This window comes from Ammodytes marinus (assembly GCF_949987685.1).
Source record: "Ammodytes marinus genome assembly, chromosome: 16".
NCBI lineage: Eukaryota > Metazoa > Chordata > Actinopteri > Uranoscopiformes > Ammodytidae > Ammodytes > Ammodytes marinus.
In genome coordinates this window covers 29,400,478-29,525,098 of record NC_137220.1, presented here as the reverse complement: position 1 = coordinate 29,525,098, position 124,621 = coordinate 29,400,478, and the positions used below count along the sequence as shown (strand labels likewise).

General features: G+C 41.4%; 2 protein-coding genes across 3 annotated transcripts; both read right to left on the bottom strand.

Annotated features, from left to right (window-relative positions):
* Positions 1–4,123: 4,123 nt before the first annotated feature.
* aldh3b1 (aldehyde dehydrogenase 3 family, member B1) lies at positions 4,124–67,740 on the bottom strand. 2 transcript variants are annotated; one of them, XM_080044275.1, is made up of 10 exons: positions 67,624–67,740; positions 62,820–62,989; positions 62,332–62,442; positions 39,249–39,369; positions 38,068–38,153; positions 19,608–19,689; positions 11,814–12,206; positions 7,218–7,384; positions 7,033–7,132; positions 4,124–4,957 (listed from the first exon to the last, which is right to left on the bottom strand). In XM_080044275.1, the coding sequence occupies exons 2-10, from the start codon at positions 62,979–62,981 to the stop codon at positions 4,770–4,772; spliced, it is 1,410 nt and encodes a 469-aa protein (XP_079900401.1). In that variant the 5' UTR covers positions 62,982–62,989; positions 67,624–67,740; the 3' UTR covers positions 4,124–4,769. The 2 variants fall into 2 exon arrangements, with proteins under 2 accessions (XP_079900401.1, XP_079900402.1); XM_080044276.1 differs by lacking the exon at positions 67,624–67,740 and adding an exon at positions 67,439–67,575.
* Positions 67,741–70,483: 2,743 nt separating this feature from the next.
* LOC307263075 (serine/threonine-protein phosphatase 4 catalytic subunit B) lies at positions 70,484–114,326 on the bottom strand. The gene is made up of 9 exons (XM_080044113.1): positions 114,206–114,326; positions 113,277–113,527; positions 78,898–78,949; positions 78,756–78,806; positions 75,977–76,078; positions 75,626–75,799; positions 75,413–75,539; positions 73,973–74,162; positions 70,484–71,352 (listed from the first exon to the last, which is right to left on the bottom strand). The coding sequence occupies exons 2-9, from the start codon at positions 113,384–113,386 to the stop codon at positions 71,223–71,225; spliced, it is 936 nt and encodes a 311-aa protein (XP_079900239.1). The 5' UTR covers positions 113,387–113,527; positions 114,206–114,326; the 3' UTR covers positions 70,484–71,222.
* Between the last annotated feature and the right edge of the window lie 10,295 nt (positions 114,327–124,621).

The following is a 124,621-nucleotide window of genomic DNA, read 5'->3' as shown; positions in this document are numbered from 1 at the left end:
TTGCACCATAAGTGTGACGGGTCTGATCTCGGCGTCAGGAATATATGGCCCAATATGATCAAGCGGCGAGCCTCTTGCGTTCACGCGGTCAACCGCCGCCTTCGGCCAGGCGGCCGGCGGCGGCGACTGCGATGAATATGGCCCAATATGACCAAGCGGCGAGCCTCCTGCGTTCACGCGGCCAACCGACGCAGGGGGCCAGTGCGGTGTGTTCCCAGCTTCACGGAGTCGAAAAGAGTCCGTGCCCTCACACTTTCAACATAATATTTTGACACTCGCACCGCACAGCCTGCACGCGTTAGAAAACAGCTTTACGACAGCTGGCGTCGTAAAAATACTACCGCATTTGTCCAAAGGGGCCACCAACCGACAAAGTTACTCGTAGCCACTTTATATCAAAACATACTTTATTTTCTGAATTTTTCCCTCATCTGCCTTCTGTCTTGCTCATACCTCTCACACTGCATTAGAACATGTTCTACGGTCTCTTCTTGACCATGGACATATAAAGAAATGGACACCGGATTGAAACATGGCACCCATTCATTCCTATGAAAGCTGCTCATTGGCGCAGAGAAGCAACAAGGAAGCATAATCCGGAAATTCCATGCGGCCCAAAGCATGACGTAGCATGGACGTAGCTGCATTATGGACCTATCAAGAAAGAGGGCGGCAAGCGTAGCGGACCGGAGTCGGGTGTCTCGTTCTGTAGCATCTAGCCTGGCGAAAACAAACTGAAAGCCGTTAAAAGCCGTTGGGCTAATAAAACGCTTGAGGTGGCGTTTTTAAATGAGAAAACTTCAGTTTTATTAGTACATGGTCTAAAGATAAGTATGAGCCTATGATTGATATCCAGAAATGTTTTGCAGAGACACAATCTTGTTCGCTGCTTGTACTGTGTGGACAGGGAAATCTGCCTACGGGCCGCATGAAAATAAGCTCCACCCCTCACCATGCAATACCAATGGCTCGGCCACATGTCCATGCTGGCTGCTCGGAGAAGGCACAGTCCTGGGGGCCTGTTCTTGACCCAGGGCTGTACAGTGCGACAGTTTTGATCGCATTTGCTACTGAAATTGATCACGTGCGATGATGGGTGCTCATTGGCACGAGTGCTAATGAGCAGATGCTGTCTGTTTGAGACACAAAGGAGTGCTGCACAACACTGCTTAGAGGGCTCTACATTAAAACTCTCCAAATTCGGGTAAATGTAGTCTTAGGCAAGTAAGTTATTGAGTCCACCCTCCACTTTGGCTGGTGAAAGATGTGTGCTCGGGACCTGTGCTTGTGCGGCGATTCTAGCGTCTAATACACTTCACCAACGGTAATAACCGGAAGGAGACGGCACGCAGTAAAGTTAGCGCGTGTGCAAACAGAACATTTCCTGTGCGCCTTCACATTAAAAGCATGTTACTAGCCAAACGTGAGTTGACTTTTTTGAAGCCGGTAAGAACAGGAAGTTCGCGCTTCACAGCCCTGCAGTGCGCTAGCTTGAAAATCAACTGCTTCAGCTGCAGAGAGCAGTCAACAACAGTAGTCTATTTAAACAAAGTTTGAAATAACTGATAAGCCACTGAAGAACTAATACATTTTATTTATATAGCGCTCTTCTAACTACTCCCAACACATTCACAACAACCTATTTAACTTATCCTAAATTTTACCAATATGTATACTTATTTATTTAATAGGCTGTATGTTTTAAAGTTAGGTTTTAATTAACAGAAGGACATTTACCAATTTTTTTTTATTATTATGAATATAATAATGATATGTAGGGGAGAGTGGCCTAAGTTGTGCAACTTTTCACTCAAAGTGACATTAAAGTAAGGCCTTGACAGTAAAGTCTCCAACTCAAATATGTACATATATTTCAGGGTGTTGTGCATCCCTGGCAATAAAAACTTTGGATCTGGAATAAACTGTTGAAGAAATATAGCTTTCGGAAAAAAAGTTGTCTTGATGCACAACTTGCCCCCGGTGTGGTGTAAGTTGTGCGGTTGGAGAGAATACCATGGGGTGAATTGTGCCATTGATATATATCTCATAAACTGTAATGCAAGACAAATCCATTAGACAATCACTTATTTAAGGTGTATTTAAAGTAAATAAAGTAAATAGTTGACAAACAATGCCGTTGCCTCACAACTTGCTCGAAAATATCACATTTTCCCATGCAGCAAGCTTTCTTTTGTTTTAATGCCTGCACTAAGTGAGCCAACAAAATATGTTTTGCTTTGATTCAACCTCGTTTACAAGGGTTTCCATTTATGTGTTGGAGAAGTTTCTTTTCGTTGCCCTCTTTGCCATATAGCGGAGAGGGATAAAACCATGGGATAAAACACATTCACATGGTTGATAAAGGGATGTGTTGTGACCATATATGGTTAATTGGAGGCGTTTCTGAATGCAAATGGTCTGAGCGTGAACGAGTATGTGGGATTTATCAAGATTGATGACTTACTGGCAGAGCCGGCCCGAGGCATAAGCGAACTTTTTTTTTAATTTTTTTTTAGTTTGTGTGTTTGATATTAACATCATATTGTGCAAATGTGAGTTATCATACAAAAAAAGGAATAAAATGTTTTGGTCTAGATAATTAATAGCCTAAAAATGTAATCAGTTCATCTGGGAGGAAATCCGAAATTATCTGATCATGTCACGTTCACATCCATGCACAGTGTGTATTGAGTTTATTTAAAAACAATTGGAAATGGGGCTGCCCTCAGTTGCCCATGCACTGTGTATAGTCTATAGCCTATTTCAGTCTTGTCTGTGGAAAAAAAGATACAGTAGCTGGACAACAGAGTTCTTCTGCTTAGTTCCTCACACTGCATTTAAATGCATTCACTATATTACAGAGAAATATGTCCCGTAAAAGAAAAAGAGCTCCAAGCCCAACCCAGAGGACCCTCCATAATATTTTTTTTTATATTAATATATATATATATTTTTTTAAATATATTTTTTGGGCATTTTTATGCTTTATTGATAGTGCAGAGAGACAGAGGTGAAATGGGGCAGAGAGGGGAGTGACATGCAGAGAACGACCGCGGGTGGGAATCGAACCCGGGTCTGCTGCTGGGCCCGGCCCGGGAGGGGGACGCCTTACTATATTAATATTTTTATGGAAAATCCATGTGTCCTTCTTCAATAGCTTCTAATTCATCTGACCCAGTGTCTCCAAATTATTTGTTCACACAATTTCTCACAATTTCGCACAGCCGCACAGTGGAGGCACTAGCGGAAAACACTGGATGTGTGAATGATATTTAACAAAGATCTATAGTTTCAGCAGCACTAACATTGGAGAGGGGCCCCCTAATCATATTTCGCTTAGGGCCCCCTGAAGGCTTGGGCCGGCTCTGCTTACAGGTGTGCGTACGATAGGCCAGCGCACGTTTGATAAATACCAATTTTTTTGTACTTCAGCACACACTAAATTTCATTCGTAAGAGTGAATTTAGAACCTTCTCTACGCACTGTTGATAAATGAGGCCCCCGGAGCACAGACAAACTCTGTTCCCTCCTCCCCTCCACTTTCCTCAACAGTCTCTTTGCTCCACTCACCACCAGACCCACAATAGGCCTACCACGTTTGAGTTTTTCCAGATCTTCATCAACAGGTATGCCTGTTATTACTCCCTTTGTCACACTACTCTCACTAATTATCCTTCTTCCACTGACCATTTTCCAGTAGATACTTTTAATTGTTAAAGCCTAATTTTTCTGCTCCTTCGTTTTACATATTATTAAAAAGTTCCCCTCTCAAAATCTTCGCTGTTTCCACCTCCCCTATCCTCTCCTTTAGCTCCCTGGAAAACGTTATCGGGCTTAGACTTAGATGCTCATCTTCCTTTATGAATTTCTAGATCTAGATCTAGACACTGGAGTCCAGTCAGCAAACTCCATTTCATCCTGCTCCTCCTCGTCCATATACTCCTACCTAGGTTGCCATTTAAACCAGTCACAAACCAGTTTATGCCAACCGCCAATCCAAAATCACTGCCAAATTCTACTCCCAAAAAAAAAACTACTTAAAGTGAAATGAAGAATTGCTAGCGTGTCCTCTCAACCAGAAGTCCAGCGTCCCCTTTGAACAAATCAAGACTCAAGAACAGGATTTTTTTTACCATAGCATTTATATAACCAACCAATTGAAGCAATTGCAGTGTGAATGCGGATAATGAGAAGCTGACCATAGATTGAATAGTTGAATTATTATGAATATGAAACAAATAATGCTTTTAGTTGAATAGATTGTTGGTAATAAAAGCAAAATGTCAAATTTATTTACAATATTCATGAAAAAAAGAAAGTAAAATAGACATCTGAATCTCCACAGACACCAATATTAACCTAATACAAAATAATAATAATAACCAAATAATACAAAAAATTTACACTCACAATCAAATTAGGTTAATAAAAACAATACTTTGACATTGTTTTCACCCCCTTAAACATACAAGTGCAGCAGGAAAGTTAAGCATGTGCCCAAGAAGAACTTGCTGAGAAAAAAGAAAAACCTTACAGCTTAATACAAGGGAAGCTACAAATTACAATTACAGTGAATTACAGAGTGTTATTAAACAGTGACGGAGACCTGCATGAGAGATCAACTGCAAGGAGGGACCAAAAAGAGAGCAGTATGTTGATATATAAAAACCACAACCTACACAACAGATAATAAAGCAAACGATTAACCCCATTCGGATTGAACTAACCCAACAATCACATTCATGCTACATTATAAAACACACATTGCATCACATAAGTGAGCAGCTGCTCTTAGACGAGGTGGTCCAGCGCAGCCAGCTCAGTTTATCTTCTGTGTAAGGTGGGTAGCGCAGGCTATTGAGTCTCTCCAAAGCCCAGCCGCGCAGCATGCAGGCCCGCTGGTGACTGAACGTCTCAAAGCTCCAGCGTCCATGGTAACTGCCCATACCACTGGCCCCTGGAAGTAGTGTTAAAAACCACACCACCAGTCAAAAAAAAAGAACGCATACAAGGGCTAAGTGAAAAAAGTGTCTCATCATATTCCTGGCTTAAAGACAATCTTTTCAAAGCTGCTCTGAAGAGTTCTCTGACATGACTTTAGGTTTGAAGATTTTTCCTTACCACCCCAGCAGTAAAACAAGTGTTTCACTCAAAAATAAATAACAACTCAATACCGTTTTGTAGTTTAATACACTGGCATGGTTTTAAATAATTTTACATGAAAGCACCATTTACATCCTAAAATAAAGTTACCCTCTTTTCATCGGTATGCAAATTCCTTGAAATGGTCGGACTCAACGTGCAAGCATGTTTCTTTCTAATGGAATAACCAGAACTGAGACATACGAAACCTGATTTTGTTATAGAACCCTACAACGCTCCTAAATGCCAAAATGTAAACTCATCAGCTGGGAGTGGAAGTAGTCTGTTATGTAGGTCTTCATATGCAAACGACCACCTAGGCCTGTCGCGATAAGCAATAAATCAATTAATTGCACGATAAATTAAAATGAGCGATAATTCTTTGCCGGAGGCAATACATTAAATTTGCAGCTTGTTTGTTTTCCTCGTGTCTCTCTCTATCAAAGAGACTGGATGACAAGAGATTCACTCCGGTGTATCGGCCCTCTTGCTTTGTGTGTGAGAAAGAGAGCGAGACTGGGGGCACCCTTATCTCAGTTGGTAGGGCGTCCCCCCCCATGGGCCTCGGCCGGCAGCGGACCCGGGTTCGATTCCAGCCACTCCCCTCTCTGCCCCATTTCAACTCTGTCTCTACACTGTCAATAAAGCATAAAAATGCCAAAAAAAAAAAAAAAAAAAAAAAAGAGAGCGAGACAGAGGAGAGAGAGAAGGGAGAGTCCGCGAGTGATTAGTCAAATGATCAACTGCGCGGATAACGTCAGCTAGGCTACTTTCATCGCAGTGTCTCGCTGTAGTCACGTCTTTAACATGTTGGCGACTTTGCCGCTATATTTGCCGACGTTTCGCCATAGCGATAAGGCTGTTAAAGACCAGCGACACATCTAGCAACTTTTTCTTAACCGCGCTCACGTGAGCAGAGTAGCAACGGCTGGCGTATCCTCCTCACTGCTGGGCAGCTCAAACGGGCAGCCCCAAGCAACCTGCAGCAGCCAGCAGACAGACAGCACCGTGCCGACAAGAGCTGCCAGTTGACGTTTGTACACGCAAATAGTTTTATTTTCATTCAATAGGCCACTGCATATCTATAATAAAGCTAACCTTATAGTTGTATGGCAACAAAGAACATGTGCAAAGTGAGCTTGTAAATATGTGAATAGGCCTAGTCAATTTTAGTTAATTTAACTACCTGGTCAGCATTTTTTTATTATTTTGCCTCTTTCAGAATAGCATATTATGCAAATGAGTTGATTATGTCATCTAGCTACTACTTGTTACTTTTGGGCCAATAACTATTTTCCTTACAGAGGAGTCAGCAGAGATAGAGGATGAAAAATCTGAGGGCTCCGATGAGAAGGGGTTGTGTGATGTCTGAAGGATTTCACATGGTGATGCAAAATCAAAAACACAAAGAACTGTATGATCTGTAAAATGTGTTGTCAGTGTGGTCCAAAGTATGCTGGCAATACAATATCAGTAGGCCTAATATATTTAAAATTGTGAAAATGTGAATGCGTTCAAGGTCCATTTAATATGTGCCCCTAAATGTTCTGCTTGTGCCCCTTAACATTTTGAGTGCAACTAGTAAAACGAGTTTGTCTGGTGCCCTGGCATTATTATATTATTGCCCTGGTCTCAAAACGGCAATATTATCGCAATAATTTTTGGGGCAATTAATCGCCCAGCAAAATTTGTTATCGTGACAGGCCTACGACCACTACATTTGCACTAGTCACTTTTACACTTGCATACACTGACATTTGTATTTTATTCCATTAAAATTTTAAAAATGGCAAAACGTATTTATCAATTTTCTGCATATGTAAGCATGGAGGGGGCCTCAAACAGGCTTTCACTGGGCTGGGCTGTACTGTATAATGACAGTTCACCTACCTACACCTCCAAAGGGCAGGCTTGGAAGGGTCATGTGGATGATTCCATCATTAGAGCAGAATCCTCCACTGTATGTATTTTCCAGTACAGTGTTTACCACCTTCAGAAAGAGAGGAGAAAAAAAAAGTCAAAAAAAAAAAGACAGAGTCTACGATGCATGTGGTTGCACAGCTCTATGTTCTTACAGAGGATTCCTCAGAGAAAACATAGAGGGCCAGTGGTTTCTCTTTACAGTTGATAAAGTCAATGCCTTTCTGCAGAGAATCAACTGTGAGGATGGGCAGGATGGGGCCGAAAATCTCCTGCTCCATTAGGGCATCGTCTTCAGCCAAATCCACCACCACTGTGGGAGCTAAGGAGAACACAATGACAGATTCACTTAGTAGTACTACAGTTGTTACTACATTATGAAATGATTTACATCAAAACGACTGATACAAAAAAAATCTCTTCAGATAAGTCTAACTGAAACTGCATCATATGAACCCAAAATTTAGGAGAAAAATCATTATTAGCATTTATGGTGCCTTAGGATTGCAATGAATATAAAAATAATATGAAGATATTTTCTAAAACATTTTTTAATAAATTTCTTTTTCAGTCCCTCATATAAAAAAAAATCCTCTTAATTTGAATGATTTTATCCATTTAAAAAGAACACAGACGACATTAACAACGGCCGACGTCACTGAACACACCAAACAGACTCATGTCCCCGCCCCTCAAGACTCTCCGGCGATGTCCGACGCCTGATTTTCGGCCCAGTGTGTCTGCACCTTTAGGATTGCTATGAATATAAAAAAGATATGAAAACAAAATCTGTTTTTCGACTTACGGTTATGGCACGGTAGCCTGGTGCGACCAGACCATCGTACTTCATTTCATTTGTACAGAAGGTTTGGAACTGCTCTATTTGGCAAACGTTCACTCACTTGGAGGCGGGTGTCTGTTGAAGTTTAAAACTATTGGATCTGCCCAGTGCCACTCTGGATCAGCCAACCAATCGCTTAAGGCTGTTACATACTCCGCAAGAAGAAAGAACAAAGTTCTCGGTGACAGAGCTGCGAGAAGTTCTTTCTGGTCTGACATTACATACTTCACGAGAACTCAACTGCCGAACTCCTCACCGCGGCGCATTGTTACCATGGTAGCGCCAGCTGATTTCACTTCGCTTTCCTCATTGACTTCAGACTGACCAATCACACAATAGTTCTCGGACAAGCTGCGAGAAGAAAGTTCGGCCCGGGTGATGTGTCGAGAACAAGCTGCGAGAACAGCTAAACAAGAGCTGAGAGAAGAAAATTACGTAATTTTCTTCTCGCAGCTCTGTCACCGAGAACTTTGTTCTTTCTTCTCGCGGAGTATGTAACAGCCTTTAACGTTTGGTCGTGACGTATGTCATGAGCCGGCTTCTGACGGTGTGTTCCAGTTGTACTGGAAACTCGGGAATTTCCGACTTCACTACATATTCTAGTCTATGGATCTACCGGTACCTGGCAACGGTAACTTGCTAGAGCCTAACGTTTAGTTATTTGGATGAGAAAGGTTGTAGGCGTCCATACTTTCCCGAGCAGATGCATTGGAAAACAGACAGGTCGGAACTACCAAGTCAGACATTTCCGAGTATAAAGGAACGCAGCATTCAACTGAAACTGGAGCGCGACTTCGACTTCATCGTTTTCAGCCACTCGCTCTGTTCGCTGATTGGACATCCAAAGCTCTGGACAAGCAGGATCTCACTAATACACCCCAGCCCCAGACTGACTACTGAAGGGAAAATTAAATTTGGGCGGAAGTAGGTAGGCGGGCGGAGCCAGACTAATGGCACGGTGCTGAGTGCAAATCACCAACTACAAACCAAAACCCCCCACGGATAACATTCTCCTTGCTAACGAACTGAATAAGTTTTACTGCCGATTCGAGCAACAGTCTGCCCCCTCTGCTCCTGCCCCCCCTCCCTCCCCTCCCTTTCCCTTTCCCTTACCCCATCCTTCCCCTCTCCACCCCTGTGCCCTACCCCTTCTGCCCGCCCACACCTCTCTGTCTCAGTGAGGGAGGTGAATCGCCTGTTCAAGAGGCAGAACCCCCGGAAGGCGGCCGGACCAGACGCTGTCTCACCCTCCATCTTGAAGTTTTGTGCTGACCAGCTGTCCCCGGTGTTCTGTGACATCTTCAACTCCTCCCTGGAGCACTGCCAGGTACCAGCCTGCTTCAAGGCCTCCATCATCATTCCTGTCCCCAAAAAGCCGAGGATCACAGGCCTAAATGATTACAGACCCGTTGCCCTGACCTCTGTGGTCATGAAGGTCTTTGAACGCCTCGTCCTTGCCCACCTGAAGTCCATCACAGACCCTCTCCTAGACCCCCTGCAGTTTGCGTATAGGGCCAACAGGTCCGTGGAAGACGCGGTCAACATGGCTCTACACTACGTCCTGGAACATCTGGACACTGCAGGGACCTACGCCAGAATTCTGTTCCTGGACTTCAGCTCGGCGTTTAACACCATCTTGCCACCTATACTGGAGAGTGGGCTCTCTGCGCTGTAGGTGCCTGACTACACCTGCAGGTGGATTACTGATTTCCTGTCCAACAGGACCCAGCGGGTGAAGCTCGGGAAGTACATCTCCGAGCCGAGGTCGATCAGCACCGGTTCCCCGCAGGGCTGCGTCCTGTCTCCCCTTCTGTTTTCCATATACACCAACTGTTGCACCTCCAGCCACCAGTCGGTCAAGCTCCTTAAATTCGCGGACGATACCACACTGGTAGGGCTTATCTCCAGGGGGGATGAAGCTGCCTACAGGAGCCAGATCGACTTGGTGGTTTCTTGGAGCAACCAAAACAACTTAGAGTTAAATGCTCTTAAATCAGTGGAATTAATAGTGGACTTCAGGAGAAACCCGCCCCCTCCCCCTCCAATCATACTGGGAGGCACCCCAGTCGCCACAGTGGAGTCTTGCAGATTCCTCGGGGTGACGCTGTCTCGGGACCTGAAGTGGGGGCCAAACATCGATGCCCTCACAAAAAAGGCCCAAAAACGTTTGTTTTTCCTGAGGCAGCTCAGGAAATTCAAACTGCCAAAATCCATGCTGGTGAATTTCTACACGGCCATCATAGAGTCCATCATCACCTCCGCCATCATCACCTGGTTTCCCGCTGCAGCGGCCAAGGACAAGGCCAAGCTGCAGCGGGTGATACGCTCGGCGGAGAGGGTGATTGGCTGCCCCTTGCCCCCCCTTGGGGCCCTGTTCAACAGCAGGGCTCTGGGGAGGGCCAGGAAGATCATGGCTGACCCTGCACACCCAGGCCACGGTCTCTTCGCCCCGCTCCCTTCAGGCAGGAGGTTGCGGTCACTAAAGGCTCTAAAAGCTAGACACTCAAACAGCTTTTTCCCCACGGCCATCTGACTCCTAAATGCAACTGCCCCCCCCCCCCCCCCCCCGAACTGTCTCCCAACTCAGTGACCTAATGGTCTGTCGTACCCAATCACTGATCTCTTGGCATTTTGGCACTTCTTTATTATTATATTATTTATTATTTACTCATTTTGCACTATTTTGTTGGTTTGCACTGTCTTGTCCTGTCTTGCACCTGTCCTGTTGCAAACTCCACTGTACCGAAACAAATTCCAAACATGTTTACATGTTTGGGCAAATAAAGACTTCTGATTCTGATTCTGTTTCGGAGCCCCTCCGGTGAATTTGCTTACAGTGGTAAACTAAGCAATCTTAACTCGTGCATTAACCTCATTTTACACGACTACTCCAATGAAACCAAAACCACCCAAGCAGACGCAAACACTTTTTTGCATTTGCTAAGCGAGCTAAAATGATTTATCCGTGAATTGTACACATTTCCCATTAATTCAGGATGTTTCCTAGCAATGGACATTATCATAATTTATTCAGGACGAAGGGCAGTGAAAATATGATTGTTTTAACCCTCCTGTTATCCTCAAATATTACTAACACATTTCACCCTTGGGGTCAATCTGACCCCAGGGATATTTGCCTCCAGAAAATGATTTACAGAAAATTGTTGACCAAGTTTTTGTATTTATTTGTTGAATACATAAATAACCCCTTGATAATGAAACCTATCAGTGAATTGACCTGTTCTGTAGCGTCACCATCACCATACAAAATATTGTACTTTAGATGATCATTTTAGAGGGGTGCAAGTGAACTTGGGAAGACTTGGAAATGACCAACTCGCAAGCCTACATTGGCTTCCTCATTTTGGCGGGAATTCACCAAAATATGAAAACCAAATATTCCAAAACTAATGTCGGACTAGTAACAGAATCATGGGGTTTGGTCAAGTAAGCAACACATTTTTCTAAACACTTGAAAGTAACTCTGATCAAATACAACATATAATTCATATTCAATAATAACGTTCAAATGACAGATAGAACCAGTTAGATTAAAACACAGTCTGGGGGTCAGAACACAGGACCCTTAGAGCCAGCGGGTTAGGTGCGTTGGGCGCTTTGAACCATTTTTGACACAAAATGATGAAGCGCTAGATTAGGATCAACATGAACGCGCATAGCTGTCGTTCGGAGGGAGGAGCTGCAGCAGGTAGAGCGTTGGGAAACTCTCAACTGCAGCTTTAACCGAGGAACAAGATATGGCTGCCCCTCTCTCCCTTACTCTTCGTTTTGGCTATTGAGCCACTTGCCATGGCAAGTCGCAAGCATGCTGACATTACTGATTGCATAAGTATTCTCTAAATAAAATCAAAACCTTCCTGATTTAGTCTACTCCTGCTTCTTAACCCACCTATGTACTTGTCCTCTTCATTGCTCTCTCCTCCAAGAACAACCCTGCCACTGGACCTCCGGAGCAGTTCCATCAGGCGTGTCCAGTGTCGGGGTGACACTATGCGGCACAGGTCAGGGGAGCTTTGAGGTTCCTTGCCATAGAAATCCTCCAGGGCCTCACGCAGTGCAGGCAGCAAGGCGTCCCGAGTGGCCAACGAGCACAGCACATAGTCCGGGGCTATGCAGCTCTGGCCCGCGTTAAAGAACTTTGCCCACGCCAAGCGGCGGGCAGCAGCTGCGATGCTCACCTCACCATATATGATGCACGGACTCTTGCCGCCGAGCTCCAGAGTCACCGGGGTCAAGTGGACTGAGGCTGCCAGCAGGATGCTGCGGGCCACGCTCTGTGAACCTAGAAGACAGAGAGGAGAAGTGTCACCCCTAAAACCCACCAAAAGCGTTAAGGAGGCGTTTTTACGCACTGGAAAAGACGTCAATCAATGCATTTTATTCGAGGCTATAGCCCCGGATATTATTTAATTAGCCCCGAATATATATATTTTTTAAACTGTAATAAAAAAAAAAATCCGATAGGCCCCAGGCTTGAAAACGTGACCTGAATCGTTTTTTTTAACGCATTTTTCAATGAAACGCCAGATTGATGGCCAAATAAAAAGGTTCTGAATATATATATATTTATCTACATTCTGCAACATAGTATTCATTATTAAACCTCAAGAGTTTATTTTATAACCCACTGATGGCATGTTTTCTCCTTTATTGCGTTTCATTGCAGCAGTGTTGATGGATAAATTGATAAGGAATACTCACACAAGGAAAACTGCTCTCAGCAGTAGTTTTACACTTTGAAACGCGATGAAAAAACGGGACCGGTAGAGCCAGTGGTGCGTTCATCCGCGCGTACATTTCGACGGACTCCCGAGGCGCTTTTTAGGGGTCAGTGTCCAAAGTGTCATTGTCTGTCATTATATGAAGAAACCACTTTGCTGTTCACTTATCTGGCTGGAACACCAGCACCAACATGCAGCATTTCTTTGCGTAGAAAGATGCATATTACCGTAATTTTCGGACTATAAGCTGCGCCTTTTTCCCCATTTTTCGAGCCTGCGGCTTATATAACGGTGCGGCTAATAATATAATAATTACACAGCACAGTATATGTTCTGTAGCTAGCACTATTGCACTAAATGGTAACACTTGAATACGTTATGCAAATATGCAACTCGTTTGTTGAAATGTTAATAAATGGGAGCTTCCTCAAGCAGCCATCTCTTTCCCGACAATCCCCTCTGTGCACAAACTCTTACATATGGTAATTAAACATTAAAACACCTGCGGCTTATAGTCCAGTGCGGCTTATAGTGCGGAAAATACGGTGCTTTATTTTCAGGTCGCTATTTAGACATTGTGGTGGTAAAATTCTTTCTTCGCGTTTCATTACCATACCCTCTCTTACTTTGAGAATGTTTCCCATTTGTTTTCCTTGTGACACACTGGGCTTCATTCATCAAACGTGCGTAGACCAGAATATTGGGTGTACTGTACGCACATTTCCACGCAAACCTCGGCATTTATCAATTTGGATACGAGCGTAGGGTACGATCAAATCTCACACCAGCTCTCACTTCGTGTACGCAAGTTTGTTAACAGCATGGACTTGCAGAGCCGGCTGTGCCGCGAAGCCTATGACTTTGTCAGACAATTGTTAGTAGATCATACAAATGCATGTTTGTTCGGACCAGGATAAACATATTCATTACTTATAAATGTGAAGCTTATGGTGTTCAACTGAGTAGGAGCGCAGATTCAGTTGTGCGCGCACGGGCCACTTTGGAGCGCTGCATTGGACTGCGTAAGGGCAGTTGGCTCCATCTTGGAGCAGCTGGGGGGGGGACTGCAGTACGGGGCTGAATTCATTCATCGCTTCAAAAATGTTTAGTATTAAATATGTGGGCTATGCAAGTAGTACGCTGCTCTTTATATTAAAAAGACACTGCACAACATTCAGCTTTACATTCCATTTTTTTGACGCACTTTTGAGATTTTAGTTTCTCTTTTAATGTGTCATTGATCGCATAGTTAGCTAATTATTTCCACGATTAACCAGCACGTTTCGGCTTGTTTTCCGATCCGGGACCTCGAAAGTAATGGTCCAGTGTGGCGCTGGTGGAGCAGGACGGTGGGAGCTCTCACAGCTGGTGGTTGTCTGGCCCTGTGGAGCTGAATACATTCTAGGTTGTGCAGCTGACGGCTGACCACTCGTGCCAAGCGCATCATACAGTAAAACGCAAAATTATAAAAAAAAATGTTCAACCCCTTTTGAGTAGTGCTGTCTGAAAGTGCCAATACATTCTAAACATTTAAATCTCTGCAGACGTGTATTTATTTAATGGAAAATAAATACACACAGAAAAGGTTTAATATTTAGCATTATCGGACAGTTGGTGCGTCTGTTTCTCCTCCAACACTTATGCCCACACCTCCAGTTGGTGTTGCATTTCAGAGCGGCAACAAGCTTTTTTTTAGTGGTAATTTTTAAGTCAGACCACTTTTTCTTCACCTATGTAATGAATATGCTACAAAAATTTGTAAATGCTATTTTATATCATTTGAGCGGTAACCCTGATACACCAAAAATACACAAACCTCAGCTGGAGATATTTTGTCAACACGAACGCTGTTGACCGCAGAGGTGATTTCCTTCCACACTGCTGCCTTCTGACGTTCTTTTGATGCTGATTTTAATGCTCCCAAATGATTATTTTTTAATTCTTTCTGCTGTTATGGTGTCAATTTCTACTTCAGAGAAGTTCCTCCACTTTGCCGTAGTGCGCACGTCATTGTCGTTAAAGCTATGGGTGAGGCCTCTAAACTTTGAAAATATACATATCTGGGCGACTGTGGCTCAGGAGGTAGAGCGGGTGGGCCAATGATTGGAGGGTTGGCGATTCGATTCCTGCCCTGCCACTTGTGTGGCAGGGCAGGTTGTTGTGGCCTTGGGCAAGACCCTTGGCCTACCTTGCCTCGTGTGAATGTGTATGACTGCTGCATGTTTGAGGTGGTGGTCGGAGGGGCCTTAGGCTCTGAAAGGCAGCCACGCTTCCGTCAGTCTGCCCCAGGGTAGCTGTGGCTACTGTCGTAGCTTACCACCACCGGTTTGACTGTGTGTGAATGAATGGAACCTGGAACCCTGTAAAGCGTTTTGAGTGCGAAAAGAGTGCTATATGAATCCAATCCATTCTAAAGGGGCGTGATATTCAAATTACGAGATACGACCGTTTGATGAAACCCACGTGAAACCTGGCGTAGGTATTTTCTGCACCAGGATCTGCACCAGTTTCAACACAAGTTTGATAAATGAGGCCCACTGTCTTTTTGAGTAACCGATAAGAGAAAAGAGTCGAATAACATCACTTCTTTCTGTTCAGTTAAATATTTCAATAGAGCAGCGCTGTGTATTTTTTTTGCCACCAGTTCAATGGCGGCTTGCTTCTGCCTGTTTACTCTCCCGCGTGCATGCTGTAGTCACGCACGGCGCATGCGCAGAGCCGCGGACAGACACACACACAGAGCAAATGATAGAGAAACGTTTTGAGACACGTGCACATTTATTTACCGCAAATCGCGGCCTTTCGCGCAGTTATGACCATGCACAAACACACATCGCGCTTGCTACTACATTAATTGTGCAAAAATATATATATATATATTTTTTTTGACGGTTGGTGGCGTTGGTAAGGCAGCCGCCTTAGTCATAAAGTGCTGGGGGAAACACTGCAAGGTGTACCTAATAAAGAGGCAGGTGAGTGTACAGCGGAGGAAATAAGTATTTGATCCCTCACTGATATATACATATATATATATATATACATACACATATATATATATATAGATATATATATATACATATACATATATATATATATACATATATATATATACATATATATATATATACATATATATATATATACATATATATATATATACACATATACATATATATACATATACATATATATATATATACATATATATATATATATATTAGAGGTGGGCATAGATTAATTTTTTTATCTAGATTAATCTCATTGAATTTTGGAATTAATCTAGATGAATCTAGATTAAAATGGCTCATTTGAATTAATTCATAATATGTGTGTGCTCCCTAAATAATGACTCAAAGTAAGTCTTTGAGAACGTGTTTCTGCTTTGCTGAGATAATCCATCCCACCTCACAGGTGTGCCACATCAAGATGCTGATCTGACATCATGATTAGTGCACAGAAGTGCCTTAGACTGTCCACAATAAAAGGCCACCCTGAAATGTGCAGATTGTCTCACAGCAAAATGCCACAGATGCCATAAGCATTGAGGGAGCGTGCAATTGGCATGCTGACAGCAGGAATGTCAACCAGATCTGTTGCTCGTGCATTGAATGTTCATTTCTCCACCATAAGCCGTCTCCAGCAACTTCGCACAGCCATTGAAGAGGAGTGGACCAACATTCCACAGGCCGCAATTGACAATCTGATAAACTCTATGCGAAGAAGATGTGTTGCACTGCATGAGGCAAATGGTGGTCACACCTGATACTGACTGGTTCTGAGTCCCCAGACCCCCAATAAAGCAAAACAATGCAAATTTCAGAGTGGCCTTTTATTGTGGACAGTCTAAGGCACACCTGTGCACTAATCATGATGTCAGATCAGCATCTTGATGTGGCACACCTGTGAGGTGGGATGGATTATCTCAGCAAAGCAGAAGTGCTCACTATCACACATTTAGACAGATTTGTGAACAATGTTTGAGAGAAATGGTACAATTGTGTATCTGGAATTAATTTTAGATCTTTAAGTCCATCTCATGAAAAATGGGAGCAAAAACAAAAGTGTTGCGTTTATATTTTTGTTGAGTGTATATATGTATGATTAGGCTTCACCGCAGATTTCAAGAGAAGACACAGTCTGTCGGTTCTGTAGGGCGCTTACTCTGTTCTTAAACGTTAGAATGCGCAAATTATTTTTGAACAAAACAAATGCTTAGTATATTTGCAGTGTTTGTAGATCATTTATCATGCAGTTTGTTCAATATGAGCCACCGGAGCCACCGTACTGTGTTGCCTCATCGAATCAGAATGTCCTGTGGGCTACTTCACTTTTACCTGTCTGTATTGGAGCGCAGTTTATTGAATGCTTGGATTAAATGCAGTCAGTGGCGTAACTTTGATGTTCATATTGATGGGGACACATTTTGGCGAAACGTCACACAATTTGGCGAAACGCCCTCGCCCCAGAATCCAACCGCTCATTTGTTTATTAACCAAACCAGTGTTATCATGTATCTATGTACAGTTTAGTCAAGAATTGAACGGCTATCAATCGTTTTGCACTAAAAAACTTATTATATTCATACATCTTTGGCTGCTTATGTTTCACAGTAGGGCTGTCCCCGACTCGGAATTTCAGTTTACGAGTGAACCGGTGTTGCACCGAAAGCTGTGACCTGTCAGAATGTGTGACCCTAGAGGGCGCTGTTCTTATTTCTTAACTGATTTCAATAGAGTGTAGGCATATAACAACCCAGTCTCACAGTGAAATGTTTTAATACTTATGTTGGTCCACAGCTGAAAACATAGTTTCACAAAAACAGCCCTGCAATTGAGAGATTATTAAATTGTTTGCTTCCAATTTAAAATTATTGTGCAGTGGAAAAAGTACAGCCTACACATTTCACTGTGATGGGTAACTAACTAGGTTGGTTATTCACCTTTAAAAAAACGCGAGCCGGTGAGAGAGAAACAACACAAGCCGGTGACGGCTGCAGAGAATGGTGATTCGTGCGAGTAAAAAAGACAAGATGCTCGCGGTCTACGGGGGCTTAATTGTTTCCAAGGCGATCTATCTTTACTACAGCACATAGCAGAGCAGAATCAATAGGCATATATGGTGCGCAATTTGCACAGCGCAAACGTACATCTGCTTTGGTTTTTTCTTTTGCCATTTCCTCTTTAGTTTTGACCACTCTTCTTCTATGGCGTTTGACGTGACGTGACACATTACCGCCACCTATTGCCCTGGCATGATAACGTCAGTGTTTTGCTCTTATTTTCTCTTTTATTATAATGTAGCCTGTCGGCATCGGATAACCTGCAGGACAAATAAAAAGCAAAGACTTCGCTTTGCATGGCCGGTGGTCCAGACAGACATGTCCTGTCAGATCTTATTTTCCAACGACGCTTGATTAGACTAGGCCTACATACAGTATGTCATTGTCAGTGTTACAATGAGATGTTTGATTACTAACTTAAATTACCGTTGTTTGGCGAAAATAGTTCCGAATGTCTTCTCCTTTCCTTTTCTTCCCCGACATTCTTCCTTCAGCCGCATTCACAGCGCAGCAGCTGAGCTGATTGATTCCGTCCCGAAATGACAGCAGAAGCTAGCCTGGCATTCCCAGACCTGCCACTAGGCGCTGGCAAATTAAATTAGCTGCGCCTGTTGGTCTGGCCACGCTCCGTTGAAGCTTTATCAAGAAGACCAGAAATCTGGATCTCACGTTTCAATTGCTTCTATCTAATATGGGCGCGCCAGAGCCCTTTATATGGTACTCTGGGGAGGACGTAACCGGATGACGACAGTGACGTGCATGCGACGTCGAAGCCGTGATAGTAAACATCAAAGATGGCTGCGGATATGTTGTGTGAGTTTGAGACTGCTTTGGCCTCGACCCTTAACGATTTGGAAGACGGCACTCAAATCTTTCATTAGCAAGTAAGTGGAATGTTCTGTTTTGCCGACCGACAACAGCAAACGTTTAATTTAACAGTTTAACAGCTGTTCGATAAAGGAACGGGGCTTACGTCACCTTGTGCATCGCTCTGATTGGTTGTAGTGCTATCCAACTGCGTGCAGTGGCATTTGAAATGCACGAGTAGGAGCCGCCCCTTGAGTTGGAAATTACTATTGATCGTGGCCAGACCCTCTATCGTTCAAGATATCAGGGTATGGATTTCCAGCAGAAGCTGTTTTACCGCTCTCAAATTAAGCAACCAATCACCGCTAACCGAAACACAACCCACGACAACCAACAGGAGGCAAAGCCAATCACAAAATACATAAGGCGGGACTATAAAGAGGCAATGCATTAACCCTTTCTCGTCGTTGTTATCTCGTTCTCATATTGGTGTGGACAATTTCAGCACATTTGAATATTGGTATGGACACGCCCATGAATGCAGTCGTTTAAACTCGGTGTGATCCTTGACTCATAGCAACCCATATGAACTTTCTACAGTGTTGTCAGTAACTGTTGTCGCGCACTTTGAGGTTTGTCGGTGTCACAACGTCATTTTACCGGGGCTTCAGCTCCGAATGTTTCGAGTGAAGCTACCATGGATATATTTGCGGCGTAATTTCCACTGGGGACGTAACATTTAAAAAAAAAATAAGCATATGCCTAGGCTACCCGGTGTTGCCGGTGGGCAAGGAATGTAACCGGTGTGAGCCTCAACACCGAGTAACACCGGTAACACTTATTACCGCGGCAACCCTACTGTACCCAATGATTCGATTAAGATGGTGTCCTCTAACAATAATCCCATCTCTGAAATGCTCAATTTAACATATCTACAACCAAATTCATCTTCACGTCTACAGTCAGTTACCTCAGTGAGATAAGTTTGGGCGGAAATCTTTGAATGTCTTGTGACTAGTGTAAATTGCATAATATAAACACAACTGACATACTGCAACACACAGGTCTGGATCTGATCCATCCTGTAAGCTTTTACCTGTAAAGAAGATGTGGTCAAAGCGATTCTGCAGAAGTGCCTTCGTATCCTCTGCTCCACCACGAACAACTGCATAACAGTCCTGCCACAATGAGAGAGCAAATGCCAGCTTTGCTATGCTCTGCCTTATGGTACATCAGTAGCACAATATAGCACATGACATTAGAGTGCAGTATTGCCAAAGATATTGTAGGCCATTTACAAAACAGATTCATCATTCTGTAGTTTTTTCCACCAGCCCCGGCCTTAATTTAAAATAAATTAGTTCCACAAATCCACATAAGAGCTTAAGTAAAATGTCAACAAAACACACATCACAATAAAAAATAAAAAAACTGCTTATTTAGTTTTTGTTTTAACATTTTATTAAAGAAAATGAGGCAGTGTGATGTACATACACAAACAGGTACAGTATAAGGCATTTTCAGTTTTTCTAAATTATTATTAACCCCTTCGACCCCCACCTCCTTCTCACAAGCTTCCTCAACAAAACAAAAACAAAAAGACATAAGAGCAAACAGACAAGGACAGGATAGAACAGAATATACACAAACAATTGATAATTGAGCAAATAAATGACAAGGAAATGAAACAAAATAAATACAAATAAAACATAACCTTATGTTAACATGTATAAATATATATATATAAAAAAGAAACATGGAACAAAAAAATATATATATATAAAATGTTGCAGTATTTCACATCTGGATTAAACAGCTATAAAAAGGCGGAGCAGTCAAACCGTGCTTTAAAACCAGTGTCTACATGTTTGTCACTCCTACAGGAGAGAGCAGGGTGGTGGACAGGCAGCAGCGGACAGATAATAATTTAAGTATGTTTTGGGTTTTACTGTGAAATTTCCCTCGCAGGCAAATGGTCAAGATAGCCAATCAACGGTTGCCAGTGACAATAGAATTTATCGGAGCAGCCTCTCAAAGCAAATTAAATTTTTTCCAATTTTAGAAAGGACAGGATGTCACAAAGCCAAGATTTAAGTGATGGGGGGAAGGCGGGATTTCCATAAGAGCAAAATGCACCTTCGAGCGATCAGAGAGGAGAAAGCAATTACATTGGATTGAGTGTTTGTTGCAACATTACCATCTGGAAGTCTTCCAAAAATGGCTACATGAGGAGATGGTTGAATTATCTTTAAGAGATAACCTTAAAGAATGAATCCAAGAAGGTAAATAACTTTGGGCATGTCCAAAACATATGGGTTAGGTCACACGGCGAGAGCGAGCATCTATTACATTTATCTTCAACCGTATCTGGGTAAATTTTAGAGAACTTGGACTTGCTATAATGAATCCTGTGGAGCACTTTAAATTGAATGAGGCTAAGCTACATACATGAAGAGGAAAGCTTGATATTTTTAAGGGCTTTATTCCAAAACTGATCAGAAAGGGTCACTTGTAGCTCATTCTCCCAGTTCGATAACATTTTTTCAATAGTTACTTCATTTGCCGGCAACAATAGGTCATATAGATAGGAGACATGCCCTTTAGTAGTGTTGTGAGCTAAGAGAACGTGGTCCATACCAGTAGTTGGGATAAGGGGGAATGCAGGTGTATTAGTTCTTGCAAAATCCTGTAGTTGAAAATATCTAAAGAAATCCAAACTGGCTAATCCAAACATGAATCGTAGCTGGTTGAAACTTGCAAATTACCCTTCCACCCTTCTTTCAATAAACGCAGACCCTTTTATTTCTGGCCAGGAATATGAAGCACGGATCAATTCTGGCTGGTGCAAAGATATAATTTTTGCAGATGGGTGTTGATTGAGGAAGGGAAGACCAATTAAAATGTCCCCTTATTTGAGCCAAGACTTTCAGTGAGGCAACAACAATGGGGTTAGATGTGTACTGTGAGTAAGGCAAGGGCAGGGTCAGCCAAGTCCACCTGAAGGTCTGCTCCACTGCATAGAAGCTTTGCAGATTCGAGGATTTTTACCAACAGAGCCGATAAATTTAAAAAAAACGATCTAGGTAAAAGATGGGAAGGCATTGGAAGAGGACATTGCATTTTCTACTTCTGAAGGATCTTACCTCTGACTACTTGAATCTTGTTGAGTACTACTTTAAATTCTCTTTTCTGCTGGTTGTTACCGTTTCTGCTGTATTGGTTAAGATATATTGACTGCATCTGTTGGTTTCCATTTAATTTGACTGTTTTGACTGCTTTGAATACTTTGTTTATCTGTCTGGATTAAGCAAGGACTTTACTGTTGCATTGCTTACACTTATAGTTAACTCTGTCAAATTAGGGTTTTGCATAGAATTACTACAAGGGGTGCTGTTCTACTATTTTTCTAAATTCCGTCAGGTTTTTGGCTAAAGCTTTTGGCCTTTGTTGCTGAGAATTTGGATTGGTTTATATAGCTGGCCAATCAAACAGGGGCGTGGTCTCCACAGCTGTAGCAAACCACAATCAAATTTGATTATTTAAAAACAAGCAGCTGTGTGAAGCTTAAGCTTCAGCGGCAGACAAAGACTAGACAAAGGAGTCTACGCAGGAGTCTTCGTGGGAGGCTTAGCAGGCTAAGTATCATTTATTTGGTTCTTTGGTCTGTAACTATGTGTGTTCTTAACATCCCTATCGGGTGTCCTCTCATAGATATTATAGGCCTCACGCATACTCGCAGCACAACATACATGACCTCATTTATCCCACTCACTCCACACACACCCAACACCTAGTCACAGGAGGCCTGTGGAACTGCCAGTCTGTTACCCGTAATACTGAATTCATTTCGGGCTTTGCTACCCAGCAATCCCTTGACTTCCTTGCTCTCACTGAGACTTGAATTACACCCACTAACACATCCACACCTGACGCTCTCTCCTCTGCCTACTCTTTCACCGACACACCCAGACCCACTGGTAAAGGTGGGGGTACAGGGCTACTTATCACCCACAGGTGGAGTTTTTCCCTCTTCCAGATGCCACACTTTACTCCACTTTCTTTTGAATTCCATGCTGTGACTGTAACTGATCCGGTTAAATTAAACATTGTTGTAATCTACCGCCTACCAGGTCCTTTGGGTGAGTTCTTGGAGGAATTAGATGTCCTCCTTTCAAACATCCCTGAAAACGGCCCTCCACTTGTTCTTCTCTGTGACTTCAACACCCAGAAAAATAAGCTATCCAACTTACCTATTTTACTTTCTTCTTTCGCTCTCTCACTCACCACCTACTCACAAAGCTGGCAACCAGCTTAACCTAATTTGTACCAGAAACTGCTCCTCCTCCAACCTCACCGTTACCCCACTCCATATCTCTGACCACTTCTTTATCTCCTACTCTCTCTCACTCTCTAAATCTAACAACTCTATCTCATCTGGAGATACTGTACGTGTCTCCAGTCCATCACTCCTGACCTTCTCCCCTACATCACCCATCTTATTAACAACTCCTTGTCAACTGGCTGTTGCCCCGACTCTCTTGATGAGGCAAGAGTAACTCCTCTCTTTAAAAAAACCCACCCTCAACCCGTCTGAAGTGAACAACTACAGACCAGTCTCTTTTCTTCCATTTCTCTCAAAAACACTTGAGCGTACTATATATTTAATCAACTCTCTTCCTTTTATTCACAAGCACAACCTTCTTGATCCCCACCAGCCTGGTTCCAAGGCAGGCCACTCAACTGAGACTGCCCTCCTCTCCGTCTATGAGCGACTTCACACCGCTAGAGCAGCCGGCCTCTCCTCTGTGGTCATCCTTCTGGACATTTCTGCTGCTTTCGACACGGTAAACCACAAAATCCTCATTTCCTCACTTCATGGCCTGGGTGTCTCAGGCTCTCCACTTTCCCTGCTCACATCCTACCTCAATGGCCGCACCTACCGGGTAAGGTGGCGAGGATCAGTGTCCGAACCTTGTCCACTCACAACTGGTTTCCCTCAAGGAACTTTCCTGGGACCCCTCCTCTTTTCTCTGTACACCAACTCTCTCGGTTCTGTTATTGACTCACATGGCTTTTCCTACCACAGCTACGCAGATGACACTCAACTCATTCTCTCCTTTCCCAAGACTAAAACACAGGTAGTGGAACGAATCTCTGCCTGTCTGACTGACATCTCTCAGTGATGTCCACACACCACTTGAAACTCAACCTTGACAAGACCGAACTGCTTTTCCTTCCAGGTAAGTCCGCTCCCAACCTTGACCTTAATATCACCATTGACAACTCTGTGGTAGTCCCTACCATGACTGCTAAGAGCCTGGGCGTGACACTCGATAACCAACTCTCCCTCACTGCTAATATTGCTGCAACAACCCGATCGTGCAAATACACACTGTACAACATCAGAAGGATCCGTCCCTTTCTAACCCAGAAGGTGGTGCAGGTTCTAGTCCAGGCACTTGTCATCTCATGCCTAGACTACTGCAACTCCCTGCTGGCTGGTCTGCCTGCATGTGCTATCCGTCCACTGCAGCTCATTCAAAATGCAGCAGCTCGACTGGTCTGATCAGCTGACACGATCGAGGTCATCACAACCGATGTGAAAGGGCCTTCGCATGTATTTTAACATCAACAGACAGTAACGATATTGGATGGAAAGACGCACAATTTAAGGGATCTTTGTCCGTTTTTAATATTAGAGAAATTGAGGCCTGGGTGAGGGTGGGTGGGTGGCAAGCAGCCCTACTGGAGCGAGTGTGTAAACATCCTCAGTAGTAATGGAGCCAATTTTACAATACATTTTTAAAAGAATTCCAGCAGAAAACCATCCGGTCCGGGTGATTTATTATTATTCATCAGTTTTATTGCTTCGGTAATCTCGTTAAATTGCAAATTGCAAAGGGCTGTCCAGCATCTGTCCGTTATCCTCTGAAATTGCGGGTACGTCTAGTGCTGTGAAAAATTCAGACTTATGAGCTTCATTATTGGAAGACTGCGGGTACGTCTAGTGCTGTGAAAAATTCAGACTTATGAGCTTCATTATTGGAAGACTCCGACGTATAACGCTGAGAATGAGTGTGTAGAAGCGAGTGTGTAAACATCCTCAGTAGTAATGGAGCCAATTTTACAATACATTTTAAAAAGAATTCCAGCAGAAAACCATCCGGTCCGGGTGATTTATTATTATTCATCAGTTTTATTGCTTCGGTAATCTCGTTAAATTGCAAAGGGCTGTCCAGCATCTGTCCGTTATCCTCTGAAATTGCGGGTACGTCTAGTGCTGTGAAAAATTCAGACTTATGAGCTTCATTATTGGAAGACTCCGACGTATAACGCTGAGAATAGAATGCTTTAAAAACATTATACATTTTGTACAGGGTCAGATGTAAGTGCACCGGTGTTAGTACTGATCTGGGTAATCTGGTTGGAAGCAGTCTTAGTTTTCAGCTGGTGGGCTAGTAACCGACTCGCCTTATCTCCAAATTCATACTGAGTGTCAGTCTGCCCCAGGGCAGCTGTGGCTACTATCGTAGTTTACCACCACCGGTATGACTGTGTGTGAATGAATGGAACCTGGAACCCTGTAAGCGCTTTGAGTCCTTAGGGAATAAAGCGCTATATAAATCCTATCCATTATTATTATTATTATTATTAGATTAAGCCAGGAGTAGGACTTAATGTGGACTAGTTAAACTGGGACGTTTAAGTCACTTTCATAGATATGGCTTAAGTTTGTCTTAGTTAGTCTGAGACTATGAAGTCCTGGAGTAAGGTAAGTAAGCCTGATTGTTAACACCTGCCCATGAGCACATGCTGCTGGTCCAACGGTGATCATAAAAACCCGGAGTGGAGCAGAAACACCATTGCTTGTGAGAAAAAACAATGGCAGAGGCTAAAAAAATCCCGTCAATAAACTTAAATGAATTTGAAAAAAATCTCTTAAAAAAAATAGTTTGAAACCATCCGGTTATTGAATCTAAAAGCCATACTGCTGGGACTGAGCAAATAAATAGTTGGGCGGCAATTTGCAACAAATTCAATTAATGAAAATGTTACTAAGAGAACAATACACCAACTTCAGGTTATCTTCATTATCGGTATTTCACATCTTTCTCATTTATAATTTTGACATTATATTTAATGATATCTGCACTGATAGACTCTGTAGAAAAACCCGAATCTCGCTTTAAAGAAGAGCTTGCCAAAACCTTTCAACAAAGGACAAAAAAGATGACGTTGCATGAAAGTTAGCCCGAGAATTCCATGAACAGAAAATGCAATATCTGAAGGAAGTATGACATGAAAATGAAAATTCTACAGGTGGAATTGGACATTATTTAACCTTTATTTTACCAGGCAAAATTGCTTTTCCGAGCAAGGCCTGGCCAAAATATAAGACAAACATAAGAAGAAAGCACAGACATGAGAAAACAGAGACAAATACATTCCAGTGGGTGAAGAAGAAGAACAATTTTGAGGCAATGATAAAATACTATTCAGAGAAACATTGACACACTCCAAAATTTGCCATTAAAAAACATGTGAGTCGAGTTTTAAAATCATTCATAGTGATGAGTTCCTGCAATGAGTGTTTTTTAATAGTGTTCCAGGCGTAGGGAGCAGAGTACATGAAAGCCCTCTTCCCAAACTCCATGAAGTTGGAAAAGAGAGCTATGATTCAAACAAGATACAGTACTGAGACAATTGTGATTACTAATCACAGTGAAGATATAAGTAGAAAATAAAAGGTGTTCATGTTGTGTTTTGTCATTTTGTTATTCATGTGTGTCAGTATTTTAAATCACAACAACCACATTTGAAAACAGAATTGTTTTAGACACTAATTTTATTATGCTGAATACATCTTCAATTTAAATGCATCCATCTAATAAACTCAAGCAAAGCTGTTATTTTCAGTGCATTTTCCATATTGAAAGCTGTCTCGAAATGTAGATTCATCAAATAAATGTTTTGGATAAGTACTCTTCTGGCTGGCCTCTGCAGTGGGAGTTGGTCTTCATTTAGATATTCCAAATAGCCCATGCTCTCTCACAAACACCACTAAAATGAAATTAAACCTGCCTCTTTGGAGGATTCATTTAAGATCAAATTTAGACCTAGAGTAGCTCTAATCGTCCGTCTTGCAATTGGCTTTGTTTAATCCAGAATAGTTTTAATCTAGGACTATTTTAAACTGAGTCTGTTCAAGTAGCTTTGAATTGATCCAGCTCAAACAGTCATTTTAGTCTCGGACTAGGCTTAAGCCTCGTCTGTGAAACCGGCCCAATAAGTTTTTAATAAAGTTAGAATCATCCCAATTAGGAGCATAGACAGATACGAGGATAACTGGTGCCGGGAACAATCACATAGCGACCGTTAGGGTCTGTAATAATTCTGTCCGGGGTAAAATGCACGTTTTTCTTAATAAGTATGGCCAGGCCTCTCGTTTTCAGGTTAAATTTAGAATGAAAGATTTGTCCTATCCAAGGTCTACACATTTTCTGGCGATCAATATTAATTAAGTGTGTCTCTTGGAGAAGCATTATGTCAGCTTTAAGGTTTTGAATGTGTGAAAATATCTTGGCACGCTTCACTGTGGCATTGAGCCCACCAACATTAAATGAGTATTATTACCACCTGTCCACCACCCCTCTGTGAATGGGCTACGTCAGCCATAGCACAAAGATCGATATGAAGTGTAACAAATCAGCACTGCAGTCTGTGAATGGTTCCAGAGCAAATGAGAAAAAGAAAAGGTAAATAAATGCAATATTGAAAGACACAATGAGACTGATGGGACAAAAAACTAAAATAACAAAATACACAAAAAAGGAAGTTGGCTTACCCCAGCCCTACCAATCCCCACCTTCCCAAACCCCACAGCTTCCCTAACCCTATACCTCTTTGCCAATTGCATTGGCGCAATCTTTTCAACCTTTACTGACCATCACTCTAATGCTTAGCTTCTATTTCCAAAACGTGTCACAGTAGGCCTATCCCCATTATAATAGTCAAACGAACAATAGAACAAAGAAATATTCCAAATAACTTTTATTGTGGTTATGAGTATGGTCCGTAGTATTATTAGTAGTGCTGCCAGTTTAATGTGTTATTAACGGCGTTAACGCAAACCCATTTTAACAGCGTTCATTTTTTTATCGCACGATTAACGCCCTTCATGGCCGAGCAAACGTTGTGGTTTTTTCACATGCTGTTGCATCAACTAGTAATGTTAGAACAACTGAAACACCACAAACTATACCAATGGCCCGCAATTATGTTACTGTTAGGGCCCACTCACACTAGGGCCGTTTGCCTGTTCCGTGCTGCAGGAAGATTCTGGCTCAGTTGGTAGAGCGGGTTGGCCAATGATCAAAGGGTTGGAGGTTCGATCCCCGCCCTGCCACCTGTGTCATAGTTGTTGTGTCCTTGGGCAAGACACTTAACCCACCTTGCCTTGTGTGAATGTCGATAGTTAGCCTGCTATCGGTGTATGATTTGTATGTTTCTTGTCTAGCTCTGAAGGAAGGCGGTCGCATTTTCTCTTCCCTCCCGACCCTTATCTATCCTGCTCTTCTCTCTGTCTCGTGTTGTCTCTGTCGATCCTGAGCCTCTCTGTACATCTTCCTCCGAAAACCTAAATTATGGATCTGATCTACTGGGGTCTCTCTGCAATTGACCAAATTTTCTCAACGAGAAAAGGTGGCAAAGGAGATGCCGCTTGTCCTGATGGAACCTTTAGTGTTGGATACACCTGGGACACGTGGAGTGGCTGGAACCAGATGTGTCTAGCAATACTCTCCATTGAGGACGCAAAAGATATCTACACTATTAGGCTTCTGGTATCAGGGTTCCTGCTGATTGGAGTTGGCGGATTCCTGATTTACCGCAACGGTAATAAGGCGTTGGCAGCTAATCAGGCCATAGCACAGCTGCCCGTATTTGAGGGTTTGTGCCGGGCCGTTAATGCACAGACTCAAGTGATAAGCGAGGTGAATCGCAAGCTGGAAGTGATTCCTGGACTTATTCGGAAAGTTGATTCGATCAGGGATGCCATTAACGGGTCGCAAGCACTTGGATTTAGGCCACAGGATTTCGGCGGATAATACGGTACCAGTGACTCTCAAGACAGGCTTCATTCCAGCGCCTAGTCTCAACCAAAACAAATCACAATCTCTCAATTCGGCTCCCTGCACCGTCCTTGGCGGAGGTGCTATCTCCTCTCTCTCCGGGATGTTTATGTAAAGAGACGCTCTACCCCCACAGTCCCTCACCTACTCTCCTGTGAACTCTATCTGTGACCGGGCCACGAGGTCGTCTCCAAGGCTGCAGACTGCCACTACGTCTGGACAGAGATAGCTTCATGGAACACACACACACACGTAAACACATAGCACACACTTCCCGACCTATCTAGCCTTCCTGAATCCTCCCCCTCTCCCTCCCGTCAAAGCGCGGACAGCTGCGGGCGGGGCGCCTGCCGGCTGCGTACGCCCCCTAGCGCCTGAGTTGTGACACCTACCGTCCCATGAACCCTACCCATTCCTCTGTGCTTATCGACGTGTCTATTTGTCTGTGGCATTATCTTGTTGTTGCTTACTATGCCAAGGTGGTTTTTGTACTAATCACACACTTGCACCTACCAAGGAGCTAGTGTGAGAGAAGCATTTTTTTAACCTGTCTTTCCCTGATGTTCTCTTTATCCTTCCTACTTTAAAGGGGCGCAGCGCACGCTGCCGACTCTTCAGTGTATCCCCCCCATCTCCCATGTTTGTTTATTGTCACTCAATGTCTCTTGGCGGGGTATAACTGTAAACAGATTATCGTTGTTTTGGTACAATGACAAAATAAACCATCTTGAATCTTGAATGTGTGTGTGAATGGTAACGTGGGAAAGGAAAAACAGGTCTCCCTTGCAAAAGAGTCTCCGGTCTCAATGGGATTTACCTGTATAAATAAAGGTTAAGATTCAGCACGATTCCCCCCCCTCCTCACTCCCCCCGCTGGCCCGTGGTCACACTGCTCGTGGCCTGGGCACGATTGCACCTTACCTACGTCACCGTGCGCGTTTATGATTCGGAGCGTAGTCTACTTGTAGGCTATACGACTGTTTGTGAATATTTTCATCCGGCCAAATTTGCATCAAATATTCCACTTCCAAATTAGAGCAACGAGAATCCTTAATCTATTGTTTTTTTTTAAAATGTAGCCTTGACGTAATAGGTCGCGATGGACAGTCTCATATTTGTGCAGCACGCTCTTTATTATTAATATAACGGCCCGTCATCAGACCATACGTACCGGATGGTTTTATACACATCGATCGCTCCATCAAGTAATCCAAGTCAGAACTTTTTGTATGGGCAGAGATCGTTTTTTTAAGTGTCTTTATAAAGTTTCTTGTTAAACCTTAGTGTAGGCTACTGTTTCCTTATCACCGGGCCGCTGAGTCCCGTTGTGTGTTGTTTTGTGTTCGTCTCCACCGCCATGCGTAAAGACAGTATTATGACAGTTGACGGGAGGAAAAAGAAAAAAATCATCTGACGAACGTGAGTAAACACGAAAACCTTTTTGCTTTGCTTTCTGCGCTCACCTATTTAGCTCTCTCCCTCTTTTATTAGCCCACACCTAGGCCTACACACACGTTAATTCTCACACATTTTATGTAGCTACAGTCCAAGTGGTGGGCAATTCTGGTGCCGACTAGAAAGGCAGCGGACGTTAACGGACAATGCATCCTTAATAAATTCACGTCAGGAACGCCGCCTGTGCGCTTGCTTGTGCGCTTGCTTGTGCGCGTGTCATCTCATTACTGGCATCTGTACTTTGGCCACTGCACACTCTCCCAAGTGTGCCGTGGTCAAGGGGCTGTTCCGTGCTGGAATACGGATGGCGTGGTCACACTAGCCAAACGTTCTAGACTTTAGTATGCAAATGAGCTCGGGGCCGCGGCCCTAGTGTGAGTGGCCCTTTAATTCAAACGGAACAAGTCCTACAGCGTAATTTCACATTAAAATCATTTAACTGGCAAAACGGCTAAACGTCAAGTCAATTTAGACTTTTATTTTTAAGCAGAAACCGGAACCTAGCGCTTCCTAGCCCTGCTGCTCTTCCTTCACCACTAGCGTCTTCCGTGTGTGACTCTGGGACTACGCGGAAAAAGAACAGAAAAGAAAGCTTGTCATTTGCAAAAGTCTTACTTATAACCCTGCGCGCACACTAAAACCTCCATGAATGTTAGTGGCAGCCGGCAGTCATTAATTTTCACTTTAATTTTCGCTACGAAGGGCGACTGAAGCCTCGGCTAAAGCAGCGCCATGGCAACCTCCACTCTACACACAGTCTGAAATAAGCCGTGGATGATAGACTCCCAAAACATTTAGACCTACAACAACCAGTTTAATTTAGCCTAAATACTATTTGTTTTATATAGCCTATGTTGTTTTATGGTTTGGTTTTTAAATAAAAAAGAAGTTCCAATTATGTTTGTGTAAGCTGTTCTGGGGGGCGGAGGGGGCGGGGGATCTACTTTGTGGGCTATAGCACTGAATTGCAAATTATGATATTTTAGAAGAAATGCACTGAATTACAAGGGTGTAGAGAATGGGTGTGATAAGAGCATTACAATGAGAAAAAATAATGGGACAAAAATAAATCAAGGGACATTTAGGCTACAATAGATAAAAATTTGATTAATCGCGAGTATGTAACTATGACATTAATGCGATTAATCTGATTAAACACTGATCATCTAGTGCAGGGGTCTCCAACCTTTTTTCAACTGAAAGCTACTTTGAAAAAATTATAGTGGCCAAGAGCTACTTGCATCAAATCGCTTATATTTATTTACATCGCACACATCAACTGAATTAAGCTCTCTTTTTGTACACGTGTGAAATTGCAATACCCAATGCTTATCAAAAATAATTTCCCATCAAAGGTCCAAGAAAACATCACTACTTTACACTACTTTTGGGCCACATTTACATCACTGAAAATGTACATCAATGTCTATACTACACTTCTAATTGTGACGCAAATCAGTGTTCCCCCCAGGACTCAGTCAAGGTGATCACTGCCCAGGTGTACAGGAGGCACGCCGAAAATTTTGCGGGTATTTTTCCCATTTACCATAAAATAAATGGAGGTACGAGAGGAAATTGAGGTAATGGTAAAGTAGTTTCAAATAAAAAATTAAAAAAGTCCAAAAATCTAAAAAGTTAGATGCACAAACACATACCAGACATAAGGAACACAACTAAATAAAGCGGGAGGGGGGTTATTATAGTGATTTAAGTTATATGAGTAATAATAATAGTAAAGAAAATAAATTAAATAAATGAATAAATAGCGCAAGCAAAAATGGAATAAAATGAAGGATAAACCACAGAATTAGTAAATCAGTTAAGTCCACCTGGGACATATCACGATAGTACAAATCCAGGGAGTGGATTTCAGTGCAGAAGACATCAAACAGCAGTAGTGTCCCACTTAGTAGGCTATATTCAGCCTTGACAGTCCAACATAAATGAAAACATTCCTTCTCGGTAAAGCAAATGAACGAGGCAGGAGAGATAACAAGAGTAACAGCACAGTCATAGCTCCTAACAAGAGTAACAGCACGGTCATAGTTCCTAAGAGCAGAACATTATCAGCGACGTTGATGCAGCCCAACAGTATTGCCGAGGGGACATCAGCTAAATTAGCATAACAGCTGGGATTGGCTCACCTGATTGTTGACAGCCCGTGTGAGTGGTGCAATGGCTATTTTTAAAAAAGTCAATAAAGATCAAAGTTGTTACCAGATGAGTTGTTTGTTCCTTTAGTTTGCACACTCCGGTTCACGGCACTCCCGATCGAGCCGCAGGCTGCTGCTGGTGGGCTGCGACAAAGAGCCGAGCTTCTTCGGGGCAAAGAGAAGCCTCTCCTGACCCCGTCTTTCAGCACAATCGTTAGCCTTGCCGGAAAGAGCAAAGATGGATTCACACCCAAGTTGTACAGCTCAGCCATGACTTCACTGGTTCGCTGCTCCAGGACTTCTGGTGTATAATCCTCGAAAATCAGTTCCCCCTATAGTGTAGTTTACCTCTCTGTTTGCAGGTCTCTCGCACAACCAATTCCCGCACTTGGTAGCGATGGAAGCGAACAATAGCAACCCGGGGGTGGTTTGGCGATGTCATCATCAGGACAATTATTATCAAATTTTGTTTTGGCTGAATTAACGTTGGGTCCTTTACCCATCAGAAACATGACGTGTCATAGGAGGCTGTATTACTATTTAACATGCTTATGTGCACCTGCACCACCCTCTCTTCAGAGACTCGCTGGTGGACTCCGGGATGCCAGTTTTGAAAGAACGTAGAACAAAAACAGGATAGACAATAAGCTCTGTAACCAGGACCGGTTCTAGCCAGCTAGATTAGGATGGGCTGCTAGAAATAATAAGTGGGCAACTTGGACATTAGGTATACTTTTTTATTTATTTTTTTAACACAAATCGCTCCCTGCAACAACCTGAAAACCCATATTTACAGTAGGCAAACTGAGCCGATAGAAGAGAAGGCTGTGGGAGAGTGCTTGCTGAGGGACAGAGGGCGTGTTTAAAGGCTTAGATAAGCGATACGTTACACAGAAAATTTAGTATGTCGGTTTGGATAGAGTATGAAGTGAATGAGCTTTTGCCCACAGCATTTACTTACTGAAAAAAGTCGCGGAGTAAATGCCTTTGCTACTGAGAGACTGCACTCTGTGGACGTGACGATTGACCACAGAAAAGCAGGTGATGGGTGACTTTGGAGGCTAGCTGTCGCCATACCTACCCAATCAGAAGCTAGGAATGGTGCTGACTAGTATAGTATATTATTACTAGGGCTGTCAAACGATTAACATTTTTAATCAGATTAATCACAGGATTCTGTGGATTAATCACGATTAATTCTACCATTAGAAAAAGGCCTAAAAATTACCATTTTCTCTGTTTATTGTTGTATGAATTGAAAGATAAAGGACAGAAGGTGAATATATACATTTAAATGTAGTTTTTTATTCTTTGAAAATCCAAATGATGGTGTAAAAACTGCAAATAAATTATAATCAACTAAAACAAATGCTACCGCACCATACTTCAATCTGGCTGTCTCTATTCCTATGTCTTTGAGCAAATATAGCATAGGCTATAGAATGGCATTTATTTGGTGAAGAGCGGATAAACCATACTCCTCTCCTTGTCTCATGCTTATAGTCTGACGTTTTTGGCCATAAGTGGTGTTCTGGCCGACACCTCTGAAGTGAAGCCAGTGATAGCCTACAAGCAGATCAGCGCGGTACCGGTACATCCACCAGTTTCCTCCGCTACAGTGTGTGTGTGTGTGTGTGTGTGTGTGTGTGTGTGTGTGTGTGTGTGTGTGTGTGTGTGTGTGTGTGTGTGTGTGTGTGTGTGTGTGTGTGTGTGTGTGTGTGTGCGCGCACGCGCGACCACGTTCTATGGGACTGTTAATTTGTAACAGAAAGCCGACGTTATGTTGATGTCACGTATTAATCACACACACCTCTGAAAACTGCAGACGTTTGTTTCCTCCCGTGAACGGAGCAGCATGTTTCTCCTGTTGCTTCCGAGAGCAACTATACCAGCCGCGACAGTGACAGACGTGGCCGTTAGCAGCAGTTATAGGTCCGTGGTTAGCAGTTTTAGTTTAAAACACAGACTAGCGTGCTGCTATGTTTGGCCGCGCGCAGCTACTTATCCTGGGTCAGCCACAACGTTAGAGTACAGAGCGGGTGGGATGCACGGGGCGGATCATTCTGCACATGCGTTAATTGTGTTAAAAAAATGAACGCGTTAATTCCAGAAATTAATCACCCTGCGTTAACGCGTTCATTTTGACAGCCCTAATAATTATTACCACTAAATATAAAAATAAGTGCAGTTAAACGTGTTATTAACGGCGTTCATTTTTTTAAATAGCAAAATTAACATTCTTTTTGGCCAAACAAACTTTGTAATTTTTTCACATGCTGTTGCAACAACTAGTAATGTTAAAAAACTATAACACCACAAACTATACATGTAGCTCGCAGTTAAGTTACTGGTTATACAAACTGAATATTTCCTACAGCGTAACTTCAAATTAAAATCATTTAACTTGCAAAACGTCAAGTCAATTTAGACTTTTATTTTGAAGCAGAAACCGGAACCTAGCGCTTCCTAGCCCTGCTGCGCTTCCTTCACTACTAGCGTCTTCCGTGTGTGACTCTGGGACAGAAAAAAAAGCCTGTCATTTGCAAAAGTCCTACTTGTAACACTGCCACAAACCGAAAGCTTTATGTACGTTAGTGGCAGCCAGCAATTATTTATTTTCACTTTAATTTTCGCTACGAAGGGCTACTGGAGCCTCGGCTGCAGCAGCCATAGCAACCACCGGCACACAGGCCTATAGTCGACACAGTCTGAAATAAGCCGTGGATGAACGACTCCCAAAACATTTAGGCAGCAACCAGTTAAATCTAGCCTTAATACTTAAAAAAATTAAGTTCCAATTATGTTTGTGTATGCTGTTCTAGTGGGGGGTCTACATTGTGGGCTATTTGCACTGAATAGGAAATTATGATATTTAAGAGAAATACACTGAATTACAAGGGTGTAGAGAATGGGTGTGATAAGAGCATTACAATAAGAAAATATAACGGGACAATATAACGGGACAAAAAGTAATTCAGGGACATTTAGAATAGATAAAAATGAAACTATGACATTAATACGATTAAATATTTTAATCGTTTGACAGCACTAAAAAAATGTTTTCTTCACTTTTGATTCAGTGGGCAATACGCACATTTGGGTGGGCTGAGCCCACCCCTGCCCCCTGGCTACCGCCGGCCTAGTCTGTAACAGCCAATGCAGCAAACGGTAACTCTGTTTGTTGTGTAGGGTAGTGTGCAGCAGATGGTCTGCAATGTTTCACCTCACCATAAGTACCTGGGGCCTCATTTATAACGGTGTGCGTAGAAACCATCCTAAAACATTGCGTCCGCAGAAAGCCAAAAATTTGCTGCGCAAAAAAAAAAAATCAGATTTATAAAACTGTGCGGTGCACAGTTGCACGCAATCTTCCCTTTATAAATACCCACCTGCGGTGAATTGTGCGCAGACGATCTCCACCCCGTGTCCTCCCACTTCACCTCCCAGTTTCATCCCACAATCTACTATACATGGCGAATAAATAGCTCCTGAATATGATGACGCACTTAATAAGCACGGAATTTTGACTGACATGAGGAAAAAAGGGAGGCAACGCGGCCGCAAAGAAAGCGACTGTGAAGGAAGAAAGCCTGTGACGTTGTGCATGTGCTGCAGAAACTGGCACACACACACCCGCGCGCTTATCACATATCATGATTGGCACAGTCGTTGTAGTCTTTGTAAAGCAGTTTCGCCCAACTTTGTACTGTATGAAATATCACGTATTAGCGTAGGCCTACCTGTAGTCCTATATGTAGGCCTATATAAAATATGGTGTGACAAGTGAAATAATGCCTATAGTCAATTCGAGAGAATTGTTTATCTCCCGTGAGATCCACACATTTCCAACAACGTCAGATTATAGTTATATCTTCCAGGGTGAATTGTTATGGGAAAGAGATGTGTGTAATGATTTGCTAAATTCATAACATGATTTTATCTAACGAAAACAGTTTTAATTAATATCTGTTGGGCTTAACTTTGTACAAAACTACTTTTTACACACCTCTTAAAATTTGCTCTCCCGCTGGCCACTCACGGAAACACCTCCCGACGTATAGGATATTATTATAAAGTAGCGCTATAAGATTCAACTTATAAAATATAACCAAAGCATGTAGACCTAGGCTACTTGATAAGTAATTCAACCTACATCACAACTGCATGCCATAGACTACAGTAGCCATATATTCACAACTATAGGTAAGCTTATATATTTCATTGACTAAATATATTGGGTGCCAAGCATAATTTGTCTGTGTTTTTCTGATGACTGAGCTTTATTTCGTGGTGTTGCCATTGAGTGTCGCTGATTCCCCGAGTCAGGAAAACCTTGCGGTAGCTCTACTCATGGTCGAAAGTTGGCGTGGGAATACGCACATTTCTCCGCAAAGAATGTTTTTATAAATACCAACGTTTGCCACCGCACATTTTCCCACACATTTCTTTCCGTCTACGCAAGGTTTTTGTGCGCTGCAAGCTTTATAAATGAGGCCCCTGGTCCCTGGAAACTTGAGGAAGTAGGGACAAGTATATATCTTCCCATAGAGAGAAACCCTAAAGAGGCGAGTGGAGTAGAACTGGTACCATGCAGTGGAAAAGCGCCATTGGTTTTAGCCCCAATGACATGACAGACAAATTATTTAAAAGCTTGTGGAATTCAGACAAATCCCTGAACGGTTCTATATCGACTGCATTTGAGGGTTTTTGGCTAGTTTCTGGGTAGGGGAGAACGGGGTAAGTAGGCACACTTTTTACTCTAGTGAGAATTGCTCATCACCAAAACATCTGTCAATAGCCATTCCTACATTAAATTGAAGCTTAAGGTGTTGGCTTGAAATGTGTGTCTCTCTTTTTTTCCAACTTATTGTAATGAAGAAGTAATTTACCATCAAAGACACTCTGACACATTGTGACAACCAACCCCATCAAGGGGTCGGTTGTCACACACTATGGGGTTGTTTGTCACAATGTTATCTTAATGGGAAAAATCTTAAAAAGAAGGCAAGGAGGCAGAACCAAATTTGAATGTTTAATTGCATTGTCAAGTTGACAAATAGGCCTACATAACGTTCTGTAGCCTTGGCAGCTGGTCTAGTTTGGGATGCACTGGGTTGTTTTGATTTTGTTGCCCTTTTTTCTTTTGCTTGCTAGCTGCCTTTTCCTGCTCTATTCTTTCCTTCTCTGGGGTGTCAGTGAGGATACAGCTTGACAATTTCTTTCGTTATTGGGTTCCTTTTCTGGCTGCAGCCTTGAGATAACATGTGACAACCAACCCCCCAAAAAATTTGACGACCAACCCCAACTTGAATTTCTTGCTAGCATCAAGGCCAACAACCATCTGACAACTAATTAGCTTGCTAACCACAATCTAAACTATAGTTTACCCTTCACACTTTCTGAGGGTAACAAGTGTTTTGTTATAAACCCATTGTGTAAAAGCCTAGAAGAAAAATACTGAGAAGCAAAATATTTTGAATTTGACATGAAAAACACAAAACATCCTCTCACCTGAAATGCAGCTGTCTTCCTCCAAGGAAGTCTATGTATGTGACCTCTGATCCCAATTCTGGACCTTTTTTATATCAACATTTCAGAGCTAGCACGCTCTGGTGGCGAGATATAACGAATGTGACATCCAACCCATGTGACAAATTACCCCGTTCTCCCCTATATACCATATATACATTTCAAATTTTTATTTAAAATGTTCTGTTTGCTTACAAATATAATTCTGAACTTTATATTGGAACGGAATTTGTTGATTTCACAGGAAAACAAAAAGAAAAAGTGAGGGAGACCCGTCAAAGCGGCTTACCTGAGACAAATATTTGGGGATGAGCTCCGCTATCAGACTGTCTGTGGCAGCGGTGATCTCTGACGGCTTGATAATCACACAGTTTCCTAGTTAAGACAACAGTGATTTACATTTGCATATGTTAAAAAATCTAAGACCAAATTTAAGCTGACTGCTTGAAAAGGGCCACATTTACTTCAAATGGTCGTAGAAACAGTCTTACTTTGAGAAACTTTTAAGGGGAATTTCATGTTAGCATCTACTGGCATCAAATCGAGTTCTAGAATTTTTTGTTGTTGTAATGCTCCTACAAGAACAGGGCTTGTAACATCTGTCACGTGAGAGTCTGCTGAAGAACAGCAGCCTTTATCATACATTCCATGCCTTTCAAGTATTCTTATCATTTATCGTCTAGCTTTGAGCAGACATCGTGAATGCAATACACATTAACAGAAACTATTACATTTACTTAGTGGAATTGTATAATCCCATTATGTTTTTAATACAGTAAACAAAACTAACAATCAGCAAACCTTGTGTGGCCCTTTAACTCAACCGTCTTGAATAGAACATCAGGTTCATCATGTGATCTAATGAATGTCTGTTCAAGACCCAAACATTGCTTTTCTTAAAATAAATATAGCACCCTCCTCCAATACACCTGTCACATCTTCAGCTTCAGATTATCTTAAATACTTCACATGAAGAGGATCTAAAAACCACCTGTGCACTAGCTGGTCAGCACCAACTGGCAGACAGACGCAATTAGACACTAGATGGTGTACTTATGTTGCGTTCAAAGTTGGAAGTGGAAAATCTTAATCTGCGTTTCAGTCGTATTTTCCCAATAGAAGGTCGGAAAAATACGACTTCCAAGTTGTCTGGAACGCTTTGAGGTCCGAAATTGCTACTGGGAAACCCTCCTCTCTGAGTTGTATGGAACGTAGCATTAGTGAAGGATATAGCAGCTCAGGAGACATATTTTAATTAGAAGTTTGTGAAGACAAAAACAGAGCTAAAAAAGAGCAATCATTGGACTTAGGTCTCATGTGGCTTTTTCTCTTTAAATGTTTCTTTTATTATGCATGATACTCAATAATGAGAAGCCATCTGATCTATTTTAATATTTAAAAAAAGATAATTAGTTGTGCAACTTGAAGTCCTGTACTGTATGTTCTGATAGTAAAAGGTGTGGATGATACCTGCAGCAATTGCTCCAACCATGGGCGCGATAAGGAGTTGCAGGGGGTAGTTCCACGGCCCAATGATTAAAACAACTCCTAGTGGTTCCCTTCGTACAGAACAGTCATCTAACTTTGTGGCCTGGATATTGACAAATGAAAATACAGCATATATGTACACATAATTTCATAAAAGTTAACTGTCTCTTATTTAAAAAATGTAATTAAAAAAATATTTGTAAAAAAAAAAAAAAAAAAAGAGAAAGGGACAGGCCAATGAAGTGCAGGTTAACTTACCCATGAGGATTACAACTCAGCGTGTATGTGAGTGAACTCTATTGGCCATGCAAAATGTACTGAACAAAAACATAAACGCAACACAGTTTTTTTTACATGAGCTGAAATCAAAAGATATTTGTTCTGGACACCTCATAGAAATGAGCTGAAAAAAATTATTTTACAATGAATTCTATTTTTGGCCCCAAAATGCCTTACTTTGCCTGGACTAATAGTAGTATAACACTCATTGCAGTTGAAAAGATGTGGTTTAGTGTCACTTTAAAGCTACTACGAGTAAGTCGGCACGTTGGCGACACCTTTGAACAAAAGCGGTAGTATTATTACGACGCCAGCTGTCGTGAAGCTGTTTTGTAGCTCGTGCAGGCGTGCAAGATTCAAATAATCAGGAAGCAATATGGTGCGTGTCCGTGTGTTGAAAGTGTGAGGGCACCGGACTCTTTTCGGCTCCGTGAGTCTATGGGTGACACAGCATCAACTAATGCCAGTAAGTGCTAAACACACCTGATTGCAATGAGTTGATGCATTGTCACCTCTCACGGAGCTGAACGAGTCCCCGTGTCCTCACACAAAGCGAATGAACGAGAGATAGCAGTTAGTTAGTATGGATCACGATGAGGTAATGTGTTTATGTTGTAAATAATGACTATTTCCGATGAATAATGGTCATCTGATGATGCTGGTGAGGCAAAGTAAACTTTGTTTTAGTAGGCTACCACTCATTCATTTAGGAGTAAACACTGCAGTCTAGTTTCGCTGCGTGAAATTGTGTATAGGCTACGTTGCTTGGCAACGCCCTCCCGCCCGACTATCACTCTCCCTTTTAGCTTTTCTTCATTGCATTTTCTTTTTTTTTCTTTTATGGTTCAGCCCCGTTATCGGTCATTATGACGACAAACAACTGTCTCAAACAAGGCTCCCGCTCCCCTTCCCTCACCTGGAGGGATATGCTTCTCAAATCGCGTTCCTGCGCCTCACTGAAATCTGTGACCAATACGGATATGTGACCATAGAGCATGCACGCGTGAACCGAAAATCGGACTGGGTGTACGACCAGATCAAATGCAGTAATAAAAACTATATAAAAACGTCTTTCTTTGCACTGATGGTCTCGTTTGCTGTTAAAGGTAATTTATGATTATGAGAGGAAACATGAGGCTGTTTAAAATATATTTAAAAGTTACTCGCTGCCGCTTTAAAGCTTTGAGTTACACTGTTTTCTAGTGGCTGTAAAATGTAATTGCAGGTGCTTTCGGACCAGAGTTTCTTTCAAAACCGAACATAATTGACTGTATTAAGTCAGTATATTGGCAGTTCTTACATGCGGTAGGCTTTCTCTTTGTGTGTGTTCTAACATTGTGACCAAGTTATGAAGAGTAGGCCGTCAGACAGAGAGATTCTGTTTCGCTACACTGTTGGCCCAGTGACACTCGGCCAGACATGCATGCTGTGCTCGATTGTACTTGGAAAATCGGGAACTTCAGACACGGCAGCATACAGTATGCAGAATGACATTTTCATAAATTTTGAGATTTGGGACATACAGTCCCCTCCAATAGTATTGGAACAGTGAGGTCAATTCCTTTATTTTTTGCTGTAGACTAGAAACATTTGGGTTTGACAACAAACGATGAATATGAGACAATAGCTCAACATTTCAGCTTTCATTTCCAGGTATTAACATCTGGATCCGATACACAACTTAGAAGATAGCATTTTTTGAAAAGGAACGCCAAATTTTTAGGCGAGCAAAAGTATTGGAACAGATAGACTTTAAATAAATAAAAATTAATAAGACTTAATATTTTGTCGCAAATCCTTCGCTTGCAATAACCGCATCAAGCTTGTGACCCATTGACAACAGCTTCATGGAAATGATATTCTAAAATTCTTCATGTTATATTCTAACGCTATATCAAAAGAAATTAAAACACTATGAGGTCAGATTCACTGGCAAGGAAGCTACAGAAAAATAATGTTAATGACTTCTGGAAATAAATAAAAACTATTAATAATTGCAAAAAATCTCTTACAGTGGTTGACACTAACGGTTGCCCGCTTGCCCGGGGCAACTGAAAATAATGTTTGGGCAAGTTGAGATTGCTTCTTGGTTGCCCGGACGGGCAAGTGGATTTTAGAGGGTTTGTCTGTAGTCTAGGCTATGTATTCATGTGTTTTACAGTCTGCAAAAAAAAAAAATTTCCTGCTAACTCACACAAAATAGATCGGCTATATTCGCAATTGAGCAGCTGCGCGCGGCAGCCAGCAGCATCACGGTCGCTCTTTCGCACTCGATCTCTCTATCTCTCTCTCTCTCACACACACACACACACACACACACAGCCTGTGTGCGCGCAGTTTCGCTGTCTACGTTCCGATAGCCGGCTCTATCCTACGGACCTGGTTCCGCTATATTCAAAACCCAGAAATCAATAACGTAATAATAACTTATCGATACCGCTATGGAGTCCAGTAGGATAGGTCACATTATATAATTTTAAATATCGAGTCGGGTCATCTTCATCTAATTAGGCCTACTTCAGCGTATTATTCCATCACTGGACCGCATCATGGACTGTAAAAGTGTTCTACCTTCGACTGTCTTGAAGAAACTCCTTCCACCCGCTCCGTCTCCAAAAAAAAAAAAAAAACTCTTGTCTGCTGAGCCGCTGCCGCTGCAGACGGGCTCCGCACCGTCTCATCATTCATTCAATGCAGCGGTGATCAACAAACGAGAGACTGTAGCAAGTGACAAGTCCCGCAGTTAAAAAATCGGATAGTTTTTAAATCCATATTAAAATCTGCAGGATAAGACCTAGTTAGCTAAAAAAAATCGCAAACGGTTCAAATGTGATGTGTTCAGGTCGGCTCAGTAAAATGATTATTAGGCAAAGGTCAATAAAATGACATCATGATGTGTTCAAATGTAACATCAAGAAAATAAGAAATTTGAGTTTTTCGCGGGAAGCTTGAATAATAGCCTACAGTTTGGGTAAAAAAAATTGTTTTCCCAGCAATATAAACTAAATAGTAGGCCTAAATATGGAATTATGACCTGCTTAAAGTCCTATCCTGAGCTCTGCTCATCTTGTAAGCAATTAAAGCAATAATACCAGTTCTCTTTAAACAAAATAATAGAAAGGTATCGATAAAGATTTGAATTGTGGAGTCTTTATAATGGTATCAATATGAATAGAAATTAATGATCCCCCTCCTTACTTACAGTATAACTGGGCAATAGCTTTAACATGGTGGACTTTAATAATTTTATGGCACACGATCACTTTTTGGCACAATGTGACCGTTTTAAATAAGTAAAATTTTTGTGTGGAAGCTAACTTTCAGCTTGACTCTGAGCTAGACTGAGTTTTCTGAGCCCCTGGGCAAGGTGCATGGCAAAAAGAGGCCCTTTCACGATGCTGCAGCAGGACCAAGCGCTTGGTGTAGTGTGATGTCATGATATCTAGGCTTATATGAATTGTTGTTCGTTTTATGTGGTCAGGATGAGACTAGTAACTAGTGTTTGCATTTAAGAGATAAGAGATCGCTAAAATGTATAATTCAATTAGCCTATACTGTATATATCATTGTTTAACATTTTTTTTTGTTTTTTTTGGGCAAGTGAACACAACATTCGGGCAAGTAAAACATTACCTGTACTTGCCCTATGGGCAAGTGCATTTGAAACCTTAGTGTCAACCCCTGTCTTACATCTAATATAGATGGTGCGAGTGGTCCTGATGAAATTTCAGTTATGGCGGAAACAATACTATGAACTGTTAAACTGTGTAAAAGGTGGTGTGTTTGTAGTGGATAGTGTAGATTTTAATGATGATGTTGTTGTCACTGCTGCTGAAGTCCATGAGGCAATATTGAAGTTAAGAGATAACAAGGCCTGTGGTCAGGATGATATTACAGCTGAACATGTTAAACTTGCCAGTAAGAAACTATACCCTCTGGTGGCTCTATGTTACACAGGCCTTTTTGTTCATGGATTGTTACCGGATTCTATGTTCTCTGTTGTGCTAGTACAAGTGATCAAAGATAAAGTGGGTGTAGTGTATTTCATAATGACACATTCTAAGATTACTGATAATCAGGAGATTGCTTAATTACATGCAGAATTAACTAAGGAAAGCCAGGAGAAGCTCCCTCTGTGTGTGTTGGTGAGGACCAGTGGACTGCAGTGGTCCAGTTTCGTGACTTTAATTATCTTCTGTTGGCATTACATTGGCATACGGTGTGTTGGCGTTTGCAGAGCCGGCCCAAGCCTTCAGGGGGCCCTAAGCGAAATATGATTAGGGGGCCCCTCTCCAATGTTAGCGCTGCTGAAACTATAGATCTTTGCTAAATATCATTCACACACCCAGTGTTTTCCGCTAGTGCCTCCACTGTGCAGCTGTGCGAAAATGTTAGACAGCCGAGATTCCGACCCTCCTAGGGGTGTCCGGGGGTATGCCCCCCCCCCGGGAGATTTTTTTAACCTTTTTAAAGTGAAATGCATGAATCTGGTAGCCTGGCATTCCCAGACCTGCCACTAGGCGCTGGCAAATTAAATTTGCTGCGCGTGTTGGTCTGGACACGCTCCGTTGAAGCTTTATCAAGAAGACCAGAAATCTGGGCTCACGTTTCAATTGGTTCTATCTAATATGGGCGCACCAGAGCCCTTTATATGGTGCTCTGGGGAGGACGTAACCGGATGACGACAGTGACGTGCATGCGACGTCGAAGCCGTGATAGTAAACATCAAATATGGCTGCGGATATGTTGTGTGAGTTTGAGACTGCTTTGGCCTCGACCCTTAACGATTTGGAAGACGGCACTCAAATCTTTCATTAGCAAGTAAGTGGAATGTTCTATTTTGCTGACCGACAACGGCAAACGTTTAATTTAAGTTTAACAGCTGTTCGCTAAACGAAAGGGGCTTACGTCGCCTTGTGTATTGCTCTGATTGGTTGTAGTGCTATCCAACTGCGTGCAGTGGCATTTGAAATGCACGAGTAGGAGCCGCCCCTTGAGTTGGAAATTACTAATGATAGTGGCCAGACCCTCTATCGTTCAAGATATCAGGGTCTGGATTTCCAGGCTATGAATCTGGTGTACTTTGAGAGAAAAATTAAGAGGCTAAATCTGAGAAATTTTGTGTGAACAAATAATTTGGATACACTGGGTCAGATGAATTAGAAGCTATTGAAGGACACATGGATTTTCCATACAAATATTAATATAAAATTAAATATTATGGAGGGTCCTCTGGGTTGGGCTTGGAGCTCTTTTTCTTTTACGGGACATATTTCTCTGTAATATAATGAATGCATTTAAATTCAGTGAGAGGAACGAAGCAGAAGAACTCGGTTGTCCAGCTACTGTATCTTTTTTTCCACAGACGAGGCTGAAATAGGCTATAGACTATACACAGTGCATGGGCAACTGAGGGCAGCCCCATTTCCAATTGTTTTTAAATAAACTCAATACACACTGTGCATGGATGTGAACGTGACATGATCAGATAATTTCGGATTACCTCCCAGGTGAACTGATTACATTTTTAGGCTATTAATTATCTAGACCAAAACATTTTATTCTTTTTTTTGTATGTTAACTCACATTTGCATAATATGATGTTAATATCAAACACAAAAACTAAAAAAAAATTATTATTATTATTTTTTTTTGAGGGGGCCCTAAGCGACCGCTTAGTTCGCTTATGCCTCGGGCCGGCTCTGGGCGTTTGTGTGTGTGTGGGCGTGGGGGTGGGTGTATGGGTGCGTGGGGGTGTGTGTGGTCTAAAAGAAAGATACAAAAGAAAATACTAATTAGCAATAATGTCACAGTATTAACTTAAGCAAGAACACACCACTACAATAGAAAGCTACAGTGTACAGGTTAAGCTACACAGTCACTGCATTAATAACATTAAATGAACAGGCTGCTATAAAGTGGCTAATATCTCTAATACGGTCAAATGCACTAACTGCCCACATAATATCAGCACTAGCTTAAAGACGAGTGAAACTCAACTGACGCACGGCTAGGGATGGGGATCGAAACCCGGTTCTATCAAGGACCCGGTTCCACTTTTTTCAAAACCCGAAAATCAATAACGTTTGGGCTTATCGATACCACTATCGAGTCTCGTCGTTTTTTTCTCCCGTAGGTCCTGTAACGCAATTGTGTGTCCCTCGAGTCGCGTCACGGCATTTAAATCAAATCAAACCAATCACTGCTGCATGTCCGCCAATGTTTATGAATGATATGCAAACAGGTATTAAAAGTAAAACAAGTGAAGTCTGGCAGTTAACTTCGCTCGCGAGGATGGCTGAACGGGCGAAAAGGTCTATGGTTTGGCTTTATTTTACCAAGCTCGAAGATAAAGCAGAAGCGAAATGCAACTTATGTTGCAAAATCATTTCTTGTAAAGGGGGGAACACAACCTCAATGGCCAAGCACATCAGCATTGTGCATCAAATAAAGGCCAAATGCAGTACCTTCGACTGTCTCTGGATTGAAAAGACTCGGTCTTCTCCTCCTCCTCCTGCTGCTGCCGCCGCACCACAGACGGGCCCGTCTTCATCATCCACAAAGTACCAGCGGTAAACTCACACAGACTGTGTAGCTTGTTGTCCCGTGACTCCCGTCAGTTAAAAATAGTAATCCAATTGTGAAATCCGTGTTGTAATCGGCAGCATACAAGCTAGTTAGCTTAAAAAGTAAACAAAGTTTTCAGACGTGCTGCGTGATGATGTGTTCAGGATGGCTCAGTAAAACGACTATTAGGTTATCATGATGCGTTCAAGTATAACGTAAAGGAATGGGAAATTTAGTTTTTGGCAAAGAAACATGAGTAATACAGTTGTATTAGTGCTCTCATCATTTTAAAATATATATTTAAACTACTGATGCCAATATTTATTAGAAATTTAATTTAATTTAAAATACAATTATTTATTTCCTAAATATTTTCCTAATCTCTAAAACATGATAAAGTGACAGTAGACAATACATTAACCAACAAGTGCGAACATTTATATATTTTTTTCATAGATAGTATACACTTGATTTTTTAAAACCAAAAATAATATTTTCTTCAAAATATAATAATAATAATAATAATAGAAAAGTATCGATAGTGGTATCGATAAAGACCCGGATCGATAAGGCGTATCGATAAAGGTATCGATATCAATAAATATTAACGATCCCCATCCCTACGCACGGCACACTATTACACAATGAATAACTGTCAGCTGTTAACCTGCAAGCACACAGCTTTAACAATAAACATGATCTAAATAAACTAACATCAGTGTCCTCTCTACACTACTTACTTTTTCTCAGTGACGCACACGGGCCGCCACACATAAAACACAGCCGAACTTTGGCGAGACACACATGAACTGACAAACGGCTCGGAACTTCACATAAACGGAGCGCGAGTCCAAACGGTTGCTTAGCAACGGGGGGACGCTGCCTGCAGACAGGCTGCGCTGCACGTGATCAGCAGAGCCTTTTGTACAGTTTGTGTGTGTGAAGTTGAGGCCGGAATGCTGGCTGTTAAGGTTATGGGTCTGCAGGGAAAACAGCCATTAAATCACGAGCCAATGGGGCAACCAGAACGGTTCATGTAGCGGTCAAGGGCTCTGGACGTACAAGGAATGCATCTTTTTACGAGCCTGAACTAGAGATGCATCTGAGTCTACTTAAACAAACTCAGGAAAACGTGTAGAACTAATGCTAATTTATGGGACAACTGTCCACCAGTGTTGCTGCAAAAGCACACAAGCAGACATATTGGCGACATGCCTTGTAGGCCAGAAGATGATGCTGTAAGAAAGTAGGCAGTGTCCAGATAGTTCGAATTCACCAATCAGACTGATTAAGGGCAGATCTTAGCGAGGGAAACGGACCAATCAGGACATCACATTTTGGGGTTAAAAAGAAGCACACACGGACAGAGGGAAGGTTGGGATAATGGAATTGGCTAACCGGGCATGGCCAGCCTGGTCTGACACAGGCGATGGGTTATTTTATCCTAATAAAATACTTTATCCACCTCAACTCATCCTGTCTCAGCAGATTCATTCTATTTCTCAAACTAACACCTTTTATGATGAACCCCTCAGAAATATACTACATGGGGAAGCTAAACAGCTCTGGGCTGGGTCTTAACTACGCCTGGTCGTAACTTGCCGTTCTAAGTCCGACCTAACCGTTACGCCTGTTGCACCAACTGGGCTTAGCGTTCTTTTCACAAAGACTAGGCGTAAATCCTACACTGTAAATAATTACCAGGATTTCACAATATTTCACTGTAATATTTCACAATAAATTACTGTGAAAATCACTTTACAGGCTCTAACTGTAATGTTCACAATATAATACAGTAATTTCAAATTTCACTGTTATTTACTGTGATATTTGCATTACAAGGATTTCACAACATGTTACTGTAGTTTTTCACAGTTAAATCCTGTATTCAGACCATTCCCTGTGAAAACACAGTAATTTACGTTGACGCACTGCATTGTGGGAGGTCCCGCGACTTTTAATTTTTAACCGTAACCGAGCAGTTAGCTCATTCGGCGCCAAGTGAAGACAGAGGAAGAAGAAGCTTCACTGATAAGGTAAGTCTCTCTCAGTTTTAGCATTAATAGGTGGTTAATCTTAAATGATTGTGGTTAAATGTGTTAACAGTTAGTCTGAAAATAGAATGTGTACATTTTTTTCCATGATATTTTAATTTTTTTATGAAAATTGAAATGTTTCTAAAGCCTAAAATATGCTTTTATTCCAAATATTGTTGACTTGATATACTGTTGATTTTGTCGGTAAATTAACCAACATTCATTTGGATCACTGGGTTATTTTAGCTCGACTTTTTGATGTGAGGTACAAGTTATTGGATTGATCGTGTCACATTGGTTAGCTAGCTTGCTAACGTCCTCCCCAGCAGTGTTGTCTGATGAGAATTACATAGGCTAGCTTCATTGTTGTTTTTTCAACATTTGAAATGCCTGAAGCCTAAAATATTGTTACAGCTTGTTGGTCGTGTCAGTAACTAAATGATCCGACATTATTTTGGATCATGGTTGTGGTATTTTAGCTCCACTTTGGCGGCCTCCACTCGTGTATGATTACCGAAGCCCCTCGCTGTCATTGCCGCCGCGGCAGCAGATGCTTTTCAGCTCCGGGCTCTCGGGTGGAGTCCTCCGGTAAGGAGGGGGCAACCGCGCGGCGGTGTGAAAAAGCCTTAACTGTCTCTAACTTGCCCTGTTTATGTTCTGCTGCTGCGCACACAATGCTGTTGTGTTTAGTATGATGCTGATTTGCTGTTTGTGTATTTGCCAGCGGTGTGCAAATTTATCACGCATGCAAACTAGTCAGCTTTCGGCGAAATTCGCCGTTTTGTTAACAAAATTGGCCCCCTATATCGTCAGCACTGTGTGTGTGTGTGTGTGTGTGTGTGTGTGTAGTGACCATAGCGACTGAGTGAGTATGAGTGACAGATGGTAACTCCTATCATATGTGCGTTGACGGTGATTTGGCCAATCAGAACCTATATTTGTCTCTGATGGGCGGTGACATCAGTCAGTCAGAGCGTCTGCAGGGAAGTTGACTTTTTCTCCTCTCTGCAAGTTTTCGGAGCGTGCAAGAAGCCACAGTATTATTATTTTACCGTGGAAATGTGCCTACTTAGTTTACATGAATCACTTTTATAATAAGTACACTGAGTTTTCCAACCGTTGTTTTATATGGCCGATTGTATTGCTTTATGCACGCTGATTAACGGCCGCGACTTGCGGATTGTAACTGCAGAAAACGTCACCTCAAATTAGTTATGTTCTTTTGGCTATTGCTGTTTTCACGGTTTTTGAAATGTGTGTGGTGTTCTGGCCGACACACCTGAAGTGAATGTAGTGCTTACAGCAGATCAGCGCCAAACCACACACTCACTATGTTACCGTTATGTTCCAGCACACTAGAGAGATGAACAAAAAAAAAATCCAATAAGCATGGCTTTGGTGTGAAGGCCCCTTCAGGCTGCACAGTTGACTGTTGAAAAAGATACGTTAATTTTCCACCTTTTAAATTTATCTGAATCTAGTTGAGCTTTCATTCAGGCAGCTTAATGTGATGCCATTAGAATGAACACAGCAGGTGTTGTCTGTTGCACTGACTCCACACATTCATTCTGAGATATTCTTTATTATAGCATTTTAAGTGTGTGTGTGGCATATGTTAATGTGTCTTTCTCTGTTCCCAGGTGTTTTGTTGAGCATCTATTGAAGGCAGCCATCGCCATCGTATTGTATTTCGCCACTCTCTGGCCAGAGAGGCACAGAGGTAAACTTGTTAGCTTAAAACTGTGCAGTATTACAAATATTATTATATCAATACATTGTAATAGGGCTGGGCAATATGGGGTAAAATCAATATCTCTGTATTTTTGGACTATATCTTGATACACAATATACAGTATATCTCAATATTTTTCAAATGTCTTATGCTCTATTTAATTAATTTTTTTACATAACATCACACCAGTAATATGATTTAAATAGTCCCTGCAAAATGTGTCTGCACTAACGATGCAATATGAAACAACATATTGTTTATATTCTTTAGTGCTTTCTGTTTGAGTTGTCCATTAGACAATCAATTACATCAGTAACAATTATCAATAAGTGGGTAACCAGTTGTGAAAATACTCAAGGTTGCTGAAACTTCTTTCCTTGTTCATTTAGCACCCAACTTCTTTACAACAGCTCTGCATGTGTGTTCTCTGTTCTTTTCAGGTGACATGCAGAAGCCAACCACATGGATGCTCAGCATTGAACTGTCAGAAGGTTGTCGTGGGACCACACCATTCCTTCGGCAATGGAGTAGCTGCACTTCTTGCAAGCCATTATTGCTTTAACCTGCAGTACCCGGAGGAGGGCCCCTCCACTTTGGAGTTTATCCAAAGGTATTTTAACACTCAAATGAATATTGTACTGCAGGGTTTCCCACAGTGCTTTCTAGTTAAAGCGGATACGAAGAACTCTTTTAAATATCTCTAAAAAAGTCTTATTTTTCCTCTGATGATCATAAATTACCTTTAACAGCAAACAACACCATCAGTGCAAAGAAAGCAGTTTTTATTTAGTATTATTAATGCCTTTGGTCTGGTCGCACACCCAGTCCGATTTTCGGCTTGCGCATGCAGGCCCTATTGTCACATATTTGTATTGGTTGCAGATTTCAGTGTAGCGCAGCAATGCGATTTGAGTAGCCTATCCCTCCAGGTAAGGGAAGGGGAGCGGGAGCCTTGTTTGAGACAGTTATTTATCGTCATATGGCTGATAACGGGGCTGGACCATCAAAGAAAAAAAAAAAATTCCTCTTAAGTGAATGAACGGTACTAAAACAAGGTTTACTTTGCTTCATTCATCATCATCAGACGACCATTATTCATCTGATATAGTCATAATTTACAACAACATAAACACATTACCTCATCGTGATCCATACTGCTGTCTCTCGTTCATTCGCTTTTTGTGAGGGCACAGAATCTTTCAGCTCCTTGAGAGTAGTTAGCTGACACTGCATCAACTCATTGCAATCAGGTGTGTATGGCACTGACCAGCATTAGTTGATGCAGAGTCACTAACCACTCTCACAGAGACGAAAAAAGTCTGTGCCCTCACACTTTCAACACACGGACATGCACTATATTGCGCCCTAATCATTTGACACTTGCACCCCCGGCACGAGCTAGAAAGCCCAAATTCAAATGCCAAAGTTCCTCGTAGCTACTTTAAGGCTACAGTTGAACCAAAAAAAGTACATTGACTTAAATTGTCTTTCATCTCTGTGATGAACAGCAGCCCCTAATTGTTGATACTATCAGTGTGCCCGTAACTTCTTTCTTTGGTGTAAGGTTTACTCCATCTGTCTTGAAATTATGCAATATATATCAATGTAAAACTGAAAGTTGTTTTCTTGGTTCATTCACAGGTGCTTCTTGAGCATCAACCCAGAGACGGGCTCCAAAGTCAAGAAAGGACGTGGACTGATTAATCCACATGTAGGCAGTGAGCACACTCTTACGGAAAATATTGAACTTTGAATGGTTATCAATGTAAAATGTGTCTTGTGTTTAGAAAAAAGTGTAAATGTGGTGTTTTTCCTCTTCAATTAATTAATCAGCTGGCTACACTGTGTCCCACTAATATGATGTCACTAGTTACGTTGCTGCCGTGGCCAGTGCCTATCTACGGCTCTGATCCATAGACTGTATATATTCTTTCCGTGCAGCATAAACCCGTCTACCATGTAAAGGTGCTAACGAGCCAGATCTAGCTGTTAGACGTGTAGGCTACATTTCTTTGGTCCATGTTGTTGTTATAATGGCCGATCTGTTTATTCTGTTGTCTCTCATGCTTTTGAAATGACAGTGATGTATTTCCTATTCGCCAATCTTTGCAGATAGAATAAGAATTTTAAACTAGAAAATTCTGCAGACATTTTAAAAGTGCAAGCCCCCCGGCGCCGACCGCCAGCCCCGCTTTCGCGGCCAGAGGCGACCTTAGATGAAATCAAAACGCAACTACTAAACATTCTATGCAAAGGAAGGGATGGGTGGGGCAGAGACAGCTCAGCTGCACCTGCGTAAATCTTTTGGTCAATGGCGGCCATGTTTTGCAAGCTATTCTACTAATCTTGAAAAATATGGCTGCCATTGACCAACACGTTTACGCAGGGGCTGGGCTTAACAGCTAATTGGCCATAACTCATTGAACATAGGTCCTATCATGAAACTTGCTGGAAATGGCAGAACATGTGTGGTAGCATGTCTCCCAAGGCTTTTAAAGCCCAATCCATATAGGGGGCGACACAAATGTGAGACCCATAGCTCAGAAACACACGTACAGATCATGGTGCACCACAATAAAGCCTCTTGGACCATAGGGGTCAGCCATGATTCATTTATTTTTTGACCTTAGCACTTTTAAAATGTCCGTGAATTTTCTAGTTTTAAATTATTATTACAATGGCAGGGCACAGCACATCCTGTGGCATATGAAATTAAATGGCATACCACATGTCACAGTGACAGCTGCCATAGGTTGATTTGGGATCTCTGCCACTCAGACCTATGGGTTACCGTGCCCTGCCAAACCGAACTGCTACTCAGTGGGAAGGATGAATAACTATTGTACATTTATAGTTGAAAGCATGCTCATAAAGTTTGATTCAAAATGTTGTGTTTTCAAGGTTTGAAATGTGCTTGAAATTGTGAAACACACAGAAACATTACACCACTTTGCATACAGAATTATATTGTATCAGTTAATGTGAAAACAAAACTACTTGGATCAAATGTTTACGTCACAAAAACACAAGTTCAGATTTTTAGGCTTAAAAATGTAATTATTTTTACAGATTATAAGGTTCTCCGAATCGTACTTCCAACTTGTTTGAAAAAGTTAAAATGTATTAATGTGTAAATAAATATTGAATTGAACAAATTGCCTGTTTTCTTTGTTTTCCTTTTACTTTAGATGCATGTTTTTAAAGTTACACTATATTGCTATATCACAGTAATTCCATGGGAAAGACAACTGTGAATTCACAGTAAATTACTGGCTACCTAATTGCATTACTTTCACAGTAAAAATAAAAAATACAGCTATTAATTGTAATTTAAGTACTGCAAGGTACTGTAATAACACAGCTATATATTGCTATATCACAGTAATTCCATGGGCATGGTAACTGAAGATACTGTATGCAGTTGTATTTTTATTGTAATTTACTGTGATTTTCACTGTAAATTAATGTGAACTATTTACTGTTAATTACTGTGAAAATGTGTACAGGAAATTACTGTGAAATTACTGTGAAAGTAATGCAATTAGGTAGCCAGTAAAATCCTGTAAATTTACAGTATTTTTTTTTACAGTGTACCCCTGGTCACGGGCAGGCGTAAAGTCAAAATTCTAAGCCGTTTCTATACCAAAAACATCAAATCCATTCAGTTGTGTGTCAACAAAAGCCAAGGTATGAGAGAATATGACTAATGCTCGGGAAAGAAATTGTGTGCCGCACGTTACTCTCTCTCTCTCTCTCTCTCGTCCTGCCTGCTCTTCCTTTTTAATTATTGCCATTGCGCATCAAGTTAACTGGTTAATCGGGAGAGGCGATCCCGTCACCTGCAGCTCTGCATGGATCCCTTGTTAAAAGACTCAGCTGTTGGCATAATGCTCCGACACAGAAGTAACTTGATGCGCTGTGGCATTAATTGCATACGGCGATGGCTGTCAGGCAGCATGCAGGCAGGCACCTGTATAGCCTACTTTACCAACTTTAAGTTGTCTCAATGTGATTTTTTGTTACTTTTTAATAAAGGGCCCGTGTCCACCTAGCTTTTTTCGGGCATAAACGGCGGCGGTGCGCTTGGATCAAGCGTGTGTGCGCTGGAAGAAAGAACAGTGTAAAGTGGTGGCCTAGCCTTACCTAATTTCCTTGCCTATTACTGGGCAACGCACATCAAAACCGTAATTTCTTGGCTGGATGATACCGATCTCAATTCTGATTGGCTAAAAATGGAGAGAGAGGACTGCTTTCCTTTCTCAATAGGTGCAATTGTCATGTCCCCAGTATCATTGAATAGGTCAACATATGACAATAACCCTTTAATACATGCTGCCATATGGGTCTGGAAGCAGTTGAAGTCCTTCAACACTTGCAAGCCTAGATAAACTTGACTTGTGTATTAACAGACAGGCGGATTCAGAGAAGTTGATATCCTATATTTACAATGTTCTACAAAACATTAACGCCCCTTCATCTAAGGTCTACAAGCGTGCTTGGGAGGAGGAGCTGGGTCAGCAAATTCCCAATGACCTATGGGACGATAGCTTGCATTATACAGGTCCTTCTCATATAATTAGCATATTGTGATAAAGTTCAATATTTTCTGTAATGTACTGATAAACATTAGACTTTCATATATTTTAGATTCATTACACACAACTGAAGTAGTTCAAGCCTTTTATTGTTTTAATATTGATGATTTTGGCAAAAAAGTAAAGAAAAACCAAAAATCCCTATCTCAAAAAATTAGCATATTTCATCCGACCAATAAAAGAAAAGTGTTTTTAATACAAAAAAGTCAACCTTCAAATAATTATGTTCAGTTATGCACTCAATACTTGGTCGGGAATCCTTTCGCAGAAATGACTGCTTCAATGCGGCGTGGCATGGAGGCAATCAGCATGTGGCACTGCTGAGGTGTTATGGAGGCCCAGGATGCTTCGATAGCGGCCTTAAGCTCATCCACAGTGTTGGGTCTGGTGTCTCTCAACTTCCTCTTCACAACATCCCACAGATTCTCTATGGGGTTCAGGTCAGGAGAGTTGGCAGGCCAATTGAGCACAAATGGTCAGTAAACCATTTACCAGTGGTTTTGGCACTGTGAGCAGGTGCCAGGTCTTGTTGAAAAATTAAATCTTCATCTCCATAAAGCTTTTCAGCAGATGGAAGCATGAAGTGCTCCAAAATCTTCTGATAGCTAGCTGCATTGACCCTGCCTTTGATAAAACACAGTGGACCAACACCAGCAGCTGACATGGCACCCCAGACCATCACTGACTGTGGGTACTTGACACTGGACTTCAGGCATTTTGGTATTTCCTTCTCCCCAGTCTTCCTCCAGACTCTGGCACCTTGATTTCCGAATGACATGCAAAATTTGCTTTCATCCGAAAAAAGTACTTTGGACCACTGAGCAACAGTCCAGTGCTGCTTCTCTGTAGACCAGGTCAGGCGCTTCTGCCGCTGTTTCTGGTTCAAAAGTGGCTTGACCTGGGGAATGCGGCACCTGTAGCCCATTTCCTGCACACGCCTGTGCACGGTGGCTCTGGATGTTTCTACTCCAGACTCAGTCCACTGCTTCCTCAGGTCCCCCAAGGTCTGGAATCGGCCCTTCTCCACAATCCTCCTCAGGGTCCGGTCACCTCTTCTGGTTGTGCAGCGTTTTCTGCCACACTTTTTCCTTCCCACAGACTTCCCACTGAGGTGCCTTGATACAGCACTCTGGGAACAGCCTATTCGCACAGAAATTTCTTTCTGTGTCTTACCCTCTTGCTTGAGGGTGTCAATGATGGCCTGCTGGACAGCAGTCAGGTCGGCAGTCTTACCCATGATTGCGGTTTTGAGTAATGAACCAGGCTGGGAGTTTTTAAAAGCCTCAGGAATCTTTTGCAGGTGTTTAGAGTTAATTAGTTGATTCAGATGATTAGGTTAAGAGCTCCTTTAGAGTACCTTTTCATGATATGCACATTTTTTTAGATAGGAATTTGGGGTTTTCATGAGCTGTATGCCAAAATCATCAGTATTAAAACAACAAAAGACCTGAAATATTTCATTTGGTGTGCAATGAATCATTATTATCATTACATTGTGGAAAATAATCAACTTTATCACAATATGCTAATTATATGAGAAGGACCTGTATTCATACCTGCTCCATAAATGCCAGACACTGTCTAATTCAGTTTAAAGTGCTACACTACTCGAAATCAAAACTGAACAAAATATTCCCCAATGTTTCCCCCCTCTGTGACAAATGTCAGATCCAAGAGGCCACTTTAACCCACAGCTGTACTCTCTGCCCCAAAATCGAAAGCTTTTGGACCGAAATATTCAAGATCTTCTCCAAAACTCTGAAAATGACACTAGAGCTAGACCCTAGAATGATTATTTTGGGGCATTCCGAGGCACTTAGCAAACTATCTGCTTCTCAAAAACGCTTTGTCTCTTATGGACTAATAGCAGCAAAAAAACTCATACTTAAATTTTGGAAGGGTGATGAGGTTCATCCAGCGAAGCTGTGGATTTCAAATTTAACAGACACATTGCACCTAGAACGTATTGGGTTTATCTTGAGTGATAAACTGAAGCATTTTTCAAAAATATGGTCACCTTTTATTTCATTTCTCGATCAACAAACAATCTGAACATACACATAAAAATCACACGTAGCCCCGGATGGGTAGGTTAAGGGGTGGGTAGATGGATTTTTTTTTTTTTTTTGCGGTTCTTATTTTTTTGTCTTTCTTTTTGTTTTTTCTCTCCTTTACCTTTTCTATTATGTTTGAAAAAAAATTGGAATTGAAGCAGTTCCTTATTGCATGTAAATGTCAAGTGATATGCACTTCTGCTTTCAATAAAAAAATATTTGAAACGGAAGAGAGAACAGTGTGCGCAAGGGGAGAATGAAAAAGCTGATCGTAATTCTCGACTGTCGCTGTAGACTATGATCGACACTTCTTTTACTGTTTACTGTTTTCTATTCCCATGCTTTGTCCGTATGACAAAGGGTAGACCTCTATGTTAACAAAACGTAGCCTTGACAAAAATGACGAGCTAGTCACATAGGCTATGTGTGTGCAACGATCCGTTATAAAAACAAAAAACAATAGAAAAAAAATACTAGGCTACTGTAAAATAGCCTATGTAGAAGTGTGCACCCAATCTTCTCCCACAAACGGGCTTTCCTCTAACTTTTGGTAATTTTTTGTCAGAGAGAGAGCTGCTGAGAGTCATAGGCACAAGAAAAAACTCCCTACAAAACAATGTGCTGCGCGCGCATAAACCAGTTAGGCCTATGTCCCTTGGCTTTTGTTAAAACAACGTCACTGGCCACAAACTCTGTTTTCCAATACAATTTTTATTTAATTTAGTAAAGCCTACGTTTTGATTGAATTTCTAATGAGAACCTATTGGTAATGCGCATTAGTGCGCACCTCAGCGCTTTACTGAAGGCTCTCGTCTAAAATTGGGGTCCCTGGTTTTTTAATTAGAATCTTGGTCTATTGGTACTCCCATCAGGCAATGAGGGTGAGAAGGGGGAATGTAACATCTGATCCCTTCCATGTTACCAATGGTGTTCGCCAGGGCGGAATTTTGTCTCCTTTACTTTTTAATATGTATATGAATGACTTGTCTTTGATTTTAAATGCATCTGGTACAGGCTGTAGGATTGGGGACTCACTCATTAACCACCTTATATACGCAGATGATCTGGTCATCTTTAGCCCATATAGAGCTGGTCTACAACAGCTTCTGAGAGTATGCACACAGTATGGTGATGATTTTGACATAAAATACAAAGCAAAAAAGAGTAAGATCATGATTGTCAGAAGCAGAGGAGACAGACAGTCAACCTTCCCTGACTTCTATCTGTCTGGCACTGCACTCAGTGTGTGCAGTGAAATTACATACTTGGGCCATATTATGTCTAATGACCCGTCTGATGACAAGGATATCTATAGGCAGCGTCGGAAGCTGTATGCACAAGCGAACATGCTCTGCCGTAAGTTTAGTATGTGCTCTGTACCTGTCAAAATCTCACTCTTTAGAGCGTATTGTACGCCGCTGTATACTGCCCACCTGTGGTGTCGTTATAAACAAGGCAGCATTAGAAAGCTTACAGTGGCCTATAATGACAGCATGAGGCTGCTGCTGAGAGCTCCAAGAAGCTCCAGCGCAAGCCAAATGTTTGTAAGTGTTGGGGTCCCTACCTGCTGTGTTGTGTGGCCTGATGTATGGATTTATGTGTAGGGCATCTAAGTCCGAAAATAACTTAATTGCAGTTTTGGCTAACCCTCTATGCAGTTCGGTCAGATTTTCTTCCAGACTGTGGAACCATTGGCGATCATGTCTGTATGCTAGACACTGAATATTGTGAAAGGCTGTGTATTTTTTACCCTGTGTTTGTCTATTTGTTTATGTTGTTTGTGTTGATATGGATCCCCCTGGGTCTGAAATAAAGAATTATAGGTAACGCTTTATATTAAGGTTCTTGTTATTAGCCTTAGTTAATAGGTAATAAGGACCTTATTAGATACTTATTAACATTAATTTGTGTTAATAAGACAATATATAAGTGTTAATAATAACATAATAAACATGTTGACAGTGTGATTATAAGACTTTTATAAGCACTTATAAGAAACGTCTTAACTATTTATTGATTGCTTAATAGCATTAATAAAAGTTTTCTGAGTTTCTGATAGCTGTTAATAAAAGCATTACAAACCTATTTATTGAGTCTAGCATTATTTCACTCACCAAAGCACTTGGGCTATTTGAAGAGAAAGGCAGCCCCGTCAATATGGACAGCGACGTTCACTCTTCCAGCATAGACCCAATTCCACAGCATGATCCAGCTGACTATTGCTGCTCATCTTATCCTCTCAGAAAGGTGTTACCTTCTCCACCAAACAGTAAACAAGGAAAGCAGAAGAGTGCCTTCTTATGATAGCTAGCCGTTAGCCAATTCTTCTTTAGCGTATAGTAGGGCCCGACCGATTTATCGTGTTTTTTTTCTTTTTTTAAGCAATCATGTGCTGCCCTGGAGGTAGCCTAATTGAATAGCATTAATGCTATAGCCTATTTACAGCAGCAGCAGGTGTGTTGTAATACATTGGATTAATTTACGCTTGACAGTTCCCCCTGCAACCAATAACAGAGGCATTGGTCATCGCTTGACAGTCAATAATAAAAATAACTGATAGAATTTATATGGTGCTTTTTTGGAGGTACACTTTACATCATAGAGAATCATACATGTAGAAAAAGAAAAAAATACAGACGGCAGTGCATTAATGTGGTGACGTAGGGACGAGCGAGGGGACTACTAACTGCAGTAACTGACAGGAAGTTAGCTAAAAGAACCATTCCGCTTACAGCACCTTTAAGGGTTACATTTATAAAAAAAAAATCAATATTTATTTTGGGGATTTTTTTTTAATCGGCCGATTTAATCGTAATCGTAGTTTTTCTCTGAAAATAATCGGCATCGGCACTCCAAAATCAATATCGGTCGGGCCCTATTATAAGCTACCACTCCACATTATATCCAAAGTTCGCTTTTGCCAGTGGTTTGGCTAGTGGGCACCAAGGCGTTTTACCTCCTTCCAGACTAATGCCTCGTTTCCACCGAGTAGAGCGGGCCGGGTCGGAGCGGCTCAGAGCGGGACAGCTCACTTTTAAGAATCTTGGTGGTGTTTCCACCGCCGACCCTACCTTTACTGGTAGGGCGGGGTTTAGGCTGGACTGCGATAGCCGCCACCAGAATATGGGTCAAACTATCGGGCTGTGGAACAACTGTGGTCAAGCCAGCGGTCTCTCGTTTTTGCTTGGTCAAACCAGCCGATCCTTTATTTATTCCCCCCGTGTTGTTGTGAGCTTAAACGCACGAACGAGACGGCTCGGTGCGACTGATAGAGACAGTAAGCGAACAGCGCTGGCTGCGGCAGCTACGTGACATCGTAGCAGTGGGACACAGTGTAGCCAACTGATTCATTTAATGACGAGGAAAAACACCACGCAATAAACAGTGCTGCGCTCACATTTTCGCCAAAACACAAGACTCTCTTCACTCTTGCCGAGGTGACTACAAACGGCGGAAATGATTATTTCGACCAATAAACGGACGGCATGTGTAGCTCCGCCTTTTCGGCACCCTTTCAGGCGGCTGGAACCCCAACGGAGGAGTACCGAAATTAGGAGCGGCTTGGAGCGGTTAGGTGCGCTTAAACCGTACCCTACCCAACTTTTGGCAAACTAACCGGACCGACCCGCTCTACTTGGTGGAAACGAGGCATAAGCGTCTCAAGTCTGTGCTCCAATAGATGATCTACTTAATTCTTGTTGACTCGTTTTCGTTTGTGTAGCCTACATCTGATGTTGTTAGCAAGGTCTCTTCTTGCTACTGGACTTTTCGCACTAAACTATAGGACAGCGATGACACCACATGACAGCGAATTAACTGTGAATAATGAAAAGACACTGTCGTGGAACAAACCATATATGTCCATCCCGGTGTCGGTGGGGATTGCCCCACCAGAAGTAAAATAATCTCCGTCCACTCTCCGTCCACTTTAATAGAGAAATACACTGAGCATGCGCATTTAAATTTTTCAAGTCCAATACACATTACATTGGGGAGGGGCAAGATCCACTTTAGCCCCTCTCGGCACAAATGGCTCACACGGCTGCCGTAGTCTTACTGCAGAGTTCTCGCCCTAAACTCCGGTATGTTTCATTTCTCCAAATCAGACGAACGCAGTCTGAAGAATTTTTTATGGGGATTTAGCCCTGTCACTGCCAAACTCTTCACATGCAAATGTTCAATCAAAAAAGTTTCTCCCCTGCAATATTTTTCCAAGACACCATTGCTGCTTCCTGGCCTTAGCTCCGCCTAAGACAATTGTGATTGGTTTAAAGTAGGGCTGTCAAGCGATTAAAAAAATTTATCTAATTAATTACAGGCTCTGTGATTAATTAATCTAAATTAATCGCATACTTATATGACACTTTTATACCTGTTTGTAAACAGCTGTATAGCCTACTACAGTTTGTTTCTCTGTCTCTCTGTCTCTCTCTCACGCGCGCTCGCTCTCGTAACTTCTGTCTCCTCCCCTCAGCCAGCTTTATACATGAACTAGCGCCGAATTTTCTCAAAAAAACAAGCAGACAAAATTACGACTTTCCATCTCCCACAACAGACAGCGCTGCACTGCCACCATTTCGTAGCCTACTCATAGGCAAAAATATTGACACACACACACACACACACACACACACACACACACACACACACACACACACACACACACACACACACACACACACACACACACACACACACACACACACACACACACACACACACACACACACACACACACACACACACACACACACACACACACACACACACACACACACACACACACACACACACACACACGGCGGGTGCTAGACAGCTAGCAAACAAAATTGGAGGAAGATTGAGAGATATGGCCTACTACTGTTTTGAACCTAGCCTACATTGTTGCACCCACTAAATAAATAATGCACGGACACTGCGGAGAATTAAGTAAGATGTCTTCCTACCTTCATGCATCCCATAAACCGTCCATAGAGCCCTCGAGTCGGCCCCTTTCCCTTGCTTCTCTCTTTACCTTTCTCCCTTTAACCCACGCGCCCGGCCCGGCGAGCTACAGGTGCAGCTCCGCACCACTTTTGCACCGGGTCAAAAGGCATTATAGAAGTGCGATTAATCTGCGTTAATTTTTTTAATCGCGTTAATTTTTCTGTGATTAATTAATCGAAATTAACGCGTTAATTTGACAGCCCTAGTTTAAAATAATTAAAAGACAGTTTATTTTTCTCTCTCTCTATCAAACATTATAGTGCATGGTGCTAGATCATGCTCATAGCTGTAGTTTGGTTGGCTGTGCAAAATTATTATATTCATGATTGTTAACCCAATTTTCCATTTCTCTCTCTGGCACACACACCCTGACTTGCTGAACAAACCACGTGACAACTTTTCAATCAACATTTCTTCTCTGGTTCATATCGTTTTAAGTATCTTCGGCCTTGAAATAGACCTGACAGCTCCAGCACCGCAACAGAAACATCGCGTGCAGTATGAACACTATAGAGTGCGAGAGGAGGCAGTTGCCGCGCGGTATTTGTCCACTGTGAACATGCCGTAACACAGATTTAGTCCTTTTGTATACATACAAAAAGTCAGATCTTTTATTCCAGCTAATGAAAACTAAATAATAATAACTTAGCCTTTCAAGAAATCCAAGGATGCTTTACAGAGTGGAAGAAAATAAAGTAAGAAAAAAAGTGTTGCGTTCATATTTTTGTTCATTGTACTTCACATATAATTTTGAGCTCTGCACTCACATTTATCATCATTATATTTTAATAAAGAATATGTTCAACATAGACGTACCAGGTTCTTGCCCACATACTCGGGCTTCATCCAGCTTGCCAGGTTAGCAATGGCGTAGTGCAGCTCATTGGTCACTATTTCCACCTCAGAGATCACTGCCTCAAACTTTGGCTAATGTGCAGCAGTGAGAAAGGATGGTTGGTTAACACGTATCAGACCAACACACGATACACTGGGCTTCAAACAACATACACGTGTGCATGCAACTATGCACCTTCTTGTTCCTAAAATGTAGAAATTAAATCATCAAGTCAGAAAAGTAGGGAAACAAACAAACTGAATCCTACAGTATGCAGCATTTTAAAGCAGCCCATCTTTCACCCTGAATTTCTATAATTAATTGAGTAAGCTTAAAAAAGGGGAAGCCCCATAAAGAACTAATGTGCTTGTGTCAGGATGCAGCCTATGGATAAAGCTGCATTGTTATGTTATGTTATGTTATGTTATGTTATGTTATGTTATGTTATGTTGTGTGTGTAGTCTCTTACCTTTGCGAAGTCTTTGTGTAGTGCCTTCAAAATCAGCTCCTCATTATCTTTGATCATGGACATAAGCTTGGTCAACTGAGTTCGACGAAACTGCTCTGGTATTGTGATGCCTGTCCGAAACACTGAGCGCAATCTGTCCACAACCTGGCTCTGGGTTTCCATCCTTTCACCTGGAATGCATGCAAAGAAACAAAAATTGAGAGAAAAGAAGAGATAACAACTGTCTTCTGTCACAGGAAAATGCTTTTTTACTTGGAAAAAAATTGTGACAATTGAGTTTTCATTTCAGCATTTTTCCTTTCAATTACTCCAACTCTGAAGAGATATCGACAAACATCAGAAGCTTCCTAGTAGTTGTTACGATACTAAAAATTCAAACACAATACTTAGAATAAGAATGTACCTCGTCCAATCTGATTCGTCAAGTCTTACCTATAGTCGACTAACATTCGAATCATGTATTTCTTCTGCTAATGATCCATATTCTCATTTGCTTGGTCCGTGCAGAAAAATTATAGTTTAATTACGATCGTTTTGTTTTCATGATTGAGGGAAGCCGTAATAGTAATCAAAATTGAAATTCAAGTTATTGCCCAACCCCTCAAGACGGCTGACTTAAATTGGGCTGAATTTGGAGAGGTTTTAAATGGCTATATTTATTCTCAAATTGTAATCATTTTGGCGCTGTTGATTTTCCTTTGGCGCTCGGTAAATCCTCTTTGGGGGGCGCCGAAAATGTCTCTATGCAGGAAAAACCCTGGTTGTAGTCCATTTTCGCCGTCATGCAATGATGCCGGTCAGGAGAAGAAGGGTTAGGAAGAAGGGTCAAATTAATTTTAAACCATCTTTTCCTCCTTGGCCAGATGACGTTTTCCACAAAGATTAAGTAAAAAGGAGGCTTAAAAGGTAGTGGCGTCACTAGGCTAAAGCCCCAAATCAAAAAAAAATTGTAAAAAAAATATATATATTATTATTATTATTTTTATTAAATTTTGCTACATGTGGAGCCTGTGCGGTATCCGCATGTCGCACATGCTCCCAATGGTTAGGACACTCTTGTAGCTTACTGCTAGGAATTTCTGTTGAAAGTTCCACAGCTCAAGATTTTAAGCCATGAATTGATGAACTTGCATTAAAGAAAATACTTTTCTGATAGGCAAATTTGGCTACCGTACTTTCCGTACTATAAGCCGCACTGGACTATAAGCCGCAGGTATTATAATGTTTAATTACCATATGTAAGAGTTCGTGCACAGAGGGGATTGTCGGGAAAGAGATGGCTGCTCCCATATATTAACATTTCAACAAACAAGTTGCATATTTGCATAACATACGTAAGTGTTACCATTTTGTGCAATAGTAGCTATTAGGGATGGGCACGAGTGTTTTCGCTACTCGTGTGATCGCTTGCATTCCTCGAGGATCAATCGATTCCTCGTTAAACTTTTTTCTATTTTTAGAACGCAACGCATCTGTCTACAGAACAACAGTTGACCGCAATAAAGCGCTCAATGCTTATGTCAAACAGTCACAGTTGCCATATGATATTAAGGATTTATTTTCCACAAGTTTAAAACACATTTTCCTAACTGAAAGTAATTAAATAAGCGGGCCACAATTTAAACCGATCGAGTAGGTCTGCGGTGGAGAGAGAAAAAAGAGAGAGAAAAAAAGCATGGGCTGTAGTTGGCTAACAATCAAAATAGACATTTAAAATAAGAAGGGCAGCAAATACAATACAATTATTGTCCTACAATTTAAACACATAGATGGGCTAAATAACTCACCAAAACAGTAGAAGTAGTAGTATATCCAACCGCGTAATGCTCACTCCTGTCCGTGACTAATTACCGCGACTAATTCCTCGTTAACGGAACGTTACACCGGTAGGCTTTTGAATCTCAATCCTATATTCCATAATAAAGGCTTCTTAAATGTCGTTTGCTCGAATGTGCCCGAAGTCAGCCTGGCTTCTTTACGTGACTTTCCAAGTTTTCCAGCACCACATTCAGCTCCGCGGTGCTGTGGAGACCACACACTGGCTGCGCTGCACGGAGGTGGCAGTTATTTGCGGTTTCTGTTTGACACAACGCTTAGTTTATTTAACTTGGATCAAAATATTTAATTTTGTTAAACTTTATATTTTTGTGCCGTTTTGTACACGTATATAACATTTTAAAATAGGGGCGGCCCGCTGGCCGGCCTAAAGGCTACAAACACTAAAAAAAACAAAAAACGATTTTCCTCATCCACCAATCGAGATCATTTGAAACGAGGAGTACTCGAGTACTCGATTACTAACGCCGATCCCTAGTAGCTACAGAATATATACTGTGCTGTGTAATAACAGGGTCGAAAAACGGGGAAAAAGTCGCGGCTTGTAGGCCGAAAAGTACGGTAAATAGCGTGCTAATATTGATGAGTGCTTGTTTCAAGGGTCTATGGATGCTAACATTATCTGGCTCCTAACTTTTGCCTTAAGTTACAATTTAGCTAACTAGCTAACGTTAGCTCTGCTGATTGCCCACCCCTTTCGTTTCCAATGGTGGCTGTCATTTCATTACCAATGTAAAGTGTCATCAATAGTTTACACTGTTGTCATGATTCCTAAAAAAACAAACATGTGATGCGTTTTGAATGTAGGGTGACCAGATCCCAATTCACCAGATGTGGGACAAAGACTACGTTTGTGCGGGACAATGCGGGACAAAGGGCCGTTTTTTTTTAGCAAAATAAACCCGTGTCACCACCGGTAATGCCAGAGACACGGCTTTCTATATTAAAAAAACACTATCTTTAGATCAGCGCGCAGCAGTTAAGTTAGCTACTGTTAAACAAATAGAGCATTAAGGCTGCGGCTTCACATTAAAAGCATTTCACTGGCTTCACATTAGCATTTCACTTGACAAACGTGAGTTGGCTTTCATTTTGAAGTAACAGGAAGGTAAACGCTGAAGCAGGCAGCACCTTCACAGAGCCCAGCAGCCCCGGTAGCGCGATACACACAAACGGAGACACACACACACAGACAAACGGAGAGACGCACACCCACATACACACAGAAACTGAGACTGCTGTCGCCTCACAGCATCGGATAAATGCCAGATTATAAAACACGCATTTAAAAAGGGGGACTCACTGTCAATAACAATGCGGGACAACGTCTCAATTTGCGGGACGTGTGAAAAGTAATGGAAATGCGTGACTGTCCCGCACAAAGCGGGACATCTGGTCACCCTATTTGAATGTGCAGAAAGTTTTGAACAATCAAGGATGCCTGACAGCCTTACTGCATTATATTCCATTATAGGTTTTTCTCCAGGAACCTGAATGTTGTCTTTTCCGTCACAGAAAAAAAAAAAAATTCTATTATAAATTGATGCAGAAAAGGCACAGATCGGTGGCTAGAAATCCATCAGAATGCAGGAAATTAAGTGTATGACGCTCAAAAATGTCTGGGGGAGCCCCCACACCCCCACCTAAAATTTGCCCCCCAAAATGTTGAAATTAAACCAAGCCTATGCCCCTATGCAAAGGTTGTATACAATACATTTATAGATATGTTGTTTTTACTTTTTGGATTAAAAAGAAGGCATGTCAGTAAACTCCATGTCGGGCCCTTAGTGTGATTATCATATCGTAGAGTGGCCCTTTGTGAAAATGAGTTTGACACCCCTGGGTAATATAAGGTCTGTCTCACTATTCATTTTATTCTGAAATAACTTGAATGGAACTTTAGATGTCTGGAGATGAGCAGCACATCAGTCAGGTAGCTATTTTAAGCTATAATAAACTGCCTATTTTGTTTATTTAGGTAAAGCATTATGAAAAAATGTGCATGTGCATTAAAGTATACAAAAAAAAGTTGCTGCGCGCACCAGCCTTGTCCCTCTTCGGCATCCGGCTAAGCCCCGGATGTTTAAACCTAGAAACGCCCCTGCTTAAAGGTTAGAAGATTTTACTATTCGTAGAGGCCCCTGCCTGTCCACCCAGGTTGTGATCCTTGTTGGTCCGAGATATAATTTCTGGTGAACAACCTTTACAACATTCCATGTCTGTTTTCAGGAAAAAGGGGGTTATTGCCCCATAGTAGCCTGAATAAAGTTCCCCACAACTATCCCCTTAGCTGCCTAATCATAAACCAACTTCAGCATCGTAAGTGTTAATGGATTTTAGGGAAACTCCTAAATACATTTTGCGACGTAGGCCCAATAGTAAACATTTAGGATTATTACAAATATCCGTACGCCGAATTTACCATTATTTCTTCCTGATCTAACAGATGTCTTCAAGTGTATGGTTTTGTATTCACTTTTGCGGAAAGCAGACATGATTAAACTGTGATGGTTTCCAGTGGAGGTTTGTCACACCACTTTTGGACGGTTACAGTAGCACGCACGGTGCTGTTTAACCGTGAAAACGCGCGTCGTTCAGATAAACAGCAAATTGGTGGAAAAGAGCTAGCTTACTGTTAAATGTACACAGGAAGTAGCATTAACATTTACAATCCACATTAAGTTTAATACTATGACATGCAAGCGTGTGGTGGCACTGTGGCCAGAGATCGGGGAGACCAAACAAAACGCCTCTATAACGTTCGCAAATCATTTCCCCATTACCTGAGTTTTTGGCGTCTTAAGTTGCAGGTGAATGTCTGAACAAATGAATTTCACCCTCACTTGAATTTACGGAGATGTCCTACGAACACAAACTCCAAACACCAACTGCTCCGCGGGATCTAGCAAGTATCAGCAAACAAACCGGACAATTGAATCAAGAAAAAACACTGCTGTGTTCAGCCTACCTGTAGAATGTGAATTTTCTGTAAAAAAAATCACTGCACTCCGGCCTGGAAGAAATGATAAAAAGGGAGTGCTTCAATGGCTTTCCGGGTGTTGCATCTTTGTCAAACTACCGGTTGAATTTGGAGCAGGAAATGGGAAGGATGATGGTTTTGGTTGCTCTCGAAAACAGACCCGCACAACTTGTCATGCGAGATTTCCTTGACTTGGCTTGCATAATCAGCCGTACGACGGCTCCTTCTCAAACGAGGCTAAAGACTTCGAGCATTTGCCCCCAGTAATTTATCCCATGTAAAAGCTTTTATTGTAGGTTGACATATCTATTCAACATATAGGCTATCATTCTAAAAAATAAATGTCTGTCAAACAGGACTTTTATTGATTAGACCTCAATACATTTCTATTACACTGCGCAGCTTTATTTTACCACCACTTAACCTTCCTCTCGTGTTAGGGTCGCCACCGACCCGTTTTGGATTTCAAATGCATAAAAGAACTACTTACATTTTGTTTATTGCATCAAGATGTCTTGACTTTGTCAGGAACCACTATTTCAACAAAATTAAAAAAATTAAAAATGTTTCACTTAATTATAAAATGCTCTGGTGGAAATTATAACACTGGTGGTGTTAGGGTCGTTTTCGACCCGGTCATAAAATAAGATTTAAAAAACAATAACTAGAGCCAAAACTGAAATCATAAGTGCACTGTCAGCCAACACAATGACAGTCAGCTCCTCTCCCAATCATGTGAGCTCTGGGGAGGTTCTCATTTTGACTTTTTTTGCCCTTATACCTGCATAATAGCGAAACAAACAGGCGGGCATATCCAGACATGTGAGGTCAATTCAGTATAGAGTTGGTGACTTGCAGAGTGCACATCTCCTATTTGCAGTATTCAAAAATGAGGAGATATACAGTGAGCCAAGTTCTGGATCATGTTTTTGGTGAAAATGGCCACCTGATTCTATAAATAAGAGGTGTCAGGTCTGCCGAAGCACTAAGGACAGAAAGATAAAAGTATTGTGCTTTACCTGCAAGAAATATCTCTGCAAAGAACACTGAAAGTGTTGCTTTTTGTCACACATCTGTACACACACACATAGCCTACACAGAGACTTTTACTCAGTTTTTTTTTACTAGTTTTGGAACTAGTAATTGATTTTGATTGATTTGATTTGTTGATTGGTTGTTGTTTATTTGACCTTACATATCTATATTTTGTGTTGTGACTTGTTCTGGTTTTCATTGTGTGCTTGTATAATGCTGAAATAAAAGTTTTTTTGCTCTTTTCTGAAATAAATATTCATTGGTCGTAATTGACCAGTAACACCATAGATGTTAAAGTCAATAATATTAATATGAAAAAATAAATAAAACAAATTTAGTTAAGAAATGTGTTCTCATACCCCTCAGTAATGATCAGGTAACACAACAACCAAATATTTATTTATATGATTCTCTTGAGGTTAATTTTACAATTTTTTTTACTGAAATTGAGGCGCATACTGACAAAAAAAAGGCCCAGCCGCCTACACCAAAAATATTAAAAACAATATATTCATGGTTAAGGAAGCCTAACAAGGTAACCAAGAGATGAGAAACAAACTGGATGATAGATAAAGGTTTTTAGTTTTTTTTTACAGCTGAATTCAGACACGGGTCGAAACCGACCCGCTAACACCATGGATGGTAGCAGAAAGTTAACACAGGACGAAGGTTAAAGACTCAAATAGGCCTAATAACATTTTGGTGAGCTCTAAATCTACATAGGCCTAGTTCACAATTAATATTTGAATACATTTTCTAACCTAAACTATCAAGTGACTTTTTAAATTATATAACACAATAGTTTTTCTTCACTTGACAACAAAACTTTTTTTTTTCAACTACGTCGTCAATTAAATCGATTACGTCTGCAGAAAGTCCGGTCGAGGACTTGAATTGTTTTAGGCAACCCTGTCCATACGCTGGGATTCAGCCTCTACCTTTCAAGAACTCCAAACTGTGGGTTTTCTCATATTGTAACATCCGCCCGCGATTAAATGTAACCTTAAAATATTTTACTTAACAGTTAATAATAATAACAATAATAATGTATTGGATTTATATAGCGCTTTTCAAGGCACTCAAAGCGCTTTACAGGGTTCCAGGTTCCATTCATTCACACAGTCATACCGGTGGTGGTAAACTACGATAGTAGCCACAGCTGCCCTGGGGCAGACTGACGGAAGTGAGGCTGCCATTCCGCGCCATCGGCCCCTCCGATCACCACCTCAAACACACAGCAATCATACACATTCACACAAGGCACGGTGAAGGTGGGTGAAGTGTCTTGACCAAGGACACAACAACCATGACACAGGTGGCCGGGCCCCAAAGTTGCCACAGTTTGATGACATTTCACTCGTATCTAGTTTAACTAAGAATTTAATCTTTTTTAGTTTACAAAATGATGGCCAAGTGAGTTCCGAGCTCACTTACCGGTACTAATAGCACCTGTTATGCAGTGTAAAGTTCAGTCGGAGTTTGAGTATTATCAGTCAGGTCACACAAACAGAAATCTTTGCAAAAAATAACAAAAATACTAGATAAGTAACATCAGTAAAGAAACAAGTGGGGGGAAAAACATACTGAAAATACACCATCAGTTTGGCTTTTTTTAACAATGCTCATGTTTTTAGTCCTTTTAAAGTGAGAGAAATATCTGGCAATATTTTTTTCAGCAGATGTTTAGGGTGAAATCACCCCTTATAATCTTGACTATTCCCACTGAGTTATAATTGACAAGCAGTTATCAAACAAGTGGATATGCAACAATGGTTAGTTTTGCCATGTCATTCAACCACATCTGAACATAAACCAGAATCGATACAAAAACTTTATTATCACAATATCAAAAATTACAGACCTACAGAGACTTGTAGATTCAAAGGAATTAAGCGAGAAAACAATGGTGAATATAGTGAATTCTGTTTGCCAGTCATTACATTTCTGGTATTTATTTGTGATGGAGCTGAGCAGCAGAACACAGTATGTTTAATAGTGACATACACGACAGGACTGTTTAAGAGAAAAATAAAAGCAAAACAGGCTTTGAGCGAAAAAGTCATTGTACATTTAACAATGGCAGAAACAATTATACAAAAATCAAAAACATGCATTGATGGAATTCCTTAAATGATACAAATTGAGAAACGTCCTACATCTGCATATTAAAAAAAAAACTCCTTCCAAATACTTCTAAAACTAAATGACAATGTTTGTCATGAAAAAAATACTACAAGAGTAGTGGAAGTTAACCTAGGGATGGAGAAAGGTGTATCTACACAGTGAGAGAGTTTGAAGCAGGCCAATGGGAGAAAGAAGAAGCTGAGGAGAAATGACAACAGTCACGGGCCCAGTATCCACCTCACCCCATACACCTTTCACAGTGACTGCTATGTCAGGCTGGGGCAGTGCAGCAAAGAGCCAGCTCTTCAAGCTGAAGCTGTGTGGAGCTTTCAAGTCTGCTCTGAGTTCAGACTGACAGAAGCATCCAGCAGCAGGGGGATAAATGCTACTGGAGCATTGGACACATCACAGATGTCTGCTCAATCATCTCACAGGAAATAGTCAGCTACTGGCTTCTTGGAGGGGATGCCTCTGGTCTCCTGCGGTGCTGCCTCAAATATGATGAACTCCCTCTGTAGATGCTCATCCAGCTCCAAGATGGCTGCCACATTGCCACATCTGATTGTCCAGAGAGAGATGAAGAATTGGTAAGAACTTTCAAAAAAATTAAGAAAGGAAAGTAAGTAGTTTTTGTTATGTAGATCTTCTCACACCACACTCAATTTGCCTTGTGTTTATTTAAACTACACTATCTCAGCCACTTCTGTATTCAAAAATACCACAAGGCCCCAAAATCACAGGTCCCTCCATTTTAAACCCCATGGATAGAAACACATGTTTGATGAAAAGAGAGCTTCCCGAAGAAGCAAAAAAACAGTAATATATAAACAAATAATCACCTGAAGGAATCCTGCACTGTTATTCTTAAATTAACAGGGAATTGTATTTAATGCATTCAAAAATATAGTATAATTATATAACAAGCATAAATATAGTGAGTATTCGAGTCTGGGGTCCTCCTCCAGAAAATTATTAAAAGAGTTTATGTAATTTTCTTGTATTTTGGTGCCGTTTAACATGTAGTTTGATAAAAATAAAAATAATTATGGGTAGGCCTAGATGATGTAATTCCATCCAGAGGATGGTCCATGTCAGATAACATAATTATTTGAAGACTGTAAAAAGCTAAAAGTACAGAAATTGATTGGAAGACTAATTGGATGACTAAATTCAGAGCTCTCTAAAACTAAACTCTCGCCAGATCCGCAAGTGAAACAAGCAACCAGGCCTATAAAAACAAGCCCAAAAAAAGCAATGCAACCCAACCTGACTTAACAAAAAACAAGCGAGACCAAAGTCGCTGATAAAATCCGACTTGGCAACGCTAGGCGGCGAACCAATGAAGTATGGGAGGGGCTTAGTTAAGCATTTTAAGCTAACCCAAAATGACAACAAACCAAACAGACTTTAGAAACTACTCCCGTGAACTAATAAAGAAACGGCCAATTAGTCTGAGCAGCATGTCCGTAATCAGACACTACTTATGAGTTTTCTAAAGTGTCTGGGAGCTGTCTGTCTGCAGCGGACTTCCAACCCTACCTCAACCAGAATTGATATGACGTCTGTGTAACAGGTTCCGACAGTTGAATAGATTTTTTTTGTTCAATGCAGTCCACTCTAATGATTATTTGTGAAATCCAGTTGTGTACTAATAGCATTGCAGATTCAAGTTTAGCCTGGTTCAACTTGGCACTGCCACAGCATCAGGGCGGACGGACTGGGGGGAAAAGTGATACAGTCGTGGGGGGGGGGGGGGCCCAAGGCAGAGGGGGGCCCATACATTTCTTTTTTTTTTAACAAGCTAAATGTGGGGCCCCGATCTTCGAAGGCCCTGAACAATGCCATTCCAAAAAATAATAATAATTGACTGGCTCGTGATAGGCCCCTGACCCTTGCAAGGAGATCAGGGGCCTGCGCATGACTAAGGCATGTGTGCGGCAGAGTAAGCCAACATTGAATTGAACTGGTGGCGAAAATAAACGAAGCAATGTTTCTATGGGGATATTTAGCGTTACAGAAATAAGTGCTGGCAAAGCTAGAACAGTTTAAGACTCCACATCACTGTGGCAACACAACCTATCTATCCGCTCAGACAGCGCAAAGAAAAGTCTGATGAATACATGAGTGATGGCCCCTGCAAGTTTCAGTAAGTTTAAAGAAGTGCCACACTGTTACTGTCTTTGAAATGCATTTAGACATTTTAAGGGGAAAACACATTGTATTTATGATTTCAACTATTGAGTTATTTGTAGAACAGCATGCTAGTGTAGGCCAACAAGATTTATTTTCTGAATTTTCAATGCTGCTTTATTTTTATGTTTTAAATTGGGAAAGACATGTTCCAAAACGACCTGTATTTAAAAAGAAATCAAGTAAGTAGGCTAATAATAACCATTCATGAATTATAGGCTATCGCATCACAGTAGGCCTATTGTCCACAATAATCACAGCCCCCCATCCATAAAGGAACTTTAAAAAGTTAAATTTGCACTTGATGTGCCTACACAAGTGTGTGGTCTATTATTTGTATTTAGTGTGTCTGTATAGTATTGCACCAAAACAGTAGAAGTTTTCTTTAATTGTGTTTTGTACTGTCTATAAAATTATACCTGCACATAGCAAACAAAATTGCACAACTGTATTCAAATAAACGGTTGTTTATTTCTATAGTGCGCATTGGCATCTTCGAGCAAAATACCCCCAACATTTTCCTGACCCTGGCCAGTGACCACCTTGACTAAGACATATTATGGGGGAAACACCGGTAAAAGTAATGATTTGGTCATTCATCAGATGAAATATTGTGGAGTTGTCTGGCTCAGAGAGCCATGTGTATTGTAAGACCGCTTTTCAGGGGGCCCATCAGGACTTTTTGTACAGGGGCCCAGAATTTGGTGCTACGCCCCTGCACAGCATCAACATACTGGTTCCATTAAAATAAAAACACTTCATATTTCAAACTGCTGAAAACTCACTAATGATTACTGCTTATTGACAGTAACCTAAATATAATCCATCTTTGGAGCAGTAATTGTGACCTAAATACTTCAGTCTTTCTCCAGGCCCACCACGTGTCTTCCCCATGATAACAAGATTATTTTCATAGTGTCTCTTCACCGGGCCTGTCCTTCTCTATTGAGGTGTTGACCATATGGTTGTTTTTACCACATGTACCTACCTATAACAGTAGTTGGGTGCTGACCACACAGTGAGCACAGTCTCGTTGAAGTGCCACTTGTAGCCCTCCATGACCAACTGGTGTGCCCGACAGATCATGTGGATGTCGTTGGCGGCGTTGAACTGGGCTACCACGTCACTTCCAAACAAGTAGCCAGCACCTCTGGGACTCACCCCCCACCCTGTGGTGTCTGAGGGAGAGAAGATCAGTCAGGTCAACATCTGCTTCTTACATGGCTTTGGAGAGACAGTCGTAAATGTAATTAATGCCGTATCTTAGGGCTGACCGATTAATCGATTTAACATCGTAATTCGGATCAATTTCTTCGGACAATGTTAAATGAAAATCCCAAAAATCTAAATTCCGTTTAACTAGGGTAAATACAGTAACTGGCGGTTTGCTCTCACTGCGGTCAAGTGAGCCGAGAACTTACCGTAAAAGCACTATAAAAAGCGCAATCAATATCTAGATACGGCTGGCTAACTTGATGGCAGTTCACTCTTGGCTCCTCTGCTCCACCCCCCTCACCTACGTCTCTGACACACCCACTCGTCGGGAAATAACAACAATGTGCGTGCGCGGTAAAAGTGAGGATTTAGTTAAAAAAAAACGGCATTCTCGCACAGCTAGTATAAAAAACGCAACCCCAGTCGGGATAAAATGGTTCGGGTTAGCAGCTTCTAACAACTAGCTAACCACTGTCCGCGCTGTAAAGTCTGTCTGATGGCACTCAGATGAGTGGGAGCAGTGTGTGACTTAATTTTCACAGTATCCCATACACAGGAAAGCACCCAAGTAAAAACACAACACAGATGCGGTGGTGTTTCATATTGCCTAAGACATTGTGCCCTATACAGTAGAGAAGGCTGGGTTCATTCTCTGGAGGTGAAGTGTTTTCTTCAGGGAAGCAATACTTTTTTTTCCCCAAGAGGCACTGATGCACCTTTTATTTATTTTACAAAAAGTGTCAGCAAGTTTTGCACTCAATTAATTCATCTTTGTTTAAGAAGAAAATTTATATATTTTTAAATTATTTTTGCAAGTTAAGTTTGGTTAAAGCTAGGTTAGCACTTTATTATAGTAAATTCATGTTTGTTCATATCTCCCCCGCATGAGGCTCAGTCCTCATCGCAGCAGACCCGGTTAAAATCCGAGCCGTGGTAGGTTCTCTGCTTGTCCTCCCCCCTCTGCCCTATTTCAACTCTGTCTCTCCAATCTGTCTAATAAAAGAGCAAAACGCAGCAGAAAAAAACCTAAGACCCCCCCACACACACACACATTTGTAGGTAATATCGCCCAGCCCTACCATATCTAAAATAAAATTCCACCACATCTGCCAGTTTTGCCCATTATCATGCTATATACTTAGTTTCCTTGAACATTCACAAGTATGTGTGTTAACAATACAGTGTTTGAAAGGCTTTGCTAGATGCTATATACCTTCAGGGTCTGACCACAGGAGGTCACACATGGGCCCATCATGGGGCACTTCCTGTTTTCTGTCAATGGTCCGTATCTGGTCCAGTGTCTGGATTGAAGGGGACAAGCCACCATGCACACAAAAGATCTGAGGACAGAGAGGAATCTATTAACCTAACTGTGATGGAGGAACTTATATAAATTAATCAGGAAATACTGTACAATGTTTCTAACCTTGCCATCAATGATAGCAGAAAGGGACAAGTAGTCAAATATCTCTGTGCAGTATCTCCAGACGGTGACTGAACCATATTTGCGGAGACACTCATCATAGAAGCCATAGACCTGGGTGATTTGCCGGGATTCGTGGTTTCCCCGAATCAAGGTTATCCTGTCTGGATAACGCACCTATGGAATAGAGCAGGCACAAGAGATTAAAATATGCTCAAGAAAATTAATTATGCATATGACTTTTGTTATTTGGTAAAAAAAAAATAATAATTAAAAACATGCCGCACAGGTAAAGGAATCAGAATCATTACTTAAACCGCAACCCTCTAAAGGGGGAAAAATAATCACATGTACCTTAAGAGCTAGCAGAAGAAGAAAAGTCTCCACACTGTAGAAGCCTCTGTCCACAAAGTCACCCATGAAGAGATAGTTTGTCTCTGGGACATCGCCACCAACCTGTCATGTGGAAGGATTAAAACATAAAATAAAATAGTTCAACATTGGTATGGCCTTTTGCCATACACATGTGCTGGCTCGGCTCGGCACAGTTTGGCTTCTGCACGTCATCAACCCAGCACGGAAGGAGTTTGTTATACAGTACGGCAGGGCTACCCGTTTGTGGGTGGGAATTAAACTTATGATGCATTGCCCTCTGGTGCTTATGTGTGTGAATTTACTTGACACCGTTGATCAACTGTTAGCCTTATACATTTTTTTTAAATGACGTGCCACCCTTAGACGATGAAGTATAAAAGCACTGTGCGCTTTTCTGACACTGTATTGTACATTGAATATGCTTAATAATTTGGTTCTCGCTTCGTCAGCCCGCTTGGAGGCAGGGCCTGCACATTTTGCCCCATTCCAGAGAAGGTCTATTCTGGGCTTGGTTCGGAACATTAAATGTGGTAATGGAAAAAGAAAATCAGCTCTTCACGGTTTTGCTCGACGCAGCCATTAGTGCCAGTGGAAAAACACCAATAGACTGAATTTGATATTAATACAGCAAAACATCAATTACAAACAATGCTACTACCACAATCAGTGGGAGTGAATAAAAAACCCCTTTCCAATATGATTTGGATGCAGCAAAAATCCAGAAAACAATGTCAAGTATCTAATGGACTATACAAAAAATGTAAAGCAGTCATCATATATATTACAGGGTTCAAAATAACTTTTTTTCCTACTGGCCCGCCGGGCTAGTGGATCCGAGTTTTACTGGCCCCTTGTATATTTTCACTGGCCCTGCACACACTTTTTTTTCTTCATAATTTAGTGTCAATAATTATAATACCTGTATTAGAAAAATAACCAAATCTAAAGGGAATATCTATACTGTAACAGTATAGATATTCCCTTTAGATTTGGTTATTTTTCTTTTAGTTAATTATATGAAATGTTGATATTGCTCATACACATAATATAAAACCAGGCAAACATATTGAATTTGAAGCCTACAAATGAAAGTATGTTGAAGGGGTCGGCCAGTATTTTAAAGTCCAGTAGTTTGATGGTTGTTTTTATTCTTGAATTTGGGCAGTTTAATGGATAGTTCACCTGCAGAAGTCATGTTCAAACCTAAAAAAAATAATAAGAGATGAAGGTCTGATCATTCTTTGTGGTGTGGTATGATGTTTTAATTACTTTCTCTATATGCATTAGGGATGTGAATGTGTCGAACGAATGACCGGTTTTCCACTTGCGCTCAAGTTGACTTTAAAAATAGAATAGAAATCCGAAAATCAGGGGGTTATGCCGTTTTTTTTTTTAATGGGAGATTTCACCGTGTATGCGAGTTCACATCTGGTCGTGAGCGCGCTGCAGGAGAGTCACTTCAGCATAAAGTGTCAGCTTCACATAAGAGTCCAGTGTGGGACCATTATTTCAAACTATTGATAAAAAACAGTGCAGTGCAAAATATGCAGCATAAGTTAAACGCTCGTCTAAGACTATGACATTAAATCACACAATGCCTTCGTCCGAGCATAGCAGCATTTCAACGTGAGATCTCGCCAGTGAGTGAGCTGCCGCACAGAAGAACTGTGGTTTGTGGCTAAAATAATAACCGGGGGTATTCTCCCAGTTAGCGATTTCAATGGGAAAGACTTCCGCGGTCTGATTGTATGTCTCGAGCCTGAAAACACAGAGCCATGTCGGCAGACAAACTGCGCGACTACTGTCCAGTGAGCCGAGTCCCTCCGTTCGTTTCTGTCTACAACCGACACAATCACCGCCGGAGACGCATTCACAGCGGTTAAATAAAGCCTCTCATTTGTATTACCATTGGGGCTTTGATGCAATTAGGCTACTGTAACATTACGGCGGCAGCTAAACGAAAAGCGCAGTTTTCACTTCATTTTCTGCACCTCAACCTCTGCAGTGGGAAGAAAGAGAGGGGCAAAGTAAGTCGATTGATTTGTCGACTCGCAGGAGGACGGTAGGCAGCTCTGCCAACGGAGCGAGAATGCGCCCGCTTGTTGCTCCGCCTGTCAAAACGCCCACGCATCGTTTGTCCACTGGCCTTTCATTAAAATATATTTTATATTAGGTTTATTATATTGATCCTTAAATAAACACTGCTTTCATTCCGACTCTCAACGCGCATTTCAATGAACCATGATGTAGTCTACAAAAAGATACTGAACTGTGATTGGCCGTTACTGGCCCGGGCGGGACAGTGACTGGCCAATCAACTTGCCCTGCATATGATTTTACTGGCCCCGGGCCAGCGGGCCATTGGTTATGTCGAACCCTGCATTATAATAAAATGGGGGTTTAAAAACTTTTTGGGCCTGTATGTAATGGCAGTACTGATGGTACAAAGAAGTTATAATAACATCTGAGGGTAAGAAAGGTGATTTTATCAGGATAGAAAATACTATGGAAATTTACCAGTGGAATTAGGCAATTAAACAAAGTAATTATCGTTTACACGTGTGTTAAGCTTTGTAAATTCAGCATAGTGCATTATGTAATATATAGTACAATACATGATAGTGCATTTGGCTAATGTACTGTCCGTTTAACTCAGTCCAGAACCTCCAACCGACTTTTAAACAGGACACACCGATACGTTAAAACGTTACGATTAAGTCTGTAATGTGCAGAATGCAACAAAAAAATGTAAACTTACTCTAAAAAGCTCTTTCAAGTCATAGAACTGGCCATGTATATCACCACACACCTATTAGGAAAAAGCAAGAGAAAGAGATTACTACCAAATATAATTTGTAGACAAATTCTGCAAACAAGAGCCAAATGAAAATGTTACCTACTGTGACAGGAGAGTCTACTCTCTGGACATTGCTTTCTTCAACCAGAATCTCTCTGAAAATACATACACATATTTCATTAGGATTTCATGTTCTTCAAAAGACTAGCAGGAAAAAAGATCAACATCCGCTATTGGACAGGGCATGGACCTATAAAGAAATGGACACCGGATTGAAACACACGGCGTCCATTCATTCCTATGAAAGCTGCTCATTGGTGCAGCGCAACATACAGTATCAGAATTTTCTTCCGCATCATGGGTGCCTAAAGGCCAGGACACACCAGCCTGATAATCGCCGTCGTCAAAAAAAATGGAGTCGGCCGTTTCAGGAAGCTCCAGCTTCCCGTCGCTGCTAAAGAACACACCGAGACGACTGTTTATTTTCCGTACGCTCGCGGGACGTAATGTCTCCACAACAGCAGGCGGCGCTAATCTGTATTGTGGCCCGAAAAAATACGAAAGCCGGAAATGATTGGACATCTCTCTAGAGCATAAACATAGATAGAAATACGTATTTATATTTATGGACCATAAGAGCACAATTTTTAGCAGAGAGTGTCGAGCATGGTGTCGAGCAGTCAACAAGGGTTGATGCATGTGAGTACTCGCTGAACGAAACAAACAAACACATTAAAACGATGGCTAGCTGTTGTTAGCTGTTTGTGCTACCCGCCTCACTTCCGGGCTTCACTGATTCGCTAGCCCTCCACCAATCAAATTGCTCCAAATGAAAGACGGTCGGCCGCCGATTGAACATGCTCAATCGGCGGCCGACAGGCTCAAAACAAGCCCGACGACCTCTACGTCGGCCGACGTCACGGCACACACCAAACAGATTCGTCTTTTTTTTTGACGACGGCGATTATCGGGCTGGTGTGTCCTGGCCTTTACACGCCCCTAAAGCATGACGCGCAGTGCACGCTTCACGACGTTCTGGATGTAGAAGTAAGCTAGAAGTCGTAGGCCCCACCCCTCCTTGGGCTAGCGTCTAAAACTGAATATAAAACAGCTATTTAACGGTTGCGGTGGCGTTTTGAAAAAAGAAAACTTCCATTATATTAGTACATGGTCTAAAGAAAAATATAAGCCTTTGATTGATATCCAGAAAAAATTTGCGGAGACACATTCCCGTTTGACGCTTGTATTGGAGTGAACGGGGATAACTGCTTCCGGGCTCGTATGAATTCCATTTTGTTTTACTGACTCGTCCACAGCCAGCCAAAAAAAAACACAAAAGCGTGGCCACTGAACACTGCTGGATTGGGGAAGAAGGCATTGCTCCTGGGGGCCTGGGACAATGGCCGGGTAAAGTTCTGGGGAAATCATGTCTGAAGTGTGAAGAAATCAAAACCATTCTGACAGAAGTGGAAGCGGTTTTTGATTCCCATCCCGTGAATATGCCGGTCCTTGGGAAAAAAAAAAGGTTGGGAGCCCTGCTATAATGCTTCATGTTGGTAACCAGTTAAAGAAAAAATTCTAAATGGCCAATGCCATCCCTAAATAGGGTAATACCGTATACCGGGTTATCTAAAAATAGTAACTAGGGCTGTCAAATTAACGCGTTAATTTCAATTAATTAATCACAAAAAAATTCACGTGATTAAAAAAATTAACGCAGATTAATCGCACTTCTACAATGCCCTTTAACCCGGTGCAAAAGTGGTGCGCAGCTGCACCATGAGCTGCACCTGTAGCTTGCCGGCCCAGGCGCGCGGGTAAAAGGGAGAAAAGTAAAGAGAGAAGCAGGGGAAAGGGGCCGAGGGCTCTATGTAGGGCTGCAACTAACGATTATTTCAATAATCGATTAATCGTCGATTATTTTTTCGATTAATCGATGAATCGGATAAAAAAAAGAAACATTTGTAAATGCCGCATCTTTATTCAAAAACTGAACATTACTTCAAATTCACAGTGCAGACTGAAGTGTCAAAACACCGGATTATTGCTCCAACGTCCCGGAACTATTAAAAGTAATATTAAATGATAAATTAATAATAAATGGTAAATGGACTTGACTTATATAGCGCTTTTCTAGCCGATTTTCTCAGCCCCAAAGCGCTTTACATATATTACCACATTCACCCATTCATACACACACTCATACACCGATGTCAGTAGCTGCCATGCAAGGCGCTCTCTGAACCATCGGGAGCAATTTGGGGTTCAGTGTCTTGCCCAGGGACACTTCGACATGTGGCGGGTAGGCAGGGAATCAAACCTCCGACCCTGCACTCCAGAGGCAATCTTCCTACCCACTTCGCCACTGCCGCCTAATAAACTTAACTAGGATAACACAAAAAAAAACATACAATGTATGATATACATTTATACAGTATAAGGGATGTCCATGGTAAACCAGTCAACCGATAATATTTTTAACCGGTAAATACTAACGGTTAAAAAAATTAAATCATCTTAATTTCTCTCAGATGACAGGAGATCGTTAATTTGTATTGATATTGATACCATTTTCAAGACTCCTTAACGATCCAAGTCTTTATTGATATCACAATTGATAATTTTCTATTATTTTGTTGAAATAGAACTTGTATTATTGCTTTAATTGCTGATATGATCATAGCTCAAGATAGGACATTAAACAGGTCATAATTCCATCTTTACTATCTATTTTATATTACTGGGAAAACAAGTTTCGCCAAAATCTCAAATTTCTTTTTTTTTGTGTTGCATTTGAACACATCAATCATATTACTGAGCCGGCCTGAACACATCACAGTTGACATGTTTGCTACTTTTTTTAAGCTAACTAGCTCTATATCCTTCCGATTTTAACATGGATTTAAAAACTGGATTAATACAGGGTTCTCAACCCTCACGCAATGAGAGTGAGACACACGCATTTCAGGCAATTCACACGCTCCACGCCACACCTTGCATTTCTCACGCAAATTATAACTCTGCCAAACAATTTTTTTTATATATAGCCTATAGCTTCGATAAATCCTGGCCTTCACCACCATCACCTAGTGTTGCCACCTTATATGGTTGCCACCCGTCCCGTTTTTCCCGAAATTGTTCTCTTTTTTCACCAGCTGTCCCGAGGAAAGAAAAATCTCTCCCGGGACACAATATGTCCCGTTTTCTGGGGAAAAACTCATTCGTTTTTTTGGGGAAAAACTAATTTGATTTCCTTCGTTCAGTAGTTAAGGCCGTTTCACACGGGCCGTGGCGTTTGTTGCGCCCACTAATGCATTCTGCGAGAGCCGAGCGGGCAGAGAGAAGGCGCAGCGTTTTGTCAGGCTACACGACAAGCGTGCAGGGGCGGTCCTAACGATCTCGGGGCCCGTTTCAAGACCCTGTGTGGGGCCCCCCACATTTTTTTTTTTTTCTATGAATAATGCTTGTGCATGCTCCCCGCAAAAATAAAAAAGATTGTGGAAACTAGTTGGTTCATAGACGGATTATGAGATAATAGGCCCAGACTCTTAAAGCCCCCCCGCCCCCCTCCCTATCCAGTCAGTTACATTGACTTTTCCGCAAAGATACATACGTTTACTGGCATAAACATATTAAGGGAGTCAGTGTTTCCCACAGGATTTTGGGATACTGTGGGAGATATCCTGTACCTTGTTGGGGGGTCCGGGGGCATGCCCCCCTGGAAGAAAATTGGTACAGTTTTAAAGTAAAATGCATCAATCTGAAAAATCAATCTGGAAAATTTAGATTTAAATCAAATCTTGAGCTGCAGAAGGAACATTATTTTTCTTAAACAGGCAACACTCTTTACTCTGCAACTGTAAAAACATTTCAGAAGATTGGTCTGCAGACCCATGTTATATGATGGAGGGGCCCATTGCAACAGATACAGGGTGGAAAGCTACTTTTTATGAACGGTATATAATTTACATGTAGAAAGTTTATTCCTGTATGTGTGTGGGGGCCTTAGAGGCACCTCATGAAGCCCATAAGACATAGCTAATAATGCTTTTGTTTTGCACTTGCTTTTCGATTTTTCACCTACTAGTTGAGGGGCCAAGTTGGTTTTAGTGCTCCCACATTCAAATGCGGACGCCGAAAGAGTCTTCTCCATGGTTGGTCTTCACCAGCACCAGAAACAGACTAGCCCTAGAAGGAACATTGTCCTCCATTATGATGGTCTAAATGGCTGGTGTGGAGCCACAGTGCTTCAAGTGGGAGCCAGAAAACCCCTATCCTGAAGGCCTCAAAATCTGCCACTCGATGCTACAACAGCGAGCATCAGTAATATCCAGTATCCATATTTGCTGAACTGAACTAAGAGTTTTACTGAAATAACTACCCCGAAGAACTACCCTAGGCCTACACCCATCTCACTAGTCTGGCATTTCATATTAATCCAGTTATACTTTCATCATAAAATTACTACAATAGGCTATATTTTAACTAAAACAAAGAAATTATATTGAACTGAACTTGTGTTAAAAACCATTATTATGCTTTAAATTAATAAATAAACACACAATAAAATTTCGCACGCGCGCTTCGCGCGCTCGCATGGGAAATCCGCTTCTGTCTCACTCTAAACAATTTCCAAAAGTTGAGAACCCTGTTAATATTTTTAACTGACGGGACTTTCTACACCGTTCGATTGTGTGATTACTGCCGCTGCTTTGAATGACTGTTGATGCGCCGATGCCGACTCTCCGAGCCCGTCTGCACACCGTCTGCAGCAGCAGCAGCTGACAGAGTTTTTTTGAACTAGACGGATACTGAGTTTTTTCTAACCCAAAGAAAGCAAAGGTACAACACTTTTATATAGGCCTGCAGTCCAGTGTTAGATATGACCAAAATACAAGCTGTGGCCGCTCACACTATAGCTTTCCCGCACGTGAAGCGAGCCTTCACGTGCTGAAGGCTCGCTGTGGGCGTGCATGAACCTGTCGGCGGCTGGATGTAAACAGTGCCGTGCCTGCAAGTGACTTATTAATCGCGCGACTCAACGACCAAATTCGTTGCCAACGCTTTTAGTAATCGATTTTAATCGATTTTATCGATTCGTTGTTGCAGCCCTAGCTCTATGGACGGTTTATTTATGGGATGCTTTGGGCAAATAAGCATGAAGGTAGGAAGACATCTTACTTTATTCTCCGCAGTGTCTGTGCATTATTGATTTAGTGGGTGCAACAATGTAGGTTCAAAACAGCTCTCAATCTTCCTCCGTGTGTCTCAATTTTGTTTGCTAGCTGTCTCGCATAAACGGACACCCGCCCTGTGTGTGTGTGTGTGTATATCAAGATTTTTGCCTATGAGTACGACGATGGTGAATGAATCGGCATAGGCTATGCCGATTCATCTGTGGCAGATGGAAAGTCGTCATTTAGTCTGCTTGTTTTTTTGAGAAAATTCGGCACTAGTTCCTAATTTTATTTCATTTAGAAACCTGGCTGAGGGGAGGAGACAGAAGCTACGAGAGACAGAGAGAGAAACAAACTGTAATAGGCTATACAGCTGTTTATAAACAGGCATAAAAGTGTCATGAAAGTATGCGATTAATTTAGATTAAAGAGGACCTATGATGCTTTTTGACTTTTATGACCTATAAACGTTGTTATGATGATTCATGGTCATGCTTAACCATACTAAATTATCAAATAATGACTTACATGCATTTCGACGTATTCCCTGCTGACCGTCTGGGGTGTCTGTGCAGAGCACTAAACACTATTCTAGCCAGTCGAGAAGTCACGTCTTCAAAGCGGTCTACCCTTTGTAACTTTGTGACGTCGCATGTAACTTTGTGAAGTCACCACGCGGATGTTTCCATGTATGGTAATGCTGTCACTTCCCTGTTCGCGTCTGCCTCGCGCCCTTATAGGTCCATGCTCGCGCTTCCCGCCACTGAAAGTGTTCCGGAAGGAAGGTAACCAATCACAACGGAGTGGGGTTTGCAGGAGGGGGGGGGAGGGGGAGGGTAGCGGAGATGGCCGATGCACAGGCGGAGGGAGCGGAGATTGCCGAAGCACACACACTCAAGTGTTGACAGGACGTGCTGGATCGCCAAAATAAGAGAAAGAGCTTCCCGAAAATCTACATAGTTTTTTGTGATGTGATTCGTGTCAGGTTGCTCTATAGCAGTGTAAAACAAGAAATTAAGACCAGAAAAGTAGTATAATAGGTACTCTTTAATTAATCACAGAGCCTGTAATTAATAGGGATGCACCGAAATGAAAATTCTTGGCAGAAACCGAATACAATACAGAAAGAGGCTTTCGCAGTTTTGTTTGTTATTTAGTCAATTCTTTCAACATTGCATACGAACTCCCAAATGTTCTCCTCAAACACAGGTTGAGTTGCTTTAAAAAAACGGCACCACAGCTGCCACCGTAATGTTCAGACTTCAGAATTTGCATCAAAGCCCTGATCATAACAATGAGAGGCTTTAAAAGATGTCCATGCTTAAGGTGCGAACACATTAGGCACTTTACACGCGTACAGACGCGTATGAAATCGGCCGTTTTTCCATAGGGAACCATTGGTTTCCGCGCGTATATGGCGCGTAAATGCGTCACTCGCGCTAAAGCAACATTTTCACTCGCGCTAAAGCAACATTTTTACGCGCGTATATATTACGCAGCTAAGCGAGGAGTTCAAAAAATGTAACTTTTGTTGCTCCTACGTGAGACGATTAGCCGCGTTGGCCAATCAGCGTTAGGCTTGACCCGACGTCACATACATTGGCACGGTCGGAGAACAGTGTACTGTACACAGAGGCTGATGAGAGACACCGAGGAGGAAAATGTATTGCGGGCGGCCGGTGCTATATGAAGCCGCTCGGGGTTGGAAGACGTGGGGAAAGTTAACCAGGAGAATGGACTTCCTGGTTAATTCAGTGAATATGTGCGGCTGTGCTTTAGTCCAGGGTTCGACATAACGTATAGCCCGATGGCCCGGGGCCAGTAAAATCATATGCAGGGAAAGTTGATTGGCCAGTCACTGTCCCGCCCGGGCCAGTGACTGGCCAATCACAGTTCAGTATCTTTTTGTATACTACATCATGGTTCATTGAAATGCGCGTTGAGAGTTGTAATGAAAGCAGTGTTTATTTAAGACTCAATATAATAAACCTAATATAAAATATATTTTTTAATGAAAGGCCAGTGGACAACCGATGCGTGGGCGTTTTGACAGGCGGAGCAACAAGCGGGTGCACTCTCGCTCCGTTGGCAGAGCTGCCTACCGTCCGCCTGCGAGTCGACAAATCAATCGACTTGCTTTGCCCCCTTTCTTTCTTCCCACAGCAGAGGTTGAGGTGCAGAAAATGATAACTGCGCTTTTCCTTTATCTGCCGCCGTAATGTTACAGTATTTGCATCCAAGCCCCAATGGTAATACAAATGAGAGGCGTTATTTAAACGCTGTGAATGCGTCTCCGGTGATTGTGTCGGTTGTAGACAGAAACGAACGGAGGGACTCCGCTCACTGTACAGTTCCTATAGTCGCGCAGTTTGGCACTGTGTTTTCAGGCTCGAGACATTCAATCAGATCGCGGAAGTCTTTCCCATTGAAATCGCTAACGGGGAGAATATCCCCGGTTATTATTTTAGCCACAAACCACAGTTCATCTGCGCGGCGGCTCACTCGCTGGCGAGATCACACGGTGAAACGCTGATCGGACGAAGGCATTGTGTGTTTCTAAGGTGATTTAACGTCATAGTCTTAGACGAGCGTTTAACTTATGCTGCATATTTTGCACTGCATTGTTTTTTTTATCAATAGTTTGAAAAAATGGTCCCACACCGGACTCTTATGTGAAGCTGACACTTCATGGAGAAGTGACACTCCTGCAGCGCGCTCACGACCAGACGTGAACTCACATACACGGTGAAATCTCCCATTAAAAAACGGCATAACCCACTGATTTTCGGATTTCTATTCTATTTTTAAAGTCAACTTGAGCGCAAGTGGAAAACCGGTCAGTCGGTCGACACATTCACATCCCTAATGCATATAGAGAAAGTAATAAAAACAGCCTACCACACCACAAAGAATGATCAGACCTTCATCTCTTATTTTTTTTTAATGTTTGAACATGACTTCTGCAGGTGAACTATTCATTAAACTGCCCAAATTCAAGAATACAAACAACCATCAAACTACTGGACTTTAAAATACTGGCCGACTCTTTCAACATACTTTCAGTTGTAGGCTTCTAATTCAATATGTTTGCCTGGTTTTATATTATGTGTATGAGCAATATCAACATTTCATATAATTAACTAAAAGAAAAATAACCAAATCTAAAGGGAATATCTATTCTGTTACAGTATAGATATTCCCTTTAGATCTGGTTATCTTTCTTTATTTTTCTAATACAGGTATTATAATTATTGACACTAAATAATGAAGAAAAAAAAAGTGTGTGCAGGGCCAGTGAAAATATACAAGGGGCCAGTAAAACTCGGATCCACTGGCCCGGCGGGCCAGTGGGAAAAAAAAGTTATGTTGAACCCTGTAGCCGATAAACAAAGTTAGCGCCGTATAGCATTAGTTAACTCACCCTGTTGTGTGCGGGCGGCTAGCGCCTCATATTATGAACCCAAACATGACGACTGTCCGCGGGACTTTCACAACAAGTACACAAAGCACCGGTGTTGATCTACGCCAGCCACGGTCCCCTGTCACGGTCCCCTGTCACAGCCAGGTAGGGTAGTTTTGGCTACTTGCCTTTATGTTGTGCCGCCGTGCACCGATGCTGCTGTAACTGTGTTTGTTATGTAGCTGCCGTGAATATGCAATGCTGTTTTAATGCTAGGCTATTTGTGCTGTTCAGTTTGTCTTTTGGCACAGTTGTTGGCCGTGTTGTTGTTGTGCGGACATGCACGCTGTTGTGTCGGGTCGGTTCTGATCGCAGCCATGGTTGATAAGGGAAATACAATATCGGGAGGGAGACTAGGCAAGTTACGCGCGTATAACCATTTTTGACACAAAATGATCAAGCAACATTTTAGCTGCGTTACGCACGTAAATCTTACGCGTGTAAAGTGCCTAGTGTGTTCGCACCTTTAGGAGGTGATTGTAACTTTTTCGTCTGTAGACTGAAACTAACGGGGGGGGGGGGGCGGCTAACTGGACATATATTTAATCGCGCTGTCAGTTTGCCGACATGGCTCTGTGTATTCAGGCTTGAGAAATGCAATCAGATCGTAGGAGCCTTTTCCCCCCAACAGCGCTAACGGACAGGATATCTCCGGTTATCATTTTAGAGTTCAAACTAAAGTTATTTTTAAGCGGCGGCCCTCACCGGCGAGGTGTCACTGTGAATGACACCGTTACCAACCGTCAGAGTTTCACCGGGTGAATCGCTGCTTCGCTCGCGCTAGGCTTTTGTGTTTCTTATGGCGCTTCTCCACCGCACATGTAGCTCGACTCAACTCGACTCGACTTGGTTTGGTAGCAGCACGGGTCGTTTTCCACCGCAAATAGTACCTCCTGAACGTAGGCGGGGTTGTCGTAAGGGGCTGAAAGCCTACTCCGGAGCAAAGTAGCAAAGCAGAAATTACGAGCAGTTGTTGCACTATTAACTGAACCAACCGCCAAAAACACGGATGATGAAAAATGTTTAAGAAATACCCCCCTTGTATCTGTTTGCTAAAAGAAGTAGAAGAATATTGCTACGGGCCATTAAAAGGGATGGTTGTTGTCCCGATGTGTGACTCTGCCACACAGTCAGCTGTAGGGATGCGTCACGTACATCCCTATGCACGTAAACACGGGCATGATAAAGTTGACTGTTTAGTGCTTGTTTCAGGATACGTGTTTTCAAATGCAAGCCGTGTCTCAGCCTGAATATTTTATTGAGGTAATCAGTTCAGTCAGCTTAGCGAATATATGGAAAAAAAAATCGGATCTGTGATGCAAATGAAATGAAAGAGAGCCAGAGTAGGCTGCACGCGGCGTAAATACACTCAAAAGTCCCAGAGAGTTGGGGAGAATAAACAACAGAATGAAGCCAGTAGTCTCTGGCCAATCGGAAGCGTCGGCAGACGGCCGGCCACTGATTGGTCAGACAATAGTCTCTGGCCAATCAGTGGCCGGCCGTCTGCCGACGTCACCTTTTAGCATCGGCTCAGCTCGCTTGGAACCTAGAGAGAGGCGATACCAAAAAAGCAGCCGCTACCAGGTACCATGAAATTGCGGTGGAAACGCCAAAAATGCGAGTCGAGTCGAGCTGATACCATGCGGTGGAAAAGCGCCATAAGGTGATTAAACATCAGTCTTGGACTAGAGTTTTAACTTTATGCTGCATAAAGCATTGCACTGCGCCGTGTTTCATCCAGTTTGAAAAAATGCTCCCACACTGGACTCTGACACTGCTCCTGCTGCACGCTCACAAACAGACGTGGACTCGCATACACGGTTAAGTCTCTCTTTACTGCCATTTCCTGGTTTACAAGCGCACAGCTAGGGCCGGGCGATATGGCAAAAAATATTATCACGATAATTTTTTCGATATTGATCGATATCGATATTAATCACGATATACAGTATAGTGTGATACTGCTGAAGCCTGAAGAAACCAGAGTGTTCATTAGTTAAACTATACAATGTTGTTTATTAGCATATTGTGATAAGAGAACATTGAATCACATTAAATATACACATTTAACTTCACAAACATGTTTTAACTGCACCTAACTAAACAATATAAGATAGCTTGCCTTGTAACCTATTGAAAATATTGTAAATAAAAATAAAAGCTCTAACTTCTTTCACGTTAAACTCCTTTGGCAGGGCTACAGCAAACATCTTGTAAGATGTAAACATCTTGTAGAGGCACAACCATACATAAAAAGTAAACAATTGGATCAAAAAAGGCCCTGACACAAGTACTGAACTTTAAGATATAAAATATGAATATGAGAATTACTGGTTTTACATCAGTCAGCTAGCCTATTTTAAAAAGGAGAAATGTGAGTAGAAAGTGCAAAATGTAAACATTGTAAAACCAGATATTATGCGACATAACATAATGTGTTTAAAACTAAAGATCTGTGAGTGACTACTATCACATCTAACTCCTCAGGCTACAATCTTAAATGTGTATAGAGCTGTGGCTCAGATGCTTGATGAATGTCAGAGCACATCACAGCTACTATACAACAACAGCTGTAGGAAGGGGAGATGCTCATGCTGTAGCTACATGGTCTTACAGACCAGCAGGCTAATGAGGCTGAACTGAACAGCCACCTGTATGTTATACTGTAGCTTTGCTTCTTTTTGATAGTTTTTCATAAGGTTCAACTACCGCAAAATACGATACGATAGACAGGAGCGCTGCAGCGGTCGGACGGCGGTTAAAACTTTTCACACTTTCGGTGTGTCCACTCCTATATTTATTCCCCCCCCGTGTTGCGAGCCAGTGAGCGAACAGCGCTGGCCGCGGCAGCTACGTGGTGTCATCGTAGCAGTGAGACACACACAGTGCAGCCTTTAGTGTAGACTGCTATTTTGGAACAACCACCGCTGGCGCTGCTGATAGCAGCGGTCGGACGGCAGTTAAAACTTGTCACGCATTTTCACACTTTCTGTGTGGCCGCTCCAATATATTCCCCCCGTGCTGTGAGCGTACAACTCCGGTAAATGCACAGAGACGGCTCAGGGCGAGTCGACAGAGACAGTGAGCAAACAGAACTGGCTGCGGCAGCTACCTGACTATGGTGTCATCGTAGCAGCGAGACAGTGTTGAGTGTAGCCTAGGGGTGTGAACGTTTACAAAAATGCCTAACCGTGACGTCATTGTCCACGTGCCCCCGCCGTCTTGTAGGCGCGCACGCACACAAGCACGCACGCGCGCGTTCGTTCGCCTGTAAACACACAATTAGGTCCATGGCGCGCACACACACACACACACACACACACACACACACACACACACACACACACACACACACACACACACACACACACACACACACACACACACACACACACACACACACACACACACACACACACACACACACACACACACACACACACACACACACACACACACACACACACACACACACACACACACACACACACACACACACACACACACACACACACACACACACACACAATCGCGCTTCATTAATTTCCTGATTAATATAGCCTATCGCTTTCTACATGTCCACGTTAAATGCATGTTGAACAGGTGTTATAAAGTGTGCGCTACTTACGAGCGTAGTTCACGTCAACCGGGTAACTTTAATCTTTAGGTTATCTTTCATCACTCTTCCGTGGCTGTGAGTCGAGTCCCAGCACGGCGACTCCCCGTGTGTGTGTGTGCGCCGATACACACACACACACTCACACACACTCGCCGAGGGACAGACAGATTCTCGGCAGACTAGCTTTTATCCTCCCCAATTAGTTTATTAGTGATGTAAAATCAATAAACGCGTGTCTCCAGAACATATTTAAAAACTTTGAAATTTGAAGGGAAAAAAAAAAAAAACGGTTTTCGTTTATTGATTTTTCCTAAACGGTTATGATTTACTAAACGGTTACACGTGTACACCCCTAGTGTAGCCCACTGATTAATTTAATGAAGAGGAAAAGCACTACATAACAGAGTGCTGCGCCGACATTTTTCGCTTAACACAAGACTCTCTTCACTCTTGCCGAGGTCATTACACATGGCTCTCCTCTTTCCTTACCGCTGAAGCTCAAACATGCACGTCGCACCAGGAAATGGGCGTGTAATTAGACAGGAAATGAAAAAACTGCGATCTGACTGGCTGTTGAGTTTATTTATGCTTTGTGATTGGCTGTTAGGTAAATCCATATAATTTTTAAATTAAAATATAACTTTTTTCTTTCATTTTCATATCGAGGATTTATGTTAAACGCATATTGAAGTAATCGACGGGAGTTTAATCGCGATTACTAATCATAATCCAATTATTGCCCAGCCCTACGCACAGCTCTTTTAAAAACATATTTCCTTAGTATTAGTTCGTAAATTTTCGGTAATTTTGTTCGGCCTTTTAACTGTTTCGGCCCGAAACCGAAAATGACTTATTTTGCCATTTTCGGTGGCCGAATGTTCGGTGCACCCCTAGTAATTAATTAGATAAATGTTTTTAATCGATTGACAGCCCTAATAGTAAAAGGTATTCATTGCATTACCGGCAATACCACCATGAAAAAAAAATGTCTGTGTAATTTGCGAAGGTTTATAATAAATGCCTCTTATTTTGATATCGCTAAACCGGATGTAAGAATGCGAACTAGTAGTGTAGGCTAAGCTCAACTTTATAATAGGTCCGTCCACAATAAAGACGCTACTTCCGACGGCACATGCAAGTCGAGTCAACTCGGAGCTGTCCGGCTGCAGTCCGGTTTCATAGTCACTCCCCCGATTGCACTCGGCTACTCTCGTTTAGTTTCCAGGCGAGCTGCAACTGTGATCAAACGAGCCTAAAGAGTGACGATGTAGGCTACAGTGGGGCTTGTGTCTCACTAAAGCAGTGACTACACTACCAGGATTTTTCCTAGCTCAGAATGGACTTTTTTGGGGTCGCGACTATGTGCAACAGTAAAGGCAAAAAAATTGTGGATTTTAAGAGGGGTGTGGGGTTTGGAGAGGGCGGTTTCTGTCCAGATTAAGAGCATTTCAGTCAGCCTGTCAATCACTGCGTTACCATGGAGCTTACTGACTGATAAAATCACAATAAAGAACCTGTAGATATGAAGTCAAAATAATGATTACCTGTTTAATAATGTAATTGTTTCTAATTGATCCAAACTATGGAAATTGCAAAAAGGTAGGGCTGCTCGATTATGACAAAATCATAATCCTGATTATTTTGAGTAATCACATTGTGTAATCACGATTATTAAAGACAGTTAATCATCGATTTAATAACATCATGAATTTATTTAACTTTTAACAAGGTTGTTTCCACCAGGACTTTGGACTTTAAACAGGCCTAATTGAACTGAAAACAAGGAAAATAGAAATAGGCTAAATAGGTGAAACATAGCCTATTTTTAATAATTGAATAAAATAAATATGTCAAAATAAAAAATTTGCTGGCAGGAATGTGAGGGCATCATTTATTTATGTCTCAAGGAGCTGGCTGGATAGGCTGTACATTGTTGACTGTTGTGGTGGCAGGAGTCAAGGAGCTTTAAACTCCTGTGTTTTTTATTCATTTATTGCTTGGTCATAGACCACTATGACTCGGCTTAAAGTGATTAAACAAATTGGTCGGGATGTTTTGAGGTGCAGACATTGGTGGCATATGCCTTTTTTCTCTCTCGGTCGCGCATGTCACGTGACTTGCGTGTCCGTGTGTGACTTATCTTGCATATTATTTTAGTCTGTTGTGAGTCTGAAGTGTTTTCAGACAAGACAATTAGTTTTACCTTTATTCTCGTCCTCTTGAAGTTTTTCAAAACGCAGGGCAATGCGCAACATCTCCCTCCTACTCTGGACCAGCCGAAAGCTAAACTATCAGGTGAGGGAGGGGTCGAGCGGAGCGCACGGCTGAAAGGGTTCGCTGCATTTAACAGCCTGCATGCTCGGCGTGCGGAACAATGATAGTTTAATTACAATTATTTTGTTTTCATGATTAAGGGAAGCCGTAGTAGTAATCGAAATTCAAGTGATTGCCGAGCCCCTCAAGAAGGATTAACTAAATTGGGCTCAATTTGTTGATGTTTTAAATTGCTATATTTATTCTCAATCTTTATAATTTTTCCTTTGGTGCTGGATGAATCCTCTTTGGGGGCGCCGAAAAAGTCTCTATGCAGGAAAAACCCTGACTACATACAGAGCAGGCAACCTACATAACGTGTAGCCTAGAGACACATTAAAATCTTTACATTATATAAATGTCATATACTACTGTATATGTTTTATTATATAAGTCTACCTATAGGCCTATATTTTTCATATATAGGCTTATATGCAGGCATGCAAACTCATTAGCCATGAAAAAGGTGAGAAGTCCGAAAACAAACCCCGGTATGGGGGTCTTGGGGCATCCCCCCCATAAGATTTTTTTTGTGATTTGAACATTTAAGAGAAGCAATTTGGTGTATTCTGGTGAAGAGAATTAAGGACAAAAAAAACGTTGTCAGGTGAATAGTGAAATGAGCAAAACAAGTTAGTCAGCCAACCTGCTTGACGTTTACAATACAAAGTGTGTAGGTAGCCTATTTACCAAGAAAAACGTTAAAAACAGCTTAGAAAAACGGTTAAAAATGCTGGCAAAACCAGCTTTAAATAAGACAGAAAATAACATGGAGCCTCAAATCAATCGCACCAAATTCCCTTACAATAAACTCAGGGCTCCAGAGTGCGCCTAATTTGGGCGCACATGCGCCCAAAAATCTGTGGAGTGCGACCAGATATTTCCACTGGTCGCACCAGTGCACCTGAAATTGATCACGTCATATTAAATGTAATATTGGGTGTTGTGCTGCACGATTCATCTAATTGCGATGTGAGCAGCTAGTGCAATTACATAACCGCAAAATTGGCTGCTGCGATTGCGATTCAATGTAGGATAAATGTGCGCGCGTGTGTCTATACGTTCCAACTGCTCCTCTCGTCTTTTTGGTAGCGCCCCTCTGACAGTGTGTGTGTGTGTGTGTGTGTGTGTGTGTGTGTGTCGGTGTGTGTGTGTATCTGCGCGCGCACCTACACGGCGTGCAAGACGGTTGCCGAGTCGACAGCAGAGTAAACAAACAAACATGGACGCCGACGCGCAGCAGCATCCACGCTGAACTGTGACGGAAAACAAAGGCATATAAAAGAGTTGCCTACCATGAACTGTCTTTGGGTTGAAAAAAAACTCCTTCAACTCAGTATCCGTCTACCTGTAGTCCAAAAAAATAAAAAAAATGCGCACAGCTGCTGCTGCAGACGGGCTCGGAGAGTCGGCACCGTGCGCATCAACAGTCATTCAAAGCAGCGGTAGTTATCATACAACCGGACGGTGTAGAAAGTCCTGTCAGTTAAAAATAGTTATCCAGTTTTCAAATCCATGTTAAAATCAGCAGGATATAGCATGTGATATAGAGCTAGTTAGCTTAAAAAAAAGTTGCTAACGTTGTCAAATGTGTTGTGTTCAGGTCACCTCGGTAATATAAATTTTAGGCAAAGGTAAATAAAAGGTCATCATGGTGTGTTCAAATGTAACAAAAAAAAAAGAATGTTTGGTTTTTGGAGAGAAATTTTAATAATACAGTTTTGGTGAAAAACTTGTTTTTTCAGCAATATAAAATAGATAGTAGCCTAACTATGGAATTATGACCTGTTTAACATCCTATCTTGAGCTCTGATCATCTTATGGGCAATTAAAGCAATAATACCAGTTATCTTTCAACAAAATAATAGAAAAGTATGGATAGTGGTATCGATAAAGACCCGGATCGATAAGGAGACTCGATAATGCTTATAGAGACTATTGTCTTTGGAGGAATGCATTTATTTTAATGGGGAAGTATTTTTTTTTTTTTATTACATTTTTTAACTATAATTTGTATTATTTTGAAAACAGTATAGGCCTAGTAGAAGCTTTATTTTTTATATTTTCACTGATTCTTAATATGTGCTTGTTTTAAATTGAGATCAGGTATCGAAGCTGTCAATATTCTCAAATCTTCCTTGAAAACCAAGAAAGTAGAATCATAATAGCCTACCATTTATTATATTGCTTCGCAAATCGCAATATTGGCCACTATAATCGCATTTCTCCAATTCATGCAGCACTAATTTGGTGCACCCAAAATATATGCTGGTGCACCTAGATGAAAAAGTTAGGCGCACCGGTGCACCCAATGAAAAAAGTTAGTCTGGAGCCCTGAAACTAACTATTTATATTGTGGCAAACAGGATTTGCCTTATCTTTATTACACAACCATCAATATAACACATAAGAATACACTCTGTCACCATAGTTAATCTCGTGTTCACGCACGTGTGTTGTTTCGGCGCTGATCTGCTATAATCACTATTCATGTGTGTCGGCCAGAACGCTAGGGGGGGGGGAAAAAAAAATAGATTTTCCGATTAATAACGATTCTCTCTCAGACGATTCTGAATCGATTCAGAAAAGTTAATAATCGATTTTTTTTTTATATAATTTTTTTTTTTTTTTGTAAATACTAATACTTCCTGCATTATTACCTCTGTCTTAGGGGCTTCATGAGGGATAACGCGTTAACCCTCATGAAGGGTTAGCTAACCCCAGGGCTCAACGCTAAGGTTTTTTTTCACTTGCCCGACCGGGCAAGTGGGTCTGAATTCTACTTGCCCAAAGTCAATTTTTACTGGCCCCTATATAATTTTTTTTTTTATTAGTGGTGATAAATATTTGTTATATTCGCTCTTTATTTATGTATAAACACATCATGGACCGTGTTATAGATGAGTGAAGGGTCATACTGAAAGTGGAGGCTATTATTCAAATATTATTTGAGTTGGAACATTTGTAATTTTTTAGTTTCTAAACCGACAATAACTGCAAATGAGACTTGTTTTATGCAAAAAAAACATTGGTCACACAATGTTTTTTTCTTGTACCTTATTCTTTTTACAACAGCAATTCTTTAGAACTTTTTTTCTGTAAGACATTATTTTAGGCCTACAACAATCTGTTTTAAACGTTTTTTATTATTATTATCAAAAATCTCAACTTTTGGCTAAGGACACAGGACAGGCTGTTTTGAACACTTTTCCAGTATAGTTTCAAGCTTCCACTGCCTCCTGGTATGAGAAATGACACCTCAGGTCCATTTACATGCAGGCTGTAGAGATGTTCCTCTGCTAACTGTTGCTGATGTTTGTGTTGACCTGCACACATTAAACTGGTAGTAGGCTACTAGCAGCAGAGCTAACGTTAGCATCCTCGCTAAACTACTACTAGATTCACTTTGGATGCATTTAAAAAACGCGAATATTTTTGCTGCTTTTCAGACGGCTGGGGTCTACTTATTTAGGCTTCTCGTTGGCTTTTGTACTTTCTGTTACACCAACGTAACGCGTGTAGTTCTTTTTCCTATCTCTCTGACTGTTTGTGTGAGAGACGCGCACCAGTTTTTTGCCGAAATCTGTGTGTGTGTTTCGGCGCTGGAGCCCCGCCCCCTTCACTAAACGGAGCAGAGGAGAGAGATGCAACGAGCAGACACAACTACTCACACATAAATTAGATAAGTAACATAGGCCTAAGCGTTTATTTAATAATGAGCACCAGCTCTATATGAAAAAAGACCGTGGATAGATGTATTTTATTTGGCGCTATAAAAAATAAAAATATTATTATTATAATTTTTTTTCAATAATTTCGGAAAAACTCCTGGTTGCCCGTTCGGGCAAGTGGGTTGTCATAGTTACTGGCCCGACGTGGCGTTTTACTTGCCCCGGGACGTCGGGCAATCCTTATTGTTGAGCCCTGAACCCTAACCTAACCCTAACCCTAATGCGTTAATTTTGATTAATAAATCACAGAAAAAATAACGCGTTAAAAAAATGTACGAAGAGTAATCGCGCTTCTATAGTGCCCTTTGACCCGGTGCAAAAGTGGTGCGATGATAGCGCAGCTGCACGGAGCCGCACCTGTAGCTTGCAAACACAGCCCGCACGGGATTAAAGAGTAAAGAAAGAAGCAAGGGAAAGGGGCCGAGGGCTCAATGCATGTGTTATGGGATGCTTCGGGCAAATAAGCATGAAGGTAGGAAGACATCTTATGTTATTCTCCGCAGTGTCTGTGCATTATTGATTTAGTGGATGCCTAATTAACCATGTAGTTTCAAAACTCAGTAGCCTATCTCTCAATCGTCCTCCGTGTGGCAGCTAGCAAACTTTTGTTTGCATCGCATCCCGCATCAACGGACTCCCGCCCCATGTCAACTCTTCCTAGACTATGCCTGCCTTAGTTCCTCTTTTGTGTGTGTGTGTGTGTGTGTGTGTGTGTGTGTCAATATTTTTGGCGATGAGTAGGACGATGGTGAATGAGTCGGCATAGGCTATGCGCATCTGTGGCAGTGCAGCGCTGTCTGTTGTGAGAGACAGACAGTTGTCATTTAGCCTGCTTGTTGTTTTGTGTTTTTAAGTAGAACATTCGGCTCTAGTTCCTAATTTTATTTCATGTAGAAACCTGGCTGAGGGGAGGAGAGAGAAGTTTTGAGAGAGAGAGCGAGAGAGAAACAAACGGTAGGATACAGCTGTTTATAAACAAGCATACAAGTGACATATATAATAGGTATGCGATTAATTTAGATTAATTAATCACAGACAGGGTTTTTCCTGGCTCAGAATGGGCCTTTGGGGGGTCAGTACGCGACCGACTTTTTTTGGGGTCGCGACAGTAAAGGCAAACGGTTTGTGTATTTTAAGAGGGGTGTTGGGTTGGGAGAGGGGAGTTTCTGTCCAGCTCAAGAGCATTTCAGTCAGCCTGTCAATCACTGTGTTACCATGGAGCTCACTGACGCTTATGAAATCACAATAAACAACCTATATATGAAGTCAAAATACTAATAATGACTAGGCCTACCTATTTAGGCCTAATACTTTAATTGTTTCTAATTGATCTAAACCATGGAAGAAGGTAGGGCTGCTCGATTATGAAAAAATCATAATCATGATTATTTTGAGTAATCACATTGTGTTATCACGATTATTAAAGACAGTTAATCATTGATTTAAGAACATTATGCATTTATTTTACTTTTAACAAGGTTTTTTTCTAATAACACCATGACTTTGGACTTTAAACAAAGGCCTAATTGAACTGAAAACAGAGAATAGAAATAGGCTAAATAAGTGAAACATATTTTTAATAATTTAAAAAAAAATATGTCAAAATAAAAATAACCAGTTGTAAATGGTGTTGATAGGGCACGTCTTTTGCTAGCATTGAATGTAAGGGCATGATTTATTTATGTCATGGAGCTGGCTGGATAGGCAGTTGCATTGTAGTGTTGACAGTTGTGGTGGCAGGAGTCAAGGAGCTTTAAACTTCCTGTGTTTTTATTCATTGATTGCTTGGTCATAGACCACTATGATTCGACTTAAAGTGAATAAACAAATTGGTCGGGATGTTTAGAGGTGCAGATCAGGTCGTAGGCTATATCACTTTTCTTTCTCTCTCTCTCTCTCGGTCGCGTATGTCACGTTACTCGCGTGTGACAAATCTTGCACATTATTTTAGTCTGTTGTGAGTCTGAAGTGTTTTCAGACAACACAATTAGTTTTACCTTTATTCTCGTCATCTAGTAGTTTTTCAAAACAGCCGGCAATGCGCAACATCTCCCTCATACTCTGGACGAGCCGATAGCTAAACTCAGGTGAGGGAGGGGCCGAGCGGAGCTCACGGCTGAAAGGGTGCGCTGCATTTATAAGCCTGCATGCCCCGGCGAGCGGAACAATGATAGTTTAATAACGATTATCCCCGACCTGATTTATTTTTTTACAACTGAGATTGCAAGTAATATGACTGGAATGGCGCGGAAATGGAAACACATTTGGAGCCGTTTTAAGTAGATTTTTATTTATTTATCTATATATATATAAAAAAAAAACACTTTGGCGCTGAGGATTTTCCTTTGGCGGGCGCTAAAATTCCTTTGGCGGGCGCCAACATTTTTTGAATGCAGGAAAAACCCTGACAGAGCCTGTAATTCATTACATAAAAAATTGTAATCGCTTGACAGCCCTAATTTTTTCATAACATTTGTATTTAGGTTGATGCCACCTCAATCAAACTTTTACATTACCATAATGTATTTATTTTCAGCTTCCAAAAAAAATCGTTTAGAATGATTGTGTAGTAAAAAATTATATATTTTCGAAATACGTTTTCTTTGTGTGGTTTTGGGTCCAATATGATCATATAGTACGAAAAAAAAAAGATACAGAAAGATACCAAACATTGGCATGATAAACATTTATTAAAGTAGTTTAGTAAGGATCAAAAGTATGCAAAAATGGCCAAAATTGCCCGAACCTCTTAATTCAATCAGACTCTCAGGCTCAGCTGCTGCACTGTAGCACATGCGTCTCTGTAGCTCAGCCAGCCCATAGACTGTAGGCTTTATTACAAAAGTAATTCTCGTCCAGTCCTGTGCGTTATCTGTGTGTTCATCGTGGGCTTTTTAGCAACTTAACTTCATGTGAGCGCTCGAACCAAAACGTGTATATGTGTTCATGATGTAATGACGGTATTGCAAAATCCACATTGACATAACGTGACACCGGAATACCGCCCACCTAGGGCTGTACGGTATGGTCTAAATTGTATATCACAGTATTATTTGAAGCATAGACGGTAACGGTATATTAATTTATCTTTAAATGAATGCTTTTGAAGGGGTAAAATACTTACTATTACTGTAGGCAAATACTCTTGTATTAATATGACATCTATTGCTTATAAAATAAATACAATTTATATTAACAAGTACCGTAATTTTCGGACTATAAGCCGCGACTTTTCCCCCATTTTTCGACCCTGTTATTACACAGCACAGTATATGTTTTGTAGCTACTAGGGATGGGCGTTAGTAATCGAGTACTCCTCGTTTCAAATGAACTCGATTGGTGGATGAGGAAAATCTTTTTTTTTTTTTGTGTGTGTCTGTAGCCTTTAGGCCGGCGGGCCGCGGCCGCCCCTATTTTAAAATGTTATTTACATGTACAAAACGGCACAAAACGGATAAAATAAAGTTTAACAAAATTAAATATTTTGATGCAAGTGCAATAAACTGAGCGTTGTGTCAAACATCAACTGCAAATAACTGCCACCTCCGGCACCACAGCGCAGCCTGTGTTCTCCACAGCACCGCGCAGCTGAACACGGTCTCTACTTACTTCTCCAGAAAATTTTCAGGAATATAACTGTCCAATTATTTCAAAGCAGATGATAAAGTTACGTTTATAAAAAGGGGAGATAACACCTGTTACTCTCAGTTAGTAATGAGTAGACTCCAGGTGAGCATGCAAGGTGCTCTCCGCTTGGAAAGAAAAGAAGAAGCAAGGCTTACTTCAGGCACATTCGCTCTGAGCCAACAAGAGTTAAGAAGCCTTCAATAGGGAACATGGGGATAAGATTCAAAAACCGACCGGTGTAACGTTCCGTTAATGAGGAATTAGTCGCGGTAATTATTCACGGACACGGAGTGAGAATTACGCGGTTGGATATAGGCCTACAACTATCTGCTTTGGTGAGTTATTTATATGTATTTAAATTGTAGGACAATCAATATAAGCCGCACTGGACTATAAGCCGCAGGTGTTATAATGTTTAATTACCATATGTAAGAATTCGTGCACAGAGGGGATTGTCGGGAAAGAGATGGCTGCTTGAGGAATCTCCCATTTATTAACATTTCAACAAACAAGTTGCATATTTGCATAACGTATTCAAGTGTTACCATTTAGTGCAATAGCTACTAGGGATGGGCACGAGTGTTTTCACTACTCGTGTGATCGCTTGCATTCCTCGAGGATCAATCGATTCCTCGTTAAACTTTTTTCTATTTTTAGAACGCAACGCATCTGTCTACAGAACAACAATTCACCGCAATAAAGCGCTCAATGCATATTGTGAAACAGTCACAGTTGCCATATGATATTAAGGATTTATTCCCACAAGTTTAAAACACATTTTCCTCACTGAAAGTACTTAAATAGACGGGCAACAATTTAATCCGATCGAGTAGGTCTGCGTTCGGGAGAAAAAAAAAGAGAAAAAAAGCGTGGGCTGTAGTTGTAACAAAAAAATAGCCTAAGTCACAATTTAAAATACGAAGGCCAGCAAATAATATTAAATGATTGTCATACAATTTAAATACATATAAACAACTCACCAAAGCAGATAGTTGTATATCCAACCGAGTAATGCTCACTCCGTGTCCGTGAATAATTACCGCGACTAATTCCTCATTTACGGAACGTTACACCGGTCGGTTTTTGAATCTTATCCCCATGTTCCCTATTGAAGGCTTCTTAACTATTGTTGGCTCAGAGCGAATGTGCCTGAAGTAAGCCTTGCTTCTTCTTTACTTTTCTTTCCAAGCGGAGAGCACCTTGCATGCTCACCTGGAGTCTAGGCTACTCATTACTAACTGAGAGTAACAGGTGTCATCTCCCCTTTTTATAAACGTAATTTTATCATCTGCTTTGAAATTATTGGACAGTTATATTCCTGACAATGTTCTGGAGAAAGGAGAGACCGTGTTCAGCTGCGCGGTGCTGTGGAGAACACAGGTGGCAGTTATTTGCAGTTGCTTTTTGACACAACGCTCGGTTTATTGCACTGGCATTAAAATATTTAAACTTTATTTTATCCGTTTTGTACACGTATATAACATTTTAAATGCCCATCCTAGTGGACAAGCTTCTTCGCAAGGACGCATTTCTCACCGGGCTGTGAGTGAGGAGCGCAGCCTGACCCTCTCTAGTCGCGCGCAAGTGTTCATCACTCGCTCACGTTTGTGGTTTGACAGACTGATCGCTCTTTATGTCATGACTGGATGAGCATTTCTCACTGGGCTGTGAGTGACGAGAACGAGCCCGACCGTCTTGAGGCGCGCGTAAAAAAGTGTTCAACATTCGCTCACGGTCGCAGTATGAAAAACTGATCGCTCTTTATAAAAAATGTATTTATTTATTTTATTTTTTTCTGAATGACAATGCAATGCATTACTGTAGAAAAGGCCCCAAAGTTTATAGGTTACAGTCTTTGTCATTTTCTTATTGTGTTTTAAGATGCGAGTTGTTCAGTGTGGATGACATAACAGTTAGCAGCCGTGACGTCAGTCAGCCGGAGCCTCTGTTAAGTGAAGTTTCCTTTTCTTTCTCCCTCAGTTGTGTGAGCGTGCAAGTTGCTGCAGTAAACTATCATTCCACGGTTGAAACGTGCTTTCCCCGAGTATGTTTTGCATCGCCTTTGGTGTGAGTAAGTAGGCTACGTGGAGTTTCCAGATCGCTGTAATAGCTGAAGTTATAATTTATGCACGTTATAAACGGCCGCGATTCGCCGGTCGCAACAGCTGTTTAATGTCTCATCACGAGTGTATTGCTATTGTTCTTTTCCCGGGATCTGTATGCTGCTGTGCATGTTAAAGACGGAAATAAACAGCGGATAAATCCTTACTCCTCGTCTCATGCTTCATATTCTGACATTTTGGGCGGTGTTTTGGCCGACACTTCTGAAGTAAAACTATTGATATTAGCCGATCAGCACGGTAACAGTACATCCACCAGTTTCCTCTACTACAATTTATTGTTGTGAATGACACGGGATCTAGCAGCATTGTCATGGATGTATTGGGCACGTGCTGGCTGACGATGACGCAGCGGCCGCCCGCATTCATTGTGTGGTAGCCTCATCACTGCTTTACAACTGCTATACCGGTGACACGGTAGAGTCAAAATTCATATCATAGCGCAACTTCATACCGGTTTACCTTCTATACCGTTTATACCGTACACCCCTACGCCCACCCCTACTGGAAAGAAATCCAGAAGTATTTTATGGAAGTATTTTAGAGAGCCAACACCAGGAAAGGCCATATGCATTAGAACATTTAATTTTTTTTAAATTCTGTGTCTACATTTATTTAAAGTTTATATTATTATTATTTTAAGTAAAGATATCGTCCGACCTGCTCGCTAAATATAGCATCAGCCAGTGAAAAATCCATTTCCGGACTGGCATCTTCTTAACCCTTGTAATGTACTCCCGTCTGCCTTACACCCATGGTCCTCTGGGGTCATTTTGACCCCAAACAGTTTGGTGTTTTTTTAAAGCCTTAAGTATAAATTGTCAATTATTTTTGTGTTACACCTTTAGTCTGACCTCAGTCCAACCCATTATCACAAATATTTCCCCTAATTTTTTAATTCCAGGCCAACGGACCTCGTTTACATAAAAATATACAATTTTTTCGATTAAAAAAAAAAAAAATCCCTAACATGATTTTGACTATATGACTTATTAGAGATTGGCTTGTCAAAGTTTAGTGAAGAAAAAGTTTTTGAATCACTTATATTTTTTTTAATAGGAGCAAATACAAACACCCTTGATTCTCTGGGGTCAAAATGACCCCGCCCGGTTCGGCTTTTTTTTATAGCCTATAAAGTATAAATTATCAATAAATTTTGTGTTACACCTTTAGTCTGACTTGAGTCCCAACCTATTACCACAAATATTTCCCTTAGTTTTTGAATTTAGGGCCAACAGACATTGTTTGTATACAAGTATGCATTTTTTTATTTAGACAGTCAAACCAGGCAGGGTCAGTTCTCGCCTAGTCTCGCAAAGCCAGACCAAACTACAGCACGTAGTATGGTCTGGAAGCACTCTGTTTAGAGCCGTCTATTCGGGTGGGGAAATCGGGGGAAACTGGACTAGCCTGTTTGTATTTGTTTAAACCAATCACAATCATCTAGGGCGGGGCTAACCCCGGGAAGCAGCAGCGGTGTCCTGCAAAATAGTGCCGGGGGGGGACTTATTTTGATGGAACGTCTTCACGTCCAGAGACTGTCAGAGAAATGGCTAAACCCGCAAACGCCACACAAAAACTATTAAAGACAAAAGGAATATACATAGTGTGTTGCTTTCTAACCAGCATGTCAAGACACCATACACTTTAGCCCCCGAGGAGCTCACGGGATAACTTAACCGGAGTTAACTAGCCACGTAGTGTTATCTCTGGTAACATTATCATCGGCGGTTGAGAGGACGGCTACGGCGGTCGAGTAGAATTTTTAGCATTCGAGAACTTATGTCACCACCTCCTATCGCTGTAGTCAGAGCCGTAGTCCGTCTGTTTACAGGCAGAACAGGGTTTTGACGTTGTGAGCGCTACACCAACTGCAGCAAGTAGCCGTAAGAGTTGCTAGGTGATAGTGGAAGCCGTTGGAATCTTTCCCCGTCGCTAAAACACCGCTGCTTAGTCCCTCACCAAAGAAAGGGAACGGCCGCACGGCGGATCTTAATCTAGCTGGTTATAAGGTCCGGTGCTCAATTCAAACCCCCACACTTCATTTTCCAGAGTTTATGAGGGTATTTCTGCCCGGGGGTAGTTGTACAATGAAGTTGGACAGCTAGGCTAGGCTAAGCTAGGCTGCGTCCCGGACCGCCGCCGCCAATATTATTATCCCGAAGTATAGCCACACTTTATTTCTGTCTACAGTAATGTGACTTCTCACACCCTCTGTGTGTGTGTGTGTGTGTGTGTGTGTGTGTGTGTGTGTGTGTGTGTGTGTGTGTGTGTGTGTGTGTGTGTGTGTGTGTGTGTGAGAGCGCGCTGCACATAAGCACACGGGTTGACTGTGAGCGAATTGTTTCCGAATTTGAGGGGGATCACAATAGGGGAAAGCCAGCAACTGGAAAAGGAGGGGGCTGCGTCAGGGCTGCGTTGCTTTTCGACGCAAGCGAATAGACGCTGGCGGAAGTGGTCATGCCAGACTAGTTCTCGCCTGGTTTGACTGTTTCTAAGGCAAAAAGCATAAATAATCACTAACCTCAGTTTCAGTTTTTACTCAACTTTATCCTAACTCATTAGCTGACATAATTAACATTACAACACGTAAAACTTAAAAAAAAATTAACTTTTTAGAAGTGAATCACCCTCGATTTGTCCCTCATTTGCATGCGAGACAGGTAGTTATGGAGTGATCTTTGCAGATTCACTTAATTGCATTTTGTTGAACTTGGTTCAAAATGAGCTCACAAGCCTCTAAGGCAGGGGTTCTCAAACTTTTGATAGCCGGGGCAGGGCTCAACAATAAGGATTGCCCGACGTCCCGGGGCAAGTAAAACGCCACGTCGGGCCAGTAACTATGACAACCCACTTGCCCGAACGGGCAACCTGGAGTTTTTCCGAAATTATTGAAAAAAAAATTATAATAATAATATTTTTATTTTTTTATAGCGCCAAATAAAATTCATCTATCCACGGTATTTTTTCATATAACTGGTGCTTATTATTAAATAAACGCTTAGGCCTATGTTACTTATCTAATTTATGTGCGAGTAGTTGGTGCGTTGCATCTCTCTCCTCTGCTCCGTTTAGTGAAGGGGGGCGGGGCTCCACCGCCGAAACACACACACACACATCTCGGCATAAAACTGGTGCGCCGCGCGTCTCACACACACACAGTCAGAGAGATAGGAAAGAGAACTACACGCGTTACGTTGGTGTGACAGAAAGTACAAAAGCCAACGAGTAGGCCTAAATAAGTAGACCCCAGCCGTCTGAAAAGCAGAAAAAATATCCGCGTTTTTTAAATGCATCCAAAGTGAATCTAGTAGTAGTTTAGCTAGGATGCTAACGTTAGCTGCTGCTAGTAGCCTACTACCAGTTTAATGTGTGCAGGTCAACACAAACATCAGAGGCCTGTTTCAGGTAGCTGGTTTTACATACTCTGGGTTGATAATTAACTCTGGGTTTTCGGTTTCAGAACAGTGGATCGGCGTTGGGTTTATCAACTCTGAGCGCGTTCACTCTGGGTGGAGCGTGTGCGTAAAAGCCATCGTCAATGGATCGCTGATAACATGATTCACCATGCAGGGTTCGACATAACGTATAGCCCGATGGCCCGGGGCCAGTAAAATCATATGCAGGGCAAGTTGATTGGCCAGTCACTGTCCCGCCCGGGCCAGTGGCTGGCCAATCACAGTTCAGTATCTTTTTGTAGACTATATCATGGTTCATTGAAATGCGCGTTGAGAGTCGGAATGAAAGCAGTGTTTATTTAAGACTCAATATAATAAACCTAATATAAAATATATTTTTTGATGAAAGGCCAGTGGACAACCGATGCGTGGGCGGACAGGCGGAGCAACAAGCGGGTGCACTCTCGCGCCGTTGGCAGAGCTGCCTACCGTCCGCCTGCGAGTCGACAAATCAATCGACTTGCTTTGCCCCCTTTCTTTCTTCCCACAGCAGAGGTTGAGGTGCAGAAAATGATAACTGCGCTTTTCCTTTATCTTTAATGTTACAGTATTTGCATCCAAGCCCCAATGGTAACACAAATGAGAGGCGTTATTTAAACGCTGTGAATGCGTCTCCGGTGATTGTGTCGGTTGTAGACAGAAACGAACTGAGGGACTCCGCTCACTGTACAGTTCCTATAGTCGCGCAGTTTGGCACTGTGTTTTCAGGCTCGAGACCATGCTCGAGACATTCAATCAGATCGCGGAAGTCTTTCCCATTGAAATCGCTAACGGGGAGAATATCCCCGGTTATTATTTTAGCCACAAACCACAGTTCATCTGCGCGGCGGCTCACTCGCTGGCGAGATCACACGGTGAAACGCTGCTGTGATCGGACGAAGGCATTGTGTGTTTCTAAGGTGATTTAACGTCATAGTCTTAGACGAGCGTTTAACTTATGCTGCATATTTTGCACTGCATTTTTTTTTATCAATAGTTTGAAAAAATGGTCCCACACCGGACTCTTATGTGAAGCTGACACTTCATGGAGAAGTGACACTCCTGCAGGCTGCAGCGCGCTCACGACCAGATGAATGAAATCTCCCATTAAAAAAACGGCATAACCCACTGATTTTCGGATTTCTATTCTATTTTTAAAGTCAACTTGAGCGCAAGTGAAAAACCGGTCATTCGGTCGACACATTCACATCCCTAATGCATATAGAGAAAGTAATAAAAACAGCCTAACACACCACAAAGAATGATCAGACCTTCATCTCTTATTTTTTTTTATGTTTGAACATTTTTTCATTTTTTCATTTGACTTATTTATCCTCGAGAGACCAATTGAGGGGTGACCCTCATTTTCAATGACGTCGAGTCAAAACAAATTCAAAACAATACAAACAAAATATTCAATGCAAAAACATCAAATGACATGACTTCATGACTTCTGCAGGTGAACTATTCATTAAACTGCCCAAATTCAAGAATAAAAACAATAATCAAATTACTGGACTTTAAAATACTGGCCGACTCTTTCAACATACTTTCAGTTGTAGGCTTCTAATTCAATATGTTTGCCTGGTTTTATATTATGTGTATGAGCAATATCAACATTTCATGTAATTAACTAAAAGAAAAATAACCAAATCTAAAGGGAATATCTATACTGTTACAGTATAGATATTCCCTTTAGATCTGGTTATTTTTCTAATACAGGTATTATAATTATTGACACTAAATTATGAAGAAAAAAAAAGTGTGTGCAGGGCCAGTGAAAATATACAAGGGGCCAGTAAAACTCGGATCCACTGGCCCAGCGGGCCAGTAGGAAAAAAAAGTTATGTTGAACCCTGCCATGGAAACAGAAGAAACAAATGCTTGATCCTCCCACTTCTCCACTTCTCAAAAAAGAAAAAAAGAAATCTCCGCTCCTCCCACTGAGTTAGAAATATTAACGAATGAGCTTATGGTAGCCTATGGAGAAGAATTAACAGGGATATTGTCTCATAACTCTGATCTAATCTACGCGGCAATTCAGAAAAAAACAGAGCAAACATTTTTTGTCAAGATAATAATTTCGCTTCCGTATGAGAAGCCATAGTCTATTTTAAAAAGTTACGCATATCAGCTGTAAAGTAATAAAGCTGGCGCGGCACAGCTGACAGTGTTTTATATTAGCTGTATAATTATGTTGGCAAGCTATAGCCTAATAGACTACTGTGCAGTAAACAGAACAGACTGTCGCTTCTTTTAAATGGGGAGTGAAAGACATTAACGTCAAGACACATTAGGTGACAGTTTCCATTGAAGCGCCTGATTGATTTATTACCAGATCCATTTTCCTCAAGTGATCACAGTTTAAATTATTATATAATTTTTATATTCATATTAGGCTATTTAACGAGGCTCGTCTGTGACTTTAGGATCGCACAAGTGAACTATAACGATCGCGTGCAGCCGCAGCGTTACATGAATCCACCTGACATAAATCTGTTCAGTGGCACAGACGTTAAAAAACATAGGCTACAATACAAATAGGTTTATTAATCAGAATGTAGAGCATGTCACGATGTGTAAGGTGGCCGCCTATGAACGGACCGAGGGCTGAGAACAAGGCTGATCAGATAAATGATCGGTCAAACGTAAAATCATCAGGAAATGATAAAAACATCCCGATGGAGATTTCTATGCAGTGATTTTGCTTCAAACTGTACAGGGACGCGTGTGACAGTGACACTCTTTCTTCAGTCGGAGCTGCAGCGTAAAGTGAAAACAAACTCAGGGTAGGTCTAACCACCTCCCGAGCAGGTTAGACCCACGGCATATGTTGCCGCAGTAACTGACCCTCGGTTGCGCTGAACCTGCTACCTGAAACGGAAAACCCAGAGTTTCCACCAACTCAGAGCGAACAAACTCTGGGTTGCCTCAAAACCAGCTACCTGAAACAGGCCTCAGCAACAGTTAGCAGAGGAACATCTCTAAATGGACCAGAGGTGTCACTTCACATACCAGGAGGCAGTGGAAGCTTGATACTAGGCTATTGGAAAAGTGTTCAAAACAGCCTGTCCTTAGCCAAAAGTCAAGATTTTGAATAATAATAATAATAATAAATTTTTTTTAAAACAGATTGATGTAGGCCTAAAAAAATGTCTTACAGAAAAAAGTTTTAAAGAATTGCTGTTGTAAAAAGAATAAGGTACAAGAAAAAAACATTTTTGTGACCAATGTTTTTTTTGCATAAAACACGTCTCATTTGCAGTTATTGTCGGTTAAGAAACTAAAAAATTACAAATGTTCCAACTCAAATAATATTTGAATAATAGCTTCCACTTTCAGTATGATCCTTAACTCATCTATAACACTGTCCATGATGTGTTTATACATTGTAAATAAAGAGCGAATATAACAAATATTTGTACACCTCTAATAAAAACATTTTTATACAGGGGCCAGTAAAAATTTACTTTGGGAAAGTAGAATTCAGACCCACTTGCCCGACCGGGCAAGTGAAAAAAAACCTTAGCGTTGAGCCCTGCCGAGGGTCAATTTAGGAACCCAACATTGAACCGAGGGCCGCCGAAAGAAAAAACTGGAAAAAACTGAAATCATTTCAATGACCAGGTTGCGTCTTTACAGTTTACATGTATTGGTCTGGATCCAGTAATGTGTAATTAACATATTTTAATTAATAAATGAAGGGCTAGGTTTCATTTCAACATTGGGGGGACGGGACATTATAAGCTGGGGTCTAGGGGTAGTCCCCCAGAAATTTTTTTGTTTCAAACACTTCATTTTGTGCATTCTGGTTAATTTTTATGCAGTAATTTGTGCCTTCTGTATATATTTATGGTGGACATGTTAAGGAAAAGAGAACTAGCTCCCAGTGACGCAAATATAATGGAATATAAATCAGTAAGGCACTGAGGCATTCTGTATTGCATTCAAATATTTATTCTACTTTATTGTTCAAAACATTCTGCACATTGAAAACGTATCACCTTTTGGAGTGTTCTCTTGTAGGACTCACTGCTCATGATGCAGCAGCAGTGTTAACTATTATAACACTATACAGGGTTCAACATAACTTTTTTTTCCTACTGGCCCGCCGGGCCAGTGGATCCGAGTTTTACTGGCCCCTTGTATATTTTCACTGGCCCTGCACACACTTTTTTTTTCTTCATAATTTAGTGTCAATAATTATAATACCTGTATTAGAAAAATAAAGAAAGATAACCAGATCTAAAGGGAATATCTATACTGTAACAGTATAGATATTCCCTTTAGATTTGGTTATTTTTCTTTTAGTTAATTATATGAAATGTTGATATTGCTCATACACATAATATAAAACCAGGCAAACATATTGAATTAGAAGCCTACAACTGAAAGTATGTTGAAGGGGTCGGCCAGTATTTTAAAGTCCAGTAGTTTGATGGTTGTTTTTATTCTTGAATTTGGGCAGTTTAATGAATAGTTCACCTGCAGAAGTCATGTTCAAACATAAAAAAAAATAAGAGATGAAGGTCTGATCATTTTTTGTTGTGTGGTAGGCTGTTTTTATTACTTTCTCTATATGCATTAGGGATGTGAATGTGTCGACCGAATGACCGGTTTTCCACTTGCGCTCAAGTTGACTTTAAAAATAGAATAGAAATCCGAAAATCAGTGGGTTATGCCGTTTTTTAATGGGAGATTTCACCGTGTATGTGAGTTCACGTCTGGTCGTGAGCGCGCTGCAGGAGTGTCACTTCTCCATGAAGTGTCAGCTTCACATATAAGAGTCCGGTGTGGGACCATTTTTTCAAACTATTGATAAAAAACAATGCAGTGCAAAATATGCAGCATAAGTTAAACGCTCGTCTAAGACTATGACGTTAAATCACCTTAGAAACACACAATGCCTTCGTCCGATCACAGCAGCGTTTCACCGTGTGATCTCGCCAGCGAGTGAGCCGCCGCGCAGATGAACTGTGGTTTGTGGCTAAAATAATAACCGGGGATATTCTCCCCGTTAGCGATTTCAATGGGAAAGACTTCCGCGATCTGATTGAATGTCTCGAGCCTGAAAACACAGTGCCAAACTGCGCGACTATAGGAACTGTACAGTGAGCGGAGTCCCTCCGTTCGTTTCTGTCTACAACCGACACAATCACCGGAGACGCATTCACAGTGTTTAAATAACGCCTCTCATTTGTATTACCATTGGGGCTTTGATGCAAATACTGTAACATTACGGCGGCAGATAAAGGAAAAGCGCAGTTATCATTTTCTGCACCTCAACCTCTGCTGTGGGAAGAAAGAAAGGGGGCAGAGTAAGTCGATTGATTTGTCGACTCGCAGGCGGACGGTAGGCAGCTCTGCCAACGGAGCGAGAGTGCAACCGCTTGTTGCTCCGCCTGTCAAAACGCCCACGCATCGGTTGTCCACTGGCCTTTCATTAAAAAATATATTTTATATTAGGTTTATTATATTGAGTCTTAAATAAACACTGCTTTCATTACGACTCTGAACGCGCATTTCAATGAACCATGATGTAGTCTACAAAAAGATACTGAACTGTGATTGGCCAGTCACTGGCCCGGGCGGGACAGTGACTGGCCAATCAACTTGCCCTGCATATGATTTTACTGGCCCCGGGCCATCGGGCTATACGTTATGTCGAACCCTGCTATACATTGGAAATAAACAGGGTGGGCTATCAGCAGTCAACTAGGCAGATAGGTCCATGGCTATCAGCAGCTAGCTAATGTTAGCTTGTTAGCTAAACTTAAGGCAAAAGAGTTAGAAACCAGATAATGTTAGCATCCATCCTTAGGCACTTGACCAAATCTAATTCACCTTGAAGGTGAGAAAGTGCATCGTATTGGTCTTAACAAGCTCACTATCTAACAAGTTACATTGGGACCACTACACTACCTGCTGCACTGCGGGAGGCTGACCAGCCGTCTGCAACGAGAGGCAGAGGCAAGCCGAACGTCGGCAAGTTTAAGATGGTACAGTCCACTGTAGGGGTGTTTGAAATAATTGGGGAATGAATATAAACAATTAGGAGGGATATTCAAGTGTTTCGACCCCTGTACTGTTACGGGGGACACATCCCCTCCGTGCATTAAAAAAATAAATAATAATATTATTATTATTATAATTCATAATTCAATGAAGGCCGCCAGATGTGTTTCTGCGGGCCGCCATTGGCCCGCGGGCCGCACATTGAGAACCACTGCTCTAAGGTAAAGCCTGCTGCCTACTGATCATGCTGCCTGTCTCAGACTAAGGTTTGAAATGGTGCAGTCTGCGAGAAACTATCCGTTTGTGTTTTGTTTTCATAAACATTGCTTGACCCCACACATCAAAGGCACAGGTTTGTGTCTGTGTGTGTTTTGGGGGGGGAGTGCACATGCGTGCGTGTATGTGTGTGTGCATGCGCGCGCTCATGTATGTGCATGTGTGTGCGCTGGTGAAGTGTGTGCGTGTAGGTGTGTGTGCACGTGTGTGTTTGTATGTGTGTGGGTACCGTTAGAAAAAAAAAAAAGGGTGGGGGGGTATTTCCACTGTTAAAAGCAGTATAGTGTGACATTTTGCCCCATTGTGGTCATTTTGACCCCAGAGGACAACAGGTGTTGTTAAATTAAATAAAAAACACATAATTTGATCAAAACACTTCAAATTTATATTAATCATAAAAAGCATAGTATTGAACAACCCCTGTAATTTTCAGACCATTTGTTGAATTAAAAACATATTTTCATGCAAAAAGAAATGTCTTGTGGGGTCAAATTGACCCCAGTACAATAGGAGGGTTAAGGATAGTTAAGCTTTTAAAGAAATATGCCATTTGGACACAGCTCAGTTATTTTAAATATTTGCTTAGATGTATTTATGGTGGGCTTTTTGTCACCCAGATTAATTTATGTATCTAGCATGAGTCATTCAATACGGTGAAATCTAATGTATATTGAGCATCACTAGCATTTTCTGAGTTAATTCATTACCTGGCTTTAGCACACAGTGCTTTGACTTCGTTTTCCTTGATGAGCTCACAGCGTCTGAGCTGCTCTATCTGTCGGTCCAGGTCACTGATGTCCCCCATTGTGACACACATAGGGAGAGCTGCTCACACACTATGGTCACACACGGCCCACAGAAATAACGGACTTTCTTCTCCAGGCAGCAGAGCAGACAGACAGGGTACTGCCTAGCTTGTACTCCAGGCCCTTCTTATGAGGGTGTTCAGCAGAAGAAACTGTTGAAGGAGTACAGTGAAGATATTCAACAACAAACCTGAGTAAACAAGGTCTACAACGCAACTTCATTCACGTAACCGGAGAAACATGTTCGGTTACCATTTACCGCTTGGTAACTTGGAAACTTGTTTCCTCAAACTGGTTCTTAACTAACAAATTATTCGATCACAATAGTAGATAATGCATAATACATTTTTCATTTGTTAACAAAAACAAACATAAAATAAATTGGAGAAAACTGGACTTATTCGTCCAGAAATGTGAGGCCTATGGGCGTAGCGACAGAGGAAGCTAACCATTAGCCGTTTAGCTTAGATCACTGCTAACGACGTCAGCGAGCAACTGATTCTTTGATAACTTAGCCAACCATTTTGTTTGGGATTCATTTTCCAAATGTTAACGCTATTGCCTGCCAACTGGTACCAGACATCTCCGCATACTTCATGTGCCTATAAAATAGTATAAAACTGATTGAGGTTAGGTGGCGAAATGCTATGAGTTAGCTCGCTAACCGTGGCTGTCGGGGCATCAGGGTAACTTGAACAGACGGCAGCGACAGCGCTTCTCGGCTAAATTCGCAAGAAAGCTAGCCAACGCTAACAGGACAAGTATACACGACTCACACGCCGCCACTAAATTAACCAAACACGAACGAGTATCGTTAAGTGAGAACTCACAGAACTTCTAGAAACAAACGAGTATGTTTCATTCCATGGATTGAGTGTTTTTTCGCCGTCCACCGGCTCCTCTTCTTCCCCCGTACCGTTTTTGCCGGTTCTGTCCTGCCGTGCTCATGAACACTAACGACTGGAACTTCCGGCAAAGGGTACGCGCATTGTTCATTCTGGCCTAGGCTGCGGTTTACATGTGATTTCACCTGTTGAAATTAGTTTTAAGGCCTGTATTTTTTTTAGAGGATTCATAGACAAGACGCTAATTCATTGTGGAAAACCTTATAAGGTTTAGGAATAAATTATAAAGAAAAAGGTGAATTAAAAATTCCCCTCCAGTCCAAATTGTCTTCTGCTAGGCCTATTTAAATATTTAGGCCATAATTGTTATGATAGGCTGGGCTACTGGTGTATCTATTTGGGGTCCATGAGCTAGACCGATCTTGCCTGGTGTGAATGTGTATGACTGGTGTACATGGCTGGACTGACCATCTGGCATGGTGGGCCGGCGGCCTTTTGGGCCGACCCGGGCCGACGAGGTTCAATTAGAAAACAAAAAAAAATAAAAAAATCTGGGCCAGGTGTTGCACCGAGAATTGTGACCTGTCAGGATATGTGACCCTAGAGGGCGCTGCTGCAAATGCTGCATGTTGTTTGCCCTTACGTGACGGCGAAGAAGAGTGCCTACGTAACCTACGTAAAGATAAGTGCATTGCATTACAGCCACAGGCGTAACCCTTGGCGTAACCTACGAAAGATAGCCCACACTGTCTCCGAAACAACTTCAAAACGGCAGATGGATGCATGAGTAATCGCTGTTTGTTGCTTTTATGTAGAAAGAGGACACCGACGCCAGGCATAGTAACGGAGTATGTCCGAAAATGAATAAAACGTTAAGGTAAAATAAAGCATAGTAACGGACTGTATCCGAAAATAAGTAAAATGTAAAGCTAAAATGAAATAAAAGGCTACATAAAGTGAGCCTATTTTGACTGTGATTTTCTGTACAATTTAACTTAAAAATAAATTATTTCACCATCAAAACATTGTTTGAGTAGCCTACCTTTGTCATCCTAGTGGGCTACAGTTATCTGGACATCTTATTTGGAGTCAGCACAGAGCCACCAGCGTTATAATGTGTGACCCTATACTCTAACTACTTCATAAATGAGTAAACCATTTAAAAAAATGTTTTTCAGGTGCTCTGTTATTCTATTGCATTAATCAGGATGCATGTATTCTTCTTTGGTGTCATCACAGAGCCAAACTAGTATGGGGTCACCATATCTGACAAGAGCTGTCAGAATGTGTGACCGTGCTCTAACTACCTTAATAGTGAGTTAAACATCAAAATATTGTTTTGAGTGCATTTATCATCCTATTGCATTAATCAGGACACATGTAATCTTATTTGAAGTCATCACATAGAAAGTAACTATGTGGTCACCATATCCGACAAGGAGCAGCCGTCAGAATGTGTGACCCTACTCTAACTTCTTCATGAATGAGTAAATCATTTAAAAAAAATGTTTCAGGTGCTCTTGTTATTCTATTGCATTAATCAGGATGCATGTATTCTTCTTTGGTGTCATCACAGAGCCAGCAACTAGCCTACTATTGGGTCACCATTTCTGATAACAGCTGTCAGAATGTGTGACCGTGCTCTAACTTCTTCATAAATGAGTAAAGCATTAAAAAAAAAAAAATTCAGGTGCTCTGTCATCCTATTGCATTAATCAGGACACATGTATTCTTCTTTGGTGTCATCACAGAGCCAGTATGGGGTCAGTGGTCACCATATCTGACAGCTGTCAGAATGTGTGACCGTGCTCTAACTACCTTATTAGTGAGTTAAACATCAAAATATTGTTTTGAGTGCATTTATCATCCTATTGCATTAATCAGGACACATGTAATTTTCTTTGGTGTCATCAAAGAGCCAAACTAGTAAGGGGTCACCATATCTGACAAGAGCTGTCAGAATGTGTGACCGTGCTCTAACTACCTTAATAGTGAGTTAAACATCAAAATATTGTTTTGAGTGCATTTATCATCCTCTGGCATTACTTACTACATTACTACACTTGGTAAAATTAAAGAGAATAGTCAAATTTACCCATTTTAATACCTCTGTCTTTATTTCAAAATATGAGTTTTTCTGGTGCAACCACTCACTCATGAGGGGAAATCTTGTGAAAGTGTGTGTGTGTGTGTGTGTGTGTGTGTGTGTGTGTGTGTTATTTCAGTGCACGGTGTGCACACAGGAGACCAGTGCTCCTTGCAAACATGGCCCCATGGGAATCAGCCACTGGCCTCTTCGGGTCGGGCCGATAGCCACGGATGTTGTCAGCACTGAGCTGGGTGCTGGGTGCAGGATTTATAAGTCGTTGCATGCCAAACAGCTGTACACTGCCCCACCATCCTTTGATCCAACACAGCTGTGGTGATACCACCGCTCACACTCGTCACACTGGATCTGAAACAAGGTCATATTGAAAAGTTTCTATTTATTAGTCTTTTGCAAAAGCAGGTTGGTATTTAAAAGGCTAGGATACATTGAACCATAACAGTCAAGTGGAATAAAACATATATGTGTGTATATGTCATAAAGACACTGTGGATTACATCACACTGAAACAGGGTTACCACAGCAAGTTAAAAACTTCAAATGCTGAAATTATTTAGAATATTTTCTAGTACACTGAAACACTTTAGGAAAAAAAATGTACTATTAGTTTGAGAATTTTAAATTTGCAATGTCAGAAAAGAAGCAATCCATTGAATACTAATTCCCGCTTTGCAACATTTTGAGATCTTTTGATTGATTTAGGACATTTTTAAACCCCATACTTCTACATAAATACATCATATACCTTTTAGGATATTTTGTAAACCATACTACAGCTGTTAAAGATTGAGACTCAAACATAGGCCATGTGTATTTAGACTGCTCTCAGTTGCCGTTGTTAACATTCTGCCCTCTGCCTGATACCTGAGCCTCAAACTCAGGCGATACTCTGACTAAGCTCTTAATGCAAAAACTTATCCTAAAATCTTACCCAGTCTGTGGTGGCACTTGGAGATCCTTCCTCTCTCTCCTTGGCCGTCTCTTCTTTCTCTCCACAATAAAAACAGAGCTGACTGAGATCATCAAGTAATTGTCTTTGGTGCCAAAGATGAACAATTAAAAGTCAGCGCACAGCTTACATCTATATGCTAGAAACCACACACCAAGCCAGAAATCTTGGTGTTGTCATAGACTCCGACTTGAATTTCAAGAAACACATTAAATCAATTAATAAGTCAGCATACTACCACCTTAAAAACATATCAATAATTAAAGGACTTATGTCTCAGCAAGATTTAGAAAAACTTGTCCATGCATTTATCTTTAGTAGACTTGACTACTGTAACAGTGTCCTTGCAGGCCTTCCAAAAAAATCTATCAGACAGCTTCAGCTAATTCAGAACGCTGCTGCTCGAGTCCTCACTAGGACCAAAAAAGTGGATCACATTACCCCAGTTCTGAGGTCTTTACACTTGCTTCCTGTCACTCAAAGAACTGATTTCAAAATACTGATGTTGGTTTATAAAGCACTAAATGGTTTAGCGCCAAAATACATTACTGATCTGCTGATACGTTATGAACCGCCCAGAGCCCTTAGGTCGTCTGGGACAGGTTTACTTACAGTCCCAAGAGTTAGGACTGAACGCGGAGAAGCAGCTTTTAGTTTTTATGCACCAAATATCTGACAAACTCCCAGAAAACTTGAGGTCTGCTGCAACCCTCAGTTCTTTTAAATCGAGTCTGAAGACTTTTCTGTTTCCATTTTAACCTGTACTTTTTATTTAATTTAAATGTTTTACTTCTTTTCATTCGCTTTTAAATGTCTTCTAATGTGTTTTATGTATTTTAATCTTGCCCCTGTAAAGCACTTTGAGTGGCCTTGTGTTTGAATTGTGCTATATAAATAAACTTGCCTTGCCTTGGATACCGCCTCCTGTTTACGTCTGGCCACATTGCCTCATCGACATCACATGCAATGTCATCCTTTGAGAACCAACAGCGAAAATATTCCTGATATCCAGTCTAAATTACCTAATTATTGAGCTATTGTGTAGTTGGGCTGGACTTTCTGCCCATGCTCCTATATTGTTAGGCCATGATCTATAACATGGTCCACTATAGTGAACCTGTCTCCGCCTGTTGCCTTCTTTGTCCTTGTCCTCCTGCTGCTCTCTCTTGTCCTCTTCCCCTGACTCTTACTGTCTCACACAGAAGCTGAGCTAACCAGAGGTGTATTTGTAGTGATAAGGCTCACACTGATTTGTATTCAATTAGTTTTATTTTGTATATTTCATGTGTGTGAGTCTGTGTGATTTTCCAAAATGTTTTCCCAATGATTGCAGGAGATTTCATTTTTGAACATTGTGTCTTATGTAAAAAACTGTGCGTAGTGTTTTGCAAGAAGTGTTTTGGAGAATTTAAAACACAGTGCAAAGCATATTTTGTGTTTGTGGGGTTGGTGCTTGTGTTTAAGGCATGGTCACTAAAGTTAGAGGTTGTGATGCTTTGGGCCTAGCAACCACTATTAGTGTGTAATCATTAGGCAAAAACTGTAAGGTAGTTAGAGCACGGTCACACATTCTGACAGCTGTCAGATATGGTGACCCCATACTAGTTACTGGCTCTGTGATGACACCAAAGAATATTACATGTGTCCTGATTAATGCAATAGGATGACAGAGCACCTGAAAAACATTTTTTTAAATGATTTACTCATTCATGAAGAAGTTAGAGTAGGGTCACACATTCTGACGGCTGCTCCTTGTCGGATATGGTGACCACATAGTTACTTTCTATGTGATGACTTCAAATAAGATTACATGTGTCCTGATTAATGCAATAGGATGATAAATGCACTCAAAACAATATTTTGATGTTTAACTCACTATTAAGGTAGTTAGAGCACGGTCACACATTCTGACAGCTGTCAGATATGGTGACCACTGACCCCATACTGGCTCTGTGATGACACCAAAGAAGAATACATGTGTCCTGGTTAATGCAATAGGATGACAGAGCACCTGAAAAACATTTTTTTTAATGCTTTACTCATTTATGAAGAAGTTAGAGCACGGTCACACATTCTGACGGCTGTTATCAAAAATGGTGACCCCATAGTAGGCTAGTTGCTGGCTCTGTGATGACACCAAAGAAGAATACATGCATCCTGATTAATGCAATAGAATAACAGAGCACCTGAAAAATGTTTTTTTAAATGATTTACTCATTCATGAAGAAGTTAGAGTAGGGTCACACATTCTGACGGCTGCTCCTTGTCGGATATGGTGACCACATAGTTACTTTCTATGTGATGACTTCAAATAAGATTACATGTGTCCTGATTAATGCAATAGGATGATAAATGCACTCAAAACAATATTTTGATGTTTAACTCACTATTAAGGTAGTTAGAGCACGGTCACACATTCTGACAGTTGTCAGATATGGTGACCCCATACTAGTTTGCCTCTGTGATGACACCAAAGAAGAATACATGCATCCTGATTAATGCAATAGAATAACAGAGCACCTGAAAAACATTTTTTTAAATGGTTTACTCATTTATGAAGTAGTTAGAGTATAGGGTCACACATTATAACGCTGGTGGCTCTGTGCTGACTCCAAATAAGATGTCCAGATAACTGTAGCCCACTAGGATGACAAAGGTAGGCTACTCAAACAATGTTTTGATGGTGAAATAATTTATTTTTAAGTTAAATTGTACAGAAAATCACAGTCAAAATAGGCTTACTTTATGTAGCCTTTTATTTCATTTTAGCTTTACATTTTACTTATTTTCGGATACAGTCCGTTACTATGCTTTATTTTACCTTAACGTTTTTTTCATTTTCGGACATACTCCGTTACTATGCCTGGCGTCGGTGTCCTCTTTCTACATAAAAGCAACAAACAGCGATTACTCATGCATCCATCTGCCGTTTTGAAGTTGTTTCGGAGACAGTGTGGGCTATCTTTCGTAGGTTACGCCAAGGGTTACGCCTGTGGCTGTAATGCAATGCATTTATCTTTACGTAGGTTACGTAGGCACTCTTCTTCGCCGTCACGTAAGGGCAAACAACATGCAGCATTTGCAGCAGCGCCCTCTAGGGTCACATATCCTGACAGGTCACAACTCTCGGTGCAACACCGGCCCGGCCCATGTCACACAGCCGTGGGCCGAGGTCCCTTCCCTCTCGGCCGCGCAGACTGTCAACTTAACCTGAAAGGCCAATGATAAAGGCTGGACCGGGCCTGGACCAATCACACACACAGCGGAGGGCCGAGGTCCCGCCCATTGGGCCTCGGCTGTCAATCACTCAATCAAGTCACGTCACTAACAGACAGAAAAACAACTCGAAAAAAACTGAGAAGAAACGGAAAGGAGATAGTTGCTGGACTAGTGGTAAGAAGTTGAAAGTAAAGTTATGTTGAGAACAATTATTTGTGTAGCTTGCTGAATTTTAACCAACACAGCATGTGTACAGTTTGCCAACAGCTAGCTGCTTGCGTTAACATCATGGATAGAGCCATTCATAGAGCCAGGTCAAAGTGGCTATTTTAGCTAATAACCTACTAAACATTTGCTAGCTCTCTTGTGGTTTTTAAGAGGAGTTAAATAGCTCTGTTGTTGGTGTATTGAAAGAGTATCATTACTTTGCTTGCTGATCAACATGTCATTAAAGTGAGGAAGCTGTCAGTTTTTGCTTCTTGCTGGAGCCTACTTGTTCAGTATAGTGGATTTAATAATGTTTTACTTAAATATACTTTTCTGTACTGATTGTTGACATGGTTAAACATACTTGAATTTTATTTATTTTATATATAATTTAAATGCAATTTAAAAATACAGACTGTAATTTGACCTGACCATTAAAAATATATTAATATATCACAAAGTTAACAGTAAATGCAGAAAAGTATATTCACTCAAATATGCAACATAAAGTTGTCACACTTTCTCCTTGCACAACACTTTCAGTGTTTGAGGCTTTAGGCTTCTCTTTTTTAGAAACATTCAGAAAATTAGACCACCACAGAATTGTAGCCTACTTACTTTTTACAAGCTGTTGAGTTTCTTTTACTAGACCTGCTTTCTAGACCATCATGTACTTTAGAATAATACACATTAGACCATTACTTTTGTACACTTTTTTTCACATTGGTTTACTTAGTAAAACAACAATTTGTGCATTTTGCCTGTATAAATCTATTGTAATGCATCTTTCTACCTCTTTAACTGATACATCCTTAAAACCTCAATCAATTGTGTGTCTCTCCTCATTTATGAAACAGGTTGAGCCACCATCCACAGAGGAGGAGTCTGTCGAGAGAGAGCAAGGAGCAGGAGGTTGATTACTTTGTCTGTCCTGAGCCTACCATGTTAGAGGCATTTTTTGAGCACCACCCACAACAGAATTAGCCTGGTCCTTTCATTTGTACAGAAGGTCTGGAACTGCTCTATTTGGCAAACGTTCACTCACTTAGAGGCGGGTGTCTGTCATCGTTCTCAGCCACTCGCTCTGTTCGCTGATTGGACGGCCGAACATTTTCCTGAGCTCAAACACGTGAATTCACCGCAGCCCCAGACTGACTACTGAAGGGAAAATTACATTTGGGGGGAAGTAGGTAGGCGGGCGGAGCCAGGCTACAACAGAATACTATAGCTACTATAAAACTTTGTAAATATTATTGTATTATATGTCTGTACACTTGTTCAAAATAAAACAACATTTTAATTTGATTCAATGGAACAGTCATCTTTAAGGGACCGTGATAAATGTGTTCTGGTGGGTGGCCGATCAATTGTGGTGGGCCGGTCTGGGTCCAAAATGCCAGGGCCAATTTTTGGTCCCAGTCCAGAGGGGTATACTACAAAGCAAACTCAACAGAGCCCGGCTCTCTTTTTTTGATCTGGTTCAACATAACACATACCCTCGCTCAGAGCTAACCGGTATCACGAAGGCAGTTATCAACCCCGAGAGTTTCAGCTTCAGGCTCTGTGCGCGTCCCCATGAGAGGGGGCGTTTGGCCGTCATTTGACTCTGCTTCCGCACAGACTGGACTGATCTTGTGCCGCTAACTTTACACAAACGGACTGATTGTGAGCAGCTGAGTAAAACAAAAGTGTGTCGCCAACTTCATTCAAGAGGAAGAGTTTGTCAGTCTGAATTATTACAGCAGAAAACAGAGAGCCGAAAAAAACTATTACTGCAAATAGGCTAAGGAGAGTGGAATGCTGCCAGCATGGAAATTATTTATTTATCTTGCCGATCGTTCTCGCAGTGCGTAACGTGACATTATAAAACAATGAAACGTTGAACTCGGATTTAAACACTATACCATTTAGCCTAATATATATATAGGCTACTTTGCTATATTTATAGCACTACGCCTATAGTCCCACACTTAAGAATGTAATTTAAGTCTGACACTGTCTCAAAATGAATAGCCTATGGAAAATCATTTAGTTTTGGGCCACATCATAATGAATACAATTTTGATTTAGACTATTAGCCTTTTATTTGAATCTTACAAATACCAATAGGCCTACATTAAAAAACCTGTAGTCTGGACAAATATGAATCTAGGCTACTGTGAGAAGCTTAACCTGCGAGTCTGCAACGATGTCCGAACTGTGACTGTCACCTGTCACGTCCCAACTGTAATCGCTACTTATGAAAAGAAAGCCCACAGTGAAATAATGTTGCAAACTGTGATTTTAAAGAACGCTTTATTAAGAGCCAGTGTGTGTATATCGCCAGGTAAAATCATTTGAGAGGAGAGCATAGAGTGGCGCTGCATACAGTATAGGTGTGGGCTATTTTACATGTTCAATAACTGTATGCATGTGGCAAAAAGCCCCAGCGCGATGTTACAGTTCACTCTGCTGTAAGCCTAATGTCACGGCTTCGTTTCGTTCATTAACTTAGCCTACTGATCAATAAATTTAGATGTAACAGCTTCCTCAGTGAGAATGTAGCGCTCAGACAATATTGTCAGGTCCGCGGGATTTCTAAATGTGTAGTTTCCTTGAAGGGCAGCGCTCTATAAGAGCCGAATTTAAGCTCAAACTCTGAAACAAAAACTGGTCTGAGCAGGTTAGCCGTGCAGCCTCTGTTACCACGGTGATCTAGCCAGGTAGAAAGAGAGCCACCTTTCGTGATACTGAAAACTCTGGCTTTAGACCGCTTTAGACTCAACAGACCTCGCTCAGCCCTTAATCTCGCTTCGTAGTATACCCCTCAGCCCTGCTTGGTGTATGTTTGAGGTGGTGGTCGGAGGAGCCACACTTACATCAGTCTGCCCCAGGGCAGCTGTGGCTACTACCGTAGTTTACCACCACCGGTATGACTGTGTGTGAATGAATAGAACCTGGATCCCTGTAAAGTTGTCTATGTAAAGCGCTTTGAGTGCGAGAAAAGCGCTATATAAATTAAATATTATTATTATTATTATTATTAGCCTATTATTATTACTGTATAGGCTAGGCTAATGATAATATAATTAAGTCTATACTGATGTGAAGATCAATTCTAGCGTGAAGCCAACAATTATTAATCAAAGCAGAGTGTTTTTACATGTAAGACATGTCTGGAAAGAATGTTTGATTCCTAAAACACAACAAACGTTTAAATTCAGCTGAACCACCCCATTCTTCTGCAAAATGTAGTCCAAGTAGGCTATTGGTTTAACTAGCCTAGGCTACATGTGAACTTGAGCTGAAAAAAATTGTTTATAGCTCAGTTGATCAAACTGAAATGTATTCAGCAATATTGATAATATTTTAGGTCAGAACAAATCTCTAGTTTCAGCCTCTTAATCATGACGATTTTCTGTTTTTCAGTTTATGTGATGGTAAACAGAATATTTTTGGGGCTTGGACTATCAAAATAAGCAATAAGAAGAACTCATCTAAGTCTTTACGAACAGAACTAATAATCGCATGGCTACAATCAAAGGATCCTGTGGCTACCTTTAAAATACATTTACATTTTTGAAATGTATTGGAATTTGCACATTAGTATGTGTTTGAGAAATGTTTAAGACAATTTAAATGTGCACTATGCAGTTTCAGGGGAGGGGGGATTTGTTTAAATGTTGTAGAGTCTGCGTTTTAGTTCACAAACCATATTTACTCTCCATGTAATTCTTAGGATTGAATAATTATATCTACATATAGATATAGGAGCTGGACCTGGAACCAAACATGAGACTAGAATATGTCTGTTAACCAAACTGTAGGCCTTGCTGCCAGTGTTAATTTTGGCAGCAAATTCTGATTTAGTCTTAGTCTTAGTCTTTTGAATATCACACCATTTAGTCTTAGTCCTATTCTAGTCATCTAAAATATTTTA

Excerpts from the sequence above, each read along its gene's own strand:
- aldh3b1 (XM_080044275.1), bottom strand. The coding sequence starts at position 62,981 with ATGGAAACCCAGAGCCAGGTTGTGGACAGATTGCGCTCAGTGTTTCGG. Across the intron at positions 12,207-19,607 it reads TGACCACATCTTCTTTACAG|GTTCACAGAGCGTGGCCCGC; the intron begins GTAAAAGCTTAC and ends TCTGTCTTCTAG. Across the intron at positions 7,133-7,217 it reads TTTTCTCTGAGGAATCCTCT|GTGGTAAACACTGTACTGGA; the intron begins GTAAGAACATAG and ends CTCTTTCTGAAG.
- LOC307263075 (XM_080044113.1), bottom strand. The coding sequence starts at position 113,386 with ATGTGTGTCACAATGGGGGACATCAGTGACCTGGACCGACAGATAGAG. Across the intron at positions 75,800-75,976 it reads TTCTTCTGCTAGCTCTTAAG|GTGCGTTATCCAGACAGGAT; the intron begins GTACATGTGATT and ends TCTATTCCATAG. Across the intron at positions 71,353-73,972 it reads GCACCCAACTACTGTTATAG|ATGTGGCAATGTGGCAGCCA; the intron begins GTAGGTACATGT and ends CTGGACAATCAG.